General features: G+C 46.6%; 2 protein-coding genes across 2 annotated transcripts; one reads left to right on the top strand and one right to left on the bottom strand.

Annotated features, from left to right (window-relative positions):
* Window positions 1–35424: 35424 nt before the first annotated feature.
* hunk (hormonally up-regulated Neu-associated kinase) lies at window positions 35425–136248 on the bottom strand. Its single transcript, XM_072513436.1, has 10 exons — window positions 135401–136248; window positions 118357–118649; window positions 94970–95025; window positions 88180–88315; window positions 86207–86334; window positions 61005–61140; window positions 49274–49442; window positions 46773–46853; window positions 41171–41309; window positions 35425–36966 (listed from the first exon to the last, which is right to left on the bottom strand). The coding sequence occupies exons 1-10, from the start codon at window positions 135623–135625 to the stop codon at window positions 36299–36301; spliced, it is 2031 nt and encodes a 676-aa protein (XP_072369537.1). The 5' UTR covers window positions 135626–136248; the 3' UTR covers window positions 35425–36298.
* A 7230-nt stretch (window positions 136249–143478) lies between these two features.
* On the top strand, window positions 143479–143932 carry LOC140428734 (10 kDa heat shock protein, mitochondrial-like). The gene has a single exon (XM_072515452.1). The coding sequence runs from the start codon at window positions 143509–143511 to the stop codon at window positions 143815–143817; it is 309 nt and encodes a 102-aa protein (XP_072371553.1). The 5' UTR covers window positions 143479–143508; the 3' UTR covers window positions 143818–143932.
* Window positions 143933–144179: the final 247 nt, after the last annotated feature.

Raw genomic sequence — 144179 nt, 5'->3', positions numbered from 1 at the left:
AATAACGGAAATCTGCGCGGGCATAAGGAGGGCCTGCAGTAAGTCATTAACTAAACCCCGGTGGGATATTTGACCACACATAATCATGTCAGGTTGTTCTGACGAAATGTCACTCAAATCGCCCCTTATTGTGGTAGTTTCCTGAATCAAGGCTAAACAGTCGTGGCCAGGTGCATCTTCATGGACAGGGGGACCACTAAGAAAACAGGCTGGATTGATAGTGGTACAGTGGTTAAATGTCAGACGTGGATTGTTCAAAAGGTATACCTCATACCTATTCTGACGAGCTGCGGTAAGATGCTGAGTCTGCAGTTGCCCCAATAGTGCGATGACCGAGTGGGAGCTATACACCGTAATATCCTGTTGGAGGGTGAGAGCATGTAACGGCTATGCGATGGCATTGATTGAACGTAATCCTGTACTAATCGGCACTGGTCTGGTTTGGCTGGTTTAGCCATAGCAAGTATGGGGGTGTTACATTCTGATTGGCAAGGGACCAAAATACCCTGTTGCAACAGCTCTTGAATTAATTTGTCTATTGACAGAGCAGCTTGGGATTTCAGGGGGTATTGCCGAATGGAAGGTAGCTTTACATGATCCTTAATCATTACCTTTGTAGGTGTAACATTTGTCTTTCCCACTTGTGATGGGTATTCCGTCCAGACCTGTGGATTGACATATTCCAACGCATCATGTCCCCAGTGATGCTGCAGTCGAGTGTTAGTTGTTTCAGGGACCTCAAAATATTTTATGGTAGTGCCGTCCGGCATGACTTGAAGTGAGTACTTCTGTTGGATCCGAATGATCCACTGCCCTCCTTACCATTTGCCCCAGATCCCTGGCATGGTACTGGTCGTGGACCTGACGTGTAATATGAGGGTTTACCGAAGCTGACTGTGGCCATAAATGTGGTGATATTGTAACAAAATCGGCTGTACCTTCTTTTCCCGTGACTGTGGCTGTAACCTTGACTGGCCATTCGGTCCCAATTAATGGCCGGTATTTGTCCTCCAACTCCCTGTTTCGTCCAGTTCTGTCATAGGCCAGGGTAACGTGATGCAGTGACTGTTCAATGTCTAACGTCCACCACTGGGGGGGTGATAGAAATATAGCACTGTTGTCTCATCCTCCATGATTTAACCGTTACCCCCTCATCTCCGCACTCTAGCTGTAGCTGGAAGATACACAGTAAATCTCGGGCCAACAAGTTACAGTCCAATCCAGTAGTCGCTACAAACTGATGATCTGCAGACTTATTCTCGTAAGTGACTGTCACAGGTTCAGAAATAGGATACTCACACACCTGTCCTTGGAACCCCGACAATTGCTGTGTGTGGTCGGATAGTGGTAGTCGAAGTTCTGATTGCACAGAAGACATGGCTGCTCCAGTGTCGATTACAAATGAGTGATGTTGATCTCCTATCTGCAGAGAGATAATAGGTTCCCTGTCCGATTGGAGAGTCCTTATGACTAAATTAGCTAGTCAATCCTGTGTTGGGAAAGGGTTTTCCTGGGAGAAGTCAGTGTATCTCGTCTGTCCTCCCCTTGGTGGGTACTCCCTCCTTTGGGTCGGATAATCTCCTTCTACTGCCTGTCTTTTAAAGGGGCATTCCTGTTGCCAGTGATCTGCACGGCCGCAATGAAAACATGCATTGCTCCCTCTATACCTGCCTCGTCCTCTTCTCCCAGTAGACCAATGGCCCCTCAGAGGGGGCTGCGGTTGTAAAGCTGTTGATGCATTCGGTGGGCCATAAAAAGGAGCTGAGGGTCCCTTTGGGTGGGTTTGGTATCCTCCTAATCGGTAACTGTCTCCGAATGTCACCAGGGGGCACTCTAGCTATTTCCCCTGGTTGTTCCAAGACTTCAACGTCTCTCCCTGTCACTAGGGGGAGTTCTTTCTCTTCAAAATCATCTGTTGCAGCTTCCTTTGTTCCCGAACCTTGTGGTTTCTCCTTAGTTTGGAGAGACGTAGGTGGTATATTTAATTGTTTCTGGTGAGGATCAAGCCCCTCTCTCGCTGTCCGAGATCTGGTCCTAGAGCTAACTGGGCTTGTGGAACAGAGCTCCTCTTTCTCTACTGATCATGAAGATGGTAAATCAGGACCCACACTATCACCCAAAAGGGCTTGAGTTACTGGCATATTTGGAATCTGGGGAGCAATGACTGGATATATATTATTATACTCTGGTGGTTCTGGAATGAGTGCAGACCATGCTACAGGTGCAGTCGGAACTTTTAGTGACTTTTCCAAATTATTGAATTTATCATTTTCTGTCAATTCAAGGCCAGCCATTGAACTACGTAGCTCATCTCTTGTTTGACCCGTGTCTTTCCTGTCTCTACTTGCGCGTTTTTTGAATGCACATTCCTTTTTCAAGACCTGTAATGTTTTTAGGTTACCCTGTTCACTAATTGGAATTCCCATTTTAAGGGCAGTGTCCTGCCAACTCGACAACATGATCTTATCTCTTTCCTCTTGACAATATTGCCTCCATAATCCAATTAATTCTTTTGCTTTCATACTTTGACTCTTTTTCCAAATTTGTCCCTGGATTTTCTTAACAATTTCTAGGTCTTTGGTGCCCCCCTAGTGGCCATTCATCCCCCATTTTACTTCTTAACTGTGCTGACATTTTTCTAAAATCCTTCGCTTTATCCGGATACTTATCACATAATATTTTCAGTTGCATGCCTGGATCATTTGTGCTATCCAAGGAATTCCCCATAATCTCAACTAGTCCTCGGAACTGCGTTTTTCGCCACTACAGTCCAAGGGTACAATTTTAGCTTAATCAACTATAGATTTAAAACACTCACACATGGAAGTGAATCCTTTTCAGATTTAAAAACAGTTATTATAGACTGAACCCTCACTACTGAAGTCACATCAGCCTTTCTACCCATATAATAGACTGAACCCTCACTACTGAAGTCACATCAGCCTTTCTACCCATATAATAGACTGAACCCTCACTACTGAAGTCACATCAGCCTAAAACCCTAACCCAAGCCGAATCAGAAGTCACACATGGGGCGAAATTCTCCCCCAACGGCGGGATGCCCGCCGACTGGCGCCAAAGCCGGCGCCAATCAGACGGGCATCGCGCCGGCCCAAAGGTGCGGAAGTCTCCGCATCTTTGGCGGCCTAGCCCCAACATTGAGGGGTAGGCCGACGCCGGAGGGATTTCCGCCCCGCCAGCTGGCGGAAATGGCGTTTGTTGCCCCGCCAGCTGGCGCGGAAATGCGGCGCATGCGCGGAAGCGTCAGCGGCCGCTGACAGTTTCCCAGCGCATGCGCGGGAGCGTCAGCGGCCGCTGTCAGTTTCCCGCGCATGCGCAGTGGGGAGAGTCTCTTCCGCCTCCGCCATGGTGGAGGCCGTAGCGGAGGCGGAAGGGAAAGAGTGCCCCCACGGCACAGGCCCGCCCGCGGATCGGTGGGCCCCGATCGTGGGCCAGGCCACCGTGGGGGCACCCCCCGGGGTCAGATCGCCCCGCGCCCCCCCCCAGGACCCCGGAGCCCGCCCACGCCGCCTGGTCCCGCCGGTAAATACCAGGTTTGATTTACGTCTGCGGGACAGGCAATTCCTGGGCGGGACTTCAGCCCATCCGGGCCGGAGAATCCAGCGGGGGGTCCCGCCAACCGGCGCGGCCGGATTCCCGCCCCCGCCCAATCTCCGGGAACGGAGACTTCGGCGGGGGCGGGAGCGGGATTCACGGCGGCCAACGGCCATTCTCCGACCCGGCGGGGGGTCGGAGAATGACGCCCATGGAGTTGAACCATTTTCAATTTCAAATGTCCCATCAACTCCATAACCTAACCCAAGCCGAATTAACAATATGTAATCCCATCAATTAAATTGCTAATCCCCAGACTGACCTTTGATTTCGTCGAGATGATCTTTCCGTACCAACCGCGAGTGACCAGACTAATCAGACGATAAGAAGAGGGGAAAAATCAATGCGTGGTCATTTTCCAGTTCTGCATTGTGGGCCCTCTTTCCCCATCCTCCTGTTCATAATCAGTCTAATTCTGATTTCGCAGTTGGTCAGAACCGTCTTGAGAAATCCGGGTTTTCGGCACCAAATGTTGAATCCCAAGTTTCTTTACCCGTCAGTCTGGCCTCAATAAAAGTCGAGATGGATTTGCATGTACAGCAGTAGTTATTTTATTTAGCTTGCAAGCTTTACTCAGTTCACAGCGGCACAAAGCACATCCTGCTTCGTACACCTCTGGAGTCAAGTGAGGATATAAGACAAAGGATTCTGTACTGATACATTCAAATGGCATCAAGTTTCACATACTCGACGCCCATAGGTCATCCTATATCCCTCCTGACCTGTTTGATCTATTCTGATTGGCTCACTTCCAATCCCTTCCTCTGGCCCCTATTACTCAGCATCCTTTTCTCCTGCTTTGGTGGACACACCTTTTCCTGCTTTTCCATGCGGTCTGAAATCCTTTGTCTGTGAACTAACCAGAATTAAACTGGCCTACCTCTACATTACATTAACTAATATCTCTAAAGTAACTATTTTATATCACATTCGTCACACGAAGCAAACGCCTTTTATAGGATTCCCTTGCATTCTTTCAGAAAATATTTTTTCATTGATACTTGTTATATTGCGAGGCGATCGACGAGGCAATGTTGAATCATAAATGAGGTATATTGAACTATATGCACTGGATGCAACTAATACACAGGTTTTGTTCCTACAACTCCCGCGCTTATTCTGACCAAGTCCCAACGGCCAGAACTGCGCCTAAACTCCTGATAGGTTCACATTCGCGCGTTGTGTCCCCTTAGGCTCTAGGCCCATCACGTGGCCCGCAAAGTACTGCCCCTTAAAGGGGCCATGCGACCACACTTGTCCTCCCAGCATAAATTTCACACATCCCATTTGGACTGGCATCTTCATCCACATCCCAACTGCATAATCGGACAATGTACATAACAGACATCTGATCCAATACCACTGGTTATACAACATACACCCGTCAAAGTTTAAAGTTCTGCTTTCTAATTTGTTTTTTGATGGGGCAAGCCGACAGAATATCAAGCTTCATAGCCCTGTTGGTGCTGCTCAATCTTTTGCATGAGGCACAAGTCAGAGTTTAGACAAAGTCAGAATTTTTACAATGCAGAAGGAGGGCCATTCAGCCCATCAAGTCTGTACTGGCTCTCTGAAAGTGCGGTCCATCTCGTCCCACTCCCCTGCCTTATCCCCAAAACCTTGCACACTCTTTCTTTTCAGATTGCAATCCAATTCCTCTTTGGATTGGATCTGCCTCCACCACCCTCTCAGGAAGTTCACTCCAGATTCCAACCACCTTCTTGATGAAAAAGAACTTCCTCAAATCACTCTTATTCCTTGCGCCAATTATTTAGAATGTGTATCCTTTTGATGCTCTCTTGAGTGAGAACAGTTTCTCAATATTCTCCCTCAGAATCCTGATTACCTCTATCAATAATTATAATTATAATTATTTTTTTCCCTCAGAATCCTGAATACCTTTATCAAGTCTCCTCCCAGTCCCCTTTTCTGCAAGGAAAACAGTCCTATCCTCTCCAATCTATCCTCATACCTTTAGTTCTTTGTCCCTGGAATTACTCTTGTGAATCTCCTCCATAGTCTCTCTAATGCCTTCAGAACCTGCATCACAGTGCCCAGAACTGGATGCAGTATTCCAGATGAGGCCTAACTTGTGCCTTATCGTTGTTCAATTACCTCCATAACCATTGATAATATAGAGCTTTTACATGAAGGAAAGAAGTGAACAGTACCGTAAGTAGATGGTGAGGATGAAATACATTTAACATTTTATTTATTCTAGTACTACACACATGGATGGAAGCGGGACGGGAGGTTATGGGAGGTGTGATGTAACAGTCCAATCACAGGGTGAGCTAATTGCAACCTGGACATTCTAATGTTGCCAAGGGGAAAACTCAGTAAAAGTTAATTTGTAGCAACTTAACGGGTAAGAGCAGCACAGGAAATCTTGGGAGCGATTCAATGGAATTAAAATCCATATCGGGTTTTAGGCGCATTTAGCAGGGTGTTTCTTGGCGACTGCGCACCAAAAACCACCCTGCTGTTCAACGGCACTTTACTGGGTTTTTTGGCCTCAGGGAGTTTCTCTCCACCGAGGCTGCACTTGAGTCATTTCCTGCTGGCAAGCCCAGCAGTAAAGTCTCCTCGCAGATCGGGGCGCCATTTTGTATGGCTGCCCCAGCTTTCCCCCCCCCCCCCCTCTTGGCCCCCACTCATTTTCAACCCCCCAACCTCAGGGAGGAACCTGGGTACATCCTCTGACCCCCCCCCCCCTCCACCTCCACCTCGTAAGGCCCCCTGGACCCGATCCCTATCAGTGCCAACCTGGCACTAGGGCTCCCTGGCATTGCCAACCTTTCTCCCTGGCAGTGCCACTGCCCGGGTATCGTGGTTGCACTTTCAGGTTGCCAGGTTGGCAGTGCCAAGGTGATTGTGAGCTAGAGGGAGTGCCAGGGTGCCACCCTATCCTGTCCCCGACTGCCCAGGGGTCTCTAATGGCCTAGGAGACCCCCTGCCCCTTGAGGTGCCAATACAACTGATCCACGTTTGTGGAACACTCTACCAAATGGCACCCTGGCGCAGTCTCCCAGGTCCAGCCGTTAGGTCCCAGGTTTCCGTGAACGCATATTTAAATTAGCCTAGTGCACATTTAAATATGCAGATCTGGACCACGCCCATTGAGGGCGAGATCCAGATCGTGATGTCTTGCGATTTCATTAAATCTCGCGAGCCGTATTGAGCGTCGCAAATCTCGTGGGAGACCTCTCACGAGATTCAATGGCCTCGTCCTGACACCAAGTCGGGCGCGCGCGAGGCGGTTAAATTGTGTCCCTTATCATCCAATCATTGACAATATTACACTAATCTCAACCTTTCTCACCATAACACGAAATGAGGAAACATCTTTCTTTGAGGCTGTGAGAACCATGGCTTTGGTTTGTTGGAGGAAGGAGAGCTACATTAATATGTAGTGCATGTCAGGAAGGCACAAGAGAAAACGATGGTATTGCATTGAAAATTTCCAAGGGCTTCTAAAACTGTGGGGGTCATCTGTCATCGGGAACTTGTTCCCCACAGGCAAATCATTCCTGGTGGCACCAGACTTTGCAAGCATCTGTTTATTTTCAATTACTGACAGAAAGGCATTTTTTTCAGTAGATGTCATCAATGTACATAATAGATTTTGTACAAATAGCAGCAGGACATCAATTAAAGCTCTAACAATTGTATTTTCCCTCTACAGATGCTGGCCCGCTGTGTATTTCTAGTATTTTTGGCATTTCCAAACATTTTCTTTTTATTTGACATCAATGAATTGTTCGTGTGTGTGATTATTCTACCAGAAGTCACATTGGGTGTTTCTGCTCAAATCCTTTTCCTCTTTCCAGTGCTGTTCTAATTCCCAATGCTTTGGTTGTTTTTAACTAGACTAACCAGAAACACTCAAAAGTGGGAAAGTCCGCTCGTGCTTTCAAAATGGACAGATGGTCGCAGGGAAGCGAATGACAAATGTGAAAAGTAAACACGTTACTGAAATGTCAGCATTGCAGATAAGCTTGTCTCTTCATTAGCTCCATTTACAGCTGAAATGCAAAGCAGAAGGTTTAGCCATGAGGCCAGGTGGTTGTTTCATGTCTTACCATCCACCTTGGTATTACCAAACAGCAGTCTGAGGACTAATGACAGACAAACTCTGCAACAGATCTACCAAATTTCAGGTATTCAAAATAACTTGAACTTTGAGATGAAGCCAAGAGAAGCATGAAAACGTATTATTTTGATTGAATTTTTTTCTACTTTGAATGTAATCTTAAATGCTCTCCTCATAAAGGAAAATAAAAATGAACTTACAAGTTATGTGTACAGCAGCATATTATTTAGATGTTCACAAAACCATTTTTCCTCCACATCCCTCCCTCCCTGCTCTCAAAACATAGGGCCACTGTTTATTTCAGTTTCCCATCCCTATTTCAAAAGTGTATTTTTAGACCCCAGAAAAAACAATATCTCCTTTTTTGCACCCCTCATTTTACACCACAACCCAGCACAGGCACTGTGAGCTCAATGGCCTCTTCCTGTGCCGTTTAAAAAAAAAAATCTTTATTGTCACAAGTAGTCACTGCAATGAAGTTACAGTGAAAAGCCACTACTCGCCACCGGCATCTGTTCGGGTACATGGAGGAAGTATTCAGCATGTCCAAATTAACTTTCAGGACTTGTGGGAGGAAACCGGAGCACCAAGAGGAAACCCACGCAGTCACAGGGAGAACATGCAGGCTCCACACAGACAGTGACCCAAGCCGGGAATCGAACCTGGGACCCTGGCGCTGTGAAGCAACGGTGCTAACCACTGTGCTACCATGCCGGCTATGACTTGAACGCATGATCTAGTTGACACTGTACTGCATTGCTGAGGACCAGCTGCATTATGAGAGGAGCTGCCCACTGTAGAAATTAAGGTGGGCAGCACGGTGGCGCAGTGGATAGCACAGTTGCCTCACGGCGCCGAGGTCCCAGGTTCGATTCAGGGTCACTGTCCGTGTGGAGTTTGCACATTCTCCCCGTGTTTGCGTGGGTTTTGCCCCCACAACCCAAAGATGTGCAGGATAGATGGATTGGCCTTGCTGAATTGCCCCTTAATTGGAAAAAATGAATTGGGTACTCTAAATTTTTTTTAAAAAAGAAATAAAACCAACGTCCTCTGTCTGTTTGGGATCACATGGAAAATTCCATGGGACTATTAGAGCAGGGAGTTCTGGAGTCATGGCCAACATTTATTCCTGGCCGATCACCACCATCACCCAAATTTGGTAACTTCTTGCTATTTATGCAAACTTGCTGCATGAAAATAGTTGCTACGTTTTTGCCTCCATAACAATTATTCACTTCAAAGCAAATTACAGTGCATGAAGAGCTCCGAGACTTTTCTGAGGAATGTAATTAGGTACTACATAAATATGTCTTTCATTTTTTCTAAAATAAATCTTACACACCCAATTATTCAATTGCTGCTGAAGTATTCATTTTTGTAGCTTTTGTGAAACTAGGAAGGCTTTCCCCTTTAGACATTCTGCGTCACTAGAGTCTATATTCTCCTCAGCAAAAACTGCACATGACTTTACCAAATTGAATCAACTTCTTTTACTTGCATTGGAATACAGAATTTGAAAAATATATTTTTTAAAGACACACATCTCCAGAGTTTGCTCCAAGGTTATGGATTCTTGTAAAGGTTAGATCCAGACATGCAAACAATTCTGAATATTATGTAACCACCTCACCAAACCAAACATAGTTCCCATCTTGTACGACTATTTTTCTGCAAGATGATGAGGCTGTTTTCAAGAATGATAATTTTTGTATTATTCCAGACAGTGTAAACCACACGTTAATCCTCATGTTGGTAAATGGAGCATCTATAAGATCTACCATATTTATTCTCGGTTTGTCATATGCATGATGCAACAATTAAACTGCAAAGTGCTTGCAGGTCAGGGCATGGCAGCGTATTGTGTGCAGAATGGTGGAATGTTACAATTCAGGGGCGAGATTCTCCGACCCCCCCCGCCGGGTCGGAGAATCGCAGGGGGCTGGTGTGAATCCCGCCCCCGCCGGTTGCCAAAGTCTCCGGCACCGGATATTCGGCGGGGGCGGGAATCGCGCCGCGCCGGTTGGCGGGCCCCCCCGTGCGATTCTCCGGCTCGGATGGGCCGAAGTCCCGCCGCTAAAATGCCTGTCCCGCCGGCGTAGATTAAACCACCTACCTTACCGGCGGGACAAGGCGGCGCGGACGGGCCCCGGGGTCCTGGGACCTGGGTCCTGCAATCTGGCCCCGGGGGGTGCCCCCACGGTGGCCTGGCCCGCGATCGGGGCCCACCGATCCGCGGGCGGGCCTGTGCTGTGGGGGCACTCTTTTCCTTCCGCCCTCGCCATGGTCTCCACCATGGCGGAGGTGCAAGAGACTCCCTCCACTGCGCATGCGCGGGAATGCCGTCAGCGGCCGCTAACGCTCCCGCGCATGCGCCGCCCGGAGATGTCATTTCCGCGCCAGCTGCCGGGGCACCAAAGGCCTTTTCCGCCAGTTGGCGGGGTGGAAATTCGTCCGGCGCCGACCTAGCCCCTTAAGGTTGGGGCTCGGCCCCCAAAGATGCGGAGCATTCTGCACCTTTGGGGCGGCGCGATGCCCAACTGATTTGCGCCATTTTGGGCGCCAGTTGGCAGACATCGCGCCGTTTCCGGAGAATTTCGCCCCAGGTCTGTACTGGGTTCTGGAGTGATATATTTCAGATTTCTGCTCTTGTGGGGACGATGAAGGACTTAAAGCCTGGAAATAAATCACTTCCCTCCAAGGATGGAGAGGCCATGGGATAGTTACTCCCAGCAAGTACCCACAAAATGGAATGATGGTGGATGCCAAGGAGAATATTGGGTGCGATTCTCCGAATTGGAGACAGAGTGTTTGCGCCGTCGTGAACGCCATCGCGTTTCATGACAGCGCGAAACGGGCGCGGATACTACCGACTCTGGCCCGCACAAGGGGCCGCAGTTGGGCCGCGCCAACCCGCGAGTGCGCGGGGGACGTCCTCAGTGCGCCGGCCCCGACATGGCGTGGGGGTTCAGGGGCCGGCCGCGTAATAAAATAGGGCCGGGGCTGGAGAGGCCGGCCTGCTGATCGGTGGGCCCCGATCTCGGGCCAGACCCCATCGGAGGCCCCACCCCCCTGCTCCCCCGGTGAAGGAGCGCTTTTCCCCGCCCCACAGGCCGCCCCCCGACCCTACGCGCAGAGTTCCCGCCGGCTGCACGCATGTGTGAACGGCGCCGGCGGGACTCTGCCGTTTCCGTGCGGCCACTTGGCCCATTAAGGCCGGAGAATCGGTGACCCGGCCGCGGTCAGTGGCGCCAAACGCGCCGGTGCAAATGGCGCCGATTCACCGCTCCTCGGAGAATTGCCTGCCGGTGTCGGACCGGCGCCGCGGGAAAAAATGGCGTGAACGGCGATTCTCCCATACGGCGCGGCATGGGAGAATCGCGCCCACTGTCTATGTGCCCTTTTGGGAAGAGAATGAAACACGAGTGTGGGAATATAACAAGGAGATAAACAGAGGGAGAGGGAGGAGGAAGAAGAGAAGTATATTAATAATAAGCACAATAAAATAAATCTTGCATCTTATTTTCCCAATCCCGCACTTTTATTTCTGAAGTCCGTCCATGAAATATCCCGACACTCCTCCTATTTCTCACTAATAATAATAATAACAAGTCGGCTTACATTAACACTGCAATGAAGTTACTGCGGAAAGCCCCTAGTCGCCACATTCCGGCGCCTGTTCAGGTACACTGAGCGAGAATTCAGAATGTCCAATTCATCTAACAGCACGCCTTTTGGGACTTGTGGGAGGAAACCGGAGGAACCGGAAGAAACGCACTCCGGGAATCGAACCTGGGACCCTGGAGCTGTGAAGCAACAGTGCTAACCACTGTGCTACCATGCTGCCCCCCTAGTTGTCCAGCTATGTCTCCATTTAGAAATTCTCATCCTTGAGTTCCCCCTCCCTATCTCTGTAACTTTCTCCCGATTAACAACACCCCAAGGACACTGGCTTCTTGTGCATCCTCGAGTACCTTCCACCTCTTCCACCTCCGATTCCTCCACTGAGAATCATGTGGTGTAACTTGAGCAATGTGGGGCCTTCTGGGTCCAAACTCTGATCTGTTTCGCAGATACTGGCAAGGCACCTAAAAAGTTAAAAGTCATGATGACTTCTTCCAACGCCGGCAAAGGAGCTATCAGCTCGTGGGCAGCGGAAGGTGACTCAGAGCGCCCCACGTTGACAATAAAGGCGGTGCCCGAGCGAGTACTCACTAGTATCAAGGCCCACTGTTGGATCCGAGCTGAGGTAATGGGGGGAATGGCTTTATCTTCTTTGAAGAGGCCCAGCAAAGGCTTGTGGCCTGTTCACCAAACATAGACAAATTGGCTGTAGACATCCGGTTGGAATGTTTTCACAGCAAAAATAACAGCCAACCCTCCTTTTCAATCTGTGAATAACTCCACTCAACGGTCCTGGATGTGTAAGCAATAGGCTTCTCTGTTTCATCTTCCTATCGATGTGAAAGGACTACCCCACTCCATATAGAGAGACATCACACATCAGTATTAGTTCTTTTTTGAGATCATATATTTAAGGATAGCAGTTGTTGTTTTACATCCACGAAGGCTTCATCCTGCAGTGCTGCCATGACCACCTTTGATGTTTTTTCAGTAACATTGGCAGGGGTGACAACAAAGTGGCCCAATTTGGGATGAATTTCCCATAATAATTTATCAGGCCTAAAAAGGATTTCAACGCTTGTATTTTCCGGGGTAGATGCCTCCTCGGTGGCCTTGAATTTATTCTCCACGGGATGTAGGCCTTTCTTATCTACCCGGTTTTCGCAAGTCTGGAATACACATTTCTCTCTTTTGAGATGTTGCCTGCATTGGAAAATCACCTCAAGACCTCCTCCAAGTTTGCTAGGTGTTCTTGTTCAGTGGCCCCAGTGATCAATACGTTGTTCAGATATACTGCCACCCTAGACAGTGCTTGAAGAGTGTTTTCCATGACACGATGAAAGATGGCACATGTCAACGAGACTCTGAAGGAAGACGTGCATAATTGAACAGGTCCCTATAGGTGATAATTGTGAAGTACTTTCTGGATGTTTCCTCTAGTGAGGGTATGCATGGCTTATATTCAGCTTTGTGAAGGTTTGACCATGTGAGGCTTTGTTGACTATATGTTTATAATCTCCACAACGGCAGACTGACTTGTTGGGCTTGAGGACAGGAACCACTGGCGCAGCCCAACAAACTGAACTGGATATCTTATCACGAGGCTTTCCAACCCCTTAATTTCCATCTCTACCATTGCAAGCAAAGACTGTAGGATTGCGTGACCAATACACCTAGCCTGCACATCTTTGGGTTGTGGGGGCGAAACCCACGCAAACACGGGGAGAATGTGCAAACTCCACAGAGACAGTGACACAGAGCTGGGATCGAACCTGGGACCTCGGCGCCGTGAGGCAGCAGGGCTAACCCAATGTGCCACCGAGCTGCCCTGCCCTGAAAAAGTTTTGTTAAAGCATTGGGATCCACATAAATCTTGGCCCTCGCTTCTTTCATATATCTTGGAATACTTTGGGGTATTTGTTAATAACCACATACAATTTTGAGATCCCTAATTTAAAAACTTCCAGCCAGTTCAGTCGGATCTTCTGGAGCCATTCCCTACCCATGAGACCAGGGACTAATCCTTGCATGACGATGAGTGGGAAGCATACCGACTGCTGTCCATAAGCTCCGGGGTTGTGGTGGTCCCCGTAAAGGTGTCCCTTCGGGTTAAGGGCAGAATACCCGTTCAGAGACACCGGAATGCCTGTTCCCCAATGCGGACATGGTACCTCCTATATCCACCTCCATCTCTAAGGAATGACTTGGCATGCAGTCTTATCCTTAACGGGGCAACCTTGGAAGTGACAATGCAGTTTACCTCTGATGGTATAATTACAAGGTATGAGCTTGAGAGGCTTTGGCTTCTGGCCTGGCCGGCACGTGTACTGCTGTTTCTGGCAGCCTTACCTGGGTCATGCCCTTCAACAACACCTACAGCAACCCTGCGTTTGACATTTGTGATCGTCCAGGAAGGTTTCCCGGGTACTTCTGGGGTTATCAGGCCGTTTTTAACATTTCAGATACCTTTTCAGAATGTTGGGTTGATGATGGGCGTGGCAAATGGAGACGCTGGCTTCTCTGTGCGAGGACCCTCCCCCCAGCCTGAGGACCATCCGTCATCCCTTGAAGTTCTTGCGCCCCTTTCTCAACATTCTCCAAAGACAAAGCTATTTCTAAAACCTTTTTGAGGTCTAGGTTGGGCATCGGCAGTAATTTTTTCTGGGTTGTAACATTGTTAATCACACACACTAGCCTAGCGTGTAGTGACTCAGTGAGGAATAGGTCAAATACGCAGTATTCTGCCATATTTCCATAGCCTAGCAAGAAACTCCGGAACGGGTCCCCCCGAGGGCCTCCCAGCTGTGTTAAAACAGTAGCGTTGGAAGATTATGGACAGCTTTGGGCCGAATTGTTTTTTCACCGGGTCCACAAGCTCGTCAAACGTTTTAGTGTCAGCGGCCGCTGGATAGGTTAAGCTTTAGGTAATGCTAAACATCAGTGCCCCACATGCTGTTAGGATTATCTTTTGTCTCTCATTCCCTTCAATGCCGTTGGCATGAAAAAATAGCGCATCCATTCAGCATACAGCCTCCAGTCCTCCAATCTTGCATCATATGGCTCAAATCCTCCAAGGAAAGGCATTTTGGGGTTTGTTTGTTTTTCTTCTGAAGTTTAAAAAAGACTGCAGAGAATCCTGTGCTTGATCCTCGTCGCCAATGCAATAATCCCAGGAGATGCTGGCTAAAATGCAAAGCAGGTTTATTCTCCAACGTAAATAAGGCCATGGCTATGACATACAAAATCAATGGCTCAGCCCGGGACTTTCAGGGCTGGCTGGTCATGGTCTGGGGGGAGAAAATATTTAAGACCCCGCTCGTGAGACCCTATTGGGCAGGCCTCCATCTGCTCGTCATGGGAGCTCATTTCTACGAAGCCACAGGGAGGTCAATCAGTGACACCTGTGGTTTCATGAGGCTTTTGACAGTCACCTGCTCCAATATTTTTTCATGTAGCAAAATGTCAAATTTTGTTTGATAACAGCCCTGTGAAGCATCCCTAAACGTTTTGCTGTGTTAAAAGTATTATATAATTGTTTTTGTAAAAGCCAAAACATTTGCCACAACTTTTCTTTGTGGTTGTTCATTAGGTATCATTTTAGCTCCTTGTTGTTCACCCCACTTTGTAAAATATCTCAAGTACACCACTATTAAGGGAGTAGGTTCAGTGCAAATATATCGCCACCGTGACTTGTGCCAGCTTTGATGTGATGTATGCGCTGTATCTGTTACCAGACACATTGCCACCACTTTCTTACCATAACTTGATAACTTGGTTATGAACCGTCTTTTCCCTATTAATTTTCCTTCACTGTGGGGAGGAAACAGCTTCAACATTTCAATATGTTGAATGGGACCAAGCGCTCCTAGATAGCTCAGAGCAAAATAGGAACCCTTCCCATTGAAATCAAGGTACACTTTCATTTTCTAATTTCTTGCTACCAACAGTCCTTGGGCACGTTATCTAAGGGACCTTTCCTCATATGTTAATCTAGATGATTAACGTGCTATTTGATTGTGAAGCAATCTGAGTTCGTATTTAATAGGTATCCACAAACACATTTTCCAATAAAGAGTCACTTGATTACAATAAAGAGTAGGAGCTGTAACCAACTTTCTTCATCCGAGCCGCAGAAAGTTGAAACTGCAGGGCACAGGGCTAAATCACTGGCTTTTAAAGCAGACCAAGGCAGGCCAGCAGCACGGTTCATTTCCCGTACCAGCCTCCCTGAACAGGCGCCGGGATGTGGCGACTAGGGGCTTTTCACAGTAACTTCATTTGAAGCCTACTTGTGACAATATGCGATTTTCATTCATTTTCATTTCATACCTTGGTTAGTCCCTCAATCAATTTAGCAAAAACAACCCGCTCATCATCACATTGCTGGGAGCTTGCTGAGTGCGAATTGGCTGCTGTGTTTCCTGCTTTACAACAGTGGCAACACTTCAGAAGTACTTCATTGGCAGTTCAGCACTTTGGGATGTCATGAGATCATGAAAAGGATTATATATAAAGTTATGTCTTTTTCTTAACTGCTAACTGATTAGGAATTCAACGTGAGACAATTTTGGTATGTTTGGGACAATACCCTATTACTCAGCCGTTCAACCATTGAGTGATGTGGTGTTCTCAATTGTAAAGGTACATCAGCTTGATTGAGCTGATAGCACACTTTAACCTCAGGTTCAGTGACTTGTGGGCTCAGATTCCATATCCGGGCCTGAGTCCAACATCTATAGTGACACTCCAATGCAGCATGGAAAGCGAACACCAATGTCATCCCTTGGATGAGAAGGTAAACTGAAATCACATCTGCTAGTACATCCAGATGTGATCAAACCTATACAGCATTACGTGAAGAGGATCATATGGAACTCTCCCAGTATCCTGGCCTTCCTCAATCAACACCAGAAAAAAAATACGTTGTCCATTGTCATTTGAGGGACAAAACATTTTGAACCTCAACTAAACGCACATGGGTAGAAAATGGGCAGAGGGTAAGCAATGTTTGCTGTTATGCCATTGGTAAGTACCTGAAAAACATCAAAAGTACAATTTATTTTCAAATCAGAAGCGAAACCGAAGTGCAAGAAATTATGTTGTCAGAGAGAAGCTGGTTGAAGATGGGCAGCATTAATAAAGGTTTGATCCTGAGATGGGATGAAGCTGGAAAATAAACTAAGATCTGGATTTGTGCTTCGACATCAGCTACCACTTGATTGGTTTACTGTCTTGTACCTCATTGTCTTTACTTCCTTGCGTGTAGCTTTGTAATCGCAAAGCAGAGATTTGAGAGAAACAAACAAATCAAGCTCAATAATCCAGCTTCTCAACCCACTCGTTCCACTTAGATACAGGAGGTCGGCTCCGCACACGGTAGCAGAGAAGCCTCCAAGACGTTTGCCTGGTGTAACCCTACACCAACCCCCTCCACATTTCAGTGTGATTCGGTCCCGTCAACACTTCTAAATACTGTATCCAAGTCCTGAACCTGATTTAGAAAAGATAACTTGACTCTGCGAGATCAAGGTCTTCCTATCTCTCTGTTAGGAGAGATATATTTTCATGCTGCTCACTTCCACTCTTAAATTCTTAGAAACGAATTTGGATTTGGTTTCCATTTCAAAAGAGCTATATATATTTATCTGGTAGATTTTTTCTAAAAAAAAAATCTAAATTAAAAGAAATTGTCTGAAAATAAGTATGTATATTGGAGATTATATTATATTTTGTTTTCTGTACTGCACGCCTGCATTCAAATCCAAGGTCATAAAAATTTGTCAAGGAAAGCCCCATCTTCTATGGATAACATGAACTCTTACCCCCTCGTTTCCGATGTTTCAAATCCGTGCGCTGACAGTTTGGCTGCAGTATAAACGTAGACCCAATCTCACACTTGAGTGGTTTCCTGATCACCTCCACATGTTTCCAGCAACAGAACAGTAAAGGATCCCAGATGGTGATCTGTAGTTATTACACTGGCTTCCTCACTGAGTATCTACATTGTTTGATTTTATATAGACGGCTATAGCTCTGTAGCCCTGTGTAAGGCGAACTACAGAACCATCAGCTTGTCCGAGGATGCCTGTAAGTCACAAATGTAACTGTGATAAAGTTGGGCCATTCATGTATAATAATAATCTTATTGCTGTCACACGTAGGCTTACATTAACCCTGCGATGAAGTTCCTGTGAAAAGCCCCTCGTCGCCACATCCCGGCACCTGTTCGGGTACACTGAGGGAGAATTCGGAATGTTCAATTCACCTAACAAGCACGTCTTTCGGGACTTGTGGGAGGAAACTGGAGCACCCGGAGGAAACCAACGCAGACACGGGGGAGAACGTGCAGACTCCGCAGTGTCCATACACGATAGGAGGTAATGTCAGAAAGCTCACGAAGACATGTGCCTGATTCTGCCCTCCTTATTTCAAGACTACAAACACCACATTCACTGTCGCTGGGTTAAAGTTTTGGAACCTCCTCCCTAACATCACTGTGGGAGTACCTAGACCAGAGCAACTGCAGTGATTCATGAAGGCAGCTCACCGCCATCTTTTCAAGGGCAATATTAGGGATGGGTATAAATGCTGGCCTAGCCAGCAAAGCCCACATCCCTTGAATGTGTAAGAAATAATAATGTTTCCCTGTACCTTCATTGACTTTTGTAGATATCTGGTGATAATGTCGCCTTTTGGTTTCTGTGCAGGTTACGTGGATTGGCCATGATAAATTGCCCTTAGTGTCCAAAATTGCCCTTCGTGTTGGGTGGGGTTACTGGGTTATGGGGATAGGGTGGAGGTGTTGACCTTGGGTAGGGTGCTCTTTCCAAGAGCTGGTGCAGATTTGATGGGCCGAATGGCCTCCTTCTGCACTGTAAATTCTATGATAATCTATGATTAATCTATTCTGTCAGTGCTTCTCAGAGCAGGGTTTTACACTATCAACAACAACTTGCATTGGTAAAGCACCTTTAAGAAGGAAAATGTCCCAAGGCACTTTACGGGTATCAAATAGATACAGAAATATTAGGACAGGAGACCAAATTCTTGGCCAAGGGCATAGGTTTTAAGGAGCATCCTAAGCAAGTAAAGGGAAAGAAAGGAACGGCTTACTCTAACATAGCACTTTGCACACCTGAAAGTACTTGACAGCCAATGAAATACTTTTGAAATGTAGTCACTGTTGTAATGTAGGAAGCATGGCAGCCAATTTCTGCACAGCAAGCTCCCACAAACAGCAATGTTGTAATAAACAGATAATCTGCTTTTCTTTTTATTATATAGGTTAAGGGGTAAATATTGGCCAGGACACCAGCTCATTGTTGAAATGGTGCCGTGGAATCTTTTACATCCAGCTGAGAACACGGAAGGGTCTGGGGTCCTTATGTCTCAAGTGCACCTCTGAAGTGCAGCACTCCCACAATATTGCACTGGCATGTATGTTTTGATGAAAGTGTTACCAAATGAGCCACTGCTGATACTAGAGAGAGAGATATATAGTGGACAGACTGGGGCCAGAAATCCACAGCTCAGACAACTGAATGTATGGCCACCAATACTGGATGGATTAAAATCAGGGATATATAAGAGATCAGAGCTGAAGGCAGAGACCTGGGAAGGTTGTAGTGCTGTAGAGCATTACAGGGATAGACTTCCCCACATTCCCTCCTTCCTCTTTCTCTCCTCTCCACATCTCTCCCCTCTCTTCTCCACCTGTCCCCTTTGCTGCTGCACCCTCCCTCTCTCCCCCATCTATCTCTCTCCTCCTCACTCTCTCTTCATTTCATCCCTCTCTCACTTTTCTCCCTTCCCCTGCTCCTTCTGTTCTCCGACTGTTTGTGCCACCCACTTGCTGCAGGCAAAAAAGTGAGGTCTGAGCTTTAAATGGCTTGAGCCTCAATGTCAACTTGGATGGTTAGGCAGCTGGTAAACTCTACTCGTCGGTGTTACGATGGTGGAGAAAAATAACTCTGGAGTTAGACATGGAAATATTGGACTTTAAAAAAAGCAGGAGTTTTGTATTTTAAAAATGGAAACAGACCCATAGGGGCAGCACGGTAGCATAGTGGCTAGCACAATTGCTGCACAGCTCCAGGGTCCCAGGTTCAATTCCGGCTTGGGTCACTGTCTGTGCGGAGTTTGCACATCCTCCCCGTATGGGCGTGGGTTTCCTCCGGGTGCTCCAGTTTCCTCCCACAGTCCAAAGATGTGCAGGTTAGGTGGATTGGCAATGATAAATTGCCCTTAGAACATAGCGAACATAGAACATACAGCGCAGAAGGAGGCCATTCGGCCCATCGAGTCTGCACCGACCCACTTAAGCCACTTCCACCCTATCACCGTAACCCAATAACCCTTCCTAACCTTTTTGGTCACTAAGGGCAATTTATCATGGCCAATCCACCTAATCTGCGCGTCTTTGGACTGTGGGAGGAAACCGGAGCACCCGGAGGAAACCCACGCACACACGGGGAGAACGTGCAGACTCCGCACAGACAGTGACCCAGCGGGGAATCGAACCTGGGACCCTGGCGCTGTGAAGCCACAGTGCTATCCACTTGTGCTACCGTGCTGCCCTTAGTGTCCAAAATTGCCCTTAATGTTGGGTGGGGTTACTGGGTTATGGGGATAGGGTGGAGGTGTTGACCTTGGGGAGGCTGCTCTTTCCAAGAGCCGGTGCAGACTCGATGGGCTGAATGGCTTCCTTCTGCACTGTAAATGCTGGGAGAGGTGAGTGCACAAAAGGTGTGGCAAGAGTGCCTTTAGACACGGAATGCTGATTGGACCAGAGTGCATCTGAGTTTAGGTGAGTGACTGAGTTCGGGTGAGTGGCGAGAGAGTGCTGTGTTTTTGTTGGTGTTCGGGTTTATCCTTGAGGTTATATAAAAAAAAAAATTTTTTTAATTATTATTTAAATTAATTAACAAATTGAATATGGCTGGACAGGTGATGTGCTTTTGCTGTATGATGATGGAACTGGTGGATCCCATTGAGACCGTCAGTGACCACATCTGCAGCAAGTGTTGGCTGCTCGAGGAACTTCGGCTCAGAATTGATGAGCTGGAGACCGAGCTGCACACACTGCGGCACATCAGGGAGGGGGAAAATTACCTGGACACTTTGTTTCAGGAGGCAGTCACACCCGGTAGAATAAGTACTGTTAATTCGGTCAGTGGTCAGGGACAGAGTGGTGTGACTGCAAGGGAGGCAGGTAGGAGGATCCTGAGTTTAGGAGTTGAGGAGCCTCCGCCCTTGACCTTGTCCAACAGGTATGAGATACTTTCTCCCTGTGTGGATGAGGAAGAGGGCTGTAGGGAGGATGCGTTGACTGACCACTGCACCGTGGTACAGGAAGCCATTCAAGAGGGGGGAGGAAAAAGACAAGTGATAGTTGTAGGGGATTCTATAATTAGGGGGATTGATGGCATCCTTTGTAAGCCAGATCGAGAGTCCCGCATGGTATGTTGCCTGCCCGATGCCAGGGTGAGGGACATCTCTGATCGGCTTGAAAGGATTTTGGAGAGTGAGGGGGAGGATTCAGTTGTTGTGGTCCACGTTGGGACTAACAACATAGGTAAGACTAGGAAAGAGGACTTGTTTGGGGATTATCAAACACTAGGGACTAAATTAAAGAACAGGTCCTCCAGGGTTATAATCTCTGGATTACTACCCGAGCCACGTGCCAATTGGCATAGAGTTGAGAAAATTAGGGAAGTTAACACGTGGCTAAAGGAGTGGTGCGGGAAAGAGGGATTCCATTTCATGGGGCATTGGCATCAGTACTGGGGCAGGAGGGACCTGTACCGTTGGGACGGTCTTCACCTGAACCATTCTGGGACCAGTGTTCTAGCGAATAGGATAAATAGGTTGGTCACAAGGACTTTAAACTAGCAAGTTGGGGGAAGGGAGGTGTAAAGCTATGGACAGTATAATGGTTAATGGAGATCAAGGCAGCAGGTTACCTGACAGGTTATTATGTAGAGATATGGGTTCAAAGACAAGGAAAATTAGGAGAAAGGGTAAGAGGAAAAATAATTTGCGAAAAGTTACTGATCAAGGTGTTAGGATTCATAACAAAGACATAAAAAACAGCATAAGTGTACTTTACCTGAATGCTCGTAGTATATGAAATAAGGTAAATGAGTTGATGGCGCAAATCATCGTGAATGACTATGATTTAGTGGCCATTACTGAAACATGGTTAAAAGATGGTCACGACTGGGAGTTAAATATCCAAGGGTATCAGACTATACGAAAGGATAGAATGGACGGTAAGGGCGGTGGTGTAGCTTTGTTGTTTAAGGATGGCATCCGGGCAATAGTAAGGGATGATATTGGTGCAATGGAGGACAAGGTTGAATCAATTTGGGTGGAAATCAGGAATAGTAAGGCGAAAAGGTCACTGATAGGAGTAGTCTATAGGCCACCAAATAGTAACAGGATGGTAGGGCAGGCAATAAGCAAAGAAATAATGGATGCATGTAGAAATGGTACAGCGGTTATCATGGGAGATTTTAATCTGCATATCGATTGGTTTAACCAGGTTGGTAAAGGCAGCCTTGAGGAGGAGTTTATAGAATGTGCCCGGGATAATTTCCTGGAACAGTATGTAATGGAACCTACAAGGGAACAAGCGGTCCTAGATCTGGTCCTGTGTAATGAGGCAGGATTGATTAATGATCTCATAGTTCGGGATCCTCTTGGAAGGAGCGACCACAATATGGTGGAATTTAAAATACAGTTGGAGGATGACAAGGTAAAATCAAACACTAGTGTTTTGTGCTTAAACAAAGGCGATTACAATGGGATGAGAGAAGAACTAGCTAAGGTAGACTGGGAAAAAAGACTTCATGGTGAAGCAGTTGAGGAACAGTGGAGAACCTTCCGAGCGATCTTTCACAGTGTTCAGAAAAGGTTCATACCGTCAAAAAAGAAAGACGGTAGAAAGGGGAACAATCGACCGTGGATATCTAAGGAGGTGAGGGAGAGTATCAAATTGAAGGAAAAAACATACAAAGTGGCAAAAATTAGTGGGAGACTAGAGGACTGGGAAGTCTTTAGGGGACAACAGAAAGCTACTAAAAAAGCTATAAAGAAGAGTAAGGTAGACTATGAAAGTAAACTGGCTCAGAACATAAAAGCAGATAGTAAAAGCTTCTACAAAAATATAAGACAAAAAAGACTGGCTAAGGTAAATATTGGTCCTTTGGAAGATGAGAAGGGAGATTTAATAATAGGAGACGGGGAAATGGCTGAGGAGCTGAACAGGTTTTTGGGGTCAGTCTTCACAGTGGAGGACACAAATAACATGCCAGTGACTGATGGAAATAAAGATATGATAGGTGAGGACCTTGAGATGATTGTAATCACTAAGGAGGCAGTATTGGGCAAGCTAATGGGGCTAAAGGTAGACAAGTCTCCTGGCCCTGATGGGATGCATCCCAAAGTGTTAAAAGAGATGGCTAGGGAAATTGTAAACGCACTAGTGATAATTTATCAAAATTCACTAGACTCTGGGGTGGTCCCAGAGGATTGGAAAGTAGCAAACGTGACACCACTGTTTAAAAAAGGAGGTCGGCAGAAAGCGGGTAATTATAGGCCGGTAAGCTTAACTTCGGTTGTAGGGAAAATGCTGGAATCTATCATTAAGGAGGTCGAGCAGCACTTAAACTTCACTTCATCAGCCAACTCCAAGCCAGCTCGCAACAATGGTGCCGAGGAGATTTGGGGACTCAGAACTGGGGAGGCTGCTAGTTGCCGTGGAGTCCAGGAGGGATGTCCTGTTCTCCCGAGGGTCCAGGAGAGTCATCCACAAGGCAGCCAGTGCTGCCTGGGATGAGGAGGCGGCAGCTGTCAGCTCGGGGAGTGTGACCAGGATTGGCCTCCAGTGCCGTTAGAAGGTCAACGACCTACATCGGATAGCACAAGTGAGCAGATACCAACGCCTCGACCCCCACCAAGGGAACACCCACCCGCCAAATCCCCAATCCTCCCTCCAACCCCTCCCACCTCAACTAACCCAATCCTCCATTCACACCCCCCTCCCACCACTGTGAATCACGCGTGTGCTAACAATGCCCTATTTGTGTCTCCTCAGGAAAAGCTCACCCATAGTCACCGGGAGAGAGCCCAGACTGATGGAAGGGTGCTGGACTTAAGAATCTTTACCTCCTTCGATGAGCATGCCCTGGAGTTGACTGGGGTGGCAGAGGATAGATTGGTCACCCACATAGAGACTGATGGACACCACAGAGGTGAGGAAGCAGCAGGCTCCACCCAGGGAACCTGTCAAACCTGAGTTCTTATTGTCTAACTGGCTGACCCATCCCTCCCACTGACCATGGGCGTGATTCTCCGACCCCCCACCGGGTCGGAGAATGGCCATTGGCCACCGTGAATCCCGCCCCCGCCGAAGTCTCCGGTACCGGAGATTGGGCAGGGGCGGGAATCAGGCCGCGCCGGTTGGCGGGCCCCCCCGCTCAATTCTCCGGCCCGGATGGGCCGAAGTCCCGCCCAGAAATTGCCTGTCCCGCCGGCGTAAATCAAAGCTGGCATTTACCGGCAGGACCAGGCGGCGCGGGCAGGCTCCGGGGTCCTGGGGGGGGCGCGGGGCGATCTGACCCCGGGGGGATGCCCCCACGGTGGCCTGACCTGCGATCGGGGCCCACCGATCCGCGGGCGGGCCTGTGCCGTGGGGGCACTCTTTCCCTTCTGCCTACGCCACGCCCTCCACCATGGCGGAGGCGGAAGAGACTCTCCCCACTGCGCATGCGCGGGAAACTGTCGGCGGCCGCTGACGCTCCCACGCATGCGCCGTATTTCCGCGCCAGCTGGCGGGGCAACAAACGCCATTTCCGCCAGCTGGCGGGGCAACAAACGCCATTTCCGCCAGCTGGCAGGGCGGAAATCCCTCCGGCGCCGGCCTAGCCCCTCAATGTTGGGGCTCGGCCCCCAAAGATGCGGAGCATTCCGCACCTTTGGTCCGGCGCGATGCCCGTCTGATTGGCGCCGTTTTTGGCGCCAGTCGGCGGACATCGCGCTGTTGGGGGAGAATTTCGCCCCAGATGTCCATTCTCCCACAGGTCCTCTAGCCGACAGCACAGGCCCATCCCAGGTGGTACCCTCTCCTGACTCCGATTAAACACCTTGGAGGAGAGCATTATAGTCACGGCACAGCTGTCATCCCCACCCTCCACCAGCCCAGATACACACACCACTGTGGGACATGTTACTGGACAGGCTTCGGGGGCACAATCTTGGGAGCGCCACATTGCTGATGATGCACATCAGGTGGAGACAGGAACCCCCAGGCGAGACAGCAGGTGGAGGGCTGCTGGATCCCAGGGCCAGCTGGGTTCCAGCCTGATGCTGAGCCTGTGGAACAGAGATACCCGGAGCTGATGCAGACAATAGGGAGCATCTGGGACATTCAGAAGGAGATGTCAGCGTCACTCCAGCAGATCCATAGCTGATTAGAGGAGCCTCAGAGGCTACTGGCGCAGCAGATGTCGCTGGCAATGCGTGGCACAGAGGCCAACACTGCTAGGGTGGCAACCATAATGGAAAGACTGATGCATGACGTCGGCACCATTGGTGAAGGTCCAAGGCGTTGCACAGTCGGTGACGGCCATGGCTGAGCGTCTTGGCAGAATGTCCAACTCGCCAGTGCCAGGCTGAACTTGATGAGGTTCTGCGGGACATTTCCCGCTTTCAAATGGGCATGGCCAGGTGCTGCGGAACTTGTCCCAGTCACTGAGGAGCAACACCGAGGGCGTCGATGCTATGGTGCAGACCATAGGGAACCGCCAGGGCTGGCAGAGCCAGATGATGCAGGGGCACCCAGGGCCCTATGCACATCGACTCGGAGGAGGGGCCGCTGAGTGACAACCCAGACCCGTCCCATGGAGTGGAAACGGTGACCACCAGCTCCCCCAAGTTCCACCCCTCTGATGAGGCTGCGTCTCAAAGTCAGCACACGGGACAGGGAGGCACGGCCATGCAAGTGAGCCGGGGGCCACCAGCCTCAGAATCCCCAGGGGACATGGTTAACTAACAGAAAGCAGAGAGTGGGGATAAATGGGTGTTTCTCTGGTTGGCAACCTGTAACTAGTGGGGTCCCTCAAGGATCAGTGTTGGGCCCGCAGTTGTTCACAATTTACATAGACGATTTGGAGTTGGGGACCAAGTGCAATGTGTCAAAGTTTGCAGACGACACTAAGGTGAGTGGTAAAGCAAAAAGGGCTGAGGATACCGGAAGTCTGCAGAAGGATTTGGATAGGTTAGGTGAATGGGCTAGGGTCTGGCAGATGGAATTCAATGTTGCCAAGTGTGGGGCTATCCATTTTGGGAGGAATAACAGCAGAATGGATTATTATTTAAACGGTAAGATGCTAAAACATGCTGCTGTGCAGAGGGACCTGGGTGTGCTGGTGCACGAGTCGCAAAAAGTTGGTGTGCAGGTGCAACAGGTGATTAAGAAGGCTAATCGAGTTTTGTCTTTCATTGCTAGAGGGATGGAGTTCAAGACTAGTGAGGTTATGCTGCAATTGTATAGGGTGTTGGTGAGGCCGCATCTGGAGTATTGTGTTCAGTTTTGGTCTCCTTACCTGAGAAAGGACATATTGGCACTGGAGGGAGTGCAGAGGAGATTCACTAGGTTGATCCCAGAGTTGAGGGGATTAGATTCTGACGAGAGGTTGAGTAGACTGGGACTGTACTCATTGGAGTTTAGAAGGATGCGGGGGGATCTTATTGAGACATATAAAATTATGAAGGGAATAGATAGGATAGACGCGGGCAGGTTGTTTCCACTGGTCGGGGAAAGCAGAACTAGGGGGCATAGCCTCAAAATAAGGGGAGGTAGATTTAGGACGGAGTGTAGGAGGAACTTCTTCACCCAAAGGGTTGTGAATCTCTGGAATTCCTTGCCCAGTGAAGCAGTTGAGGCTCCTTCTTTAAACATTTTTAAGAAAAAGATAGATGCCTTTCTAAAGAATAAAGGGATTCGGGGATATGGTATACGGGCCGGAGAGTGGAGCTGAGTCCACAAAGATCAGCCATGATCTCATTAAATGGCGGAGCAGGCTCGAGGGGCCAGATGGCCTACTCCTGTTCCTAGTTCTTATGTTCTTATATGGGACACCCGCAGTGGGCTTCGAAGGCCACGGGACGAGAAATGCAGCTGGCTGCCGCCACCTCAGATGCCCATCCTTGGGGAGACACCCAGACTTAGTGGTAGCGCTAGGAGGGACAAACACGTTGAGGATCACTGAGGGCACTGGGGGAGTGGATGGGGGATAGGTAGGGGGGGATGGGGGTTGGGGGGGGGTTGCACCATAGGGAGAGTGGGGAATGCTAAAACACATTAAACACCTTTGTGCACAACCATTATGACGCCCTGTCACTTTCTTCCACAATGCGAGCCGACCTCCGGACACATTGATATTCTCTCCAGACATCCCCCCTCTCCCCATGGCACTCACCCACCCTCCGGCCATGGACATGTCCCCAGAGCTGTGTCCCATCCCCTGGGTATTTGGATGTTGGCTGCTGCCTGTGGGTGTTACCTCCCGCAGTGTCCAGGCATCAAAGTGATTGGTATTCTAGGCGATGACTCCCACATGCTACATGGCCCGTCTATTCACGGGAATTCACTGGGAATGTGTGAAGTGCTCACTTAACCCGATTGCCAAAATTCCCTATCAGCAATAGCCTTCAGCCGCACGGCCAGAGGCGTCGGCGGGACTGACTTCATCTTTCATTTTATGAAAAGGAATCCAGTTGGATGTGCTGACATTAGTGATGACTCATCTTAATGGACTTGGCTGTCAGCCAATGAGCTATTTACTTTGCCGGGATCTCAGCTGATCATCTCTGCTGATTGGTGTTGATTGTTCTGGAATGTTCCTTTTCTCTGTGAGACTGTTTCCAGGTTAGTTTCAGTTTAAACTCAGAGCTGAAGGAAGCTCTGTGGAGTTTTCTCTCTCCCTAAAAGGGGTAGAACTCTTTCAAACACCTTTGGCTGGGGCTCACTCCAGGGAAATAGAGCAGCCAGCGTTTCCTTTCTATCCATCCTGTGAGTGTTTAATGCCTGGAGCTGGAGGGAACTTTGTGAGTTTCCCTCCCTGTATGGTTACCAGGCCTCTCTAAGATCTCGTGGAAGCAGCTTCTCTGATACTCCGTTTATCTCAGACAAGCTGTGGTCATTCTGGTGGAGATGGAAACAAGGAAGTATTAAACAAGTCTGAGGTTGTTCTTTCGAGTGGAGGCCAGGTTACTAAGAGTGAAAGTGTGGTGCAATGGTTAGCACCGCTGCCTCGGGGTGCTGAGGACCCGGGTTCAATCCCGGCTCCGCGTCACTGTCCACGTGGAGTCTGCACCTTCCCCCCGTGTCTGTGTGGAACTCCCTTCCACAGCCCAAAGATGTGCATGGTAGGTGGATTGACCACCCCATATTGGCCCTTAATAGGAAACAATGTTTTGAAGTAAAAGAATTAAAGTGACTCGCCCAGAGGGAATGCCATAGTCTGGGGATCCAGACTGAATGTTCCAGCCTATTAGCCACCCAACCGGTGGTTCTCAACTACTCCGTGACCTGGAACGACAGTCAGCTAAAAAAAACTTCTATCTCCACAGCAAGGACATTCACCTTCCATTTTACATTAATCCTCTTTTATTTTCCCCCTCCCTCTCCATGTGTATGTCTTGTGTGTGTTTAGGTAGAGGGTAGGACGGTAAAAGGGGGGAGTAATAGATTAGCTGGCTGTTATTGTATTGTGATTATTGCATGCCTTATCTCTATTGCTGTTATAAATAAACAGTTGTTGTGTTTCACTTACCAATCTGGTGCCTGTAAGTCATTGGAGCAGTCAGAGATTTCAGAAAGTTTATACAAATTATTGGCGAATTCACTGGTTGAGATTCCGGGACCTGTGGGGCAGGAATTGACCATGCACTCGCCCAGGGTGTCAAAGAACAAACAAAGAACAAAAAAATGTACAGCACAGGAACAGGCCCTTCGGCCCTCCAAGCCCGTGCCGACCATGCTGCCCGACTAAACTACAATCTTCTACTCTTCCTGGGTCCGTATCCCTCTATTCCCACCCTATTCATGTATTTGTCAAGATGCCCCTTAAATGTCACTATCGTCCCTGCTTCCACCACCTCCTCCGGTAGCGAGTTCCAGGCACCCACTACCCTCTGCGTAAAAAACTTGCCTCGTACATCTACTCTAAACCTTGCCCCTCTCACCTTAAACCTATGCCCCCTAGTAATTGACCCCTCTACCCTGGGGAAAAGCCTCTGACTATCCAGTGTCGTAAGTGTCGGGTATGGTGGCCTGAAGTGCATATGTTTTAATGCAAGGAGCATTACGGGTAAGGCAGATGAACTTAGAGCTTGGATTAGTACTTGGAACTATGATGTTGTGGCCATTACAGAGACCTGGTTGAGGGAAGGGCAGGATTGGCAGCTAAACGTTCCAGGATTTAGATGTTTCAGGCGGGATAGAGGGGGATGTAAAAGGGGAGGTGGAGTTGCGCTACTTGTTTGGGAGAATATCACAGCTGTACTGCGAGAGGACACCTCAGAGGGCAGTGAGGCTATATGGGTAGAGATCAGGAATAAGAAGGGTGCAGTCACAATGTTGGGGGTATACTACAGGCCTCCCAACAGCCAGCGGGAGATAGAGGAGCAGATAGGTAGACAGATTTTGGAAAAGAGTAAAAACAACAGGGTTATGGTGATGGGAGACTTCAACTTCCCCAATATTGACTGGGACTCACTTAGTGCCAGGGGCTTAGACGGGGCGGAGTTTGTAAGGAGCATCCAGGAGGGCTTCTTAAAACAATATGTAGACAGTCCAACTAGGGAAGGGGCGGTACTGGACCTGGTATTGGGGAATGAGCCCGGCCAGGTGGTAGATGTTTCAGTAGGGGAGCATTTCGGTAACAGTGACCACAATTCAGTAAGTTTTAAAGCACTGGTGGACAAGGATAAGAGTGGTCCGAGGATGAATGTGCTAAATTGGGGGAAGGTTAATTATAACAATATTAGGCGGGAACTGAAGAACATAGATTGGGGGCGGATGTTTGAGGGCAAATCAACATCTGACATGTGGGAGGCTTTCAAGTGGCAGTTGAAAGGAATACAGGACCGGCATGTTCCTGTGAGGAAGAAAGATAAATACGGCAATTTTCGGGAACCTTGGATGACGAGTGATATTGTAGGCCTCGTCAAAAAGAAAAAGGAGGCATTTGTCAGGGCTAAAGGGCTGGGAACAGACCAAGCCTGCGTGGAATACAAGGAAAGTAGGAAGGAACTTAAGCAAGGAGTCAGGAGGGCTAGAAGGGGTCACGAAAAGTCATTGGCAAATAGGGTTAAGGAAAATCCCAAGGCTTTTTACACGTACATAAAAAGCAAGAGGGTAGCCAGGGAAAGGGTTGGCCCACTGAAGGATAGGCAAGGGAATCTATGTGTGGAGCCAGAGGAAATGGGCGAGGTACTAAATGAATACTTTGCCTCAGTATTCACCAAAGAGAAGGAATTGGTAGATGTTGAGTCTGGAGAAGGGGGTGTAGATAGCCTGGGTCACATTGTGATCCAAAAAGACGAGGTGTTGGGTGTCTTAAAAAATATTAAGGTAAATAAGTCCCCAGGGCCTGATGGGATCTACCCCAGAATACTGAAGGAGGCTGGAGAGGAAATTGCTGAGGCCTTGACAGAAATCTTTGGATCCTCGCTGTCTTCAGGGGGTGTCCCGGAGGACTGGAGAATAGCAAATGTTGTTCCTCTGTTTAAGAAGGGTAGCAAGGATAATCCCGGGAACTACAGGCCGGTGAGCCTTACTTCAGTGGTAGGGAAGTTACTGGAGAGAATTCTTCGAGACAGGATCTACTCCCATTTGGAAGCAAATGGACGTATTAGTGAGAGGCAGCACGGTTTTGTGAAGGGGAGGTCGTGTCTCACTAACTTGATAGAGTTTTTCGAGGAGGTCACTAAGATAATTGATGCAGGTAGGGCAGTAGATGTTGTCTATATGGACTTCAGTAAGGCCTTTGAGAAGGTCCCTCATGGTAGACTAGTACAAAAGGTGAAGTCACACGGGATCAGGGGTGAGCTGGCAAGGTGGATACAGAACTGGCTAGGCCATAGAAGGCAGAGAGTAGCAATGGAGGGATGCTTTTCTAATTGGAGGGCTGTGACCAGTGGTGTTCCACAGGGATCAGTGCTGGGACCTTTGCTCTTTGTAGTATATATAAATGATTTGGAGGAAAATGTAACTGGTCTGATTAGTAAGTTTGCAGACGACACAAAGGTTGGTGGAATTGCGGATAGCGATGAGGACTGTCGGAGGATACAGCAGGATTTAGATTGTCTGGAGACTTGGGCGGAGAGATGGCAGATGGAGTTTAATCCGGACAAATGTGAGGTAATGCATTTTGGAAGGTCTAATGCAGGTAGGGAATATACAGTGAATGGTAGAACCCTCAAGAGTATTGAAAGTCAAAGAGATCTAGGAGTACAGGTCCACAGGTCATTGAAAGGGGCAACACAGGTGGAGAAGGTAGTCAAGAAGGCATACGGCATGCTTGCCTTCATTGGCCGGGGCATTGAGTATAAGAATTGGCAAGTCATGTTGCAGCTGTATAGAATCTTAGTTAGGCCACACTTGGAGTATAGTGTTCAATTCTGGTCGCCACACTACCAGAAGGATGTGGAGGCTTTAGAGAGGGGGCAGAAGAGATTTACCAGAATGTTGCCTGGTATGGAGGGCATTAGCTATGAGGAGCGATTGAATAAACTCGGTTTGTTCTCACTGGAACGAAGAAGGTTGAGGGGAGACCTGATAGAGGTATATAAAATTATGAGGGGCATAGACAGAGTGGATAGTCAGAGGCTTTTCCCCAGGGTAGAGGGGTCAATTACTAGGGGGCATAGGTTTAAGGTGAGAGGGGCAAGGTTTAGAGTAGATGTACGAGGCAAGTTTTTTACGCAGAGGGTAGTGGGTGCCTGGAACTCGCTACCGGAGGAGGTAGTGGAAGCAGGGACGATAGGGACATTTAAGGGGCATCTTGACAAATATATGAATAGGATGGGAATAGAGGGATACGGACCCAGGAAGAGTAGAAGATTGTAGTTTAATCGGGCAGCATGGTCGGCACGGGCTTGGAGGGCCGAAGGGCCTGTTCCTGTGCTGTACATTTCTTTGTTCTTTGATCATTAATGAAAACAATAAAAAAAACAAGTGCCCTAAAATACTAAAAATAGTGGGACGTACCTTCATGAAAATCCAAATCAAATGTTCTGCCTGCAAGCATTCAGCCTGTTCCCAACCCACCAGATTGAAACTAGTTCCACAATATCCTACCTTGCTGTTAAGTGCCTCATCATAAGCTTTTGGAAAGTTCCCGCAGACAACATTCATCAGGATATTCTCATCCACTGACTAGGTGTTATATTTGGTCCCAAGGCGAACTTCCAACCATGTACCCATGCAATATGCACCTCTGTAACATCCCCTGACTCTCCCTGCCTCAACACTTCTGCTGCTGGAACTCACATCCATGCTTTGTTCCCTCTAGATCTGATTATTCCAATAGAGTTCTGGATGGCCTCTTACTTTGTACTTTCCATAACCTTGAGGTGATCCAAAGCTCCATCACTTGTGTCCTAACATACATTAAGCCCATTCGTGCATCCTCCCTGTGCTCATTACATTGGCTTAGAGTTCAGCATTGCTTTACAATTCTTTTTTGTTGAAAATCTTTTTATTGGCTTTTCTCATATTTATAAACAGTTGTTACTTATATACATTACATTTTTCTTGCCCGTGCTAATTTGCTTTATTTTACAGAGAGGTTTGTTTTGTCCTTCATTTGACTAACTGTATGTACATTTTGCTGCCCTCTGGATCGGTCTATGATATCCCCCCATTTCTCCTCCCCTCCCCCCCATTGGTTTCAGCACCCTTTTCTCTTGTGGCTTCCCAATTTTTCTCCCTCCACCCCTCCTCCTCCGCTCCCCCGGGTGCGCAGTCCTTTGCTTCTTCATTTTTTTCCCCCTGGCTTACTCCTCGTTGCTGGCCTCGAACAGATTTTGGAGCAGGCCGACGAGCTGCCCCCAAGAATCCAGGAAGCCTTCCTCTGACCCTCAGATGGCATACTTAATCTTCTCCAGGTGGAGAAATTCCGAGAGGTCAGCGAGTCAGTCTGCAGCTGTGGGTGGTGCTGCCGATCGCCAGCCGAGCAGGATTCTCCGGCATGCGATAGGGGAAGCGAAAGCAAGGGCGTTGGCCCCCTTCCCCATGTGTAACTCTGGCTGCTCCGATACCCCGAAGATTGCCACTATTGGGCATGGCTTCACCCTCACCCCCACAACCTTGGACATTGCCTCGGAGAAGGCTGTCCAGAACCCAGCAAGCTTGGGACAAGCCCAAAACATGTGGGTGTGGTTGGCCGGGCCCCTCTGGCACCGCTCACATTTGTCCTCCACCTCCGGGAAGAACCTGGTCAGGTGCGCTCTGTGCACCACTTTGAGCTGCATTAGGCTTAGCCTTGCGCAGTAGGAGGTGGAGCTCACCCTGCTCAGTGCTTCGCTCCAGAGTCCCCATCCTACCTCTGTCCCCAGTTCGTCCTCCCATTTTTGTCTGGTCTCGTGCAGTGGAGTCCGGGCTCTGTCCAGTAGCTGTCCGTATATTTTCCCACAGAGCCCCCCCTCGCTGCTGGTGCCTATCAGGTCCTCTAGTAGTGTGCTTTCTGGGGCCCCGGGGTACCCTACTGTCTCTTTGCGGAGGAAGTGCTTTGTTTGGAGGTGTCTCAATTCCTGTCCTCTTGCTAGTTTCCACTTCCTCGTCAGATCGTCCAGTGTCGCCAGTCTGCGCCCTACGTAAAAGTCCCCGTCTGTCAATGTGCCCCCATCCCACCTCCATCTTTTGAAGGTGGTATCTAGCATGGCTGGCAGGAATCTGTGATTGCCGCAGATGGGGGCCATAAGGGACATTTTGGCTATCCCAAAGTGCTGTCTCAACTGGGTCCACGTTCTCAGCGTGGCCGCTACCACTGAGCATGTTGTGTACCTTGTTGAGGAGGATGGGAGTGCTGCTGTGGCCAGAACCTGGAGGATTGTTCCTTTACAGGATGCCTCCTCCATTTGTACCCAATCTGTGTCAGGGTCTTGTACCCATCCCCTCACTTTTTCTGCCCTTGCTGCCCAGTGGTAGTATTGTAGGTGTGGTAGAGGCAGACCCCCTCTGACTTTCCCTCTTTGCAGTGTCGGTTTGGGAATTCTCGGGTTCTTGCCCCCACCACACAAACGCCATGATTCGACTGTCTATGTTTTGGAAAAAGGCCTTGGGGATGAAGATAGGCATGGATCTAACAGGAAGAGGAACCTTGGCAGTACGTTCATCTTGATCATCTGCACTCTCCCCACCAGGGAGAGTGGGAGTGAGCCCCACCGTTGAAGGTCTTTTCTTACTTCCTCCACCAGGCTGGTCAGGATCCACTTGTGGATCTGTGTCCAGTCTCTGGTTATCTGGATCCCCAGGTAATGGAATCTGGTCTGGATCGTTTTGAACGGGAGCCCCTTCAGCTCTGTCCCTCCCCCTTTTGGGTTCACTGGGAATGTCTCGCTTTTGCCCAGGTTAGGTTTGTAGCCCGGGAAGGTTCCAAACTCTTTCAGTCTTTGCAGTATTGCCTTTAGTCCCTCCTGTGGCTTTGAGACATAGAGGAGCAGGTCATAGTGAGACTCTCTGTCTCTCTGTCTCCTCTCCAGATTCCCTTCCAGCTTTTTGCATCCCGCTGGGCTATCGCCAGGGGTCCGATCGCTAGAGTGAACAAGAGTGGGGACAGGGGGCAGCCCTGCCTTGTTCCTCTCTGTAGCTGAAAGTATTCAGAGCTGGTGGTGTTAGTACAGACACTTGCTTTGGAAGCGTTGTACAGGAGCCTCACCCAGGTGGTGAATCCCGCTCCTAGCCAAGACCATTTCAGTACCTCGAGGAGGTAGCTCCATTCGACTCTGTCAAAGGCCTTTTCTGCGTCCAGGGAGAGGATCGCCTCTGATGTTCACTCCCCGGAGGGGTGGGGGGGGGTCATTATCACATTCAGCAGCCGCCTGATGTTCGCTGTGAGCTGCCTACCCTTGACAAAGCCCGTTTGGTCCCCTGCGATCACCTCTGGTACGCAGCCCTCCAGCCTTTAGGCCAGGACCTTTGCGAGTATTTTCGCATCCACATTATGCAGTGAAACGGGTCTGTATGATCCACATTCCGTCAGGTCTTAATCTTTTTTGGGTATTAGTGAGATTATGGCATTGGGGCAGGGTGCCCCCTGCCAGTGAGTCCGCGAACATGTCCCTTAGGTGTGTGGCCAGGACTGGTGCAAAACTTTTGTACGGCCAGCCTTATCTCTGTGTTCGTAAAATTGATTTACAATTCTTTTTTTTTAAATTTAGAGCACCCAATTCATTTTTTCCAATTAAGGGGCAATTTAGTGTGGCCAATCCACCTACCCTGCACATCTTTTGGGTTGTGGGGGCGAAACCCATGCTTTACAATTCTAACCCTTGTTGTCAAATTCATCCAGAGGCTCTTCTCTTTATCGTCTGTGTCTCCACCTGCTTCACAATTCTTTGAAACATCTGTCTCTGCATCAGCTTCACAATCCTTTGAAATCTCTGGGTGCAATCTAACTGAATTGCGACAGAGTCCCGTGTCGAGTGCGTTCAGCTGGGTGTATCCCGGCGTTCGCACCGCCGAGAGAGGCCACGCTATCGAACAGGACTCTGTTGCAATCCAGGGCCCCAGCAGGGAATGCTCCGCTGAGGGTACACTTAGTCCCGTTTCCTCCACTGAGGAGCTTCACTCGCCAAACCTCCTCAGTGCAGGAGGAGATTGGGATTCCATTTCTAAATGGTGGCCCGATCTCTCGATCCCCCCCCCGCCACCCGACATGACCCCCAGACCCCCCAAAGCCCCAACCCACCTATAAGGGGCTCCTTTGCAACCCCCCCGCATCCCACCTCACACAGGCAGTGCACCCCCGAGCCCGATACTAAACGTTTGAACATACCTTTGTAAAAAAATCCATTAAACAAGAGAAACAGTAAACGTTTAATGTGACTTATATAAAATTACACATAATTCCCACAAAAATTGAGATTCCTTGATTTTTATGTCCTATATGTTGGGCGGGATTCTCCGTCCCGCTAGCCCTGTTTTCTTGCGCGGTATGGCCTCGCTGCAGCCGGCCAATGGGGCTTTCCATTGTGGCCACCCGGTTTGCCGTCGGCAGACCTGCGAGCGGGGGTGCGCGGCCAGAGAAGCGGAGGATCCCATCGACGGAAAATCCCGCTGGCTGTCTTTTTGAAACAAAATATGGAACCTAATCCGTTTTAAATCAAGCATTCAGCTCTATATGTGTTAGCATTAAATGGTGTGTACCAGTTTCTCAGAATGTATGACCATTTCTTTTGTTAAATCTCTCATTATTCATCTAAAGAATCACTCAAATACAGAATTGCTTGAGAGGAATGCTGGCAACATGGCCCCACGAAGAGAATATCACATATATGGGTAAAAATACAGCCAAGCTGCTTCTCAGGTGCATTGTAACATTCAACTCCCTGGTGGGTGGCAGCTTGATACATCAACTACTCCACCGTGAATGAAACAGTTCACAATCCCTAATTGAAAATGGTTTAACAAACAAAGCTTCTTTTGTCGTGGATTTTCTGAGGTTATCACACACACGGTCATTCAACTTTGCATTGTTTTAAATTACACTGACACATGACCAAAGTCTTGGCCTAAAAGGTAGCTCAGCATTCTAAAATTAGGTTAAATATTGTCTGTATATGTTCCTGAGAGAAAAAGTACGATTGATGGCAAAAGGTAGTGAGTAATTTCACAAACTTGGTGTTTGTTCCTTGGTCTAAATCACATTGAAGTCCAGTTGTGGTTGAATAATGGACTCAACAGTGGGGTTGCAGACTGCTGGCAGTACACAGCACATTCTGTATAATATCTGATGTGCGTAACTGAGGGCCACCTGCTTCTTTGGGCCTGTCCGGCTTTAATTGTGTCGTTTGACTCCGTTTTCTTAGCATCTGTCCAATGCCCATCATTGGAAATCTGCCCCTGCTTTTAACCAGATAAGGATTCCCCAGTTCGTTGGATCTTGCATTATGGGAAACAGATGGAATGTATGATACCATCTGGGCTCCCACAAGGTTTTGCTTCCCTTCATAGACTGGAGTGGTGTGAGCAGGGTGACTCAGAGCTTTCATGGATCTTATGCACCCATGCTGCTGAACTGAAGCTGCAGTCTGTTCAGTGGATGCGTCATAGAAAATCCCCACAGGTCCCACGACCCTATGCTGAGGAATTAGTTCGATTCGATCTTGCCCCATGCGAGGAGGATTACCACTGCTCGCGACGGGAAAACTATCTTTTGCTCCTTGTTTTGTGCTCACAATGTCGGGTGACTGAGAGTCATGCTGTCTGACAGGCAAAAGGGTCCTGGGGAGAGGATGTTGCATTTCCGAATACTCCAAGGGATGTGAGTTGACACGCCCACTCTTGCTGGCTGTAGATTCACCAACCGGGACAGATAAGGGAAAGCAAGGTTCCAGCATCAGCCCTGTGGGCAGAAGATTAAAACAGAGTTTGAAACTTCAGATGCCCTGATATCAATGACACTTTGAAATTACTTATTTCTCTTCGGAAGGTTGCAACCCAGTAGAACATACAGCAAAAAATAAATTATTCAGATATTCTGCCGTGCCAACATCAGTCCCTAATTTTAATAATATAGGCATGGAAATTACAATGATTGACATTATTGTATAAATGTTTAGTACCTTTGTATTAAATTCATCCAGTTTTAATTGAAATATTATTTAAAATGGCTAAAACTGTCATTAAAAAAGCAGTCAAAATGGGGGGGATTGGGGAGATTATGGGGATCCTTGGGGAATTTGGCCGGATTTCGGGGTACAAATTGAATATGGGCAAAAGCAAGGTCTTTGCGATTCAGGCGAGGGGACAAGAGAGGAGATTGGGGGGTGATGCCGTTCAAGATGGTGGGAGGGAGTTTTCGGTATTTGGGAATCCAGGTGGTGCGGGACTGGGAACCGCTACACAAGCTGAATTCAGCTCGGTTAGTGAAGCAGATAACGGGGAATTCAGAAGATGAGATACGTTCCCGTTTTCACTGGCGGGGAGGGCGCAGGTGGTAAGGATGAAGGTTCCCCCGAGGTTTTTGTTTGTATTTCAGTGCCTGTCTATTTTTTTAGGAACTACTATTGGGCGGCGAACATAGCAATGATCAGGAAGTGGGTAGTGGGAGAGGGGTCGGTGTGAGAGTGGGTGGAGGCGGCATCATGTAGAGGCACAAGTAACGGCACCTCTGCCGTTCTCGTCGGCTCGGTACTCCACATACCCGGTGTTGGTGGCAGCTTTGAGGGTGTGGGGACAGTGGCGGAAGCACATGGGAGTAGAGGGGGTGTCGGTATGAACATATCTGGGGCAATCATCGGTTTGCACCAGGGGGGGTGAGGATGGGGGGTTTTCAGAGGTGGCAGTGAGCTGGGATTGAGCGGTTTGGGGATCTGTTTATTGACGGCAGCTTTCCGCACTTGGAGGATTTGAGGAGGGGTTTGAGCTGCCCGGTGGGAATGGTTTCTGCTACCTGCTCGTGAGGGACTTTGTATGGAGGCAGGTTCCGACCTTTCCACACCTACCGCCCCAGGGGATACAGGACAAGGTTGTGTCGAAAACGAGAGTGGGGAAGGGGAAGGTCACGGAAATCTATAAAGAGCTCATGGAATTAGAGGCAATCCCGATAGAGGAGGTAAAGCAAAAATGGGAGGAAGAGTTGGGCAAGGAATTAGAGGCGGAATTGTGGGAGGATGCCCTGAGTAGAGTTAACGCGTCCTCGTCCTGTGCTAGGCTCAGCCTGATACAATTCAAGGTGGTCCACAGGGCACATATGACTGTGGCCTGTATGAGCAGGTTCTTTGAAGGGGTGGAGGATAGGTGTGGGCGGTGTGGGGGAGGGCCCACACATCCGAAGCTTAAGGGATTCTGGCAAGGATTTGCCAAGATCATGTCTATGGTATTAAAGATACGGTGGTTCCGAGTCCAGAGGTGGTGATTTTTAGTGTGTCGGTAGACCCGGGAGTCCAGGGGACGAGAGAGGCTGATGTTTTTGGCCTTTGCCTCTCTGGTAGCCCGGAGACAGATCTTATTGGCGTGGAGGGACCCGGAACCACGGAAATCGGGGGTATGGGTCAGTGACATGGCCGGATTTCTCAGGCTTGAGAAGATCAAGTTCGCTGTGATAGGATCGATGCTCGGGTTCGCCCGGAGGTGGCAGCTGTTTATCGACTTCTTTGGGGAAAATTAATCTGTCATCAGATAAAAAGGGTGGCGGGGGGAGCTTAAAGGAAAGAGGGAGGCAAGTGGGGTTGGTTGAAATAGTTAGTGGGGAGGAAGACTGGGAAACTGTGTCTGTAAGCCACGTTGGCTGGGTGTGGTTGTTGGTTGGATGGGTGTTATTTATTTTGTTGTTTTTCCTTCTGAAAATTGTTGTTAAAAATTTATAAATGCCTTCATAAAAATATTTTCCAAAAAAAAAGCAGTCAAAAATTGATATGAAGAGGTTATGGATTTGTAAGATGGTAATTGCACGAGGTAATTTCCAGGTAATGGTTTATAGATGTTGTAGAATGATAAGATTATAGAGTTGTAAAAAGACTTGCATTTATATAATGCCTTTTGTGATGCCCCAAAGCGCTTTACAGCCAGTGAAGTACTTTTGAAGTGTAGTCACTGTTGTAATGTAGAAAAAGCATTGGCCACTTTGCACACACAAAACTCCCACAGTAATGTGATAATGACCAGGGGCCGGATTCTCCGCCCCGCCGCGCCACATTCCTGTTGCAGCACGCTGGCGGGATGCTCCGTTATGTCGGCTGGTCAATGGGGTTTCCCATTGTGGGGCAGCCCCACGCCGTCGGGAATCACCCGGGCTGCGGGCAAAACGGAGCATCCCGAAGGCAGAGATTCCAGCCCCAGATATCTATCTTTGTAGGCCAGGACATCAGGGAGAAGTCCCCTGCTCTTCTTCAACATTGTGCCATCGGATCGTTTACATTCACATTAGAGAACTGACTGGGCCTTGGTTTAATATCTCATCTCGAGCAGTGAAGCACTCCCTCAGTGCTGCACTTGAGTGTCACCCTAGATTTTTGTGCTCATATCTCTGAAGGGGGATTTGAAGTCCCATCCTCAAGGGGCAGGAGTGCTACCAAATGAGCCATGACAAACACTTGGCCAGCACATAAGGTAGCAATTTGCCCCATTGGGTCTGTGCTAACTCTTTTGAAGAGCAATCCAGTTAGTCCCATTGTCCCACTTTTTTTCCTGCTTCTCTGTAAACCCACACCCCTGGAACCAGTCTAGTAAATCTCTTCGACACCGTTTCGAATCATGTACTTCCTAAGGTGTGGGGCCCAGAATAAGACACAATTATCCAGTTGAGGTTAAACTGGTGTTTTATACAGGTTTAACATGACTTCCTGGATTTTGTACTCCATGCCTCTTTTTCTCAAGCTCAGGATTCTTATACTTAATTAACTGTTATATTAACTGGGCTGCCACCTCCTTCCTACCAAGATCAATCCCACATTTTTTTGTATCGAGTTTCGTCTGTTCTGGCTGCCCTTTCCATCAGCCTGTCTGAGTTCTCTTGACATCTCTTACTCATTTCTTCACCATTTACTGCACCTCCAAGTTTTGTATTGTCTGCAAATTTCAAAACAGTGGGTCATGCTCAACTCACCACCCACTGCCATCCCCACCTCTACTCAACAAGTGAAGCCTCCGCCCCGCTCAACAACTGTTCTGCCCCCCCCCCCCAAATATTGGGCACACAGTCAGGTCACGCAAAGTCTTTGGCATTAAAATGGGGTCACAGTGGGAAAAAGCTTGGGAAGCACCGAGCTAGAACGACTCAGCAGGTCTATTGGCAACTTTGAAGAGGGGTTACTGTTTTAGGAATGAAGCCTTCATCAATTTTGTTGAAAATCTACACCAGAAAAACTAAACTGTCTTTTTGCTTTCCAGTTACTGCAGGTCTTGATTTGGAATTCCACCATGGTACACTTGCACACAACAAAAATAGCTCAAAAATGCAAGGAGAATATTTAAATAACATAGCCACGGTTCAAACATGTTTCAATACTGGTGTTCTGATGAAAAGTCATCTTTCTCTTTCTCCACAGATGCTGCCTGGCCTCCGAAGTATTTCCAACATTTTTGTTTTGCTTTTACCTCCAGAGCAGACTTACCTCTCTCAGGAATGGGAATCTTTCTCTCCTTCAGCACAGTTATACCTCCGGAATAGACTTACCTCTCTCAGGAATGAGAATCTTTGGGGCAGCTTGGTGGCGCAGTGGGTTAGCACTGCGGCCTCACGGCGCCGAGGTCCTAGGTTCGATCCCGGCTCTGGGTTGCTGTCCGTGTGGAGTTTGCACATTCTCCCCGTGTTTGCGTGGGTTTCGCCCCCACAACCCAAAAATGTGCAAGCTAGGTGGACTGGACACGCTAAATTGGCCCTTAATTGGGAAAAATGAATTGGGTACTCTAAATTTATTTTTAAAAAAGGAATGGGAATCTTTCTCTCCGTCAGCACAGCTTTACCTCAGGAGCAGACTCACCTCTCTCAGGAATGGGAATCTTTCTCTCCGTCAGCACAGTTTTACCTCAGGAGCAGACTCACCTCTCTCAGGAATGGGAATCTTTCTCTCCGTCAGCCCGGTTTACCTCAGGAGCAGACTCACCTCTCTCAGGAATGGGAATCTTTCTCTCCGTCAGCACAGTTTTGTTGGGGTTTGAAGCTTTAGATCCTTTCTCTGCTTTTCTTATGGCTGGCTTCTGAAAATACTCCACTCCTTTCTCCGGATTCTTGGGCTTCTTCCCCTATGGGGGTGGAAGTTATAAAACGTATCCCTTAAATGAAAGTGAAAGCACCACCTTTACTCCTTACCTCCAAAGAAGATTTTTAGTTTTTCAAAGGCTTTGAATAGTGCAAATGGCATGAATTTCTGAAGATCACAACAGATATTCTTTTGTTCAGGGTTCTGCAGCAGTTTAGTGATTGAGGTTACCAGGCAATACCAGATAACAAAACACAAGTCAGGAGTGCGATGGAATACTCTCCAACTGCCTGAATGACTGCAGCTCCAACAACACTCAAGAGGATCAACACCATTAGGACAAAGCAGCCCGCTTGATTGGCATCCCATCCACAGATATACACTCCCTCCACCATCGAAGCATTGCACAACCCTGTGTACCATATACACCAAAGCACTGCAGTAGCCGTGTGTACCATATACACAAAAGCTCTGCAGTAGCCGTGTGTACCATGCACACCAAAGCACTGCGGCAGCCCTGTGTACCATACACACCAAAGCACTGCGGCAGCCCTGTGTACCATATACACCAAAGCACTGCGGCAGCCCTGTGTACCATATACAGCAAAGCACTGCGGCAGCCCTGTGTACCATATACACCAAAGCACTGCGGCAGCCCTGTGTACCATATACACCAAAGCACTGCGGCAGCCCTGTGTACCATATACACCAAAGCACTGCGACAGTCCTGTGTACCATATACACCAAGCACTGCGGCAGTCCTGTGTACCATATACACCAAAGCACTGCGGCAGTCCTGTGTACCATATACACCAAAGCACTGCGGCAGCCCTGTGTACCATATACACCAAAGCACTGCGGCAGCCCTGTGTACCATATACACCAAAGCACTGCGACAGTCCTGTGTGCCATATACACCAAGCACTGCGGCAGCCCTGTGTACCATATACACCAAAGCACTGCGACAGTCCTGTGTGCCATATACACCAAAGCACTGCGGCAGCCCTGTGTACCATATACACCAAAGCACTGCGACAGTCCTGTGTACCATATACACCAAGCACTGCGGCAGTCCTGTGTACCATATACACCAAAGCACTGCGGCAGCCCTGTGTACCATATACACCAAAGCACTGCGGCAGCCCTGTGTACCATATACACCAAAGCACTGCGACAGTCCTGTGTGCCATATACACCAAGCACTGCGGCAGTCCTGTGTACCATATACACCAAAGCACTGCGGCAGCCCTGTGTACCATATACAGGATGCACTGCAGCAACTCACAAAAGTGTCTTTGGCAGCACCTTTCAAACCCTCGACCTCCACTGCTCAGTAGGACTAGGGCAGCAGGGACTTGGGAACACCACCACCAGCAAATTTCCCTCCAAGCCACACACCATGCTGTCTTGGAACTATAATGTGGTTCCTTCACTTTCACAGGATCAAAGCCCTGGAACCCCCTTCCTAACAGCACTGTGGATGTACCTAGGCCACACAGGCTGCAGCAGTTCATGAATGTGGCTTACCATCACCTTCTCAAGGGGAATTAGAGATGGGCCTAGCCAGCAATGCCTGCATCCCATCCTTGGCCCAATTAAGGCTCTGAATGGTCACTTAAGGGCATTTTCCCATCCAGCCTTAATTTCAAGGCTGGTGGTCGGAGGACACCTTGTAAGGGAGGGGAGAATCAGAACAATTTTAAACCTATATCACTGTTCGGAAATGCGGTCTGGATGGGGGGGTGGAAAGCACCTCCATATAAAGTGCTCATATGATGGTGAGCACCCTCCTGTGAAGGCCCGGGGACCTTTCCCCAGGCCTATCCCCTGGGAACCCAATCCATCCCAGATTACACAGAACATACAGTGCAGAAGGAGGCCATTCGGTCCATCGAGTCTGCACCGACCCACTTAAGCCCTCACTTCCACCCTATCCTCATAAACATTTTGGATACTAAGGGCAATTTAGCATGGCCAAACCACCTAACCTGCTGGACTGTGGGTGGAAACTGGAGCACCCGGAGGAAACCCACGCAGACATGGGGAGAACGTGCAAACTCCGCACAGTGACCCAGCGGGGAATCAAACCTGAAACCCTGGTGCTGTGAAGCCACAATGCTATCCACTGTGCTACCGTGCTGCCCTTTGTGATTCCCAGGTGCCCCCTACTCTCCCCTCACCGGGGACATACCACTTTACCTAGCCTCCATGTGCTGACACTTAGTCTGCGGATCGTCACTGTGCTGCCTCTTCTGGCCACTGTCGCAATGTGCCAGGAGGCCTGGAGAACAATTAGATTGGCTGGCAGCTTTCCAAGGCGGGGCTACCTTCCTGTGATGGATAAGGATTGTGCATTGTTCCACTTTGTTGTGTCTGTTTGTAGGATCGGGGATAGAGAGAGATTAACAGGAACTGCTGGGGGCTAACACCAGCATAAAGTGAAGGAGCGTAACATTTAACTGGGCTGTAACCTAGGAAGGTGGGGAAATAAGTTCTTCTTCAGGTGCCATGTTTGACAGCGTGAGAATCGTGGCTCTCCAGCTGTCATGATCCTTGCTAGCAGCCAACATCCTGATGTTGTCCTCAAATCTTGCTTCTGAAGCAGTTGGTGCATCCCCTGTTTTGCCTCCCTCTTGCTCTTCGCTACCCTCAATGTTGCCAGTCACTACTAGACATTCTAGTTTATCTTTCCTAAGTACCTGTCCAAAGAATTGGGATTGTCTCTTGGTGGCCGAAGAACAAAGAACAAAGAAAGATACAGCAGAAGAACAGACCCTTCGGCCCTCCAAGCCTGCACCGACCATGCTGCCCGACTAACCTAAAACCTTCTACACTCCCAGGGCCCTTATCCGTCCATTCCCATCATATTCATGAATATTCAAGATGCGCCTCAAACGTCACTATCATAATTTGCAAAGTTTCTTCCTGTCTGCCTGTTTTCCTCAAAACCTCCTCATTAGTTATGTGTGTTAAAACCATAGAATCACTACAGTGCAGAAGGAAGCCATTCAGCCCATCGAGTCTGCACCAGCCCTACGTAAGAGTACCCTACCTAGGTCCACCTCCCTGCTCTATCCCTGTAACCCCGCCTAACCTGCATATCCCTGGTCACCGAAGATTAATTTAGTACGCCTAAGCCACCTAACATGCACATCTTTGGACTGTGGGAGGAAACTGGAGCACCCGGAGGAAACCCACGCAGACACGGGGAGAACACGCAAACTCCACACAGTCACGTAACCCAAGGCCGTAATTGAACCTGGATCCCTAGCTCTGTGAGGCAGCAGTGCTAACCACTGTGCCACTCCAAGTGTTTAGTGATTATCGTTGTCCAACTAATCTTCATCATAGGGTTCAGAATCTTTGTTGCCTTTCAATTTATTTTCCGTTGTGATGCTCATATTCCAACTTTTGCACCCATACAGTAATGTTGACCAGATGTAACATTTCAGAAATTTTGGAGAGACAAGCGTTGTGATGAATTATAAGTGGGGATAGGTGGGGGTGGGTTGTGGGGGGCGGGGGGTGGCAGACAAGAGAGAAGACTATGATTATAAACTGGGAGGGCTAGAGAAAGAGGAAGATTAAGTGAAGGGAAGGGAGTTGGACGGGGTGCAGTGCTTCTGTAAACTCGAGCCAGGGAAATAGAAAGCCTCTGCCAGCTGGCCACGAATGCATCAATGAATGGCTGTTTAATTTGGGGGGAATGTTGATTTGGTTCTCCACTGAAAGCTCAAATATAATTTTGTTATTTCTTTCTCTTAAGATCAACAATCTTATCAATTGTAGAATGTAAAATTAACTCAAAGACATCATTTTCAATGAAAAATGTGGCATTTTCCAAAGGAGCAGATCCTTGTCACCATCCCCCTTCAAGCCTTCATTTAATTTGTTTTGTTCTTCCCCTGTACAACTGAAGGTATGTTGGACACACCCAGTGTTAAATTATAAACTCATGTAACTGCTTGCTTTGAAATGCCAAATAGGCTTGTAATCAGGGCTATTCATGAATTTCTGGGGCCTCTGTCAGTTTTTCTGTCCAAGCTGATGGCCCGCTTGTACTAGATTAGCACGTGTGTTAGCAATTACACAGTCTCAACACTCCCAGTCCTGCCCTGATTGTGCTAAGGGTCAGGCTGTTGGGAAAAGCCTGGTTTGCTTTCAGAGGCTCCAGGCAACCCAGCTGGAGAGATGAAACAGTTCCTTCTTCAGGTTTGTCCCCCAAAAATTGAAGATGGGATTTAACTTGAAACTAAAATGCAGCTGCCCCCTTTGAGTTGACTTGAGCGAAAGAAAGATGTACTTGACTCTTTCAGGTCAAATGCTTAAAAACAGAAATTTCCCCGAGGAAAGAGTGTGTAGCAGCTGCAAACTTTTGTTGAACTGCTTCAGGCAAACTTAATGGTGACTGGTCAATGGGGTCAATCTACACGGTGCACCGCTAAACAACAGCTTTCTCCTTGCGCCCAGAGCTCTATGTAAGCTGATAGAGGACAGTTATCATCTCAACAGATGGAACAATCAGTACTGCCAAACAATAAGGATCAAATTGTTTCCAAAACCACAACATAACCATTAATTTCCTTTTTAAATTTAGAGTACCCAATTCATTTTTTCCAATTAAGGGGCAATTTAGCGTGGCCAAACCACCTACCCTGCACACCTTTGGGTTGTGGGGGCGAAACCCACGCAAGCACGGGGGAATGTTCAAACTCCACACGGACAGTGATCCAGAGTCGGGATTGAACTGGGACCTTGGCGCTGTGAGACGGCAGTGCTACCCACTGCACCACCGTGCAGCTCTACATAACCATTAATTATGTCTAATTCATAATGTTTTTTATTAACAAAAAATTATTAATTAAAAAATCAGGAAAGTAATCAGCAAGTAACAATAGTTTTTTTAGAACTACATGACGTTACAAATTCCTCAGCACACTGATCACACTCTTCCTCCAAATGGAGGCAGCGCGGTAGCACAGTGGCTAGTACTGTGGCTTCACAGCGCCAGGGTCCCAGGTTCGATTCCCCGCTGGGTCATTATCTGTGCGGAGTCCGCACGTTCTTCCCTTGTCTGCGTGGGTTTCCTCCGGTTTCCTCCCACAGCCCAAAGATGTGCAGGTTAGGTGGACTGCACGTGGGCTGAGTGTTTTCCATTGTTGTCGGTGGTCTGGATCTGCCCTGTGGTATTTCAGAGCACTGCCAGCCTCAGCAGAAACACACCCACCTCAAGTAGAGGAGGTTTTCCGATTTTAATGGAGCATTCATCTTCACAAAACTGAAAGTAACCGTATAAGGAATTCCAAACTTAACGGTGCCCAGGTAGAAGGTTGCTTTAAATAGAAATAAAATTAGATGTTTGCTGTTCAGGAGTGGCTTTGCCCAGAATGTCACCTTTAGATAGAAGTAATGGTCTTGGATATGTATCGTTAGTTATAGACTGTAAATACTTGTACAAATAAACACAGGCGGAGAATATGATCAGATAAACCTGTAGTCACTGTACCTCCTGTACTTCCTTGAGTCTGTATTTATCAGACTGGTGCAGTAAGTTCTTGTAGCAGATACCATTTGCAAAGTCTCGTTTCTATAATAGAGGGAAAATCGAGTTTACATAAAAGGACTCAGAGAAAATTTATTCCATTTGTCTGGCATAATAAAATGGTGAACATGTGTAAAAATGCATTGCCACTTTTTCTAACACGCAGGGGAAATCATCCTCCATTATCAGTTTCCTTAAAAATTTTACATTACAACGGTAATGTTCCTGGATCTGTGATTATCTAGGCCCAGGCCCAGGAAACTACATTCCCATAAATGGCTGTGAATAATTTTTGTTGTGATTATTGTTTCCAAAGGGTTCTTTGTATTAAAGCATTTGCTATGTTCAAGATCAACAAAGTAATTGGGGCACCATTCATTGTGAACATCATTCTCAGTCACCTGTTTAAAAAAAAAGTTGCAAAGAATTTGAAATCATTCCAAAGATTTCCTTTATTCTGTCTTTCTGTTGGTATTTGGTTTTATTAGTAACTGCTGATAGAAGGAAGTCTTACAACATCAGGTTAAAGTCCAACAGGTTTGTTTCGATGTCACTAGCTTTCGGAGCGCTGCTCCTTCCTCAGGTGTCTCCACATCATCACTGCTGATAGTAGTCATTGAGCTCAGTGAGTTGGGATGCAATTACTGACAAAGAGCACCCCTGCAATCTTTGAACTGCAACAGTGTGGGTTCATTCAACTGACGGGGCTGGATTCTCTGGGATCCCAGCCATGTGTTTCTCAGCGGCGCACTGTTCCCTGGCGGTGGGATTCTGTGTTCCCGCCGCTGTCAATGGGATTTTCCATTGGTAAACCCGCGGGTGAGGGGTGCACTTTCGGTGGGAACAGAGAATCCCAATGGCCGGAGAATTCCGTCCCTGAACTAAGTGAGTCAGTAAATCTATCCAACAATCCTCTCAAAGGGTATGCTCAACACTTGCTGTTGGAACAGGGATTTATATAGAATAATAACACAGTCTCATGGTTACTAACATTATCCTAAAGGTTCACTAAAAATAACGTCAAAGTGTAATGTGCTGCAAAACCTTATTGTGAGGAAAAACATGATGACTATAAAAAGCGATCAGTCAGAATCAGTCTGAAAACAGATGAACATATTTGACTTTAATAAATGGAGGTGAAAAAGCACCAACAATTTTCTACATATCACTTCATTGAAGTATGTCTGTCGGACTCAGCAAACAAAACACAAATGGGACTCCACAGAGGAGCCGTCAAACTGTCATCATTTTAACATAAACTTAACTGGAGGGGTAGATGGAAAAGATCGAATTTCGTCTTTTGTTGATTAAATTTAAAGAATATTCAAACAGAAACGGCACACACGAGAATGATTATCTGAGTAAATACAAAATGTGGGATTCACTATTCCTCAACCAACAATAAGCAACAATAAGCCACAATGGTCGAGATTTTACGGTTACCACCCCCACCCCCGGCTGTGGGACCAGAAAGTCTTGCCTGAAGTCAATGGACCTTTGGCTGGTCCGTCAACCATTCCGTCCCACTTGCGCCGATTACTGACATGGGCGGGACTGGAAAACCCTGGCTAATACCTGGTAATTATCGCACTGATATCAATGGAACGTTGCCATGCTCAATTCAGCTGCCATGTTTCCAAACCTTACAACAGTGACTACACTTCAGAAGTGCTTAATTGGCTGTAAAGCGCTTGGGGACAAACTGAGGTTGTAATAGGTGCTATGCAAATGCAAATCTTTCTTTCAACTTTCACATGAGTTCAGTCAACAAGTATTGCTGAAGCATTAGGCCTCAATCTCATCAGCCCAGCATCTAACCATGTGCACTTCCAGTAGGGGTCACTAGATAACTGACAGGAGCAGGATCCCTGGCTAATTCTGCCTTCATCAGCCTTGTGGTGGTGGTGGAGGTGTATTTACAGTTCAGTCAGGATGTCCAAATTCCTGTGGCAACATGCACTTTCACCTGAATGGTGTAGTCTGGCGATATGGATAGCGATGGTAGAGGCGTCAATGTTCCTTCTGTCACATGGCTGACCATGTATCTCTCTCACTCTTACCGCCTGACATTGGTGTGAGTTGGAAGGATTGTGCAGGATGAAAATCAGCCTGTTTGGCTGGGTTATGAAGACACCTTTCTTGGCCATCAGGTGCTGAGGTGGAACTCAAAACCAGAGCTCCTGGTTCAGAGGCAGGGACACGCCCCACTCTGTCACTAACCTCCAGCACTGCAGTGCTGAAACTAAGTGCAACCAATGCTCCATCAGAGATTGACTGAGAGTTCACTGCACAGACTGGGGATGAAAAATAAGATTTGTGTGGTCTCCATGTTTCAGGTACTTATTGTCTTAACTGGCCACACTAGTTCGCACACTGAAATAATTGGGAGCTATTTCTTGCCAGCATATACTTCCTACCTCAGACATTCTTTCTAAAACAAAATCACTGCTCAGATCATTACTTACCTGAATACTTTTAAAATAATGCTCCAATTTCCTGTTTAGCAGAAAGTAAACGGAAAGGGTGTGGGAGGCTCGATTTGACAACACTGTGTTTATCACCTCAGTGTGTTTATATCCCAGCTTCTCTGTCATGTGAAGCACCACACTCTGATTCAAATCCCCTAGATGAAGCCTAGATAAGTAGAAATAATTGTGTGTTTACCAATAACTGCTGATACATATCAAAAGAGGAGAGTAAACACATTTTATAACTAATTGCTGAATAATTTTGCTTAACAATGTATGGTCCACAGCAATGCTAAACAATGGTCAAAATGTAAACAGGCATCCACAGCTAAGAATGAATCAGCATCACAACATTTTCCTACATGGCAATGCAAGCAGCAAACTGTGCCAACAATGTGTTCCAATGGCATCTAATTGTCATGGAATCGGATGATCTTTTTACAATAGGATTGAGAAAACCAGAATCTAATTTTTATAGTCTGATTCTGAACTCAAAACATTTGCGACTCTCTGAATCCAATTCCAGATTTAAACAATCTTACTTGTCTAAATTAGTAGTTTCACATTTATTTTCTCGATTCGCCAGTGGTTCTCCCGTGGCGTTGCTCACATACCACTGTTCCGATAACTGATCACGAGGTCTGTTGCTATCAGACCACTGCTGAACATAGGCAAATTCAGGAATTGTAGCTACTTATGAATTACTGGGGACAGAGGGCAGTTGATAGCAAATGCAATGCTGTCATTCGTCTCAAGAGGCTTGGAATATAAAAGCAGGGATGTACTTCTGAAGCTTTATAAAGCATTAGTTAGGCCCCATTTAGAATACTGTGAGCAATTTTGGGCCCCACACCTCAGGAAGGACATACTGGCACTGGAGCGGGTCCAGCGGAGATTCACACGGATGATCCCAGGAATGGTAGGCCTAACATACGATGAACATCTGAGGATCCTGGGATTATATTCATTGGAGTTTAGGAGGTTGAGGGGAGATCTAATAGAAACTTACAAGATAATGAATGGCTTAGATAGGGTGGATGTAGGGAAGTTGTTTCCATTAGCAGGGGAGACTAGGACCCGAGGGCTCAGCCTTAGAATAAAAGGGAGTCACTTTAGAACAGAGATGAGGAGAAATTTCTTCAGCCAGAGAGTGGTGGGTCTGTGGAATTCATTGCCACAGAGGGCGGTGTAGGCCGGGACGTTGAGTGTCTTTAAGACAGAAGTTGATAAATTCTTGATTTCTTGAGGAATTAAGGGCTATGGAGAGAGAGCGGGTAAATGGAGTTGAAATCAGCCATGATTGAATGGTGGAGTGGACTCGATGGGCCGAATGGCCTTACTTCCGCTCCTATGTCTCATGGTCTTATATTCTAGATAACATTTTGTTTTTCTTTGAAACTTGTTTTGCATCTGCGACAAAATGCGTTGGACTTATGGCTAAACAACTCAATTTATCCGGCAAAGTCGACAGGATAATATTCGCAACAGAGAGATTGCTTAACAGAAAGGTGGATCATAGAAGAGTCATAGAATTTACAGTGCAGAAGGAGGCCATTCGGCCCATCGAGTCTGCACCGGCCCCTACAAAGAGCACCCCACTGAAGCCCATGCATCTACCCTATCCCCGTAACCCAATAACCCCCACGCAACATTGTTTGGACACTAAGGACAATTTACAATGGCCAATCCACCTAACCCGCACATCTTTGGACTGTGGGAGGAAACCGGAGCACCCAGAGGAAACCCATGCAGCCACGTGGGTTAACTCAGAGAGTTAGGTACAAAGAAAATAACAGCCGCAAACTGACTGCTGTATTCAATTATTAAATTGTCCCTCCCACTAGCAAGGCTGGATGTTTGAAGTAATTTGTAAATGTACACACATCGGAGTTGATCTCTAATTGTGCAAAAGGGCTCAAGTCCCAATGTGTCCTTCAAGTGAAGTGTGGTCTCAGGTTGGAAGATAATTGAACTATGCTGTACCCCATTTTAACATCATACATGCCGTCATTACTTTTATCTAGTGATTCCATTATATTTTATCATGTACGTTAAATACCACAGCTTAGTGCAATTTGGAAAGCAGAGCATGAAGGACATAAAGACTTTGAAGAGGTACGGAAATAATTTGCTGTGATTACAATAATGCGACGAGACTGGAGAAACTGGGGTTATTCTCTTTACAGCAGACAGAGCTAAGAGGAGGTTTGGTAGAAGGGTTTAATATCTTGAAGGGCTTCGATAGAGTAATAAAGTTTTGTAAGGGCCACGAAGAATCCAGCACGAGTTTTAAGGATACAAAGTAATAACATTTATTTACTATAACATATATACATAACAGTAGCAGTAACTTCCCTTGCTACATACTCCTTCCAGCTGGTTCCTGAACTGGCCAGCTTTATTTATACTAGGAGTTTACTAGTGGTTTCTCCGCCCCCCTCATTGGGGAAGCTCATACTCCCACAGGATTGTGGGATAGTCATTAGTCCCCAGCCAATGGTAAGTAGGCAGGTTATAACATCAAGAAAAACTGTTTCCAATGCCAATGATATGGCCTTGATGACCAGAGGGCGCAGATCTATGTTTCTTATACAACGAGTGATTAGGATTTGGGATGCATTGCCAGATAAGCTGGTGGAAGCAGGTTCAATAGTAGACTTCATGGTGGAAATGGATAAACACTTGAAGAAGAAAAAACTGTTAGGTATTAGGGAATGAGCAGAGGAGTGCAACTAACTGCATTGCTCTTTAAGGGAGCTTGATGGGCCAAATGGGTTCCTTTTTTGCCGTGCTAATCTATGATTCCAGGATTCTAGATGCTTGCCAAGAAGGGCCTTTATTTTTGCCATGTCGGGCTGGGAATTTTAAAAAAATAGTGGGTGGTTGTTATGGATCTGAATCACAGTACGTGCAGTGACGTCAGTGGAATGTTTGCGCGTGGCTTTTGGGCAAATCACCATCTTGGTTGTATGTGCAACACCCTTAATTAACCTCTCATCGTGTTTTACAAGCATCCAGAGTGTGGGAACCTCCATATTTTTTCTCTTTGTGGCAACAAATATAATTGTGGGACAATTTTCTGGGATTCTTGCCCCATGAGGGTTTTTTGGGTAATTTTCACTGGAGTGGGAATTGCGTGCAGCTAACACTCTCGAATGCAGCACTCCTGTCCTTGCCTGCTCCATTGCAAGGATGGGCAGTTTAAAACAGAACATCCCCCCCCACCTTCAATTTTAGTAGAGTCGGGCCTCTTGTGTGGTTTACGGTACCTCAGAGAGATTGTGAACATGGAGGTTCCCCAGTCACCTGCTCCTGGGATTCTTTCATTGTCAGATTTATACATACAAAAAAAGCAGTTCTCCCAGTTTCAATAGCCATATTCAGATGCCATATTGTACATTAGATGTGTTTTTAGGGCAGTGAATGAAGCTAGGTTGGCCATGGCGCTCATGAAGATTGTGTAAGTTTTGATCTGCATTAAAGTATTTTTTCCATTGTGAAAGTGCTATTGTACATTCGAATCTGAAGAAAATAGGCATTGCGAACTTTATCTGTTAAGATCTGGAGTGATTTAAATCATCAGCCCTTTAACACGTTAAAAATTGGGGGAAATTAAGATTAAGAAATGAAATTGGGGTAAAATAAAATAAAAAGGGGAATTGAGAAGGCCAGCTGTCTGAAGTGGGTTTTGATATGTGAATTAGCATATCAGTGAGAAAAGCAAATGTTTACCTATGTGACTAAGGGAAACAATGAGGTTTAGGAGAAATAACTTCTAAGGGGAGAGATAAGGGAATTGGCACTTATATGCTATAAGACAGATCCATTGGGTGTTTAACACCAAAGAGAAAGAATGATATATCCATAGTACAATAACTAAAGAAAGGGACACAGTAGAGGCAGCTACCATCACAGCCACACCCAGTTGCAGAAAACAGTCTCCACTGAAATCAAGTCATTGCTGAAAGGGCAGCTGGTTAAAATCCAAAAATCGAACAGAGAAGATTTCACCTTCGCTGAAAATGAAGACGGTTTTCCCAAATATCCTGTGCATGGTAATTATCTGCTGTATTTAGCTCATAGAGGCATATAACGTTAGATATTGATTGGGAACAAGGGGAACCTCAAAGTTCAGGAAACGTAGATAGTTGGGAACAAAGGGGCAACTTCATGTAACACTGTGTGTGTATAGCCATCAGTGTAGTTCAGTGTACTGTTGCAGTGTATTATAATCCATCTTGTTGTGTATTTTTATTTTAAGTTAATATAGGTCCCGGATTCGATTCCCAGCTTGGGTTACTGTCTGTGCGGAGTCTGCACGTTCTCCTCGTGTCTGCGTGGGTTTCCTCCGGGTGCTCCAGTTTCCTCTCACAGGTCCCAAAAGACGGCTTGTTATGACTTTGGTGACTAGAGGATTTTCACAGTAACTTCATTGCAGTGTTAATGTAAGCCTACTTGTGACACTAATTAAGATTATTATTATTCTTTATTAATTTATCACAAAATGACTGGACTATTCCTCCCTGCTTTGCATATCTTTTCTCATAGTATACCAAATTGAAAATGTACACCACTAAGAACCGGTGTTCCACTTTACCCTTTTGGGTTTTGTGATACCTGTGAATTTAACATCAGTGGGTTCTTAACAAATATTTTTTAAAAGGCCTGCAGCTTTCACTTAGAGCAAAAAAAGACACTTACTGCTGGAGTGCATTGATTGACAGGGCATTTGGTATGGTTTGGGGAAAAAAAACATTTTTTTTTGCAATTTCAATCGGCTTCCCTGTTTGTAAGATTCAATGGTCTGTTATTACAGTTGAGCCCATTATGAATGCTTGGCTGATTTTCAAAAATTCAAGTAGTATTTATAGTAACAGTGGATTGTGTTCACATTTTGATTGTCAATTTTAACACATTATTATATGATTATCTACTTTTGATGTGGTTAGTTATTTGTTTTAAAAACAGATTGACCACTTGCGGGATTTATTTTTAAATGAGAGTTTTTTCAGTATGAAGTGTACTGGAGTGAGAGCGCTATCAGTTTGCTAGCAGCTTTTCTCATCTCTATTTCAAAGATATATGGCCTTCCCGTAGTGGTTACTAGGTGATTGGCTATGAAGGACACATGGGCTTAGTGAGCGTTAGATCAACCATGATCTTACTAAATGGTGAAGCAGGCTCGAAGGGCTGAATGACCTACTCTATGGTCTTATGGTGGTTATGGAGAGAGCAAGGGGCTAGGAGGAAACATGAGGAATCAGGGAGCATTGAGGTGGATTGGAGAGTATGAGGGGAAATGGAGGGGTATGGGGATAGGAGGGTGAATGGAGGGGGCATTAGGTTATAGAGGAATCTGAATATGGAGAACAAAGGAGGTTGGTGACATGGAGGACATATGGTAGATGTGAGGAGGCATGGAGGGATATGGGGGGCTTGGCATGTATGGTGGAAGTGAGGATTTGAGGGCCTGCCATCCATCATTAATACTAAGCCAATGTGCCGGTAAATGGAGGGGCCACTCTAGCCTACTGCTCTGACAATCTGCCCAACTCCGTTGGAACTTTGGGCATGGGGGTCCAATTCCAACATGCCTGTCTCCATGGAGCAAACATATGGTGAATGGGGGCCCAACTCAAACTCCCTCCACCAAGAAGATCTGGTCTTCGAAGATATTCTGTGGTACTGTTGCCTGCCTGGAAGAAGATAATCTGAAGTACATTGGGGTGGGATTTAGGCCTCCTCAGACTGGAATGACAGACCTAAGCGGAGGTGTAAAACTGCAGTGACATATGCCTGCCTCTCCCACCCCCATGGATATTTTATCCATGACACGAGAGGTGCAGGTAGACAGAGACATAGAATGGACATAGAATTTACAGTGCGGAAGGAGGCCATTCAGGTCATCGAATCTGCACCGGCTCTTCGAAAGAACACCCCACTTAAGCCCACACCTCCACCCTATCCACGTAACCCAGCAACCCCATCCAACCTAAGGGCAATTCAGCATGGCCAATATATCTAACCTGCACGTCTTTGGACTGTGGGAGGAAACCGGAGCACCAGGAGGAAACCCACGCAGACACGGGGAGAATGTGCAGACTCCACACAGACAGTGACCCAAGCGGGAATCGAACCTGGGACCCTGCGCTGTGAAGCCATAGTGCTAACCACTGTGCTACCGTGCTGCCCTTCACCGTGGTGCATTCACCGAAGGCCCTCCTCCTGCCATCGTTGGGATTTTCCTGTTTTTTTGTGGGTGGGGGGCAGCAACAAGCTGCTGGGATAGGAGAGTACCTGCTGGTGTGGCATCCTGTACCCTTCAGAGGCCCCTATCCAACAGATTTCCCCCTCCCGCATTTCCTCACCCCTTCCCCCATCTCGCCATCCCTGACCACCAAACCAATTTCCCAAGACCTGCCAGCCTATCCCTGATGAGAGCCTGGAATGTATGTCGTACGTTCGTGTCCAGGATGTCTCCGCTTCGGGCACTGCCTGCAGTTTTAGCAGCTGCCATCGCATCCAGTGGAGCTTCTGGGACAAGAGAGTTGCCTGGCCATTTGATTGGCCAGCAGCTCTGGTGGGCAGGCTCTCTCTCAGATGGGGGAAGAAAGTAATTAATGCCCAGGCTGTTGTAAAATGGTGTGGGACAGCCAGCCAAGTGCAGGTAGGTGGTCTTGCCACTGACTTGTATGCTAGGGACTGAAGAACCTGTCCCCACCCCTCCATGTAAAATTCAGCCCTACGGTATTATCACTGTTGAGAAAGTGTAATTGTAAAGCAACAATTAAATTCTTTATGTTAACTTCTGCTGTTAAGTGAATTTCTGTTAGGAAAGGATCAATATCAGTTTCATGTCCAGTGGAAACATCAGCGGGAAGTAAGTGCTGTCAGGCAGAGAATTCAGCTGACAAGCATTAAGCTACAAGCTTTCTTTATCCCAGTCTCATAGAGAGATATTTCAGCTGTTCTCCTGGATATAAACTCCTCCCAGGGCACCAAGACAGAGTGCAGGCACAGATCTCTGTTAAACTGGAGTTAAGACAGCCATTCGAATGAGGTAAGACTTTTAAACATGTGGATTCTCACTTAGCTGAGGTAAAAGATGGGTATAAAAAACAGGGGTGTTGGAATGGAAATTTCAGAATTCCAAAACGCTTGTCCAGCTAATCCCCTCGAGTTCAAACTGTGCTATTGGTACCTGCTACTGTAGGTGTGATCCTGAGTATGTGTGTCATGTGACAAAAGTTATCATTGAATGCTTAATTCCCATGAAGGCCATTTGATCCTCAACACATTTTGGAGTAACATACAAATATGTAAGTAAAAGCTTCCCATATGGCAAGTTAATGCTGGCAGTTTTCATCATAAATGTGAATGTCGGATAATGGAAAAAGGTGCAGCGGAAACACGATGACTTGGAAGATTCTGGAAACAAAAAGTGTGCAGAGACATGCAGACTGAATCTCAGTGTGCAGCAGCATCCAAAGAAAAATGATGCTGCAATATAGGAATCACGTGTAAACTGAATAATTTTCATTTGAGAAGGTCTCCATCATATTGGCACCTTTTTACCAAGTGCTCTCAATAATAGCCTAATATATTTGATGCTCCTCTCTCCATGAATTTCCAGCTGAGGGGGTGGGTGAGCGCCATTAGATTCCTGCCCATTGTGCTCATGAGATGGACTCTCGATTAGGGTAGCACGGTAGCACAGTGGTTAGCACTATTGCTTCACAGCTCCAGGGTCTCAGGTTCGATTTTTGGCTTGGGTCACTGTCTGTGTGGAGTCTGCATGTTCTCCCCGTGTGTGCGTGGGTTTCCTCCGGGTGCTCCGGTTTCCTCCCACAAGTCCCCAAAGACGTATTATTAGGTAATTTGGACATTCTGAATTCTCCTTCTGTGTACCCGAACAGACGCTGGAATGTGGCGACTCGGGGCTTTTCACAGCAACTTCACTGAAGTGTTAAGGCAAGCCTCCTTGTGACAATAAAGATTATAATTATGTATGGCAATGGGGAGGTTTGCTCCATTTCCGATGCTCTTAACTTCCCCAGAAATTTCCGTGTAAACCCGCATTGCGCCATTCACAGCGTGAGTGGGATTGACCTTCGAAGTCTTCTAGAATCAAACGGTCATTGAGTGGATCAATCATTGCGATGGTTGCCAGGCACTGCCCATTATTAAAACTCACGCGGCATCTCACAAACATTTAACAGTAAGTCTGCTGCCTGTGTCAGCAAAGGCCTTAGAGGCAGCAACTACTTCTGACCAAGGACGGGATTCTCCCCTACCCGGCGGGGCACGAGTCCCAGCGTGATGGATGGTGGGAACCACTCCGGCATCGGGCCGCCCCAAAGGTGCGGACGTCTCCGCACCTTTAGGGGCCAAGCCCTCACCTTGAGGGGCTAGGCCCGCGCCGGAGCGGTTTCCGCTCCACCGGTTGGCGGGAAAGGCCTTTGGCGCCACGACAGCCGGGGCCGAAAGGTCTTCGCCGGGCGACGCGGGTCGGCGCATGCGCGGGAGCGTCAGCGGCTGCTGACGTCATCCCCGCGCATGCGCTGGGGAGGGGGTTTCCTCTGCCTCCGCCATAGTGAAGACCATGGCGAAGGCGGAAGAAAAAGAGTGCCCCCACGGCGCAGGCCTGCCTGCCGATCAGTGGGCCCCGATCGCGAGCCAGGCCACCGTGGGGGCACCCCCCGGGGCCAGATCGCCCCCCCAGGACCCCGGAGCCCGCCCGCGCCGCCTTGTCCCGCCGTTCAAAAGGTGGTTTAATCCACGCTGGCGGGACAGGCATTCCAGCAGCGGGACTTTGGCCCATCGCGGGCCGGAGAATCGGTGGGGGTGGGCCCGCCGAATCTCTGGTGGCGGAGACTTCTGGACACGGCGGGGGGGGGATTTACGCCGCCCCCCAGCGATTCTCCGACCCGGCGGAGAGTCGGAGAAGATCTGAGCAATAGCAAATTATTTCTCACGCGAAACGCCTGGTCCTACTCATCAGTAGCAAACGGGATGTCTAAGTTAAAAATACATCTATAATGGATGGGATTTAGAATAAACATGTGCGACAATCATGCCTTGTTTCATCAGTTCAATATTTATCATTGTCTCCTCAGCTTTGTGTCACATTGTAACAGAAGCATTAATCCAGTGGTTTTAAATTGGTTAATATCTCTGTCGGACACCATCAAATAACCACATTAAACATTCATCCACTAACATTGTCAACAGCAATTTATACTGTTTGATCTTTGACTATGGACTATGTTGCTATACACCACTGTGGGGATATGAAATAATAAAAACTACCCGATTTTTTTAAGGAATTGATTATGCCACATTTTTGAGACAGAATTTTTTTTTTTTTTGATAAATATCGTACAACATTCTTGTGTTGGAGGGCTTGTCTGAAATGGCTGATTGATGTCTTTAAATTTGGCTAATACATTTCGCCGCTTTCCACTTCTATAAATAGAAAATAATCCAGCTGTATCCCCAACTATACGAAGCATTTAGTAAAATGTTGTTTTTATGTGTCAGTAGTTTCTTGCGCCTCACTGGCTGAGTTCACAATGTTTCCATTGCTGATGGCAGGCTGAAGTCACTCAGTCATCGTCACAATCTGATCGGGGTAAACTTGAGCTGCTTCTAAACAAGCAAATGAAAAATGCCCGTATCTTTTTCTTCCCCATTTTTATAGATATCATGCTCCCCTCTGCTTCTTGAGCATCTTTTGTATTGTGCAGCATTCCCTGGCCGAGAGGATAGTGAGATAGCAAAGATCTTCTCCCAGACCTCTGCCAAAATACACTCCTGAGTCAGGGATCAGGGACATGTGCAAACTTGTCTCCAAATCCAATTTTCCCTGTGGCTCTGTATCCTGCCATAGTGTATTGGATGTCTAGCACATTGTTCCATCAGGCAGTCTCCTGTTAATCCTCTCTGATCTTAATTTAATGTGAATACTCCCACCACCAGAATGGCTTGATTTGAACTTTGTGATCTAACACCCACATACCTTCTGTGCTGCAATTCTTAAGAGAATCAGAGCTGGGCTTGTAATTCAATGACATTTCGGTGTTTGTCCTGAATTCTTCTATTTGTTTTTAATTAAAACATGTTAAGCATAAACAGCTGCTCCATTTAGGTTGCAGCCTCTAACAGCGGTGCTACAATATAACTGAGACACTAAGAATGCCTCCAGATTGTCTGGTTTTGCTGTTGGATCATTAACGTTGACTTTACAGATCTTTTACTGGCAATGGAGAAAGCGACCACCAAACTATGAATGAGAACCTGATGTAGAAAGAACAGGAAGCATTTTTCCTGCTTGTCCTTTCAATTGGGTACAGTAAGAAGTCATACAACACCGGGTTAACGTCCAACAGGTTTGTTTCGAATCACTGGCTTTCGGAGCGCAGCTCCTTCCTCACCTGAGGCTCCTCCCGCCCCCTCCCCCCAACTAGGACGGCCCCCGCAGCCAGAACGCTGAGGTCCCGCCGGGTAGGACCATACGTAAACGACGCAGGCGGGACTCGGCCCGTCGAGTGCGGAGAATCGCCGGGGGGGGGGGGACGCTTTCAACGGCGCGATTGCCGCCGATTCTCCGGTAGCCGGAGAATCATCGGCCTGGCGTCGGAGTGGCATTGGCGCGATTCGCGCGCCTCCCTCGCCGATTCTTCCGACCCGCCGTGGGATCGGAGAATCCCGGCTCTAATGTTCCAAAATGTGCCAAGGTGCTTCACAGAGGCACTATAAAGCAAACTGGACATCCGGGCACACATAAGGAGCTATTAGGTCAGACAACGAGCAGCTTGGTCCAACAGGTCGCTTTGAAGGAGTGTTGGAAAGGTGGAGAGTGAGGTAGAGCGATGGAGAGTTGTTGGGAGGGAATTCCAGAGCTTAGGGCCCAGGCAGTTGGCACCACTGCCATTGGTGGAGCAAATAAAATTGGTTAGGCTGCAGAGGCCAGGATTGGGGACGTTCAGATATCTCAAAGGGGTGTGGGGCTAGAGGAGAAAGAGATAGAGTGGGGGTGACACCGTGGAGGGATTGAAAAACAAGGAATAAAGTTTTAAAATCAAGGTGTCGCTTGTCAAGGATGCAATCCATGTTAATGAGCACAGGCTGATGGGTGAACAGAACTGTGCAGGCTCTAGGGTACGGGCAGCAGAAATGTGTACGGACTCAAGTTTATGGAGGTGGGAGGCTGACCAAGAGTGTGTCAGAGTAGTGAAGTCTCCAGATTCAAAAGGCACAGATGAGGGTTTCAACAACAGATTAATTGAAGCAGGGGTAGGGTCAAGTGATTTTATGTAAGTGGGAATAAAAGGCCTTAATTATGGCTCAGATGTGGTGAGCATCTCAGCTTCCAGTCAAGTACGACACCAATGTTGTGAGCCGACTGGTTCAGTCTCAGACACTTGCCATCAATTCCACAGATTTCTCCTGTGCATCTTCTAGTGACTGATTCAAGGATAATAATGGAGAAACTGGAGGTCTCAGCTGGAGGTCAGTGTAGGAATCCAAATGTTGACATTTTCCTCTCTCTCTTATTTATCCCATCCGCATGTTTCCTCCTCCAGCCAAGCGTGTGCTCAGATTCTTCAGGGCCACCCTCAAGGTCTTGTCCATTATCACCTGACAGAATACCTGCTGACGTGGTTCAGGAGGGCTAATCCTGCTAATCAAAATGTACAACTTCCGACAGCGGCTCATTACGCCTTACCGATCTGGGTAAACAGTGGTGCACAGAGGTGTTCCTGGATGGTTGTCGTTCAGCCATACATCAGCCAGCACCTGTTGGATATTGGGTCGTTTAATAGGGTCAGGTTCCAGTAAAGACCGCAGAAAGTTAACGGCAGCTGAAAAAACATAATGAAAATGATCACACAGTAATTATTGATCTCTCTATGGAGATAAAAATGCTGACGGGTTAGATATTTTATAGTTTACGCACACCAAAACCAAGGCAAAGCCTACACTTTAAAGATTTCAATTTGTGACAACCTTTTTTTTGCAAACTATAATTCATGTCTCATTTTGTTTTCAAGGGGTTTTAATTCAGCATTAATCCACATTAATATAATCGAGGAACAAACAACGTTATCTCAGAGTACGCGGTGACCCATTAAAGACGGAGATGAGGAGGAATTTTTCCTCTCAGAGGGAGGTGAATGTGTGGAATTTTTTACCATAGAGAGCTGGGTCACTAACCATGTTCAAGGCTGAGATAGATTTTTAATCAGTCAGGGAATCAAAGGTTATGGGGATAAGGCAGGAGATTGGAGTTGAGGGTTATCATAACAGATCAGCCATGATCTCATTGATTGGCGGGGCGGACCCGATGGGCCGAATGGCCTACTTCTGTTTCTATTTCTAGGTCTGACAGGGCTTTGTTCTCCAGTCCCCCAGCTGCATGTTTCTCGGCAGCACACTATTCGCTGGTGGCAGAATTTTCTCTTCTCGCCGCTTGTCAATGCGATTTCCCATTGAAGCCACCCGACGACACCGGGAAACCCGCGGGCAGGGGTGCACGGCCGGCGGGAACGGAGAACCCCAATGGCTGGAGAATTGCAGCCATAATGTTAACAGGAGTTTGTTTCAAGCTCAGTCTATGATTAACCCACAGAGTCGCAGCCTGAAATATTCAAATTAAACTTCAGTCATGATGATAAAATTACATCAGTTGATTACATTTCTACTTCTGCAATATATTAAATACATAAAATTATCAATTTTCATCTGAACATAAATAAGCAGCAAATAATATTATCAGTGGTAAATGTACACAGGAAGCATCCAAGGTTAATATGCTGGGTTTGAACTTTATTAACACTGAGTTTAAAAATGCTCAAGCTAACCTTTTCCAGCTTACATTTCCAAAAATTGTTTTCTATAGATTTTGAATTAAAGTTGAGTATTGCAGCTGTACAATTTTATTTAAGAGTAAAATTTCTCTCCCTCTCTTTTACTACTCTCTTGCTTTCATAGATATAGATTGACATCCCTACAGAAGGAGGCCGTTCAGCCCACTGAGTTTGCATTAACCCTCTGAAAGAGCACCCCACCTAGGCCCCACTCCACTGCAATCCCGTAACCCACCTAACCTTTGGACACTAAGGGCCAATTTAGCCTGGCCAATCTACCTAATCTGCACATCTTTGAACTGTGGGAGAAAACTGGAGTACCCGGAGGAAACCCATGCGGACACGGGGAGAATGTGTGAACTCCGCACAGTCACCTAAGGTTGGAATCGAACCCGGGCTCCTGGTGCTGTGAGCCAGCAGTGTTAACCACTGTGCCACCGTGCTACCTGGCCATTTCCTAAATGCTGCTGTGATCAATGAAGGTTAATTCTCTTCCCAAGCCTCCAACATCACAGTGGTTGCTTCACAACGCCAGAGTCCCAGATTTGATTCTCGCTTGGGTCACTGTCTGTGCGGAGTGTACACATTCTCCCTGTGTTCCTCCCACAAGTCCCGAAAGACGTGCTGTTATGTGAATTGGACATCCTGAATTCTCCCTCTGTGCACCCAAACAGGCGCCGGAGTGTGGCGACTAGGGGCTTTTCACAGTAACTTCATTGCAGTGTTAATATAAGCCTACTTGTGACAATAATAAAAATTATTATTATTAAAACAACACTGTCGTTAGTCAGACATTGGCCAATGTATACTTTTGGGTCAGTTGTTTCCTAGTGAGAAAGAAATAGCCTTCAGGTAGCCTCCCAAAGCCCAGCTTAGATGGTCAAACGTACATTATATAACATACGGTTCATGTGCTCTTGCACTTACTACTGTGAAAATGTAAGGAAAGATGGCACAGAAGCATAATCTTTGATTAATTAAAAGAATCTCAAGTGAACCGGAAATAAAGGGCATAACTTTCTGAAAAAATAACAAAATGCCAAGAAAAACGGTGCAATTCCCGTTGACACCTATGGTGCAATCTGAACCACAATTTTCAGGCACCTAGAAGATTTTTTCCCCCCACGTGAAAAAGGCTGCACCTGAGGCGCGAAGCAATTGATTCACATCACTTCAATGAAGGGGGTGCTGCATTTAAACAGCTCCACAGCACTTGCTCTCATGCAAGCCAGGAGGGTGGCAGCTGCTCCTCGATTTACGAAGGGGGGCCTCAGCCATACGCTGGATGCCATGGAGGAGAGGCCAATTACAATTTACCCTCGAGCTGGCAGGAGACACTCCAGCAATTTGACGACTTCTGTCTGGGGGACGGTGGCAGCACTGGTCAGTGCCTGGTGTGCAATGAAAAAAAAAGATGAATGACCTACTCCGACCAGCTAGGATAAGTGCTCGCTGTCTCCTCTCACACTCCACCCTTCCGTCACCACCAAAATGCAACCTCAATCCCACAAGCTGCCCACCTCGCAGGTCTCCTGCACCCGACCTCCCACAAGCATCCTCTAAACCCAGGCAGCACGGTGGCGCAGTGGTTAGCATTGCTACCTCACGGAGCCGAGGTCCCAGGTTCGATCCCGGCTCTGGGTCACTGTCTGTATGGAGTTTGCACATTCTCCCCGTCTTTGCGTGGGTTTCGCCCCCACAACCCAAAGATGTGCTGGCTAGGTGGATTGGCCACGCTAAATTGCCCCTTGATTGGAAAAAATGAATTGGGTACTCTAAATTTTAAAAAAAGTATCCTCTAAACCCTCTGGTACTCCTCATCAGAACCCCTCTCTGCTTATGAGCAGTGCCCACACAGGCCAGGTGTCATTCATCTCTGGCCTGCCAGGAATCCAGATCACAGCATCCCCATTTGTGTTCCTGCAGGAGAGGTTCGCCCAACAAATTCCGTGAGCGAAGAAAAGATGGGCGGTGGGATCTCAGAGGACACGGATGAAGCGTCACAGCTATCGCCCACAACATCAACCATTGCAGGGACACACACCTCGGTGAGTGGCCTTAACAGGCAGGCTTCTGAGTCACTCCCTGGTGAGCACCAAGCAGCTTCTGATGCACATTAGATGGAGGCAGGAACGTCCCAGGGATTGGATAGTCAGAGGTCTGCTCGGCTCGAGGGCACTGATGTGTCCCAGCCAGGCGCTGTACCGCTTGACGTGTTTGGCCCCAGCTGCTTGAGATGCAAAGGCCGAGCCAGGACTAGCAGGGGGGGTTGCCAGCGACACACTTACAATGGCAAGTTCAAATGGAGGAGTCCCTAAACCTTCCATCTCAGGAGATATTGGCAGCAATGCGTGGCACCTAGGCCAACACTGCGAGAATGGCGTCCACAGTGGAAAGCTTGGGGCAAGAGGTCACATCGATGACGGGAAAACTTCAAAGCATGGCTCAGATCCTGAGGATCATGGCTGAGGGCTTCAACTGCATGCTGCAGACAATGGCAGGCATGTTGATGGATTCAAATCCATGCAAATCAGGTTCACACCGTTCTTGAGCGTGCACCTAATCGTGTCATCAGGAAGAGCCCTGAAAGATCGTGACTGGAAATCTCGCCGGCGCAAGTCTCATTTTTGGCCTCTCGTGAGATTTAGTGGCCATGACAGGATTTGCACCTACCAGCTGAAGCAGCTGCTAAATCCCGCCCAAAGGGATTTACCCTTCTTACAGAAGGGAATTAAAACAACATAAGCCCTAATGGGCTTGAATGGGCCCTAAATTCCAAAAGAAGAAAATAATCTTCAATGACTATGTTCTTATCTTATACCTTCTGTTGTTAAGTACAACTTAATTTTTACTAACCTAGTGACGGCAGACATGTCTATCGCATAAAACACTGGTGCTACTTTAGCCATCACATGTTATTTTAAAATGTGTTGTTGTTACCCTTCCCGCACCTGGTGGTGCATAAGGTAAATTTTCATCTGTTCCCATAGCGAGGTTTTTCCTGGAATAGGTCACTAGCCTGTCACCAGAGGCTTCTAGCTTGAGCGGCGCCACTCACGTCAAGCATGGCTGACCAAGGAGGCTACAGACTGCACCGCAGGACCTCCATTTTAACACGCATGGTTCAATTCAATTGCTGGTGACCTTTGTTTCTGCAGCACTAAATAGGATTTGTCTTTCCACGTAAAACAATTCATATGTCTTTTTAAAACCTTATGCCAGAGCACAATGTTTAAGACTTTCTTATGTTACGCAGCAGCACACTCAGATCAGGCATTCAAATATTTTAAATTAAGCTGGAGTCTGTGTTTAAGGAGGCATATCTAAGCTTATTTAGCTCCATCACTGCAGGTGAGCAGAGATGTGTTCACCCGTTCGCTCGTATGGTTGTGAACAATGGGGGAAATTTTTAGAGTCTGTTCGCAGCAGGTGCAAATCCCGTTATGGCCGCTAAATCCCGTGGGAGGGTCATAACGGAATTTGCGCCAGGGAGATCTTGGTTCGAGATCATCACCACCCCGCTCCTGCTGCTTATTTCCATGAATTTGCATTGATTTAAGTATAATTTAACAGCTTACACCGTGGCGTCCGCCCCCTTGGAATGCGGCCCCCCCCCCCGCCCCTCCCCCCCGGCAGCGTGATGTCATGCCGGCACGAATCTCTACTGGTTTTCAAAAACAGAAATCAGCCATGATGACCATGCCGGTCGTGCAGAGATGCCTGGAGACCCCGGGTTTGAGGGCTGAGGCTGGGCATTGCTCCCTGACACTCTGGCAGTGCCCACCCCAGTGCCCCGGTACAGCCCCGCACAGCCAGAGGGATAGCACTCTTTTATCAGGCATCACCCCACCAGGGTGACGGTGTTAATGGAACCATAGAAAAGGTACAACACAGAAGGAGGCCATTAGCCCTGTTATATTACACTCTATGGGTAATATATCGTTACTCTTTGCCTCGTAATCTATAATAGTCTGATGGTGTGATGATCAAGAAACCACCAATCTTTAACTTGAAGCAAAACTGATTTATTGAATAACGATTAAATTAAATTGAGTTCGCACACTCTACTGAGCTGTAACTGTTAATAAAGTAATACTGAGTCTGTTAAACTATAATCTATGATTAAATATTAACTAACAAAGTACATGTGCTAATTGTCTCTAACCTAAGTAGTCCTTGAGTTGTGATCTATTTCTCTCTCCTGCTAACACTAAACCACTCAAGATTCCCTGAGCTTCAGTATTTCTGCTGGGAAGGTGGTGCCCGCTAGTGTTTACATTACACTGTGATGTAATAATTAACTCTTTAGTGTCATGCCTATATATATATATCATTACATCCCCCTTTTTTTAACATTTCATTTCTATGTAAACCAAAGGAAAAAATGTATAACTATATTATTACAATACATGATATGTATATCTTTGTAATGTATTAACAAATGAGCAACAGGGCAGCACGGTGGTGCAGTGGAAAACACTGCTGCTTCATGGCGCCGAGGTCCCAGGTTCGATCCGGCTCTGGGTCACTGTCCGTGTGGAGTTTGCACATTCTCCCCACGATTGAGTGGGTTTCGCCCCCACAACCCAAAAGATGTGCAGACTAGGTGGATTGGCCACGCTAAATTTCCCCTTAATTGGAAAAAATGAAACTCTAAATTTATTTTAAAAAACAAATGAGTAACAATCACAAAGTTCACTGTAAATTATTAACAAATTCAGTCTGTTTGGTCTTCTTCTCCTAGTAGATCTTAATACACGAAGAGATGATGTAGAAGTTTTAACAGTTCTCTGTGAGTCATCACAAACTTGAGTATTGGTCAAAGTATCATGGAAAATACTTTCATGAAATTGTAAATCTGGAAATATTTTATTGACTTGCTTGATTTTCAGTAGAGCAAGTTGATTTCATCGAATTACTGTTCTGTCAGCAGTCTGAACTATGTAAGAACGTGGAGCTGCTTGTTTGATGACTTTTGCAGGAGCAGACCAACCTCCATCAGGTACCCTGATCCTGATGGTATCATCTGGAAGCAATGAGTCCAGAGTGGTTGTACGATTCTCTGTTGTTCACGCTGAGGTTTCATCTTCCGTATCACTGGTCGATGATCTGGATTTGGAAGAGTTATAGATGGTAGAGTTGTTCTCAATTCTCTGATGTTCATTAACATCAGGTGAAAGTCCAGTCGAAAGAGGAGTTGCTCTAAAAGATAGTAATGCTAGATTGATATCTGACAAAGAATCTAAAGCTTTGTTGAGAAGTTGTTTGATGATTGGAACTCCTTTGTCCACTTTACCATTCGACTGTGGGTAATGCGGACTCGATGTGATATGAGCAAAGTTGGGGCAACACGGTGGCGCAGTGGTTAGCATTGCTGTCTCATGGCGCCGAGGCCGCAGGTTCAATCGCGGCTCTGGGTCACTGTCCGTGTGGAGTTTGCACATTCTCCCCCACAACCCAAAAATGTGCAGGGTGGGTGGATTGGCCAAGCTAAATTACCCCTTAATTAAAACAATTTACTGGGTACTCTAAATTAAAATTTTAAAAAGAATTAAAATATGAGCAAAGTTGTACTTCTGAGAAAAGTCTGCCCATTCTTTACTGTCGAAACATGGCCCATTGTCAGACATGACAGTGGTAGGAATACCATGTCTGGCAAAAGTTTCCTTACTTGCTTTGATGACAGATCTGGATGTGAGATCTGGTAACTTCGTGACTTCCAGATAATTTGAGTAATCGTCGATTATAAGGACACAATCACATTGCTGTGAAACAGATCTATGCCAACTTTAGCCCATGGAGAGGTTTCCAAAGCATGTTGTTGTAGCATTTCCTTGCATTGCGCAGGTTGAAACTTCTGATGCGTTTCACATCCAAGTACCATATGTGTAATGTCACGATTAATACCTGGCCAGTAAACAGTCTGTATTGCCCTTCTCTTGCATTTTTCAATGCCAAAGTGACTTTCATGAATTTGGTTGAGTATCATGAGTCGGAGAGACACTGGAATTACTTTCCGGTCAAGCCGAAGCAAAAGTCCATCCACAATTGTCAAGTCTTCTTGAATCTTTCGGAATTTAGAACAATGCCCTTTCGGCCACTCATTGTTGAGATGGTGTTCGACTCGTTGAAGCATTGCATCCTTCCTTGTTTCTTCACGGATGAGGTTGATTTTCACATCTGAGGCAGGAAGATTTTCAGCACACAGCTGTACTTGAGATTCTACATGCTGAATTAAGTCCAACAGTTCAGTTTCTGAAGTGATCGAGCGTGATAAAGCACCTGCAATTATCAAGTCTTTTCCGGGAGTGTAAATGAGGTTGAAGTTGTATCTTCTAAGTTTCATCAATATTCTCTGAAGTCTCAGAGTCATATCATTGAGGTCCTTCTGTATGATATGTACAAGCGGTCTGTGGTCTGTTTCCACAGTGAAGGTAGGAAGTCCATAGACATAGTCATGGAACTTTAATACTTCTGTGAGTAATCCAAGACACTCTTTTTCAATCTGTGCATATCGTTGTTCTGTTGGAGTCATCGCTCTGGATGCGTAAGCAACAGGTAACCAAGACGTTTTGTCGTCCTTTTGCAACAGAACTGCACCTATATCGTCCTGACTAGCTTCAGTCAAAATTTCCATCTTTCTATTCGGATTGAAGAACGAAAGAAGAGGTGCAGTTGTTAACTGAGATTTTAAGTCGAGCCCTTCCTTTTGATGATTGGTTGTCCAATCAAATGTAGTAGACTTCTTTATTAGATTTCGAAGAGTAGTGGTTCGGGATGATACGTTTGGAATAAATTTGCTTCGGAAGTTTACAACACCTAAGAAACGTAGAACTGCCTTCTTGTCGTCTGGAACTTTCATTCGTTGAATGGCAGCAATCTTGTCATTGTCAGGTCGCACACCATGTTCAAGGTCTCCAAGGAATGTTAATGTCGAAGTGCCAAAACTACACTTGGCTCTGTTCAGCTTCAGACCGTACTTGTGCACACATTGAAATACCTTGTGTAATCTTGAAATGTGTTCTTCGCGCGTAGATGATCAAATGATTATGTCATCTACATAGACACGAACACCATCGATTCCCTCAGTCTTCTGTTCCATAACGCGATGGAAGATTTTAGACGCATAGATGATCCCAAATGTTATAACAGAACCTACCAAAATGCGTGTTGAAAGTGCATAACTTTCTACTAGATTCATCAAGTTACATTTGCCAGAATCGTGGAGATGCATCTAACTTGGAAAAGATTCATGCGTTGGCCATTTCACGAGTGATTTCCTCTCTTTTAGGAATGGGATAGTGTTCCCTCATGATGTTCTTGTTGAGATCCTTGGGGTCTACACATATCCTCAGATCACCAGGAGGTTTCTTCACGCAAACCATCAAACTGACCCAGTCAGTAGGTTCAGTGATTCTTGAAATGATGCCTTGATGTTACAATCTTGCAAGTTCAAGAATCCTTCTCTGAGTGGAGCAGGAACGCTCTTTGGAGGGTTGGGTTGGATTTGTTTATTGTCACGTGTACCGAGGTACAGTGAAAAGTATTTTTCTGTGAGCAGCTCAACAGATCATTAAGTACATGGGAAGAAAAGGGAATAAAAGAAAATACATAATAGGGCAACACAAGATATACAATGTAACTACATAAGCACCTACATCGGATGAAGCATACAGGGTGTAGTGTTAATGAGGTCAGGCCATAAGAGGGTTATTTAGGAGTCTGGTAATCTGTGCACCACAGATTGATCATCCGTCCGTAACAAGGTTTTGTACTTGAATGGAAGAGTACCCATGCCTTTGAAGTCGTCGGGAAATTGATTCAGAATCCCTTGGATGCCATCTTGAAGCATTGGCTGAGAGTGTGTTGCACAATAAATCCTCTGTATAAGGTGTAAATCCTTACAGGCTTGCACACCTAAGAGTGATAATTTGTTTGAGTCGACAATCTCAAATCATAGTGTAATTGAAATATCATTGTTGGAAACTAGCAGATAGCATGATCCAATTGATGAAATTGATTTGCCGTTACAGTCACGTAGTTAACAAGCTGATTTATTTATTTTAGGGGTTTGCTTTAGCTTTTTGAAGTAAAGCTTGGTAAACTCATTGGCAGAAGCTCTAGTGTCCAACTTAAAGATGATTGGATAATCATTTACTTGCAATAACATGTTCCATTCTGTGTCAGATTTGATGGAGTGAAGTGTCTTGAGAGGTGATGATACTTCAGTGGATTGATCATACGTTTTAATGATTCCAAGAAAGAGAGTGTCTTCTAAAGAGTAAACATTTGTGTCCTTTGAAAAATTTGGTTCAAGATCTCCTTTATTAGATACTACACTTCTTCCATTAATCTGTCTTGAATTTGACTTTGCATATTTAAATGCGTGTGTGGATCTGCACTGAGCAGCAAAATGGTTTTGCTTGCCACATTGTGAGCATTGTTTTCCTCTGGCAGGGTGTTTTTTTGAAAGAGAGAGGTTCCGCACCTTGTACACGTCGTGACGTAGACGTCATCACGCACGACTTGTCTTTGCGCATGCGCAGATCGGTTTTCGTCCGTCTCGCATCTTTTCACGAAGTGCGGATCTGTAGGGTTAGAATGCATGCACGCAAGATGGCTGCCATCTGAAACACGCATTTTCTTCATCTACGACACTGCCGTAACACATTGTACTTCGAGGTTCGTTTTCGCGCCCTTTTCACGGAGAAAAAATTCTAGGTACTGATATTTTGATAACTGATGTAAATGGCATTTTCTAACATGAGATCCTTTTACCTCAGCAATCGCTCTCTTAATTTTTCACCATTTATACCAAAGACTATTTGGTCTCTAATCATGGAATCATTCTATACTGAGAAGTTACAAGATTGAGCGAGCAGTCTAAGATCAGTAACAAAGCAGGCAATTGATTCACCCTTGTTTTGCATTCTCTTATTGAATATAAAATGCTCAAATGTTTCATTCGTTTGAATTTTGCAATGATGATCAAACTTCGCAACTATTACTTCAAATTTAGTTTTATCTTGATCTGCCGTATATTGGAAAGAATTGTAGATTTCAATGGCATGTAGACCAGCCATAGTGAGAAGAAGAGCTATTTTATGTGCATCGGTAGCATTACTCAAATCAGAAGCCTCTAAATAAATTTGGATCTGCTGCTTGAACACCTGCCAGTTTACATCAAGTTTACCGGTGATCCTTAGATAATAATAATAACTTATTGTCACAAGTAGGTTTCAGTGAAGTTACTGTGAAAAGCCCCTAGTCACCACATTCCACCACCTGTTCGGGGTGGCCGGTACGGGAATTGAACCCGCGCTGCTGGCATTGTTCTGCATTACAAGCCAGCTGTTTAGCTCACTGTGCTAAACCAGCCCCAGTTGTCGTGGAGCTGGAGCTTTATCCATCGATCCTGTCTTTGTCGAAGTTCTGCAGTCTCAGGTTGGTGCTTCACAAGTCGAATAGCTTCTTGGTTTTCTTTTGCTCTCATCTTACTAAACTAAACTAGTTAGCTAGCTTCAGTATTCCATATGCTTTCTTTGAAACCTTGTCTTCTTGAACTGCTGCCTTTAGGGGCCTATGTACATGAACGCCAAGATCTCTCACTTCCCCCAATTCATTTTTTGGCAGAGTGCCAGAATATCTGGTCAGAAAACCAGGCTGTGCTCCTGGAGAGAAGCACATCGGTTTTCATCAGAACCACTCAATATATCTCAAAAAACAATTGTTAGTTTTAATGAGATTTCACATATAGGAAGAACTGGATCTGGATCCAGATCCTGGAACTTTTTTAAAGGGCCATCGTGAGATAGGGAGAAGTGACATTTTATTAGAATGTTGTGGATTGTTTTATTTAGTATGCTGTCGATTGTTTTAGAATGTTGTGGATTGTCTCAGCTGTTGTGGTGGAATTTGTCATAGCTGTCAAACCGTGAGCAGAGTTTTCAGAGCAGGTTATTAGATGTGGATTGACCTGAAGCCTCCTCAGTGTGCGATTCAGCGGCCTCGTCGGACCCGACTTCATGTCAGGATGAGGCCGTTGAATCTCATAAGACGTCGCAATCTGGATCTCGACCACACTGGGTGTGACCAAGATCAGCATATTAAAATGAGTTGTATGGCTCATTTATATACACGTTCTCCCGGCATCTGGGACTCAACGGTCGTGCTGTTTAGTACTGGTCTACACAAATGTGGACCAGGCATAACAGGACCTGGGAGGGTCTCACAGGCCATTAGAGACCCACGGGTGGTCAGGCCATGGAAGGGTAGCACCCTGGCCTCCTCTGGCACCCAGCCACCTTGGCATTGCCAGCCTGGAACTCTGGCAGCAATACCCGGGCACCCAGGCAATGTCACCCTGGCACTGCTTGGGGAATATTACCAGGTAGAGGAGGAGTGAGGTGAGGTTCCCAGGAGCCTCCCCAAGGTTGGGGGGGCGGGGGGGCGGGGGGGGGGGGGAGAAGGGGGTTGCAAATGGGGGGGGGGGGGGGGGGGGGGCTCCTGAATGGGGGGGGAAGTTCGGGGCAGCCTTCCAAAATGACGCCCTGATCGGCAAGGAACATTTCCAGCTCGCCAACAAGAAAACACTCTGTCTCGGCAGAGAGAATCTCCCCGAGGCCAAATAAAACAGCAAAGTACCGTTGAATAGCGGGGTGTTTCTTGGCGCTGCACTGCAGAGAAACACCCCGTCAAAAGCATCCAAAACTGGACATAGAAATTTTTCAGATGCATTTAATAAAAGGCTTTCGGCTGGATTCTCCGTTTGGGCATGATTCACCCAAAAAATCTCTATGTCCAGTTTCGGTCCAAAACGGTCAGGAATGCATTTTCTTGTTGAGAGGCTCGAGCGGATGAGGTTTGAATTAACGTGGTGTCACCGGAGTCACCAATTGTCTCACTGTGATTGTCGAGTGTGATTCCCGATTAGAATGGTCAAACCCCGATTTAAAATGGCGAACGGAAGAGGTTGATGGGAAAATCAGCCAACAGGACTCAAACGGACAGCTGCAGGTAAAACAGTGTATTCACCTCTGGGGAAGTCAGCCCAGACCGATACCTGCAGCCATCAACATCACAACAACCCAGCCATCTGCATTCTAATCAGCCATCCCCGGGAACAATTGCTACAAATTAGCAATTGAAAGCCGACCCAGACCTTTCGGCGCCAGCAGAGGCTGACACAAAGAAAGGTAAACGACCACCCCCCGATCAAGGAATCGCCCCATTATTGGAGCATATCGAACCAAGTGATTGGGACCAAGTCCAATCACTTGGAACCAGGTACGAGGTCCGCCCCGAGAGGCGAGAAGCCCCTGGGGACTATAAGAATAGGGGCCAAGTTCAACTCGACCCTTCTTCTCCTGCTCGCAACCTTCGAGACCCTTCGACAAGAAAACTGTAAGTGTTACTCCAGCGATCGCTACCAGATAGGCGCTCCTAACTATCGACTTGTACCAGCTTTGAATCCCGCAGGCTCAGACCCAATTCGAAAGACCATTCGTTTCCCTGACCTGGTGGGCCATTTCCAAAGTTAAGTATTGGCCTTTAGTGGTAGGTAGTAGTCTAGAAGTAGGATTATTGTATAAGTATTTATTGCTGTATATAATAAATGAGCGTTGATTTAACTTTTACTAAGCGGTGTGCTGCATTATTAATCATTACTTGAACTTGAACCACGTGGCGGTATCAGAAAGATACCTGGCGACTCATGAGCAAAGGTGACAGAATTAGAGCTAATAAACTAAGGCTAAAACGAGCAACAAGTGCCTCTGTACACACTAGCTGAGGTCTGTCACGTTGCACATCTTGTATGGGAAGTGGGTTGCCGTCGTCACTTGTCGCACATACAGTGGGTAGAGCCTCAGTGTCTTCTTGTCGTTCACTTGAGCTGGATAGACTGTCAGAGTCTTCTTCTGGTGGCTCAAACAATCTGGGTGGACTGCCATAGTCGCTTTGTTGTTCACGTGAGCGTGGTAGACTGTCATAGTCTTCTTGCTGTGCACTTGAGCGTGACAGACCTGCATCGTCTGCTGCTGGTTGCTCAGAGGAGGTTGCTAGACCCTCATGGTCTTGTTCATGCACGGACTGCGCTCTGGATTCTTGCGTTCCTTCCATCATGGAGTTCGTCCACGAGCTCGCCGTGGAGGCTTGTGTCATTCCCTCTGAGGAGTCTTGCAGCGTTCCTTGTGTGGAATCGTGCATTGGTCTCGCTGTGGAGACTGTCATCACGTCTTGTTCATGCAAGGACTGGGCTCTGGAGTCTTGCGTTGTTTCTATCGTGGAGTCTGTCCACGAGCTCACTGTGGAGGCTTGAGTCACTCGAGTCACTTCTTGTTCATGTTTTGTTATGCTCTTGACGTAGCATAAGCTGCTTCCTTGATGTGCACTCTGACAAGGGAAGGTTCAGACTTGGAGATAGCTTTAACACATTTATTAAACTGTTAACGATTCTCCTACTTGGATTCGACTCTCCTGTTAATCCTGCTATTGCTACTCAGACTAACTAACCAGTCTGCTACAATCCACATGGTGGGTGTGATGTTTTTCAATCAACCCTGTCCGTACTCACTAAGTGTCTCCACTGGAAAGAGGCTGAGCATGTGTGCTGTGTCCTTTTATATGGGTTGGTGTAATGCCCCCCTGTGGTAGTGTCACGCCTAGGTGTGTCGTGACTGCCCATTGGTTGTGTCCTATCTTACTGACCTATTGGTTGATGTCTGTGTGTCATGTCTCTGGTGCTCTCTCTGGTGTCTAGCTAGGTGTGGTGTGTTCACATTAACCCCTTGTGTATTTACAGTGATGCATATCACCAGAATCCTCAAACCCACCTTGAGGGAGGGTATTAAATTCCATACATGTTCCGGGAAATAGCTGAATTCAGTTGGGGTGTCATCATGGGAATCTACGATGACAGAAATTGCCATTGTAACAAAATTATAGCCAGCACTTAAATAAAACATTCAAAATATCAGCTTTCAGATTTTGCTATTATAACCCGTACCTTGTCCCTTGTTCGCAGTTATATTTCTAAAACGTAACAAAATCCCTAAACAGAAAATGGAAAAATCTGTGACATGTGTCACATATTATGACCGCCTTAAAGAAATATATAGTAGTTTTATAAGGACTATTACTCCATGTCTGGATCCACTTTGCTTTGCTTAACACAATGAGAAACTGAAGTGACCAATGAATTTAAAACAGACCTCAGGCACAGTGGGATCATATTATTTGTAGTCAGACTTGACGTGACTCAGGGGCAGCACGGTGGCGCAGTGGGGTCACCCTGCTGCCTCACGGCACCCAGGTCCCAGGTTCGATCCCGGCTCTGGGTCACTGTCCGTGTGGAGTTTGCACATTCTCCCCGTGTTTGCGTGGGTTTCGCCCCCACAACCCAAAATATGTGCAGGCGAGGTGGATTGGCCACGCTAAATTGCCCCTTAATTGGAAAAAAATGAATTGGGCAGTCTAAATTTATGTAAAAGAAAAGACTTGACGTGACTCATTATGACACTGCTCCAGTAGGTTCCGTGGTGCATCAATTGTTGAAACTGATAGCATCTGGCATATCTCACCCACCATAAAATGAGGCCAGCTAATTGGAATAAATTTCATAGCATTGGATGAGATTTTGTTGCGCTTTTTCCACATTTGATTTTGAAGCTGTTCTGGTAACGCTGTAATATGGGGCACAAGCACTTTGATGATTTATGTCACAGAGTGGTGAAATGATGGTTTCCCACACATCTCCTCTGGACACCACGTATTGGTGAAATTGTGAACACAGGGAAAAGATATCCTTTGCTTACCATTACCAGAAAAATTGTAAAAATGTCAAAAACGTATTTACACTTTTTGGTAGCGCTAACAAAAATCTTTGCTCACTGGGGAAATCTCCCCTTATGCCGAACACACAATTTCAGTCAGGCAATCCAAAAGAGCCGATGGCAACTCGAAAGATGAATGACCTCCTTCTGTGCTGCATTTTACTATTAAGGTAAGGAAAAACTTTGTACTTGTAGGCAACTTAACGTCAGCATTGGATTATCGTGCGCTGGACATGTTACACCAGTTGAGGCCGAAATAGAGCTATTAAAGTGAGCTGCACGACCCAAGGGTAAAAAATGTTTTAAAATGGATATTAAAATGGAGGGGAAATGCGAGATCAGAATGGATGTTTTTCTAACTTCAAGGATAGAAATAAAATTAGCCATCACTGAAAAATATGACTTTGCATTATTATAACAGGGGATTGACGACAATGGGAGCATTATAAAATAAAAAAATACACTTCTAAAGGGGATGCATGAGCAGGGTGACCTGGGTGTACAGATGCACGTATCATTGACGGAGGCAGGACAGTTTGAGGAAATGGTTGATAAAGCATACAGGATCCTGGGCTTTGTAAATTGGGGCATTGAGTACAGAGGTTAAGATGAACTCCAGCCTCAATTGGATCATTGTGTCCAGTTCCGGGCATTAGAGAGGGTGCAGAAAAGATTCAAGAGAATGGTTCCAGGGATGAGGGATAGATTGGAGAAGCTGAGGCTTTTCTTCTTAAAGAAGAGAAGATTGAGAGGAGGCTCGATAGATGTGTTCAAAATCATGTAGGGCATGGACGGATTAGATGGGAGGGGGGAACTGTTTCTGTTGGCGCAACGTTTGAGAATTAGAGGACACCAATTTAGAAGCAACTGAACATTAGTAGTTGCTGGAATGCACTGCCTGAGAGTGTGGTGGAAGCCGATTCAATTGAGTGTTTCAAAGGAGAATTGGGTAAACATCTGAAAATAAAAAGGACATTGCAGGGCTGCAAGAAAAGGCAGAGGAGTGAGACTAGGTGAGTTGCTCTTGCAGAGAACCAGCATGGACATGACAGGCTGAATGGCCTCCTTCTATGCTATAACCATTCTATCATTCTATACCTTCATCTGTGACTTTCCACAGGTCGGCTAATTTGTGTATTACATTATAGCCATGGTGGTGATGAACATAGAACATACAGTGCCGAAGGAGGCCATTCGGCCCATCGAGTCTGCACCGACCCACCCAAGCCCTCACTTCCACGCTATCCCCATAACCCAATAACCTCTCCTAACCTTTTTGGTCACTAAGGGCACGTTATCATGGCCAATCCACCTAACCTGCAAGTCTTTGGACTGTGGGAGGAAACCGGACCACCCGGAGGAAACTCACGCAGACACGGGGAGAACGTGCAGACTTCGCACAGACAGTGACCCAGCGGGGAATTGAACCTGGGACCCTGGAGCTGTGAAGCCACAGTGCTATCCACTTGTGCTCTGCTACCGTGCTGCCAAACTGTTGCTGTGGCAACAATCCCTTTTTTCAGTGTGCATGCTGCAGTATGGAGGTATGGGTTGTAATGGTTGATGTTTTTTCTGTCCCATGGCTGACCAGGAATCTCTCCCGCTCTGAACTACCTGTCAAAGGCATATGTTGGAAGGATTTGCAAGGCACAGTCTCCTTAACTGTCACATCCTGGGGTGGGACTCGAACCTGGAGCTTTCGGCTTAGAGGCCAGACCCACTTTAATAAGGACATGGGGAGTCCACACCGAGTAAAATGTGAACAAAGTTTTATTTAACAAACTTTATATACACCACCCAGTAGATCCCTACCAGGTTCCTCTCTCTGGTCGGCACCTTATTGGACGGCCTTATATACATTTGGTACATTGAGATACCCCCTCCCTAGCGGGGAAGCTCCTACTTCACAAGGAACACGGGAAAGACAAGCACTCCCACCCCGTAGGCCCCATAGGGATATTACACCCACTGTGCCACAAGGCCTCCAGATATAGCCATGTTACTGAAGTCAAAATTATAGGAAAGGGCAGGAGAAGGAAATTTTAACCCCTTCTTAACTCATCCACTTGAATAAGAGTTAAGATCGGAGCCCCAGCTAAATTGTGTTTAAAAATCAAACTGTGGTAAAGTAGATCTGCTGAAGTGATTTATAATAAATCTGTGAAAGTGACTCTCGAGCACGTCACTGCTCAGGATGTAGGTCTCATTGAAAGGTTAGTGACCGCTCCTGATTAAAATACGCACAGATTAAATTTGAACTGTGATGGAGAATGAGGTCCCCTGCAACATGCAAAACCACAGTGGGGTCCTGGGATTTTTCTGGGCTCTGTTTCTTTTCTGGTGGTTACTTGTGTCTGGATTCAATCTGTCTTGCAATGCTCTTACATTGCCCTAAGACATTATTAAATTACTTTTGAATTGCGAGGTGCTGGATGCGGGAGTTCCATATGATGAAGGTCATTGAATTTATGTAACTGAGCTTCAACTTCTGACTCATTACATTTATATTCCTCACAAAATAAGCAAGTGGGGGCAGCACGGTGGCGCAGTGTGTTAGCCCTGCTGCCTCACGGCGCTGAGGTCCCAGGTTCGATCCTGGCTCTGGGTCACTGTCCGTGCAGAGTTTGCACATTCTCCCTGTGTTCGCGTGGGTTTTGCCCCCCACAACCCAAAGATGTGCAGGCTAGGTGGATTGGCCACGCTAAAACTGCCCCTTAATTAGAAAAAAATTAATTGGGTACTCTAAATTTATTTTAAAAAAAGAAAATAAGCAAGCATCAAAAGAGAGTCAGCTTACCTAATCTTCACAAGTTACTCAACTGATTCACATTCGCCTGCTGCATAATTGACATCATAATTGCTCTGATGGTTAGCTCAAGATTAATCTCAAATTCTATGCTGCTGACCACCTTCTCAAGGGGAATTAAGGATTGGCAATAAATGCAGCTTTGCCAATGATATGCATATCCCATGAGCAAATAGTTTGATCATGGCTCAATCATGATTGAGGCTATTTCCTATTAAGAATACTACAGTAGCCCCACCGAGTGGTTCAACAAGTATATATGGTGAGTAGTTGAGCCACTCAGGTGAGGAAAGTGGCTAATTCATCTCCATACTATGCTGTTACCCTACATTTTGCCATGGCAGGTCTACAATTGGCCTCAGCCCCCTTGCCTCGGGGAGGGGAAAATTAGGCAATAAACCTACTTATTGAAGCATAGAAAGGTTATAGCACTGAAGGAGGATCTTTCGGCCCATCTTGTCCATGCCAACCCAAAGACACTCAGGTAGTCTTTCTAATCCCACCTTCCTGCACCCGGCTCATAGCTCTGTAGCTTACAGCATTTAAGGTGCAGATCCAGGTACCAATTAAAAGAGTTTAGGGTCTCTGCCTCCACCACTAACTCAGGCAGTAAATTCCAAACACCCACTACTCCCTGCATAAAATAGTTCTTCTCGTGTCCCCTCTACACCTTCTGCCACTTATCTTGAATCTATGTCCCCTGGTGCTAGAGTATTCTGCCAAGGGAAACAATTTTATCCTGTCCACTCTATTTCTTCCCCTCATACTTTTGTACACCTCAATCAGAATGTTGTGGAGACCAAATCACTGAGTGTCTTTAAGACAGAGATAGATAGGTTTTTGATTAATAGGGGGATCATGCGTTATGGGGAGAAGGCAGGAGAATGGGGATGAGAAACATATCAGCCAGATCAAATGGTAGAGCAGACTTGATGGTACGAATGGCCAAATTCTGCTCCTATGTCTTATGGTCTAAGTCACCCCTCAGCCTTCTTTGTTCGAAGGGAAATAACTCCAACACATCCAATCTCACCCATTAGCTACACTTTTCTAGCCCTAGCAACATTTTTGTAAACCTTCTCTGCACTCTCTCCAGAGCAATTACTGCCCTTCCTATAGTGCAGTGACCAGAACTGTACACAATACTCCAGTTGTGGCCTCACCAGTGATTTATTAGGGGGGGGGGGGGTAGCACAGTAGCACAGTAGTTAGCACGGTTGCCTCACAGCTCCAGGGTCCCAGGTTCGATTCCCGGCTTGGGTCACTGTCTGTGCAGAGTCTGCATGTTCTCCCCGTGTTTGCGTGGGTTTCCTCTGGGTGCTCTGGTTTCCTCCCACAGTCCAAAGATGTGCAGATTAGGTGTATTGGCCACGCTAAATTGCCCTCAGTGTCCAAAAAGGTTAGGTGTGGTCATTGGGTTACGGGGATAGGGTGGAGACGTGGGCTCTTTCCAAGAGCCGGTGCATACTCGATGGGCTGAATGGCCTCCTTCTGCACTGTAAATTCTATGATTTAAAAAATATATATATCTATTTTAAAATATAAAAATCAATGCAAACCAGAACAAGCAAAGAGAAAAAAAAAGAAAAACATCACAATCAATTGGAAAAGTACAAAAAAAAGAGAAAAACACAAAACCCCTTAAATACTAAAACTGACATAAATCCCTAACAACTGACAATGGCTAACTCCTTAAAAAAGGAAATTAATGGTTGCCATCTTAGATAGAACCTCTCCAGTGACCACCTGATGGTGAACCAAAGTTTCTCCAAATGCAGGAATAACATCAAGTCATCTAGACCAGCAGGCATTGGGCGGAGTAGGAAACCTCCAAGCAAGCAATATTCACCTCCAGGCTATCAATGAGGCAAAGGCAAGAACATCCGTCTCTACCCCAGACTGAATCACTGGAGAATCCAACACCTCAAATTTGGCCACCAGTGTCCATGGATCTAAATCCACTTGGAATATCTCCGACATGGTGTTGAAGAATGAAGCCCAGAAGTTTATAAGTTTGAGGCAAGACCAGAACATATGTTTGTGGTTAGCCAGCCTACGAGAACAGCGATCACACCTATCCTCAACACCACACCTATCCTCAACACCACACCTATCCTCAACACTTGGAAAGAACCCGCTCACCCTTGCCCTAGTCAAGTGCATTCTGTCTAGGACCTGAAACCGAATCAGGCTCAACTGAGCACATGAAGACATAGAGTTAACACTGTGAAGGGCCTCACTTCACACCTCACCAGTAAGAATGAAACCCAATTCATCTTCCCATTCTGCCCTCGCATCACTCAGTGGCTACCCCAGTACCAAATCCGAACCGCAACTAGACGTGTTGCACATTGATGACCCCGACGATGAATTCTTCGGATTTGAGGATCTTCAGCCCAGCAGATATGACACCCCAACTCGTGAGTGCAGGATGATGCTGCAGCCTGAAACCAAGAGACAGAGAGCGGTACAAGCCCACAGAGAGCGGCCTGCTGCCACACAGAGCGTGGTCCACGCACCGCTCATGATTCCCGACTCTACGAAAGAAGACACGCAAGACTCCAGAGCGCAGTCCTTGCAAGAACAAGAAGTGAGTCCAGTGTCACAAGCCTCCACAGCGAGCTCGTGGACAGACACCACGATAGAAGAAACGCAAGACTCCAGCGCGCAGTCCTTGCACACACAAGACGTGACTCCAGTGTCACAGGCCTCTGCAGCGAGCTCGTGGACAGACTCAGTGATTTGGTCTCCACAACATTCTGATTGAGGTGTACAAAAGTATGAGGGGAAGAAATAGAGTTGACAGGATAAAATTGTTTCCCTTGGCAGAATACTCTAGCACCAGGGGACATAGATTCAAGATAAGTGGCAGAAGGTGTAGAGGGGACACGAGAAGAACTATTTTATGCAGGGAGTAGTGGGTGTTTGGAATTTACTGCCTGAGTTAGTGGTGGAGGCAGAGACCCTAAACTCTTTTAATAGGTACCTGGATCTGCACCTTAAATGCTGTGAGCTACAGAGCTATGAGCCGGGTGCAGGAAGGTGGGATTAGAAAGACTACCTGAGTGTCTTTGGGTTGGCATGGACAAGATGGGCCGAAAGATCCTCCTTCAGTGCTATAACCTTTCTATGCTTCAATAAGTAGGTTTATTGCCTAATTTTCCCCTCCCCGAGGCAAGGGGGCTGAGGCCAATTGTAGACCTGCCATGGCAAAATGTAGGGTAACAGCATAGTATGGAGATGAATTAGCCACTTTCCTCACCTGAGTGGCTCAACTACTCCCACCCTCCTGTATACATCAGAAATATGAACAATGTATAGCAGGTACCACAAATCCATGGAGATATGTCACCAACGCTGCCTCCGCAAAATCCTGCAAATCCACTGGCACGATAGGCGTACCAACATGAGAATCCTCTCCCAGGCCAATATCCCCAGCTTCGAGACACTGATCACACTTGACCAGCTGCGATGGGCAGGCCACATTGGCTGCATGCCCAAGATAAGACTCCCGAAATAGATGTTCGACTCCGAGCTCCACAATGGCAAGTGATTACTAGGAGGGCAGAGGAAATGCTACAAGGACACTCTGAAAGCCTCCCTAAATAAATGTAACATCCCCACCGACATGTGGGAATCACTTGCCTTTTAGAACGCACAAACTGGTGAAGAAGCATCCACTAAGGCGCCAATCAGTGTGAGCGTCGCAGGATAGAGCACGCAGAGACCAAGCATAAACAGCGGAAAGAGAGCGCAGAACCAGAGCAACCCACCCACCTCATCAAACGCCACCTGCCAAACCTGTGGCAGAGTCTGCGGATCCAGGATTGGACTATTCAGCCAGCACAGAACCCACCTCCCCGGAGAAGAAGCAAGTCATCCTCGACCCTGAGGGGCTGCCCAAAGGAAGATCTAACCTCCAGGGTGGACGTTGGGTGGGACCAGACTCTAGAAACAAATCAATACAGTGTGGGGCATGGTTCGAAATAACGTTTGCTAAGTACTCAGCTGCTACCAATGAAGGGAGGAGAGCCCTGTCCAAAACAAAAAAGTCAATTTGTGAATAGGCTTGGTGGACTTGTCAAAAAATTAAAAGTCTTATCGTTTAGGTGCAAAAAGTGCCAAGGATCTACCCCACCCCCATCTGCGAGATGACGACAAAGCCCTGGCCATCCCTGATGGAGCAAGAGATTTAGGCTTGGAACGATCCAATCTAGGGTCCCAGACACAAATCAGGTCCCCAGCTAAAATAAACTAATGCAAGTCTAGATTGGGGACGGACGCCAGCAAGGAGATAATATAATTTGTGTCATCCCGCTTGGAACGTAAATGCTGACAATGACAACCGGGGTTCTCACCAGGGAGCCATAGACACTAACATATCGACCATTGGGGTCGGTTAGAATCTTCAAAGCGGGAAACTGAACCCTTTTATTCATTAGAATCGCCATAGCCCTGGCCCAGCTATCAAAACCAGAATGAAACACCTGCACCGCCCACCCCTTGCGCAACCTGGTCTGGTCTTGACCTGCAAGTAAGTCTCTTGCTAAAACTCTACATCTGAGTTTAAACTCTCGCGATGAGCAAATGCCATCGACCTTTTCATTGGGCCATTCAAACCCCTAAAGTTCCAGTTGACCAAACGAATTGGAGGTCTCCCCTACCTCCCCTGCCCCTCAATCCGGAGTCAGCCATTTCCACCAAGAGAGTTTAACCAAGGGACACGGAAAAGGTGAAGCAAAAAGATCCACCCAAGATGGCCACCAAACCAAGTCAAAAGACTGGACAAAGGAAAATCAACGTACACAGTCAGCAAACCACCCCTTCCCCCTGCATCTCCCAACAACACCATCGCCATTGAATGTGACCACACCCAAATAGAAATATAAATAGGAGTGAGGCAAACAAAAAACGTACCCTCATACTAAAACCTACAAACCCAAACAAAACAAAAACTCTAAGCTCGTTATTGAAAACACCCTCCAAAACCGTCCCTGCTAACTAACACCCTAGCTAGCCGGGAGACTCCCAACTGGAGAAAAAGAGATAAATAAATATAAATAACAAAATACTAAAATCCCATTTAACTTGCGCACCAAAAGGAAGCTATATATTAACACAGTGAACAGAACCCCATATAGTATGAACTCCCAGTTTTAATCACGGACTATAAGAACTCAACCCCAACAAGAACAAGAAAAAAAATGAAGCACCAACAATACAACATGCTCGTCATCAGAGCCAAAAAACAAATTACAACGTGCCCAATTTGTGCTTTTTAACAGAAGTGTTTGCAGCTTCCAGCCTGTCGAATAAATAAGTCCCTTCCCTCAAATGTTACTCTGAGATGAGCTGGTTGGACCAACCCGAACCGGACACCACTCTTGTACAGGGCGGCCTTGACACCAATGAACATGGCTCTTCTTTTTTGCAAACTCTGCACCCATGTCATGATAAAACCCGATGAAGCTTCCTTCCTGCTTAAAATTGTGGTGTCGCCTTGCTCATCGCCAAACCTTCTCCTTTTCCTTAAAGCTGTGGAAACTCACAATCACTGCACATGGTGGGTCTTCAGGTTGAGGCTTGGGCTCGATCCAATTCAGGCTGGAATATCCACCCTCACCCACCATTTTGCAGAGCATGCCCGTGCAGTATTCAATGAGGGGTAAGGCCCTCAATTAATTCCAGAAACCCCACAATCCTGATATTTTTGCCTCCTGGACCTGTTTTCTAGGTCATTCATCCTGGCTCTCAGTGAGTTATTCATTTCAGCCACCAGTTTGGAACCCAGCACGGCAATCCACTGTGGTCCGATAAGGCCACCTCCATACTCTTGAATGTGGCTCCCTGCAGTCTCAGAGCCACTCGAATGGGGGCCAAGGCCTCTTCAATTGATCTTTTGAGATCCTCTGACAAAATTTGTCGGTGCTTCTCAAATTCTTTTGCCAAGGAATTAGAGAGAACCTCGGCCGTTAGTGGAAGGGTCAGAGAAACAGAAACCAACTCCGCCATCGTACTTGCCGTTGAGCTCTGAGAGGCTTCAGACTCTGTTGACGGGTTTCTGTTCCAAGCTTTCTTTTCCCTGCTTTTGTGGGGCATTTCAGTAACAAAAGACTTCTATTACGATAACTACTTTGGGTTTCTGAGGAATAAACAACCCACGACACTAAGAAAAGTAAAGTACTCCACCGAAAGCCCCCCTCACCAGTGTTTTATGGTCATTATCCATTGTCTCCTGAAAATATGTGTGCGTGAACATAAGACCATAAGATGTAGTAGTAGAAATAAACCATTCAGCCCTTCAAGTCTGCTCCGCCATTCAATGAGATCATGGCAGATCTGTTTTGATAATGCTCAAATCCATTTTCCCGCCTTATCCCCACAACCCTTGATTCCCTTACTGATTAAAAATCTGTCTGTCTCAGCCTTAGACATACTTAAAGACTCAGCCTCCACAGTCCTTAATGAATTCCACAGATTCACCAGACTCGAGGAGAAGAAATTCCTCCTCATTTCTGTCTTCAATGCCTGACCCCTTACATCAGGTGAGGACAAAATTGAGCTTGGTTGCATTCCACCCACAGTTAATTTGATTACCAACATATCCGCTCGAGGCTTAATGACCACAGAAGCAGAAACTGGTGGTTTGCATATCATATCTGAGGTACCCTCAATAATGATGCTTAGAGATTAAACTGTAAAGAAGGCTTTATTAGGCTAATAACTATGCTACAGATTTGGACGAGAGCTGACTGCTATACAGACCATGAGGCAGGCCTTTATGTATGGCTCCCAGATGGGCGGAGCCAGAGGCGGAGTCCCCAGGGTTCCAAGCCTGGTCTTAAAGGGGACATCACCTTACATGATGATAAGGCAGTAACCGTTCATCACAATATCCCAGCAAGCAGGTAATGCCTTCAAGAGAGGAGGGGAGAGGATGGGGGAAAACGGTTGCACTTTTTCATCGTATTTTTAAATGAAGAAATGTGTCACCATTACTCTCGATGATACTTTTATTTTTTGTTAGGTTTGCCCTACGCCATTGTATCACAGCCTCCTTTCTTCTCACCATATCAGTTAAGATCTCCGTTGATAAAGGCCTGGCTTCAGGTTGGCTGCTCACCCTCTCTACCTGGACAAATTGTTCCCAGAAGCATCTGTATTAAAACAGCACTTGAACGAATTCCAACTGACCTCCAAAAAATACATCCACTGTCCTGATAAAGTCCACACTGACAAACACAGAACATTTTCAAATAAAAAAGGCATCTGTCCTGAGACTAGACACGTACATTAAACTTACATAGTATCGACACACAAAACTAAAATTGGCAACCAGATTTCCTCATTGGGATTTTCCTTTAAAAGGCTGAGGTGACTAAGCCCTTAGTAACGTGCACCTTAGTAAATTCCTGGATCTTACCTGATGAGAGATGGATAGGTAGGGGATTAAGGTCTTTATCCACCATTTTCTGATGTAAAGCTCTCAGGCTGAACGGTTCCACCGTGAATGGCAGAGTGCCGGTCAGCATTGCGTAAGTATTCACACCACTGAAAAGCAAAATTAAAGTTTTAGCACATGTGCCATCATTGGGTTGGTAAGTCTTTTACTTCCTTCCCTCTGCCCCCAACCCTTCACCCAACCCCACGACTCGCTGTCTTCTAAGAAGTTACATTTGTTGCAAACCTGCAGCTGAACCAGGAACATTAACAGAGCAACACAGTCCAGGAGTTATTAATTCTCTGGAGTTCAGAAGAATGTGAGGTGAACTCGTAGAAACATACAAGATTCTGAGAGGTTGTTTCCCCTGGCTGGGGGATCGACAACAATTTCAAGATAAGTGGTTGATCATTTAACATTGAGATGCGGAGAAACTTCTTCATCCGTAGTGTTGTGAACCTTTGCAATCCTCCACCTAGGGATTTGATGACTATAGTGGGGATAATAACAATAATAATCATAATAATCGTTATTGTCACAGGTAAGCTTACATTAACACTGCAATGAAGTTACTGTGAAAAGTCCCTAGACGGCACATTCTGGTGCCTATTCAGGTACACAGAAGGAGAATTCAGAATCTCCAATTCACCTAACAAGCAAGTCTTTCAGGATTTGTGGGAGGAAACCGGAGCACCCGGAGGAAATCCATGCAGTCACAGGGAGAATGTGAGGACTCCACATAGCCAATGACCCAAGCCAGGAATCAAACCTGGGACCCTGGCGCTGTGAAGCAACAGTGCTAACCACTGTGCCACCATGCTGCCATAGTCTGGTCCTGGCTGAATTCAATGGACCTTTGGTTGGATGGGCAAATTTCCCACGATAGCTCACAGCAGGACCGGATCGGAAAACACCGGCCTATATTTAAGGCTGGAATAGACAGATCTTTGTCTTTTTAAGGGAATTAAGGGAGATGGGGAGCAGGCAGGGAAGAAGCCTAAAAATAGCAATGGTGGAGCAGTATCAATAGGCCTCTATGATCTATTCCTCCTCCTATCTCTTGTAATGTGTGTAATACAAATATTTGCTCAAAATAAAAGAAAAATGTCATCGATGGACATTGAAGTTGGTTTGAGAATCTTGAAAGGATGATTGAGATGATTGGGAATGCTATGCAAATTGAGCTGGGACAGTTTTAACTGCATCCCCTCTGTAAAACATGATTCGGAAACTATCACTCTTCAGAAAACAACCTGCAATCTATCTGGAAGAAATATCAGGACCCACTCCTGCTCTTAAATCCTGTGTTCCTATTATGAACATGGTTATGGCACGGTGGCACAGTAGTTAGCACTGCTGCCTCACAGCGTCAGCGACCTGGGTTCAATTTCAACCTTGGTCAACTGTCTGTGTAAACTTTGCACGTTCTTCCCATGTCTGCGTGGGTTTCCTCCCAAAGTTCAAAGATATGCAGGTTAGGTGGATTGGCCATGCTAAATCGCCCCTTAGTGTCCAAAACTGTTTAGCACCGGGCTAAATCGCTGGCTTTGAAAGCAGGCCAGCAGCACGGTTCGATTCCCGTAACAGCCTCCCCGAACAGGCGCCGGAATGTGGCGACTAGGGGCTTTTCACAGTAACTTCATTTGAAGCCTACTTGTGACAATAAGCGATTTTCATTTCATTTCATTTGGTGGGGTTATGGGGATAGGGTGGGGAGTGGGCCTTCCTGGGTTGCTCTTTCAGAAGGTCGGTGCAGATCCGATTGGCTGAATGGCCTCCTTCTGCACTGTAGGGATTCTATGGAATGCAGTGTAACTGTAAATGCAAAATAAGCGTTCAAACCCTGATCAACATAAAGATGCAATATTTTTGGGAGTAGGACAAGACAATGCCGATGTTTGTTTTCATTGAAAGCGAATTGTATAACCCAGTTTCAAAAATGGTGAAGCACTTACATTGACCATATATCCACTTTGGGACCGTATTTCTTGCAGGCCAAAAGCTCTGGAGCTGCGTAGGCTGGACTCCCGCATTGAGTGCTGAATGGGTCAGAATAGCCCAAAATACCAGCACAGTTACTCAATCCGAAATCTGGTGAATCCAAGCGAAGGAATATCAAGATGAAAGTGCACTAGTCCTATCATAATCAGTCTCACAAATATTATCATTTATGAAGCATGGACCAAGTGCAAAGAAAATTCAGTTCCTCAGTCTCGCCAGTTTACGGCCTGTTACAGTAAGAACCAGTCACGCTAAACTTCCTACTAAACTTAATTTGTCAAATTCATGTTCAAAGAGGGGCGGAATATTCCGGTCCAGCCCGCCCTGGGGCCGGAAATACCCGCCCAAGGTCAGGAGATGTTTTGCTTCACCGCCAAATTACCCGTCCTGCCCGTGAGGATTTCCGCGGCAGGCGGGACCGGGAGATTCAGGCGAAGGACTCTGTTCCATCCTGTAATTGTTTGTATTCATTCGAAGCTGTTGTTCCCATGCCGAAGTCCGAATCTGATTTACAACATTCAGAAATTTGGGAAGAAAACAACTGAATTTAAGATATGATTATCCAGTAATTCCAAAGTACTTTGTAGGAGCAAGAATGGAATGAAAGTTGCCACGGTCCCCAAGTCCCCTTTTGAGAGAGAGCTGACTGGTGGTGATTTAACCTTATGTTATTTTCTAATTCTGAATAACGACTGTAGACTTACAGTTAACACAAACACTTCATTCAAAGGGTTCATTCTGCTTCCAGAGCTCAACTAGATGTAAAACAGTAAGAGGTATGATGCACGATCAATGACCACTAAAGCGAGGTTGTAGTCCAACTGAAGGCTTTAATAAGCTAGATGTTTCCCCCAGCAGCTCAGGTACAGAATGAAGGCTGCTGGGGAGGCACGGGCTCTTATACCCCGCCTAGCAGGGCGGAGCTACCATACAGCTTGACCAATAGGAAGCACACAATATCTACCAATGGTGTTCCAGCATTACCAGGTACCGTAATACCTCTACACAGACTACCACAAGGTATCACCAGTGAAACTAAGGTAAACTGCCCATGCTAAGCTATCCCTGAGTGCTGCTGCCCACTAGCTCTGTGCTTCTAAAAGAGGCGGATCCTGCCTTGGGTTTGACCCTTTATACCCGTCTCTGATGCTCCCTCTAGTGATGCTGTGGCTGTCACATCTGTGCTGCAGTCCCTGGTGTATGTGCAGATGTATGTACAGACGTACAGATCACTACATTCCCCCCCTTTTGACTTGATATGTTTTCTAGACTGGCCTCAAGAAAACTGTACATAACAAGCGATGAGCATAAACAAAGCTGCACACTGCAAAAATGATAAAGTAATACAGAAACAATTAACTGTGTTATGAGTCCATCGTGAGAAATGTTCATGTTTGTCTTGTGGGTGTGTTGAAGTGTCGTTACAAATCTAGCCGGTCGGGTGCCTTACGACTTCTGCTGGAGCGTCTTAACGGTGGTGGTTGGGATGACGGTTTGATGTCATCGAGAGTACTGTCTGGCATTGTGTGGCGAGGAACGTCCTGTGGACCAATGGACTTGGTCAAGTCCAGTGTGGGAAACACTGGCGTTGTAGGCCGAAGCATTAACAGATCCCGGCGGTTACGGTGAAAGAGTACTGCCGCCGACGATTTGACAATGTAGGACCGCGGTGCCTCCTGCCTGATCACCGAGGCTGGCTCAGACCATCCGCCTTCTGGGTCCCTGATCCTGACGATGTCGCCCATGTTCTGTGGCTTGAGTGGGATCACATGTTGATCGTAGTATTGTTTTTGTTTGGACCGTAGTACCCGCATTTTGTCGAGTACCAGAGCGTTATCGGGTCTCAGAATTGAATCGCCGGGAGGGTTGTCCGGATGTCCCTGCCGAAGAGCATCTGCGCTGGCAACAGTCCTGAGCTCAATGGGGTTGCTCGGTAGGACAACAGCGCTAGGTTGATGTCCGAGCGTGAATCTGTTGCCTTGCTAATAAGTTGTTTAACAATGTGGACACCCTTTTCCACTTTCCCATTTGACTGTGGGTAGCGCGGACTGGATGTTACATGCCGAAAGCTGTAGCGGTCTGAGAACTCTTTCCATTCCCAGCTCGCGAAGCAGAGACCATTATCTGACATCACCACACGCGGGATTTCATGTTGCGCGACTGTCTCCTGGCACGCCTTGATGACAGATGAAGACATGAGATCATGGAGTTTCAGTATCTCCGGATAGTTTGAGTAATAGTCCATGATCAAGATGTAATCACGCCCTGCGGCATGAAATAGGTCAATGCCCACTTTTGTCCATGGCGCCATTGTGAGTTTGTGTTGCTGCAGTGGTTCTTTACACTGTGCGGATTGATGTCTTTGACAGGTGTCACATGTCATGACCATGTCCATTATGCCTTGATTCATGCCGGGCCAGTACACAGCCTGTCGTGCTCGCCTTTTGCATTTCTCAATTCCTAGGTGGCCTTCGTGAATCTTACGTAGCATCTCGGCGCGGAGTGTGGCCGGAATCACAATCTGCGCATTGCATAGCAGCAGGTCGTCAACTTCAATCAGTTCTGACTTGACATTCTGAAATAGTGGACATTGTCCCCTCATCCAACCGTGCTGGAGTAGGTGCAGCACCCTCCGTAAGGTTGCATCTTTCTGCGTCTCCTGTCAGATTAGGCAAAGCTTCTCATCCGAAGCAGGCAAATTCTCCATGCATAACTGTGTTTGGGCCTCGATTTCTCTGATAGGGGCTGATGGTGCGTTATCAGTGCCAATTGATCGGGACAGTGCATCGGCAATGGCAAGATCTCTTCCCGGAGTGTATACGAGGTTGAAATCATACCTTCACAGCTTCATCATGATGCGCTGCAGACGAGGTGTCATGTCATTTAAATCCTTGTCTATGATATGGACCAACGGTCTGTGGTTGGTTTCCACTATGAACGTGGGCAGGCCGTACATATAGTCATGGAACTTCAGAATCCCAGTGAGGAGTCCGAGGCATTCTTTTTCGATTTGTGCATATCTGCACTCAGTTGGGGTCATGGCCCTGGACGTGTATGCCACCGGGACCCAGTCAGACTGGTCGGCCTGTTGGAGGAGAACGGCGCCAATCCCGTCCTGGCTGGCATCAGTGGAGATCTTGGTGGGTCTGGCTGCGTCAAAGAAACCAAGGGTCAGTGCCCTCGTTAGTTGCTGTTTGAGATCCACCCATTAATTTTGGTGACGTTGTGTCCACTCAAACGCAGTGGTCTTTCGTAGGAGATTGCGTAAAGCTGCCGTCCGTGCGGACAGGTTTGGGATGAACCTGCCGAGGAAGTTGATGAAGCCCAGAAATCGTAGCACCGCCTTCTTGTCGTGTGGTGTCTTCATGGTCCCGATTGCAGCGATTTGCGCCTCATCAGGGCTGACACCCTGAGATGAGATGGTGTCACCCAAAAAGGTTACAGACTCCTTCGCAAATGTGCATTTTGCCTGGTTCGGTTTCAAACCGTATTTGTGAATCCTCTGGAACACCTTCTTCAGACGACAGAGGTGATCTTCTTCAGTGGTGGACCATACGATGATGTCATCCACATAGACTCTGACACCCTCAATGCCCTCGATCATTTGCTCCATTATTCTGTGGAAGATCTCTGACGCAGAGATAATGCCGAAGGGCATGCGATTGAAACAGAAACGTCTGAATGGCGTGTTGAACATGCACAGTTATCTGCTCGAGTCATCGAGCTGTATCTGCCAAAAGCCCTGCAAAGCGTCGAGTTTGGTGAAGATACAAGCATTCGCCATCTCAGACGTGATCTTTTCACGCTTGGGGATGGGGTAGTGTTCCTGGCGAGTGTTCTGGTTCAGGTCCTTCGGGTTTATGCATATGCGAAGATCTCCAGAAGGTTTCTTAACACAGACAATGGAGCTAACCCAGTCAGTCGGCTGTGTGACTCGCGATATTAAGCCTTGTGATTGCAGTCTATTGAGTTCCTCTTTCAACTTCTCCCGCAGTGGAGTTGGAACCCTCCTGGGCGGCTGAATGACGGGTTAGGCGTCTGTCTTCAGCATGATTTTGTATTGGGAGGGTAAGGTGCCCATGCCTTTAAATACGTCGGGGTATTCTTGTAGCATGCTGTGGATTTTAGCTTCCAGGCTTGATGGATCCTGGGTATGCATGTAAATGCGTTGCACCAACCGCAAGTCTTTGCAGGCCTGAGCGCCTAACAGTGATGATTTATTGTCGTCTGCAATCTCGAATCGTAGCTGCTTGCGTATCGTCTTGTTGTCCACCCGGAGATGGCACGATCCCTTTGAGGCAATCTGCCGTTGTAGTCCTTCAGCCGACATGCAGCGGGTTTTATTTCATGGTCTCCTGGAATCGAATGGAGATCCTTACTAGTGAGGAGGTTAGCTGAGGCCCCAGTGTCAAGTTTGAAGACTAATGGAAAGTCATTGACTTGCACAGTCGCTGTCCACTCACTGCTGGAATCAATGCTGTTGACCGGGTGAGGCGTGGCCATTGCTGCGTCATGTTCCTCAATTGTCTCGATCGTGTCCACAACAAGCGGGTTGTCGCAAGCGAGGTTGTCCTCATCCGAGGAATACTCATTATTGTTTTTTTTGTGCTCCGTTGAGTCTATGCTTTTTACGTTGAAGTTCATGTGTTTCTGTCTTGTTGTCTTCATTTGCAGTGCAGCTCTGCACTGTGAGGCAAAGTGGTTGTATTTGCCACACTTTAAACATTGTTTTCCAGAAGCTAGACATTGCCCTTTTAAGCGGACGTGTCCGCAGCGGGGACACGTCATGATGCTGTCCCTCCACGCTCGCGCATGCGCAGTAGGATTTTCTTCCGTGTCAAATCTTCGGGGGAACTGCGCATGCGTGTGGCCTGCATCCAGGTTCGCGCGCGGGATTGCCGTTCAAGGAGTGTCTTCCGGAAGCCTGGGCCACCATTTTGACGGGCTCAACTTCGTGGTGAAGGCCTTGGTCCCGGTAAGTAAACTCCTCATATTCTTCTTTACTTTTTTCATAAGTAGAGCATCTTTGCATGGCTGTTTCTAGGGTTAGGTCTTTTTGTTTTAATAAGGATTTTCTAAGTCCCTCATCAGATATACCTTTGACTATCTGGTCTCTGATGAGGGAGTCACGGAGGTTTTCAAAGTTGCAGGATTGAGCGAGTAATTTTAAATCAGTTACAAAACTGCTGAAAGATTCTCCCGGTTTTTGCAAACGCCTGGTGAACGTGAATCTTTCAAATATCTCACTGACTTCAGATTGACAGTGGGTTTCAAATTTTTTGATGGTTATTTCCAGCTTGCCCTTGTCCTCCCCTTCCAGGTAAGTAAAGGAATTATATATTTCTAATGCCTGCGGTCCTGCCAGGGATAAGAGCAAGGCTATCTTCCTGGCATCAGACACTGAGGTTAGATCCTTAGCTTCTAGATATATTTTGAACTGTTGTATGAAAAGTTTCCAATTGGAATGCATATTACCAGTGGTCTTGAGCAGGCGTGGAGGTTGGATTGGGTCCTTCGTGCCGATTGGTACCTGAAGGGTCTGAATGCTGCGAGGCCTTCCTTGGTCGAATGTCTGGTTTGCTGAAACCACTCCCGGTACTATATGTTATTCTCTAATTCTAAATAACGACTGTAGACTTACAGTTAACACAAACACTTTATTCAAAGGGTTCGTTCTGCTTCTAGATCTCAACAAGATGTAAAACAGTCAAGAGGTATCACCAGTGAAACTAAGGTAAGCTGCCTATGCTGAGCTGTCTCTGTGTGCTGCTGCTCACTAGCTCTGTGTTTCTAAAAGAGGCGATCCTGCCTTGGGCTCGACCCTTTATACCCGTCTCTGATACTCCCTCTAGTGATGCTCTGGCTGTCACATATGTGCTGCAGTCCCTGGTGTATGTGCAGATGTATGTACAGATGTACACAAACCTGAGGGTCACCATACCTCAGGCGAGGTTGAGAAGGCGGGGCCCTCATGGATAACCTCAGGCAGTACGGGAATTAAACCCATGTTGTTGGCATCAGCTCCGCTTCGCAAACCAGCCATTAAGCCAAATGAACTAAACCATCCCCACTGCTTGGTATTAGCAGCAGTAAACTAAAATTTAACATTGCTCTTTCGTAAAATTTCTCATTCAGAATTACTTGCAAGCCATGCATTTATGTAACTTCATAAGGTTCAAAATATCTCAAACACTTCCCCGAATGAATGGCATTTGGCGTGCAGTGAATATTGTGATGTCATTACAAATTACAATGGTTCACCTCTCACTGCTAGAATCCAATCCACCATTCATTAATCTCAGAATTGTGGCCATTTTCCAGATTTCGCAGTTTACGGTTTAAAAACTCAAATTTGGAAAAAACGGAAAATGATGAAATAAGAGCAGGTTGATCAGAATCTAAAAGAGAAAAGACAGGACAAGATTTTGGGTGCGTACCTCTTCTGAAGACAAAGGACTCACCCAAAACATTAATGCACTGCTTCTTTGTCGAATACTAACTGACCTGCCATGCTTTATTAGCATGCTGTCTTATTTCATATTCCTAGTAATTTTGGTTTTCCCTCTCGATTCCTCCCGATTGTCGCTTTCTAATCCAATTTCTGCCTCCGCCCTCTCCTAGAACAATCTTCATATGTTTCTTTAACTCCTCTGAATTTTTCTAATTTCACAGCACAATATTCCCTTCCAATTTTCCTCGGCAGTGAAAACTAGCCAGCTCTGAACATTTGCTGACAGAATGTACCTATTAATTTTAGATTGTTCTTTTCATCCAGTAAAAGGTTTTCAATCTTCAGATCCCTGCAACAACAAAAAAGAAACTCAATAATTCAGTCGGAAAGCCTGTTACAGAGCAACATAGCATTAACAATATTGTAAAGCACTAATATTAATGACCTAGACCTTGGTGTGCTGGGAACAAGTTACAGGTTTGTGTATGACACTAAACTTGGAAGCATTGTGAACTTTGTTAGTATCTCCCTACTCTCATCGCTGGGAAGATCATTGCCCAAATCCTCGCTAGCTGCCTTCTCCCTGTTTCTTAAGAAATCCTTCTGGAAAGCCAGTGTGGCTTCCGACCAAACCGTGGGACAGCAGACAGGATTTTCACTACTTGACAACTTCAAGAGAAATGCCAGGAGCAACGTCAACCACCCAACGTGGCCTTCACCAATCTGACCAAGGCTATTGGCTCAGTCAATCGGGAAGTGCTATGGAAAACCCTGCCAAAGGCTGGCTGCCCAGAGAAATTCATCAACATCCTCTGACTCCTCCATGTCAAGATGTTGGCGATGGTCCTCACTTACAGCAATATGACAGAAACCTTTGAGGTCAAGACTGGAGTCAAGCAGGGATGTATCATCGCCCACTCCCTTTTCTCCATCTTCATCGCCACCATCCTTCACCTTGTCAAGGACAAGCATCCCAGTGGAGTGGATATTACCTGCAAGATGGATGGAAAACTTTTCAACTTCAACCAGTTAAAATCCAAGAAAAAACGACACTGGCATCACTCGTGGAACTTCAGTATGTGGTTGACTTCGACATCTTCACTCTCTCAGAAGAGAATCTCCAAGCCATGCTTCACGCCTTCGCACAAGCATACCAAAGAATCGGTCTTCATAAAACCATAAGACATAGGAGCAGAATTAGGCCACTCGGCCCATCGAGTCTGCTCCGCCATTCAAGCATGGCTGATAATTTCTCATCCTCATTCTCCTGCCTTCCCCCCATAACCCCTGATCCACTTATTAATCAAGAACCTATCTATCTCTATCTTAAAGGCATTCAGTGATTTGGCCTCCACAGCCTTCTGCGGCAAAGAATCTCAACCTCAAAAAGACTCAAGTCTTTTACTAACCCGCCCCAGGGCAAGATCCGGTCTCTCCCTCCATCAAGATCAATGGAGAAAGCCTACATTTCTCACACCTGAGGAGCCACCTCTCCTCTAAGGGTTACTTTGACGCAGAGATCACCATTATATACAATCCACGAGCACTTCCTTTGGTACCTAAGGACGAGAATCTTTGACGACTGCAACATCTGTGCTGACACCAAGATCCTCGTGTACAAGGTGGCCGTTCTTCCAACTCTTCTATACAGTTCAGAAACTTGGACTACATACAGAGACCAAGTCAAAGGCTCTGGAGAAGTTCCATCAAACACTGTCTGAGATGGATTCTCGACATCAGCTGGGTGGACTGGCGTACATCAACGTCCTTGAAGGAGACAAGAGCATCAGCATCGAGGCCACGATCATCCAAAACCAACAAACAGGTAAGATGGATTGGAAGATTCTGCAAGGAGCACCCCCTCCAATCACAGGCTCATATAGTGAGAGTGAGTGTTTGTGTGTTCGTGATAGCGAGAGAGAGAGACAAGAGTGCATGGGATTGAGAGAGAGAGTGCGTGTGTGTGGGAGTGAGAGAGAGAGTGAGCAAGGATGCGTGTATGTGTGTGTGTATGTGTAGGAAAGAGGGAGAGAGGGTTCTGTCTAACCACAAATAATCAGAGTACGTTTTAGCAGGGTTGTTCCCAGCACTACCCCGCTGTCTAACGGCACTCAGATGCTATTTTGGGCCCTGGTGGGGAACCCCCCCCAGACCCCCCCCCCCCCCCCCCCAACGCTGCACAGCGTCATTTCCTGTACTGAGGTGTTCCAGCGAGCAGAGCTCCTTAGTGTAGGAATAGATTGGGACACCATTTCTAAACAATGCTCCAATCTCTTGATCCCCTGTCATGAGCCCTGGACTCCCCCACACCACACCCAATGCCTGATACCGGCATTGCCAAAAGCTGCAAGCCTTGCAACTTGGCACTGTCAGCCTGGCACCCAGGCAGTGCCCCTGCCAGCCACTATCAGGATGCCCAGGAGGCACTAACAGTGGCAGGGTGCCACCCCGTCCAGAGGCCGACCACCCCGGGGCCTCCGAGCACCTGGGAGACCCCTCCCCTCAACCCAAAATGCTGTTCCACCAGGTCCCCGTTTGTGGGGACCAGTGCTGAATGGTGCCCGGCTGGGTGTCCTCAGCGGTAGGTCCCGGGTGGCCGTTCAATCCGGCGCGAGTATAGTTAAAAGAGCTTTTAAGCTCTTTTAACTATGCGAGTCTGGATCCCGCCCATTGTGGGTGGAATCCAGATTGCGTCGTCTCACGAGAGGTGGTTAGATCTCGCAAGGTGTGAAGACCGTTGGGTTCTTCCGGGCGGGTTCCACTCTGATTCCGGTGGGACGTGGCCGGTAGATCGTAATAATAATAATATTTATTGTCACAAGTATGCTTCCTGTGTGTGGGTGGGATTGAGGGTGTGTGTGTGTGTGTGTGTGTCGGAATGAGACAGAGAGAGTGTGTGTTTGTGTGGAGGAGAGTGAGTGTAGGAGTGAGTGAAAGTGAGAGAGCGAGTGTGTGGTGTGCAGGCATGAGAGGGAGTGTGTATGTGCCTTACTGCCAGTCTCGGGCTTCTCACTTACTCTCACAGTCACATACACAGAGTGGATGAGGGTGAGTGAGTAATCATCCAGACACCAGACTGAGTCGACGCATGCACACACTGATCCTCTCTCACTCTGGTTATTTTTTATTAATTACTCTTTTTTTAAAGTTCACAACTATGCTACATCGTCATGAGGACAGATTTGCCTCAAGCGGACAGGGCGGGAAGACTAAAAGGTATGACAGTTGATGAGCAGTGGCAGTTGTTTCAGGAAATATTCAATTCCACCCGACTAAAATGAATTTCAGAGAGGAAGAAAGATTGTAATAGGAGGAAAAACCCTCCATGGCTAAGCAAGAAAGTTAAAAATTACATAAAGATTAAAACTAAGGCATACCATATTGCAAAGACCAGTGGCAGACTGAAAGATTGGGAAACTCTTAAAGATCAACAAAGGGTTACTAAAAAAGTAATAAAAAGAGCAAAAGTAAATTATGAAAGAAAACTAGTACAAAATATAAAAAAGGATAGCAAAAGTTTCTATAAGTATATAAAAGGGAAGAGAGTAGCTAAAGTGAATGTTGGCCCCTTAGCGGATGAGACCAGGGAGTTAATAGCGGGGAACAGAGAACTGGCAGAGACGCTAAATCAATATTTTGCCTCAATTTTCACAGTGGAGGACACTCGTACCATCCCAATTGTAACAGGTAATGTAGAAGTAATAGAAAGGGAGGAACTTTGAACAATCATAATCAATTGGGAAAAAGTACTAAACAAACTATTGGGATTGAATGCAGACAAGTCCCCAGGACCTGATGGCCAATATGCTAGGTTCTTAAAGGAAGTGGCAGCAGAGATTATGGATCTATTCTCTAATATTCTATCAAAGGTTATAGGGGGAAGGCAGGATCAGGCTATTGAGAAGGATGATCAGCCATGATCATAATGAATGGCGGGAAGGCGGAGCAGGCTCCTCCTGCTCCTATTTTCTATATTTCTATTCCAAAAGTCCCTGGATGCAGGAAAGGTTCCAGTGGATTGGAAAAATGCTAATGTAACACTCTCATTCAAAAAGGGAGGGAGGCAGAAACTACAGACCAGTTAGTTTAACATTGTCGTTAGGAAATTGTTAGAAACCATTATTAAAGAAGCAATAACAGCACATTTAGAAAGTCAAAACGCAATCCATCAGAGTCAGCATGGTTTTATGAAGGGTAAATTGCATTTGATAAATTTGCTAGAGTTCTTCGAAGATATAACAAGCCAAGTGGATAATGGGCTTCCTGTAGATGTAGTATATCTGGACTTCCAGAAGAAATTTGATAAGGTGCCACATAAATGGCTAATAGACAAGGTAAGATCTCATGGGATTAGGGGTAATTCATTAGCTTGGATAGAAGACTAGCTAATCGACAGAAGTCAGGATAAATGGGACTTTTTCTGGTTTGCAAAATGTAAATAGTGGGGTGCGACAGGGTTCGGTCCTCAGGCCCCAACTATTTACAATCTATATTAACAACTTGGATACAGGGATAGAAGGTACTACAGCTGAATTTGCAGATGACACTAAAATAGGTGGAATAGTAAGTTGCAATGAAGAAATAAGACATTTGCAAATGGATAAAGATGGGTGCGTTGAGTGGGCAAAAATTTGACAAATGGAGTTAACATGGAAAAGTGTGAGGTTATCCATTTTGGTTATTAAAATGGAAAAGCAACTTACCACCTAAATGGAAAGAAACTTCAGAGTGCTTCGGTGCAGAGGGATCGGAGTGCCCTCGTGCATGAATCACAGAAAACTAGCATGCAGGTAAAGCAGATAAAAAGAAAGCCAAATGGAATTCTGACCTTTATAGCTAAAGGAATAATTTATAAAAGTAGGAAACAGTTGCTGCAACTGTAAAAGGCATTGGTGAGATTGCACTTGGAGTACTGTGTACAGTTTTGGTCCCCTTATTTGAGGAAAGCTGTAGTTGCATCGGAGATAGTTTAGAAGAGGTTCACTAGTTTGATTCCAGAGATGAGGGGTTTGTCTTATGAAGAGAAATTCAGCAATTTAAGCCTATACTCTCTCGAATTTAGAAGAATGAAAGGAGATCTAATTGAGGTATATAAGATGATAATAAGTATTGACAAAGTAGACATGGAGCAGATGCTTCCTCTTGTGGGATAATCTAGAACGAGAGGTCATAGTTTTAACATAAGGGGTAGCAGATTTAAATCAGAGATGAGGAGAAATTACTTCTCTCAAAGGGTCATGAATCTGTGTAATTGTTTGTGTGTAATTGGCGGCATGGTGGCACAGTAGTTAGCATCGCTGCCCCACAGCTCCAGGGACCAGGTTCAATTCCGGCCTCGGGTGACTGTGGAGTTTGCACTTTCTCCCCGTGTCGGAGTGGGTTTCCTCCGAGTGCTCCAGTTTCCTCCCATAATCCAAAGATGTGCAGGTTAGGTGAATTGGCCACGCAAAATTGTCCCTTAGTGTCCGAAAGGTTAGGTCGGGTACCGGCTATGGGGATAGGATGGGGGCCTAGGTAGGGTGCTCTTTCAAAGGGTCAGTGCAGACTCAATGGACCGAATGGCATCCTTCTGCACTGTAGAGATTCTATATCAGAATAGAGGAGAATTTGCTATTCCTATTCCAGAGTGCAGAGGATGCCAGGACATTGAGTACATTTAAGAAGGAGATAGACAGATTTTTAATTAGTAAAAGGGTTGTGGAGAACGGGCAGGAAAGTGGAGTTGAGGCCGAGATGAGATCAGCCACGATCGCATTGAATGGTGGAGCTGTCTCAAGGGGCTGAATTGTCTACTCCTACTCCTGTTCCTAGTCCTTTTGGCATTGCTTTATTTTTGCTCAGCAATTGCTTATTTTCTTCAAATCTCAACATTTTTTTTGAACTTTAGTTTAAAGTTGTGTTGAAATTTATCTTTCTGAAATTTGTTCATTGGCTTCTTGAGTAACAAAATAAATGGAAATTTAGGAGGCAGACAGGTCATCATAGGTGATCTCTCTCACTCTTTATATCATCAATTTAAGAGGCTCTCTTAGAGCTTGGCCTATTGCCAGGAAAAATCTGCTCAAGAGGTATTTTGTTCCCAGTGCTCAACCTTACTAAATAGCATAATGTAAATTTAACCTGCTGTTCTTATTTATTTTAACTGCAGTAAGTGCTTTACTGTCAGAGTGCACTGTGTTATGTTTCTACGGTATGGATGTATGTGATGTATGCACAAATGTATGAATGTAGGTAGACATGAAATATTTACTGTTTTTAACTAATGACTGTATGATTAAGGGCACGATCTAACCAAAGCCTGTGCCAGCCTCACCGAAAAGGCGCCGGGATATGGCGACTAGGGGCTTTTCGCAGTAACGTCATTTGAAGCCTACTTGTGACAATAAGCAATTTTCATTTTTCATTTCATTTCAAATTGCAATAGAAACCTGTGTCAAGCGCGTTTAGCCAGGTGTTTCCAGCCAGAGTACCAGGCTGGTAGTGTCAAGGTGCCTAGGTGGCCCCAGCAGTGGCAGTGTGCCACCCTGCCCAGAGGGCAAACACCTGGGGGCCTCCGATCCCGTGGGGCACCGCCCCACAATTCCGTTTGGTACCAGTTTGTGAGGACCAGTACTTAACAGCGCTCGCCTGAGATCTCCGAGGCAAAGGGGTTAGAGCCCAGGTCGATCAGGCTAGCTGCATTTTAGAGACGAGCTGTCTCATTCTAATATGAAGATTTGCCAAATACTGATCCTGCCCCATTCAGATCACATGACAAGTCGAGTAGATCCCAGAAGAGGGATCACCGGGTGCGTCGCACCCCCGTTTGGCGCAACACAGCCGGTAGATTGTGCCCTATATGTTAGACTGGGGGTGAAGCCAAAGACAAATTTTCACTTTTGCTTGGACATTAAAACTTTATTCTATTATATTATATTATATTCCATTAAAGCATAAAGCATTTATGGCTCCATTAGCTGGGGCATAGAATATAAGAGCAAAGAAGTTTTGTTGAACTTGTATAAGTCACTATAGTTCAGCCTCAGCTGGGGTGTTTTATCCAGTTCCGAAGTCTTACTTTAGGGCAACACTTAAATCATCATTGATGCACTATTAGTGGCTCAGTTTACTGCATGAGCTTAAAGTTCCCATAAAATGCTATAGTATACTGGTAAATGTGTGTGCTTAATATTTATGTTTGTGCTATTTAACAAAGATGTTAATCAATACATTTTTTAAAATAGGGAAAACAAGGAATTGATGCAAACACATTAACAAACTGGCAATGCATCAGCCTCAGATATGTATGTAAGGTTTGTGACTGCAATAAATGACTCTTCCAATGTCCCTTCCAAACTCTGATTGTAATCCCAGAATAAATTAAAATACATTCAACTTCTAAACATGTATCTATTTCTAGGAAATAGTTTGACATAATCCTGTGCGTGAGGTTATCAGCTGCACTGAAAGGTATGTACAAGCATTATAGATTCTCACTGACCTAACTGAGATGAACCATCTGTGCAGAAAATGTACAATAATAAGTATCATTTGGTAGGTTTAATTTATCTTTCAGTATGGTGCCCATTATGGTGACAGTTAGTTCAAAACTTTGTAATTTTTCTGCACATTCATTGTTTAGGTTGAGCTTCATTTGTCCAAATTCCTGATTGGGCCTGCAATTCCTGGGGGCGGGCCACTGTCCTCAATTGGTCGGTGACCTTGGCAGCAGACATTTGCTTGGTCGCCGATGTCAATATGCCTCCTTGTGTCCCAAATTGCGATCACCTCCCCCTCTCGACACCTGTGCTCCTGCCAACTCCAGAAAATTCATCCCTTTGTTTTGAACCAGCCATATAGGCCAAAGCGCGAGATCATGAAAACATAAAAAATTGGAACTGGAGTAGCCATTTGGTCCTTTGCGTTTGCTTTCCCATTCATAAAGGTTAGGGGTGTCCTTCTCCACCACCTCTCTGTGTTATCTTTATATCCCTGGATTTCTTTAATATTCATTACTCTATCAATCTCAGCCTTGAATATACCAAGGCATCATTTGAAGCCTACTTGTGACAATAAGCGATTTTCATTTTTCATTTCATTTCATTTCATTTCAAATTGCAATAGAAACCTGTGTCAAGCGCGTTTAGCCAGGTCTGGTACCAAGGTCATCCCCACACCCCCACTACTTGCCTTCAAACAACCGCGCAACCTCAAACAAACCATTGTTTGCAGCAAACTACCCAGCCTTCAGAACAGTGACCACGACACCACACAACCCTGCCATGGCAATCGCTGCAAGACGTGCCAGATCATCGACATGGATACCGCTATTACACGTGCGAACACCACCCACCAGGTACGCGGTACATACTCGTGCGACTCGGCCAACGTTGTCTACCTCATACGCTGCAGGAAAGGATGTCCCGAAGCGTGGTACATTGGCGAGACCATGCAGACGCTGCGACAACGAATGAACGGACATCGTGCGACAATCACCAGGCAGGAATGTTCCCTTCCAGTCGGGGAACACTTCAGCAGTCAAGGGCATTCAGCCTCTGATCTCCGGGTAAGCGTTCTCCAAGGCGGCCTTCAGGACGCGCGACAACGCAGAATCGCCGAGCAGAAGCTTATAGCCAAGTTCCACACACATGAGTGTGGCCTCAACCGGGACCTGGGATTCATGTCGCATTACATTCATCCCCCACCATCTGGCCTGCAAAATCCTACCAACTGTCCTGGCTTGACACAATTCACACCTCTTTAACCTGGGGTTACACCATCTCTGGATCTGTAAAGATTTAATCACCTGCTAATGCTGACATTCCAAGCATTGTCTGGCATCTTTGAATCTGTCTATATATATGTTTCTGGAACATACCTCTTCATTCACCTGAGGAAGGAGCAGCGCTCCGAAAGCTAGTGACATCGAAACAAACCTGTTGGGGTTTAACCTGGTGTTGTAAAACCTCTTACTGTGCTCACCCCAGTCCAACGCCGGCATCTCCACATCATGAATATACTCATAGAACATAGAACTGTACAGCACAGTACAGTGCCTTCGGCCCACGATGTTGTGCCGAACTAGTTTGAAACTAAGATCAAATCAACCTACTCCCAATGATTCTAGTGCACTCCATATGCCTATCCAATAACCGCTTGAAAGTTCCTAAAGTGTCCGACTCCACTACCATAGCTGGGAGTGCGTTCCACGCCCCAACCACTCTCTGAGTAAAGAACCTACCTCTGACATCCCTCCAAAATCTTCCACCATGAACCTTATAGTTATGCCCCCTTGTAGCAGCTACATCCACCCGAGGAAAAAGTCGCTGAACGTCCACTTTATCTATCCCTCTCATCATCTTCTACACCTCAATTAAGTCACCTCACATCCTCCTTCGCTCCAATGAGAAAAGCCCTAGCTCCCTCAACCTTTCCTCATGAGACCTAATCTCCAATCCAGGCAGCATCCTGGTAAATCTCCTTTGCACCCTTTCCAATGCTTCCACATCCTTCCTATAATGAGGTGACCAGAACTGCACACAATACTCCAAATGTGGCCTAACCAAGGTCTTGTACAGTTGCAGCATAACCTCACGGCTCTTAAACGCAATCCCCCTGTTAATAAATGCTAACACACTATATTCTTCACGGCTCCATCCACTTGGGTGGCAACTTTCAGAGATCTATGGACATGAACTCCGAGATCTCTCTGCTCCTCCACATTCTTCAGAACCCTGCCGTTAACCCTGTAATCCGCATTCAAATTTGTCTTACCAAAATTAATCACCTCACACTTATCAGGGTTAAACTCCATCTGCCACTTTTCAGCCCAGCTCTGCATCCTGTCAATGTCTCTTTGCAGCCTACAACAGCCCTCCACATTATCCACTACTCCACAAATCTTGGTGTCATCAGCAAATTTACCAACCCAATCTTCAACTCCATCATCCAAGTCATTTATAAAAATCGCAAATAGCAGAGGACCCAGCACTGATCCCTGTGGTACACCGCTGGTGACTGGGCTCCAGGGTGAAAATTTACCATCTACCACCACCCTCTGTCTTCTATGTGATAGCCAGTTACTGATCCAATCGGCCAAATTTCCCTCTATGCCATGCCTCCTTACTTTCTGCATGAGCCGACCATGGGGCACCTTATCAAACTCCTTACTAAAATCCATGTATACGACATCAACTGCTCTACCTTCATGTACTTAGTTACCTCCTCAAAGAATACAATCAAACTTGTGAGGGAAGACTTACACCTCACAAATCTGTGCTGACTATCCTGGATTAAGCTGTATCTTTCCAAATGATCATAAATCCTATCCCTCAGGACCCTTTCCAATAATTTACCTATGACCGAAGTGAGACTAACCGGCCTATAATTCCCAGGGTTATACCTGTTCCCTTTCTTGAACAAGGGGACAACATTCGCCTCTCTCCAGTCTTCTGGCACTATTCCTATAGACAGTGAGGACATAAAGATCAAAGCCAAAGGCTCTGCAATCTCATCCCTTGCCTCCCAAAGAATCCTAGGATATATCCCATCAGGCCCAGGGGACTTATCTATCCTCAGGCTTCTCAAAATTTCTAACACATATTCCTTCTGAATATCTACCTCCTCCAGTCTACCAGCCTGTATCACACTATCCTCCTCAACAACATGGCCCCTCTCCTTTGTGAACACTGAAGAAAAGTATTCATTTAGGGCCTCGCCTATATCTTCAGACTCCATGCACACATTCCCACTACTGTCCTTGACCGGCCCTAACTTCACCTTGGTCTTTCTTTTATTCCTCACATAAGTGTAAAAAGCCTTGGGGTTTCCTTGATCCTACCGCCAAGGACTTCTCATGCCCCCTCTTAGCTCTCCCAAGCCCTTTCTTGAGTTCCTTTCTAGCTATCTTGTATCCCTCAAGTGCCCTAACTGATCCTTGTTTTCTCATCCTTACATAAGCCTCCTTCTTCCTCTTGACAAGACCTTCAACCTCTTTTGTAAACCATGGTTCCCTCACTCGACCATTTCCTCCCTGCCAGGGACATACATATCAAGGACATGCAGCATTTGCTCCTTGAATAAGCTCCACATCCCAATTGTTCCTATCCCTGACAGTTCCTGTTTCCATCTTATGCTCCCCAATTCTTGCCTAATTGCATTGTAATTACCCTTCTCCCAGTTATAAACCTTGCCCTGCCGTATGTTCCTATCTCTCTCCATTGCTATAGTGAAAGTCACCGAATTGTGGTCACTATCTCCAAAGTGCTCTCCCACAACCAAATCTAACACTTGGCCCGGTTCATTACCTAGTACCAAATCCATTGTGGCCCCGCCTCTTGTCGGTCTATCCACATATTATGTGAGGAAACCCTCCTGCACACACTGGATAAAAACAGCCCCAACCAAACTATTCGAATTATAGTGGTTCCAATCAACATTTGGAAAGTTAAAGTCTCCCATGACAACTACCCTGTGACTACCGCACCTATCCAAAATCTGCATTGCAATCTTTTCCTCCACATCTCTGTTACAGTTTGGGGGCCTATAGAAAACTCCTAACAAAGTGACCGCTCCTTTCCTATTTCTAACTTCAGCCCACACTACCTCAGTAGACAGATCCTCCTCAAACTACCTTTCTGCAGCCATTATACTATCCTTGATTAACAATGCTACTCCTCCACCTCTTTTACCACCTTCCCTAATCTTACTGAAACATCTAAACCCCGGAATCTCCAACCCAATTCCTGCCATGTTCTATCCACATCTCCGTAATGGCCACAACATCGTAGTCCCAGGTACCAATCCATGCTTCAAGCTCACCAACATTATTCCTGATGATCCTCGCATTGAAGTAGACACACTTCAACCCACTCAATGAAGAAGCACCTACAGCCCTGTGAAAATGAGAATTCCAAACATTCATAACCCTCTGAATTAAATTAAGGAATTGTTCCTACTTTCAGGCATAGATGGATAACTACTTATTCTGAAACTGTTTTCCCTAGTTCTAGACCCAGCCAGGGAAAAATCCTCTCAATACCTCAAGCCCCTTCAAAAATGTATATGTTTTAATGCAATCCCCTCTCCTTCTAAATTCTGGAGGATAAAGATCAGGGGCGAAATTCTCCGACCCCGCGCCGGGTCAGAGAATCACCGGGGGCTGGCATGAATCCTGCCCCCGCCGGTTGCCGAATTCTCCGGCACCGGAGATTCGGCGGGAGCGGGAATCGCGCCGTGCCGGTTGGCGGGCCCCCCCCCCCGCGATTCTCCGGCCTGGATGGGCCAAAGTCCTGCCTCTAAAATGCCTGTCCCGCTGGCGTAGATTAAACCACCTACCTTACCGGCGGGACAAGGCGGCGCGGGTGGGCTCCGGGGTCCTGGGAGGGGCGCGGGGCGATCTGACCCCGGGGGGTGCCCCCACGGTGGCCTGGCCCGCGATCGGGGCCCACCAATCCGCGGGCGGGCCTGTGCCGTGGGGGCACTCTTTCCCTTCCGCCTCTGCCACGGTCTCCACCATGGCGGAGGTGGAAGAGACTCCCTCCACAGCGCATGCGCGGGAATGCCGTCAGCGGCCGCTAACGCTCCCGCGCATGCGCCGCCCGGAGATGTCATTTCCGTGCCAGCTGGCGGGGCACCAAAGGCCTTTTCCGCCAGCTGGTGGAGCGGAAATTCGTCCGCCACCGACCTAGCCCCTTAAGGTTGGGGCTCGGCCTCCAAAGATGCGGAGCATTCCGCACCTTTGGGGCGGCGCGATGCCCGACTGTTTTGGGCGCCAGTCGGCGGACATCGCGCCGTTTACGGAGAATTTCGCCACAGGTGTGCCCAATTTCTCCTTACAAAACAATCCTCTCATCTCAGGAATCTACCAATCTTCATTACACCTCCTCTATCACCATCCTTAATTAAGGAAGCTAAAATGTTGTTTCCTGGTCTTATACATTCTATATTTTTCTCTGAAAGCAATTTGAAAGCAATAAATGTAATATTCTTCCAGGAAATGGACACATTTCTGAAATAAGTGCCACGTGAAGTTTCAGAGAAATCAATTTAAGGTCATTTATATCTTGATTTAGTGGCCAAACATTCTCTACAGTATTTATCAGGCAATAAACCTTGTAGCCTGCATTTTCACGGAGCCGGGCTGAATTCAAAGGCCTTTAAAAGTGCCGGGAAGGTCCTCATTACAGGATTTCCATCCCCATTCAATGCGGCAGCAACTTTCGCCAGTGCAGAATTGGGTGCAAGTAGTGGGCCTGCAACCTGCACCTGGCTGGCTCCATTGCGTGGTTAGGAATCCCATACACCACACTTTTCATGAAGTCCAGCCAGCTTCTTGAGGTTTCATGGTTTGTGCTCCTCAGAGGAGTTATGAACCATTGTGTGAATCCAGGAACCTTTTGGAAGGTGAGTTTAAAAGTTCTTACCCATGGATGTCAGGATTGTCGTATGGGATTACATTGACTAGGCCTGCATTCAGTAGAGTTCAGAAGAATGAGAGGGGATCTCAATGAAACGTGTAAAATTACAAAAGGGCCAGACAGACTGGATGCAGGGGTGTTCTCTCCTCTGACTGGGGTGTATAGAACAAGGGATCATAGTCTCAGGATATGGGGTAGGCCATTTAGGACTGAGATAAGGAGTTATAGACTCTAAAGGCATCAAGGGGCATGGGGAGAGTATGGTAGGAGTGTGGCGTTGAGATAGAGGATGAGTTATGATCATACTGAATGGCGGAGTAGGATCCTAGGGCCAAATGTCCTACTCCTGCTCTTATTTTCTATGTTTCTATGATCTTCATATTCCCCCTCTATGCTCCTTCCATGCTTCTATGATTCCTGCATCCTCCACGGACACTCACCCTGTATGTGCAGGATGGCAAGTCTTGAAATACTCATGAAAAAACAACCATTCAGAAATAGTCATAGTGTCATAGAATCATAGCGCACAGAAAAGGCCCTTCGCCCCATTGCATCTGCACAGGTCAAAAACAGTCACCTAACCATTCTAATCCCATTTTCCAGCACTTGGCCATAGCCTTGTGTGCCCTGGGATCGCAAGTGCACATCTAAATATTGCTTAAATGTTATGAGGATTTCTGCCTCCACCATCCTTTTAGGCTACAAATTCCTAACTCCCACCAGTCTCTGGATGAAAAGGTTTTTCCTCATATCCCCCCTTTACCTCCTGCCCCTTACCTTAAACCAATGCCCCCTGGTCATTGACTTCTCCACCAAGGGGAAATGTTTGCTCCTGTCTCCTCTATCCATGCCCCTCATAATTTTATACATTTCAATCATGTCCCCCCTCAGCTCCAAGGAAAACAATCCAAGTCTATCCAATCTCTCTTCAGAACTAACACTCTCCAGCCCAGGCACTATCCTGGTAAATTCCCTCTGCACCCTTTCCAGTGCTATCACATCCCTCCTATAATATGGATTCCAGAACTCACACAATACTCTAACTGTGGCCTAAGCAATGTTTTATACAGTTCCAGCATAACCTCCCTGCTCTTAAACTCTACGCCTTGGCTAATAAAGGCAAGGCAAGCAGAACACAGGGAGCTAGGGAAGAGGTTAAGGAATCGGACCTCAAAGGTAGTGATCTCAGGATTACTACCCATGCCAGGTAGAAATGACAGGGTATATTGGATGAATACATAGAACATCGAACATAGAACATACAGTGCAGAATGAGGCCATTCGGCCCATCGAGTCTGCACTGACCCATTTAAGCCTATCCCCTACTTCCACCCTATCCCCGTAACCCAATAATCCCTCCTAACCTTTTTTGGTCACTAAGGGCAATTTATCATGGCCAATCCACATAACCTGCACGTCTTTGGACTGTGGGAGGTAACCGGAGTACCCGGAGGAAACCCACGCAGACACGGGGAGAACGTGCAAACTCCGCACAGGCAGTGACCCAACGGAGAATCTAACCTGGGACTCTGGCGGAGTGAAGCCACAGTGCTATCCACTTGTGCTACCATGCTGCCCTACAGAAAGTCCCCTAGTTGCCACACTCTGTACACTGAGGGAGAATTCAGAATGTCTAAATTACCTAACAAGCACCTCTTTCGGGACTTGTGGCAGGAAACTGGAGCACCCGACGGAAACCCATGCAGACACGGGGAGAACGTGCAGACTCCACACAGACATTGACCCAAGCCGGGAATCGAACCTGCGACCCTGGTGCTATGAAGCAACCATGCTAACCACTGTGCTACTGTGCCCCCTGTGGCTGAAGAGATGGTGTCAGGAGGAGGGTATCAGATTCTTGGGTCATTGGGACCGGTTCTGGGGGAGTTGGGACCTGTACAAATTGGACAGGCTACACCTGGGCAGGACTGGGACTGATGTCCGAGGTGGGCTATTTGCTAGAGCGGTTGGGGAAGGTTTAAACTAATATGCCGGGGGATGGGAACCTATGCAAGGAGTCAGAGAAAGAGAGAGCAAGGACAAAAGCAAAAGGTAGAAAAGGGAATAAGAAAGGTGATAGGTGGAGAAACCAAGGGCAAAATTCAAACAGGGTAAACAAGAAAAATATTGGGAGCAAGACAAGCAATGTGAAAAAGGCAAACTTTAAGGCTCTGAGCCTTATTGCACAGAGCATTTGCAATAGAGTGGATGAACTAATCGCGCAGATAGATATAAATGGGTATTATATAATTGGGATTAAGGAGACATGGCTGCAGGGTGAACACGGATGGGAACTGAATGTCCCAGGGTATTCAGTATTTAGGAAGGACAGGCATAAAAGAAAAGGTGGTGGCGTGGCACTGCTGGTTAAAGAGGAAATTTACACAATAGTGAGAAAGGATATTAGCTCTGACAGTGTGGAATCTGGGTAGAGTTGAGAAATACCAAGGAGCAAAAACATTAGTGGGTGTCATATATAGACCCCCAAACTGCAGTGGTGATGTTGGGAAGGCATTAAACACAATATTAGAGATACATGTAATAAGGCAATATCGGTGATCATGGGTGATTTTAATCTTCACATAGATTGGGCAAATCAAATTAGCCACAATGCCGTAGAGGAAGAATTTGTGGAGTGTATACGGAATGGCTTTCTTGACCAATGTGTGGAGGAACCAACTTGAGAGCAGGCCCTCTTAGACTGGGTGCTGTGTAATGAGAAGGGAATTATTGCCAATCTGGCTGTACGAGACCTCTTGGGGATGAGCGACCGTAACATGATAGAATTTTTTATCAAGTTGGAGAGTGAAGTAGTTGATTCGGAGATTAGGGTGCTGAATCTTAATAAAGGGAACTATGAAGATATGAGGCATGAGTTGGCCTTTATAGATTGGGGAGAGTTACTTAAAGGGATGACAGTGGATAGACAATGGCAAACATTCAAGGAATGCATGGGGGAACTACAGCAACTGTTCATTTCTGTCTGGCACAAAAGCAAAATGGGTAAGAGGGCCAATCCATGGCTTACAAAGGAAATTACAAATAATATCCGATCCAAGGAAGAAGCATACAGATTGGCCAAGAAAAATAATAGGTCTGAGGATTGGGAGCAGTTTAGAATTCAGCAAAGAAGGACCAGGGGGTTGATTAAGGGGAAAATACAGTTCCAAAGTAAGCTTGCAGGGAACATAAAGAGTGACACTAAGAATTTCTATAGATATGTGAAGAGAAAGAGATTGGTAAAGATAAATGTAGGTCCCCTTCAAACAGAAACAGGGGAATGCATAATAAGGAACAAAGAAATGGTTGAGCAATTGAATAGATACTTTGGTTCTGCCTTCACAAAAGAGGACACAAATCAGATACCAGAAATGTTGGAGAATGAAAGGTTTAGTGAGAGGGAAGAACTGAGGGAGATCAATATTAGTAGAGAAATGGTGCTGGGAAAGTTGATGGGATTGAAGGCGGATAAATCCCCAGGGCCTGATAATCTGTATCCCAGAGTGCTTAAGGAGGTGGCTCTGGAACTAGTGGATGCATTGGTGGTCATCTTCCGGGATTCTATAGACTCGGGAACAATCCCTGCAGATTGTAGGGTAGCTAATGTCACTCTGATATTCAAAAATGGAGGTAGAGAGAAAACAGGAAATTATAGACCAGTAAGCCTAACATCGGTAGTGGGAAAAATTCTTGAATCCATTATCAAGGACTGTATAGCGGAACATTAAAAAGCAGTGGCAGGATCAGAGTCAGCATGGATTTATGAAGGGGAAATTATGCTTGATAAATCGATTGGAATTCTTTGAAGATGTAGCCAACACAGTTGACAAGGGGGAGCCAGTCAATGCGGTATATTTGGACTTTCGGAAGGCGTTTGACAAAGTCCCGCATAAGAGATTATTGTGCAAGATTAAAGCGCATGGGATGGGGGAAGTGTATTGAGGTGAATAGAAAACTGGTTGGCAGAGAGGAAACAAAGAATAGGAATTATGGGTCCTTTTCAAATTGACAGACAGTAACTAGTGGGGTGCCACACGTATCGGTGCTGGGACCCCAGCTATTCACAATATATATTAATGATTTGGATGAGGGAACAAAATGTAACATCTCAAAATTTGCACATGATACCAAGTTGGATGGGAGGGTGAACTATGATGAGGATGCAGAGATCCTACAGAATGATCTGGACAGGTTGGGCGAGTGGGCAAATCAATAGCAGATGCAGTATAATTTGCATAAGTGTGAGGTCATTCACTTTGGAAGCAAAAACAGTCAGGCAGATTATTACCTGAATGGTTGTAAATTGGGAGAGGGGAGTGTGCAGCGGGACCTGGATATCCTTGTGCATCAGTCACTGAAGGTAAGCATGCAGGTGCAGCAGGCGGTGAAGAAGGCTAATGGTATGGTTGGCCTTCATTGCTAGAGGTTTTGAGTACAGAAGCAGGGATGTGTTGCTGCCATATCTAGAATATTGTGTGCAGTTTGTGTCTCCTTTTCTGAGGAAGGATGTTCTTGCTCTTGAGGGAGTGCAGCAGAGGTTTACCAGACTGATTCTAGGGATGGCAGGAATGTTATTTGAGGAGATATTGACTAGGTTAGGATTGTTCTCGCTGGTGTTCAGATGAATGAGGGGCGATCTCATACAGACTTGTAAAATTCCAACAGGACTAGACAGGGTAGATGCAGGGAAGATGTTCCCAATGGTGGGTGTGTCCAGAACCAGGGGTCACAGTCTGAGGATTCAGGGTAAACCATTTTGGACAGAGATGAGGAGACATGTCATCACCCAAAGAGTGGTGAGCCTGTGGAATTCATTACCACAGGAAGTAGTTGATGCTAAAACATTGAATATATTCAAGAGGCGGCTAGATACAGCACGAGGGGAGAATGGGATCAAAGGCTATGGGGAGAAAGCAAGATTAGGCTATTGAGTTGGATGATCAGCCATGATTGTGATAAATGGCGGAGGGGGCTCGAAGGGCCAAAAGGCCTCCTCCTACTCCTATCATCTATGTATATGTACTATATGCCTTCTTAACCGCTGTATCACCTGCTCTGCTACCTTAAGGAACCAGTGCAGATGCATACCAAGGTCCCTCTGATCCTCGGTGCTTCAAGTGTTTTCTTGCCTTGTTTGCCTGCCCAAGTGCATCACCTCACACTTATCTGGATTGAATTCCATTTGCCACTGATCAGTCCACCCAACCAGTGCATCTATCCTCCTTGAATCAAAGGCTATCCTCCTCACTATTTACCACCCCACCAATTTCCATATCATCTGCAAACTTCCTGATCAACCCTCCTATATTTATTTCTAAATCATTTATACAAACCAAACGGCAAGGCTCCAACTCTGATCCCTGTGGGACCTCACTGAACACAGGCTTCCAGTCAGAAAAACACACTCGACCATCTCCCTCTGCTTCCTGCCACACAGCCAAATTTGCATCCAATTTTCCAAATTTCCTTGAATCCCATGGGCTCTTACCCTCGTTATCAATCATCCACGTGGGACCTTATCAAAAGACTTGCTGAACTCCAAATAAAGTACGCCAAATGCATCCCCTCATCTACACCTGATCATCTCTTCGAAAAATTAAATCAAGATGATCGTGCATGATCTCCCCTTAACAAAACCATGCTGACTGTTCTTGATTAATCTTTGCCTCTCCAAATGCAGATTAATTCTGACTCTCATAATTTATTTCAATAGTTTCCCCACCACTGAGGTTAGACTGACTGGCATATAGTTTCCTGGTTTATCCGTTCCTCTCTTCTTGAATAATGGTACCAAATTGACTGTCCTCCAGTCCTCTGGCATCTCTCCTGTGGTCGGAGAGGAATTGAAAATTATTGCCAGTGCCCCTGCTATTTCCTCCCTTACCTCACTCAGCAGTTTGGGATACATTTCATCTGGCCCTGGATATTTATCTACTTTTAAGCCTGCCAGACAACTCAGAACCTCCTCTCTGTCTATGTTAATCTCCTTAATTTTTTTATAGTCCTTCTCCTTGATTTCTATACCCACACCGTCCCTCTCACCAGTGAACACTGACACAAAGTATTAGTTTAGGACCCTACCTACATCCTCCACTCCACATACAAATTACCACTGTGATCCATAATGGGCCTTACTCATTCCCTAATTATCCTTTTACCCTTAATGTACTTGTAAAATAACTTAGGATTTTCCTTTAATATGCCTGCCAGTATCCTTTCATGTCCCCTTTTTTCTCTCTCAATTTCCTTTTTAAGTTCCCTCTTGCACATTCTATATGTCTCTGAGGCTTCTGCTGTTTTGAGCCCTTGATATTTGCCACAAGCCTCTCTTTTTCTCCTTATCCAAGACTGTATATCCTAGATATCCAGGGTTCACTGGATTTGTTGGTCCCACCCTTTTTGTTGATTGGAACATGTTGGCCCTGCACTCTCCCTATTTCCTTCTTGAATGCGTCCCACTGTTCTGGCGCAGATTTATCGAGAAGTGTCTGCTCCCAGTCCACTCTGGCCAAATCATATCTGCTCTTATGAAAATTGGCCTACCCCAGTTTAGAACTGGGGAAAATATCTTTGAAAAATCTGTTGCTTCTATAAGCATATAAAAGTGTCAATCAGACACTGACATTTATAGGTTCAAGAACATCACAAATACCCCAATTTGCACCTCTTAATGTTGCCCAGAGAATTACAGGTATTGAAAAAAGAGATAATGAGGGCGATCTAACAGAAATGTTTCTAATTGTGGTAACGAGCGGGAACAGCCAGGTGTTTCACAATAAACTCCCGCCGAGGACGTCTCCGATATCTAACATTAATTTGGACACTTAATGATGCCACATGGGCTTCATGCCGGAAAAGACTGTCCCACCAGCTGATTCGCCTGGACCGTGCTCGACAGCTCCCCATCAATGATGGGGAGCAGCTCTTAAACCAATCCACAGAGCAAACCCCAGACAGCTTGCAGCCCTGCCACCGCGCAGGCCAGCCCCATGATTTGGAGATGCCGACCTGTCCAGACTGTTGGACATGGTGGAGCCCAGACCGGATACCTTGTTCCCCCGAGGGGGTTGGAGGGTCAGCTACATGGCAGCCAGTGCCACCTGGGAGGAAGTGGCAGGAGCCATCAGCATGGGGAGCGTCACCAGGCAGACTGCCACCCAGTGCCGCAAGAAGCTCAACGACCTCCACCCGGGCCACACGGGTGAGTTGGCATCAGTCCCGTGGCACTAGTCTTGCCTGCCACCCACCACCAACGCGACCCTGCGGTTTGGCACTGAGCCACCCCCCCTTCCCAACACAATAACGTGCCTGCGCCCCAGTACACCCTGGCATCCACCTGCTCACCCCATCCATGCCCAGCGACGGTGGCCACACCTGACCCCCACCATAGCCCCTCCCACCCCGCGATGCCTTAAGCATGTGGCTCACGATGCCCTTTCTCTGTCCCCTCAGGAGAAGTTGTCCCACAACAGATGGGAAAGATTGGTGGGGTGCTGGACATCAGAATCCTCACTCCCTATAAGGAACTGGGCCTGAAGGCTGTCGGGCGGGCCGAGGACAGATTGGTCACCGACGTTGAGATTGGCTCGCGTTGCAGGTCTGAGTCTCCACCGACCTCCACCCAGATGATCTGTCACACGTGAATTGTTCATGCCAAACATAATGATCCTTCCCTCTCACTGACCACATGTCCATTCTTCCGCAGGATCCCCATCTAATGGTGCCGGTCCATCCAGGGTAGGCCCCTCCGCCTTCCAAGAGAACAACTCGGAGGAGAGCTCCAAGGATACCTCCATGGATGCGTCACAGCTGTCATCCCCACCCTCCACCAGCGCAGAGACAGACATCTCGGTGGGTTTCTGGGGTACAATCTGGTGAACACCACACAGTTGCTGATGCACATCGGGCGGAGGCAGGAATGCCCGGTGAGACAGCAGTCGGACTTCTGCTGTATCCCAGGACCCAGCTGGGTCCCAGTCAGAAGCTGTGCCTCTGGACCAGGTTATCCAAGATCTGATGCAGGCGGTAGGGTACAGCCATGATATTCAGAGGTGGATGTCAGCGACACTCCAGTGGGCCCATAGCCGATTGGAGGAGTCCCAAAGGCTATGGTCTCAGGAGATGGTGCCGGCAATGTGTGGCACCGAGGCCAACACTGCTAGGGTGGCGATCACAGTGGAAAACCTGGAGCATGAGGTCAGCATCATGAGCGGTGGTGTCCAATGCGTTGCTCAGTCAGGGAAGGCCATGGCTGACGGCCTCGGCATCATTTCCTACTGAGGGCTGTGTCCCAGTCACAAGTAAACATTGCCGAGGTGCTGAGGAGTATGTCCCAGTCTCATGCGGATATCGGGGAGGCACTGCAGAGCATGGCCCAGTCACAGAGAGGCATCAGTGAGGGTGTCGGCATCATGGTGCAGACAATGGGGAGCTGCCAGGGCTGGCAGAGCCAGGTGACGCATGGGCCTCTGAAGCTCAATGCAGCTGCCCCTACGTCTCAAGGTGACCCCCCAGGTCCCGGCGGGCACCTACTGGGAGGAGGGATTGCTGGGTGACGATCCGGAGCCACCCAATGGGGAGACATCGGCAGTCACCAGCAGTCCCGAGCCCCGTCCTCCTCCGCTGACTGCCTGTTTTTCCAAGATGGCTATAAACCTCCTCCAATCCCCACAGCAGCAGTCCAAAGATGTGCAAGTTAGGTGGATTGACCTTGCTAATTTGCCCTTAGTGTCCAAAAAAAAGGTTAGATGGGATTACAGGGATAGGGTGGAGGTGTGGGCTTAGATAGGGTGATCTTTCCAAGGGCCTGTGCAGACGTGATGGGCTGAATGGCCTCCTTCTGCACTGTAAATTCTATGAAGTCTATGAAGCCATTTCACTAGCTTCACATTTTAAAATAGTTGTGCTAAAGGTGCCCGCGTGACCGCTCGCTGGGGAGCCAGTTAAATCACGGAAGGCCGTTAGATAGGGCGTCCTTCCTATTAATGGGATGGAAATTGGCCTTAGTTGGTGATCATTGGTTTCTCGCCACGCCGCGACGCAATGCTGATCTCGCCAATGGGAGCGGGCTGGTTAGATCAGAAACCGATCGGCGCCTGGTGCACTTCCCGATTTCGGCCTCTCCTACAATCTAACCAACTGGCTCGGATTTGTGCCTGGCGCTGCCATTAGATTAGGCCCGATAACTTATTATAACTTCCAAAAATGTCAGTCAATTACAGCCAACATTTCACTTCAACCTGTGTAAACAGACCTCTGCTGAGCGGATCCTATTAGCAAGTCTTGGAAATCAGCCAAGTATTCATAATGAGACCACCTGGAGATCTGTTGATCTCGCCCCTAACTCCCTGGAGCAACAATAGTGTCTACAGGGCCGGGTATATAAAGACTCGTCTGTTGATTTGGGAATGTCCTGATTCAAGCTTCCCACCTTGTTTGTGAAAATATGGCCTCACGCAACTAAAAACATCAAACAATTTTACCACATCCTTTGGGAAAGACAAGCACATTGAATGCTTGCTAGAGTAAGTTTAATTAATTATATCATAAAAATATGAAAATAGTTGGAATTACTTACTAACTGTTTTAAGTTGTGAATTGTAAGTCATTCAGAGCATAGAATTGTTTAAATATGCACAAAGTTAAGACACATGTTTCATCATCTGCCAGGTTATTTTTTGCAACATAATACACAATTATTGACCAGATCACTAAAGAAAATATGTCATGAGAAAAAGCTAATCAGTCCATTTAAGCTTATCTCTTTCACAAATGTTTCCATCAATATATGAGCACCACACAATCAACACAAATTTAAAATAACCAAATTGTTTTTACTTCCATTACCTTACTTGACAGATTGTTCCAAATATGATCACCTGTTTGAGTAAAGATGTTTATTATGCTATGCATTCAACATTTTCTTTATCGCATCTCCATTTATATTCCACTTTTTCTGGACAGCTTTAACATGGTTGACAGAAAATAAGACTTAAAAGCCCTTTCGTCTTCCCACCTGCAGTTTCAAGGTATTTCAGCTGAGACATTTTCAAGTATCGGCATGTCTTTTTGATGTTATGTACAGAACCACTCAGCAGATCAGGCTAGATTATGATGGCTGCAATGCTCTGTGATGATACCATCTCATTGGACTGTTTTACAAGGTCACAATTATTGTTGTTCACAGCAAACAAAATTGTTAAAATATGGGTTCATGCACACACACACGTACACACACACACACCACACATACACCCACACACATACAGCACACACACACATACCTGTGGACCACTCCTGCCCGGTGTACATGCTCCACTGCTAAAGTGAGCTGCTTGATGTATCGGCGTACCTCTGCTTCTTCCAATATTTTTCTGTCATATATCTTGTGCATCAAGTTGCCTCCTGTGCAGAGCTCCATTACCAAGTAGTAGCTGTTCTCAGTTTCTAATATGTCCAAAAGCTGTGTAATATTTGGATGCCGGATCATCTGGTGGATTTGTCCTTCTCTTCGTAGGTTCTTTGTTACATATGAGTCCTTCTTGGCTTTCTTCTTATCAATGACTTTCACAGCCACCTAACAGTTTACAGAAGTTATGATTAATGTTCAATATGGATACCACCCTAGCCTCTCCAGTATTTAGCTGACTAGTTAATTCTTTTTGGAACGATAATAAGTGATAATAAAAAGGATGCCAAGCTGTCACTTGAATTTCATGAGTATATGAAATGTTTATTCTCTGTCCTCTTGAACTGTGAATAAAACCAACAGTACAATCATAGCGTCTGGAGAATGCAGTTAGAATTATATATTGTAGCACTAAGCATTGATGATTATGGGTCTGTGAGTAACTTTAACAATTTCATAATGATGTGCATTGTATAACATTAAAGCATTATTGGTTTGCAGTAATTATTGTCTTTAATAATGTTGAAGAATTCTGGCAACAACGCTGAATGCATCCGTATCTCAAAACACGTTTTACAGACTCTGAGGCTTTTGATTGTAATTGGGCTTTGCTGAAAAAAGAAACATGCTATTGAAGCTTTTCATCTTGCATTCATCAGGACAGATGCAAGAATATCAAATTTCAAACGGAACAACAATTCATACTGCATGGTTGGCTGGCAAGTCGGCTCTGATTGGTCACGGTGTTGCCATGGCGAATGCACCAGGGAAGTATTGTAACCCCATGCTTTTGTTAAGTTAGAAAACATTTTTGACTTGCCAACCTGCTGGAAGCAAGGGTGGTTTTGCTGCCGGTAGCATGTAATATACCTGGAAATAATTTGCTGTGTGTCTGTCAGGGGCATTTTAACCCAACCAATGCATTTTCATTTGTCTTTGTTAATATCCAACTAATTATGTTGAGCGGGTGTGATGAAGACCCACATGAGTCATTTTAACTCCAATTTAAACAGACACTACAAAGTTGATACCTGATGGACTCTGGAAGCGGAGAGTCGGAATGGAGTTCTAACATTCCTACTCCACACGTTGCTGTAAATGCCCACAGGAAGATACTATTTCCTATTAACAGGAGGTGATCAGGAATTAGTTTACTAGTCATTGTTTTACTGATTCACTTGCAGTTATACTATTCTAAGGAGAGTATTCCTTTGACAATGCTGTCATCTAAGTAAATCCTCAAGAAGAAGTCAAGTGATTTTAGAAATGCTTTAGGTTGAGTAATTTTAAATGTAAACTGCATGTTACAACTGGCCTCTTTGATCAAACAGGCTGGTGGTCTTCGAGAAATGTTTGTGATTGATGAGTAACTGAAACTCGCGAGTGAAACCGAGAAGTGGGCTGGAGGTTGCTCAGTTGGTCAGCAGCAAGAGTGTGTTGTCACACTACAGGATCCAGTGCCACAAGCAATTTAATGATTAATCATGGCAGAGAGGGGCGGCATAGTGGTGCAGTGGTTAGCACTGCTGCCTCACGCCGCTGAGGGCCCGGGTTCGATCCCGACCCCAGGTCACTGTCCGAGTGGAGTTTGCACATTCTCCACGTGCCTGAGTGGGTCTCATCCCCACAACCCAAAGATGTGCAGGTTAGGGGGATTGGCCACGTTAAATTGCCTTATTTGGAAAACAATTATTGGGTACTCTAAATTTTTTTTTTAAACCATGGCAGAAAGAACGAGAACAGTGGCACATTCAACTACATCTTTATATGTTTGTCATGCCGACCCCACCACTCTGCCTTCTGATATCTATTCCAGCACATAACTCCTCACACCCACTTAGCCGGCAGATGCAACCATTCCTCTCTATGCACATTTATCCCAATTCTTTCCACTCCTCTTAATTAAACAATCCTCTATCCATACTAATACAAACCTGTCCACTGACTACAAGGCACAAGTCAGGAGTGTGATGGAATATTCTCTACTTGCCTGGATGGGTGCAGATCCAACAACACTGCAGTTCAACACCATCCAGGACAAATACGCCCGCTTTATTGGCACCCATTCCACAATATTAATTCCCTCCACCACCAACATACAGCATCAGTAAAATGCACTGCAAGAACTCAGTAAGGTCCCTTAGGCAATACCTTCCAAACACACGACCACTATGCTCTAGAAGGACAGGAGCAGCTGATACATGGGAACACCACCATATTAGGAATCTGGGTGGCCAGATTGGGGATCCGAGATGTCAGTGCAGGGATCTGCCTTCACCTCTACTCAATCTACAGGTACTGAACTGTGAGGAAGAAACCGACTAAAGATTTGTAGCTCCAAAAGCATCTGCATGTGTGTGTGTTACACAATATCGGAACATTATTATATTTATGTTTAATTTAAAGCCACATAAATATCGGGCGGGATTCTCCGTTGCAAGTCCGCCTCTTTACCGCTGTCAGTGAGGAAGGAGAATTTGGTGCACAGCCAAATCTCTATTCACTGCAGCGGGAACGGAGGATCCCGCTGGTATGAAGAAGTGGAGAATCAAAATCATTATTTCTTTACCCGTGTTGCCCTTTCTGGTTGCTGCCTGGCAAGTGGTCTTTTCACTTGTGATCTATAAGACAAGAATCAACACCCGGCAATAGGGGGTTATGACAGCAATGCCTGTTTGTTTGTAGAATCACTTTGTGTTGGGGAAAGTGGGTGGGCCGTGGCGGGCATGGGGGATGAAGGAGGAGGTCACTTATATGTGCCTGCCACGTGCCTGCAGTGGAGGAACCTAACTGAACCTCACAATAATGAGGGCCTCCTGGACAGCAATGTGCACCATTGCTGGTGCATCTGCTGCATCATGTTCCTCCTCCTCTTCCAAAGAGGCTCTTTGCTGAGCCTTGCTCCTCCTGAAGACCCAAACCTTTCAGATATGTTATGTTGTGCAGGACACAGCACACCACAATACCTCTGGCTGCCTTGACCGCTGTATGTTAAAGGGCACCTCCAGATCTGTCATGGCATTTGAAGTGCATCTTTAGCATGTTGGTGTCTTGCTCAACAATACATCTGGTTGTCATGTGACTTCCATTCTTTCACCCCTGGGCCTCAATGGTTGGATTCCTCATGGTCCATCACACACATTTACATGGGTAACCAATATCTCCAAGTAGCCCGTTGGAAAGCCGAGGTTCGAAGAGGCCAGGGAGGTTGTACTAACTTCGGACAAAAGCATCACACCAGTGGCCACAGAATATTGCACACACCTGTGTAACCATCTTACAAAAACAACATTCCGTCGGTGCTGGAAACCTGAAATAAAAACAGAAACGCTGGAAATATTCAGATGATGAAAGGTCAAGGCCTGGTTTCTCTCTCCACAGATTCTGGCAGATTTGCTCAGCATTTCCAGCATTTTCTGTATTTAAAAAAATCTATTTTGTGGTTGCAACACCATTTACACATTGATAGAATGGACGCCCTTATGGTTAATAAATATTCCAGGATGACCTGGAAGTGACTTAATTGCCACATGGGTGTAGTCAATGATGACCTGCACCTGCAGGAAGTCAACCATGAGGTGCGATCCTGAGCTTCTGCCCATTTTAATTGACATCATCGTTGGTGAAGTGTACATAATTGACTGCCCTGTTAGACATAGCATCAATCCGCCAACAACAAGCGTCCTTAGGAGAGCCCTGGAAGGGACGGGAGGCAAAGAGGTTGAGAATGGTGATGATGGTGATGGTGAAGCACAGCCAGCAGGTCCACCCAGCCAAAGGTCTTGTTCCACAAGTCTGCCACAATTGACACACGACCCTGATTCTCTTGAGATACCAGTGCTTGGAAATGTCAAATGTGGTGGCTCGAGGCAATACCAGGTAGACATCAGCAAGGAATAATGAACATTTTATTGGCTCTATACAGGTCTTCATACTCTGGCTCCCGGGGTTCACTCTGACCAGGGCGCCACTCCCCGGGCCCAGTGCTTTTTCCCCATCGGTCAGGGCTTGCCGGCTCCTGGCCCCCAGCCAGTCACATGGACCGCGAGAGCAAGCCCTTTAAAGGTGCTGCGCTACCACATTACTGGTCAAGCACAGCCAGCTGGCCCACCCAGCAGCAGGTCTTGTTCCAGCAGGCTGAAAATGCCTGCCACCATTGACACAAGACATCCTCTTGAGACACAGCGCTTGGGCATGTTGAGGAAATTCATTCTTTTTCTGTAGACCTGTATAGACCCTGCTGTTACTGGCATGGCCTGGCCCAAGCTGCACCTCGCTGCTCATCCCCTCTTCTCAGTGGAGGGACGAGCCGGTGAGGAACAGGTTTTTGCAGCTCCTGCTGCTCGTGCTGTTGGTGCTGCTGCTCATTGTGGTTCTCATCTGAGATCCAAAATAAAACAATAAGCAACAAGCAGCACCCGTGCTGATCTAATTGATTACAGCAGCAGTGTGAAGTTCAGGCATACTAACATCCAAAGCAGTAAAAGTCACCTGTAAAGTAGTGAAATTAACCTCCCAGCACAAGTATTGCAAGCAAATTCCTTTCACACAATGAAATAACTAAGCAGTTTTGCAGCTTCACTTCTTATTGGAACATTTGTCTGTTATTTCTTCATCTCCCTCAATTACCACTGTGTCCTTTCCTTGATTTCACTGACAAATTCCAGGAAGTCTGGGAAACTGGTGTAGCCACCATTAAATCCCCAAACTGATACTAATATCGCACTTGGTGGCCTATTTAATGCACTTAAGTTGACAACCCACATTTCTATTAATGAGCTGAGTTGAATGCCGAGTTGCTGGAAGTTCGATTCCAGACTTGGATTACTGTGTGGCGTTTGCACGTTCTCCCCTTGTCTATGACGGTTTCCTCCGGGTGCTCTGGTTCCCTCCCACAGTCCAAAGATGTGCAGGTTAGGTGGATTGGCCATGCTAAATTACCCCTTAGTGTCCAAAGCTGTGCAGATTAGGTGGGATTATGGGGTTACAGGGCGAGAGCAGGGGAATTGGCTTCGGTCGGGTGCTGTTTCGGAGGGTCAGGCAGACTCGTTGGGCCGAATGGTCTCCTTCTGCACTGTAGAGATTCTACGGGTTCTACATAAATCATTACAGTCTTAAAAGAGCAATTCCTGTTACATCGGTGCTGCAACTTTGGATCCTGTCGGGGCCATTGTGTTGGCAAAAGTTAGATTGCCACGTTAATGCCAGGGAACATAGCGAAGGTTTACTGAATGCCACATCTACCAGGATGAGACTGTCCAAACTGATATTTAATCTCATGCACATTAAAGAATTGACAGCACATGTGTCTATTTGCAGTTTTGCCTCCTGTTAGTAAAGCTACCTCCTTTAGATTACAAAGTGATTTCATCCTGAGGAGAGCAGAAGGCAGCAGCCAAAAAATATCTATTGGCAACTCAACCGCCTTTATCCATTTCACGCCTTCCCTTTCCTGCCTCGATTACAACTCAAGTCGCTGTACTACCTTTGCTGTCAACATGATTCTTCACACTTCTAGCAAAATAGTCATGAGGTGTCAGCTTTGGCAAAGGAATCAAGGAACATTGGAATAAGAGTAAACCATTGATCCTTTTCTGTCTCTCTATTCAACCACGGTTGATCTGCCACTCAACTCCATTTACTCAACTTTGTTCCCTAACTCTTCCTACCCTTACGTAACAAAACTCAATCAACCACATGTCTGACCCAACAGCTACAGCTCTTTGGCGTATGAGAGCTCCGGATTTACAACAGTGCTTTGTGTGAAGAATGTTAGCTGTTTCCACGTTTAATTGACCCAGCCCTAATTTTAAGGTTATTTATCGTTGTTCTCGGTCCCCTCATGAGAGGAAATCGTTTCTCAGTATCTATACAATTGAATCCTTATATCATTTTTTAAAAAAATATTTTTTTATTCTCCTCCTTTTTCTCCCAAATTTACAACCAACAATAAACAATAATCAGTAACGAATGTAATATCAATCCCCATATCAATAACAACGATCCCATCCTCCCACCAAACCCCAGACATTGGCCCACACGTTAACATAAACAAATGACAAAAAGGAATCAGGAATCACCCATCGTCCCCATTAACACAAACAGTCCCCCTCCCCCCAACCACCCTAATGTTCAAAGTGATCCAATTCTCGAAAGTGCATAATGAATAACGCCCATGAATTGTAGAACCCCTCCATCCTTCCCTTCAGTTCAAATTTGACCTTTTCAAGCATTGGGAATTCCAGTAGGTACCACGCCACGCCAGGGCGCAGGGTGGAGATGTTGATCTCCACCCTAACAGGATCCGCCTTCGGGCAATCAACGAGGCGAAGGCTACAACATCTGCCTCTGCGCCCGTTTCCAACCCCGGCTGGTCCAACACCCCGAATATGGCCTCCCGGGGCCCGGGTCGAGTTTCACATGCACCACTTTAGAGATTACTCTAAAAACCTCCTTCCAGTAATCATCCTGCTTTGGACAGGACCACAACATATGAACGTGGTTTGCGGGGCACTCCCCGCAACGTTCACACACATCTTCTACCCCTTATATAATTTTAATCCCCTCGATTAGATCATCATTTAACCTTTGAAACTTGAAAAATTACAAAGCAGGTTGTGCATATCTTTTCGGTCCAAAGACAGCTCAAGCTGTTCCAGGTTTCTGCTAGTGATAATCCAACCCTTCAAGAATCTTCATTCCTCACTCCCTATACTGAAATGCTAGATCTCAATGCAATATAGTAGCTTGTTTGAGTCTGATACTTGGGAAGCCATAAGCAGAAACTTTCAAATCCATATTCCACCATGGCTATTCCAATGTTCTCCTGGCCAGTGTCCCGTCTAGCACCCACTGTAAACTTGAGCTCATCCATATCTCTGCTCCCTGTCTCCTAACTCACACCAAGCCCCATTCACTCCTCACCCCTGTGCACACTGACTGTATTAGTTACATTAGCTCCTAGTCCATAGCATGTTGATTTAAAACTCTCGTCCTTATTTTCAAATTCCTCCACAGGCACACCCCTCAAGAGCTCTATGGCCTCCTCCAGCTCCACAATCCTGCAAGATCCCTGTGCTTCTCCAAATTCTGGCTTCTTATACATCTCCAATTCCAATCATGCCTTCATCTGCCTAGGCCCTCAGCTCTGGTGCTCCCTCCCTCAAACCTCTCCACCTCCCTATCTCTCTCCCCCTCCTCCTCCTCCTCCTTTAAGACACTCCATAAAAAGTATCACTTCGAAGAAAGTTTTTGGTCACGCTCATATATTCTTACATAGCACAATGTCAAATTTTGTTTGATACTGCTCCTGCGTCATTCAAGTTTACAGAATTTACAGTGCAGAAGGTGGCCATTTGGCCCATCGGGTCTGTGCTGGCCCTTAGAAAGAGCACCCCACCCAAGCCCATGCCTCCACCCCATCCCCACAACCCAGTAACCCCAGCTTACCTTTTGGACATGAAGGGACAATGTATCATGGCCAATCCACCTAACCTGTGCGTCTTTGGACTGCGGGTGCAAACAGGAGCACTCGGAGGAAGTCCACACAGTCACCCGTGGCCGGAATTGAACCCGGGTCCCTGGAGCTGTGAGGCAGCAGTACTAACCACTGTGCCACTGCTGCCCAAGTTGCTGTTATTGTCATTGTCCGGGAACTGGGGTTTCAATAAATATAGAGCACTTGAATTTTCCCCATCGCATGATGGCAAACTCAGAGACGGGGCTGTAGAAAAATAGGGTTGGCCATATGGGGGCATCTTCCTGACCCGTTCACGCCATTGAACGGAGGTGGACAGCTAATCATGTTTGTTTAAACCTCAAATAGGGACAGTTTTGTGGCTTCGTCAGCATTTTGCCCTCGGTACTCTGGGCAGAGGGGGCCAGCTTAATGAAGGTAACAGCAGGGCGGGCCATCACAGTCAGACACTCTGTGCCCCAGTAACAGCGAGCATAATTGCAGTCAAAAGCTGATTCAGCGGAAGAATTCTCTGATCTGTCTGCCAGCCTCGATTTTGGACATCACTGTACTGCCATGGGGCCCAATTGGTCCTGAAGCCAGGGTCCTGAAGCCACTGGCAAAACCCAGATTCACAGGTCCAGTGTCCATAGAATCAATAGAATTCCTACAGTGCAGAAGGGGGCATTCGGCCCATCTCGTCTGCACGACCCTCTGAAAGAGCACCCTATCGAGGCCCACTCCCCAACCCTATTCCTCAAACCCCATCTAACCTGCACATCTTTGGACAGTCAATAGTCTTTCCTCATAACTTATCCCTGCAATATCCTAGTAAATCTCTTCTCTATGAGTTTTGTATCCTGTTAAGAATATTCCCAACACTATCACCCCATACAGGCCTCTCCTCTTTCAGTGACCTCAAGCTTATCTTCTGTCCTGTTTACAGTGCTTTCATCTCTGAGCAGGACTGTTTTTTTCTGTTGTCTATATCTTTGTATATGTATGATCTAAGCTTGATATTCTTTTGTCCCTTGGATGCAGTTATGTTTACTTGTCTTCTATTTTATCACATAAAGTGAATCCAACAGCTCAATGTCTCCTTATTTGTTTCCTGTTCTCTCCTCCTGGTGAGAGATGGGCATATAAACACTTATGATTTCTCCTGGGGCCTCCCTGCGTGTAAACTACTCCTAAAACTGCAACCCGCCTCTTATAGAAAGCACAGCAAGTTCAAAAATCAAACTCTTAACGGTACAAATATCTGAAGTAAGACAGAAGGAGCTAAATACTCATATCATCCATCCTTGAGTGCTGGGATTGCAATTCATAAACTGCCCAGACCCACTTCCTTTGAGGTAGGCAGCATGTAAACTTCATGCCATCTCCTTGTTTGCATCATTGCAACATGCAGCCTTGTGTGACTGGCACTGCAGGCTGCACACACAACTGGGGCTCTGACAACATGTGGTGCTAGTACATATTCCAACTAGCCTCCAGTTCTTAAATACAGTGTGTCCCGGTTGAAGGGAAGTTGCTCCAAATCAATGGAAGCTAATGTTGACTGTCATTGCTGCAATTGGAGAGAAGGGAAATGAAACACTGGGGCAGTGAGTTGGCTCTGCAATCCGCCGATGAACAAGAGGAGAGCTGCATGTTTCCACGGGGAGTTAGGACGCCCTCAAGGACTGCACTTTGAAAGGAATGGGAGAAGGTGGCCAGGGGGGCCAACTCACGGAGTCAGGCCCAGCAGACCCGAGTGCCAAAGAAGTTTAACGACCTTGCAAGTGTTGTTAAGGTCAGTGAATGCATCTTCAAAGGATCTCATACTAACTGCTCCACCCAACCATCCACACTGCTCAATGTACCCGTCCCCATCACTCATCTAGCGGCACTCAGCATCAAGCCGAAAACACGAAGTTTTTTCAGGAGTGTTTATACTTCATGTCTACCCACTCAATATTAATTGGCCCTTTCGAGATTTTAACCATTCAGGCAATAGGAAGCAATCTAGTGATGTGGCGATCACTAAATAGTTTCTTATTCTAATGGGGAAAATGTCCGTTTCTGGGGGTTTTTCCCTCCATGATCAACTACCCCCTCCTTCAGAAGAGTGAAATGAGATCATTTTGCAGCTTTGTGATCTTGCCCTATGAAGAACGCTTCCATTGGGCTGTGACTTCAGAGGTATGAACTCATGGCAGGAACTTCTTCCCACAGCAAACTGACAGAAATGATTGGTGAAGCTGGGTTGAGGTTGTTCGTTTGGTTGAAGACGTGCTTGGATTTTTGACCAAAAGGAAAATTTTGAACTCAAAGCTGTTATTACAACTGAAGCCAGTCTAGACTTGGACTAAAAATATACCGAACTGTAAATGTCCCTAAATGAGAGGCAGCGTCAAATGGCAATGAATTAACTGGAGTTGTGAAAAAAAAAGATGCTGAGCACCGCAAGCGATAGTTGGTGAAATTTTATTTTAACCTAAACAATACTAATAAAGGAAAATAAATACCTCACTGAGGTAGGCACTGGACTACAAATTTATCATGGAAAAAACACCTTCCGAGTTTTATTCAGAGCAGACTTCCAGCAAAAGACTGTATAAAACTTCTCGACACAGTGTCATCTGCCCTCTCATTTCAATTATTTTCATCCAATCTATTAGCATTTCAATAATCTCAGTGCTAATTACATGGAAATGAGGCATGCATGGCTGATAAAATAAGTGCTGAATTACAACACTGACATCAATACTTGTATTGATCCATTATTGTCATTCAAAGTCAGCTTTCTCTGATCAAAGGCCTGAAATGTTAACTTTTAAAAAATTTTTTATAATTTTTTATTCTCCTCCTTTTTCACATTTTCTCCCACATTTACATCCATCAACAATAAACAATAATCAGCAAGATATGTCAATCCCCATAATAACAATGATCCCATCTACCCACCGACCCCCAAACCTCAACCCGCATGTTTACATAAACAAATGACAAAAGGAATCAGGGATTACCCGTAGTCACCCTTAATCTTACACAGCTCCCCCCCAACCCCCCCCCCCCCCCCCAAGTCTCCAGCTTCTCCCGTCCACTGCCTCTTGTAAAACTCCTCCTCCCAACCTCAGTTCCTTCCCCCCAACTTTCCACCCCGGCTAGACCACTCGGACTCTGTTCTGCCAGGCTCCGATGGCCGCAGCCCCTCCCCCCCACCTCACTCCCGTTCACTGGCCGACTTAATCCGACCAGCGTGGAGGCCCCCGCCCGGGTCCCTTTCCCCCTTGCCCGGCCCTAGGAAAGCCCAAAGATCCCCTTTTAGCACACAAACCCCGCATATCCACCTCCACCCTAAAGAGCCCTCATTTTGAGTGAAAGTCCCGTCCCTTCCTATGTCCAAATATATATAACATTGGCTCCTTTAGCCTCTACACCCGCGCGCAGTGATATAAAAAAGAAGAAAATACAGTCATGAGGTTACATCGGCACATGGCCATTCCTCAATTTGTCAGTTCTGCCACAGTCCTTCTGCTTTCGCAAACTCCTCCGCTGCTTCCGCCATTCCAAAATAAAAGTCCCTGAGCTTGTAAGTCACCCTCAGCTTCACTGGATATATAATGCCGCACCGCACCTTGCTAATGTACAGTGCCCTCTTCACCAGGTTGAAGGCAGCCCGCCTCCTCGGCAGCTCCACCGTAAAGTCCTGGTATACACGTATACCAGCTCCAGCCCACTGCACCACCCGCTTCTGCTTGGCCCAGCTCAGGACTTTCTCCTTCACCCTGTACCTGCGGAAGCACAGAGTCACTGCCCTTGGCTGCTCACTCGCCTTTGGTACAGGCCTCCACGATCGATGAGCCCAATCCAGTTCGTATCGGGAGGGATCCTCCCCTCCCCCAATAGTTTTGCCAGCATCGCGGCAAAATACTCAGTCGGCTTCGGTCCTTCAACTCCTTCGGGCAGCCCCACAGTCCTCAAATTCTGTCTCCTGGATCTGTTTTCCAGGTCTTCCATTTTTCCTCGCAGATCCTTGTTAATGCCCATCACCTTCCGCATCTCTTTCCCCATCGAGGCAAGTTGATCACCGTGCTGCAATAGCGTCTCTCCACTTCCTTCAGCGCCTCCCCTTGCTCTCGCACCTCCGCCACTGCGCTCGCCACCTCCGTCCTCACCGGGGAAACCGCCTCCTCCACCAGCACACTCAAAACCTCCCTCATCTCCTTCCTCATCGTCTCCATGCATTTCGCAATCTGCGCCAACTGTTTTTCGAATTCCGCAGCCATCACCTTAGTTATTTCTTCAGCCATAAGCAATGCGACCTCCCCTGGTGCTCCAGCCTCCATTTTCCTTGGTGACCCTGCGGTGACCTTTCCACTCCGTGACGGACCTTCAGCTGTTTTTTTTACGGCTGTTTTTTTGCTCACCCTGGACATTTTTCTTTTTTTTTCCTGTGCCTTCACTGTGCCTCCTTCGTGCCTTCTCCCTGCTTCTGGCGCCTCCGTGGACCCTGGGACCGGGCTTAAAGCCCCGAAAATGACGTTCCCGAACGGGAGCCCTCCATTGTGCAGCCGCCTCCCGCCCGCCGTCACCGGAAGTCCTGAAATGTTAACTTGGCTTCTCCACAGAGTAATTCCAGCATTTTCTGTTTTAAATCTCTATCAGTGTTTTTTTTTCTTTTTTTTTCTGTCTGTTTTTGCCCTCAGGCGGGGACATTCCAAAATACCGCCCCACAAGTAGCATATTCCCTCCAGCGGGAAGCAGGTCAAAAGCTAGAACTTGCTTGGGAGTGAAGGCGGAACATGACATTGCTATCCAATGGAAAGGGTTTAATGGTTTTGAGCCATAGTGATGGGTGAAAGTCTTGGGAGTCAGGAAATAGCTTCCCTCAGGTTAAAATACATACAGTTCAGATTATTACCTCAGCACTTGCTGCTGAAAAATACAGAGAACATGACAAAACCCATGATTGAGACTTTTGTGAGGACAGCAGGGAACTAGGAGTTAAGATAAAAAGAAAAAACCCGAAATGTCGGAAATGTGAAAACACTGGAAGTACAAAGCAGGTCGATCATTATGTGAAAAGCTAAAGGGATAAGTTAACGTACCTCTGACCAAGGGTCTCTGCCAGGTTAACAGTCCCCTGGCCAATGGTAACATACCTCTGAAATTTGGTGTTCATCACATGATGACACATTAAGAATGTGTGTTCATCACACAGTAATACACTGACAATACAAATGTCCGGAGACTTTTGAATATTATTATGATGCCCTCAGAGGGAGGGGAGGCGGAGGTGGTAACAGCGATGGACGCAGAGAAAGCCTTTGACCGGGTGGAGTGGGAATACCTGTGGGAAACGCTGGGGAGGTTCGGGTTTGGTGAGGGCTTTATTGGGGGGGGGGGGGTGGAACACGGGTCTCGCTATATGCGGATGATTTGCTCCTGTGCATTTCGGACCATGTGGAGAGGATGGGGGAGGTTCTGCGGATCCTGAGGGATTTTGGTAGTTTTTCAGGGTACAAACTGAGCATGGGAAAGAGCGAGTTGTTTATGATCCAGGCCAAGGGGCAGGAGGAGAGACTGAAAGAGCTGCCGCTCAGGATGATAGAGAAAAGTTTTCATTACCTGGGTATACAGGTTGCCAGGAAATGGGATGCCCTGCACAGGCTCAACCTGACCCAGTTGGTGGAGCAAATGGAAGGGGTCTTTAAAAGATGGGACATGCTCCCGCTGTCACTGGCAGGGAGGGTGCAGACCGTGAAAATGACTGTCTTCCCCAGATTTTTGTTTGTCTTTCAGTACCTCCCCATCTTCATTCCTAAAGCCTTTTTTAAGCGGGCGAGTAGAATCATTTTGGGCTTTGTGTGGGCGAATAAGACCCCACGAGTAAGGAGATCGCTGTTGGGGTGCAGTCGGGGGAGGGGGGGGGTTGGCGCTGCCGAGCTTTCGCAACTACTACTGGGCGGCCAATATAGCTATGATTAGGAAGTGGGCGATGGGGGCGGTGGGCGGCGTGGGAGTAGCTGGAGGCGGCGTCATGTGAAGGTACTAGTCTGGGAGCTTTGATAACGGCCCCTTTGCCGTTCACGCCGACCCGTTACACCACAAGTCCAGTGGTGGTGGCGACACTGCGGATCTGGGGACAGTGGAGGAGGTACAAGAAGGTGGAGGGAGCGTCGGTCTGGACCCCGATGTGTAACAACCACAGGTTTGTCCCGGGTAGGATGGATGGTGGGTTCCAGAGCTGCCAGAGGGCAGGCATCAGAAGGATGGGAGATCTATTCATTGACGGAAGCTGTCCCGGTTTGAAGGCGCGAGAGGACAAATGTAATCTGCCGCCAGGAAACGCCTTTAAATATCTGCAAGTATGAGCCTTCCTGAAAAAACAGGTAGTGGCCTTTCCGACGCTGCCGCCACTGAGGATACAGGACAGGGTGGTCTCCGGTACCTGGGTGGGGGAGGGGAAGGTGTCGGATATCTACCAGGAACTACAGGAGGTGGAGGAAACCCCGGTGGAGGCGCTCAAGGGCAAGTGGGAGGAGGAGCTAGGTGAGGGGTTGGAAGCGGGTCCGTGGGCAGAGGTCATGGACAGGGTTAATTCCTCCTCATCATCTGCCAGGCTCAGTCTAATTCAATTTAAGGTGGTCCACAGGGCACACGTGACGGCAGCGAGAATGAGCAAGTTTTTTGGGGTAGAAGGTGCAAGGGCTGCCCTGCAAACCATGTCCACATGTTTTGGGCATGCCCAGAGCTTAGAGAGTTCTGGCAAGGGTTCGCGAGGGCAATGTCCAAGGTGCTTAACACAAGGGTGGTGCCGAGTCCAGAGATAGCGACCTTTGGAGTGTCAGAAGACCCGGGTGCTCAGGGGGCGAAAGAGGCCGACGTCTTGGCCTTTGCCTCCCTAGTAGCCTGGAGACACTTTTATTAATGTGGAGCGATTCGAAGCCCCCGAGTGTAGAGACTTGGGTTAACGACATGGCTGGGTTTCTCAGCCTCGAGAAAATAAAGTTTGCCTTAAGAGGGTCTACGTTAGGCTTCTCTCAGAGGTGGCAGCCGTTCGTCGACTTTCTCGGGGAAAATTAAAATGGCAGCAGCAGCAGCAATTCGTAGGGGGGTGGGAGGGTGGTTGGGGCGGGGGGGGGGGGGGGGTGAGTGCTTCATTGGGATGGCGTGGGAAGACTGAGTCGCGCGGGGTAATGTCTATTTAATTGTCATTGTATATTCTCTTTTTGCACTATGTTAATGTTCACTTTAGTTTGTTTTGTTAATATTGTTACTATTGTTTTATTATGAAAAATTCTGCAAAACCTAAATAAAAATACTTTTTTTTAATTAAAAAAAGAGAATGGGTATTCATCACATGGTGACACATTGAGAATGGGTGTTCATCACATGGTGACACGTGGAAATGGGTGTTCATCACACGGTGACACATTGAGAATGAGTGTTCATCACACGGTGACAGATTGAGAATGGGTGTTCATCACACAGTGACACATTGAGAATGGGGGTTCATCACACAGTGACACATTGAGAATGGGTCTCATCACACAGTGACACATTGAGAATGGGGGTTCATCACACGGTGACAGATTGAGAATGAGTGTTCATCACACGGTGACAGATTGAGAATGGGTGTTCATCACACAGTGACACATTGAGAATGGGTGTTCATCACACAGTGACACATTGAGAATGGGGGTTCATCACATGGTGACACATTGAGAATGGGGGTTCATCACACAGTGACACATTGAGAATGGGGGTTCATCACACAGTGACACATTGAGAATGGGTCTCATCACACAGTGACACATTGAGAATGGGTCTCATCACACAGTGACACATTGAGAATGGGTCTCATCACACAGTGACACATTGAGAATGGGTCTCATCACACGGGACACATTGAGAATGGGTCTCATCACACGGGACACATTGAGAATGGGTCTCATAACATGGGACACATTGAGAATGGGTGTTCGTCACAGTCACACATTGAGAATGGGTGTTCATCACAGTCACACATTGAGAATGGGTCTCATCACACGGGACACATTGAGAATGGGTGTTCGTCACAGTCACACATTGAGAATGGGTGTTCGTCACAGTCACACATTGAGAATGGGTGTTCATCACAGTCACACATTGAGAATGGGGGTTCATCACATGGTGACACATTGAGAATGGGGGTTCATCACATGGTGACACATTGAGAATGGGGTTATCACAGTCACACATTGAGAATGGGGGTTCATCACATGGTGACACATTGAGAATGGGTGTTCATCACAGTCACACATTGAGAATGGGGGTTCATCACACGGGACACATTGAGAATGGGGGTTCATCACATGGTGACACATTGAGAATGGGTGTTCATCACAGTCACACATTGAGAATGGGGGTTCATCACATGGGACACATTGAGAATGGGGGTTCATCACATGGGACACATTGAGAATGGGGGTTCATCACACAGTGACACATTGAGAATGAGTGTTCATCACAAGGCGGCACACTGAGAATGGGTGTTCATCACACGGTGACATGTTGACAATGGGTATTCATCACACGGTGACACATTGAGAATGGGTGTTCATCACATGGTGACACAATGAAAATGGGTGTTCGGCACACGGTGACACATTGAGAATGGGTGTTCACACGGTGACACACTGAGAATGGGTGTTCACACGGTGACACATTGAGAATGGTGTTCATCACATGGTGATACATTGAGAATGGGTGTTTATCACACGGTGACACGCTGAGAATGGGTGTTCACATGGTGGCACATTGAGAATGGTGTTCATCACACGGTGACACATTGGGAATGGGTGTTCATCACATTGTGACACATTGAGAATGGGTGTTCATCACAGTCACACATTGAGAATGGGGTTCGTCACATGGTGACACATTGAGAATGGGGTTATCACAGTCACACATTGAGAATGAGGGTTCATCACATGGTGACACATTGAGAATGGGGTTCATCACGGTCACACACTGAGAATGGTGTTCATCACATGGTGACACATTGAGAATGGGTCTCATCACACGGGACACATTGAGAATGGGTGTTCACATTGGGAATGGGTGTTGATCACATGGTGGCACAACTCTGTCCGGTGTCCAACACCTAACGTTGGCCGAGAGTCCCCATCACCAATTGTCAGACCACTCACTGACCAGTGGTATCCAGCTCAAAACTTAACTTGCTTCAGATGCTGACTCACTAACTGTGTTTTACAGCACCTTTCGGTTAATTTGGGAAAGGGGAGGAATTATTTAACGCGCTATAACCTTCGGTCCTGTGAAGCACAATTCAGGAAACACTGGTGTCTAATTCTTTGTACCTGGGAACCACTTCTTTTTTTTTAAACTTTTTGCAATGTTTCAGACAATTGCAAACAAGGAATCCACGTGAACGAAGACACACACAAATGAGAGCGAGGGAGGAAATTACCTTTTCCCCGGTCAGGACGTGCAATCCTTCTCGAACCTTGGCGAAAGATCCCTCTCCTAACTTCCTCCCTATCAGGTAGCTGCCGACCCGTTTGGTGTGGTGGAAATTCCGGATCGACTCCCGGGAAACGTGGGAGACGGGGAGCGGAAGGCGAAGCGCCGAGGTGGCAATGCGGAGCTGTGCCAGGGCGGGATGGTCCAGGCTGTCCCCGTTGGCGGCTGGCATCCTGGCGGGGGCGGCCCGGGGCCGGGGCGGCGAGCGAGCGGAGCCGCGGTCAGCAAGGGGGAGAAGAGCCCAAGTGACAGACTAAATGAAGAGTCCCCTCAGACACTCGCAGCTCCAGACAAAACAAAGGCGGCCAAAGAGAAGCAATTAAAGGGAACTCGCCCAGGGGCAGCTTCCAGTCACCAAAATGCGATTTCCTCACACTATCTGCCTTGTCCCCAAGTGTTTACATCTGGCAGCTTCTGTCAAAGGCTGATCTTCACTCGGACAGCAGGACAATTCGGTGTTCCTTCCCCTGATCGCCGGGCGAAGTTCTGTCAACGTTCAGACAGCTGCGCCCCTCTCTCCTTCCCTCTCGCTCTCCAGATATTCCCGCCTGGTGCCGGTGACTTTATTTCTCAGCTCCGGTCTGAGCAGAAGCGACCTTGTCAGGGTGGAGAGAGTGTGGTGAAGTTGTGGTGAGTTGCACTCTCTCTGCGCACACACACACAGATGCACACTGAGCCGCTGGGAAAGAGCCCACTGCTGATTTCATCTTTCAAACTTCTCACATTTCCAGAAGGCGGGAGGGAGCCAGCCTGGCCTCTTCCTTTTGTAAACGACGAGAGGAACGATTCGTCTCTCTGGAGTTCTTCTCTTTTTATAAATCCCCCCCCCCCCCCCCAGGTTTGATTGCCCCTTGCCCTATCCCCCTTTAATAAATTACAACTTTCCCGAGCCTCGTCTTTAATTTGCTTCCTTCGAAATTCCCTCCGTTGTTTCTTGTTATGCAGTAAACTGTTCTGTGTGTGTGTCTCGTTCCTTCCCTCACTGCACCCCACCCAGTTTTTTTCCCCTTTGGCCGCTCAATCGCCAATTATTTCGGATGTGGGGAGGGGGGAGGAAATTATTAATATAAATATTCCCTTTCATCCTTAACATTTTTTACTTTGCCTCTCCGAACTCTCACCCCCCCCCCCCCCCCCCCCGTTTAGCACAGGGCTAAATCGCTGGCTTTGAAAGCAGACCAAGGCAGGCCAGCAGCACGGTTCAATTCCCGTAACAGCCTCCCCGAACAGGCGCTGGAATGTGGTGACTAGGGGCTTTTCACAGTAACTTCATTTGAAGCCTACTTGTGACAGTAAGCGGTTTTCATTTTTCAACCCCTCCACCTCCTCCTCCCCACTTCTCCTTTCTCCTGGTGTTTTGCCCTTTGCCCTCGTCCGTGCATTGTTCCCTCTTCCAGTTTTCCGTCTCCGCCGTTGGGATTATTTTTTTCCGCCAGCAGAGAAACGCCGCCCAGCTGGTTTTCCGGCGGCCTGGGCTGGCTTCAATGGGAAATCAAGTGGATAAGAGGCGGGAAGAGAGAATCCAGCCACCAGTGAACGGCTCTCCGCCGAGAAACACACGGCTGCGGAGGCCAGAGAACCCAGCCCCTCGTTTTCCATTCACATGTTTTGGCCAAGGCTTGCTCCCGGCTCTCTTACCTGCTCACTGACTCGGCCATGCTGTTCAAGGTGACATTTGTATATCCTATACAAATGATGGCACAGTGAGTATGAACCAGCAATCCTTCCAATACAAGCCAATGACAGGAGGTAAAAAGGGAGAGATTCCTGGGCAGCCATGCGAATACTGGAGCCTCCACCATCACTCTCCACAGCTCCCCGTTACAACCTGCATGGAAAAGTACATTTTGCCACAGCAATTTGGGGCAAAATTTTGTTGAGGCATCGGGGGTTTCACCCGTCAGCTGGTGAGCCAGTGAGAGACCCGCACTGCATTATTTCGGGTAGGCCCCCACATGGCCACAAGCTAACTGGGCAGTGGGGAGGCCAGCGGTGGGCTTTGCAACCTGAAATCAAGACACCCCAAAGGACAGAAATCTCACTACCAAGAGTTGCTGGCCAACCAGAGGCTGGCAGCTATTGTGCCCAGCAATGCTATTGGGTAGGCCGTGGCTGCTGCAGGAAGGACAGGCACCAGAATCTCAGAGTCATCAAATATCCCAGCCACAAGTTAGTAATGGAGAGTTGAGATGGGGAAGGGGAGCTTTGGTGGGGTGTGGGAATCATGGGAAGAGAGATTTAGGGGGAGTTGGCAGCAAAGGCAGTGTGGTGGCTCTCAAAGATCTCTTTCCTTCCCGATATCAAGGTGGCTTAATCAGGCACTGAGTGCCGTTGATCGTGGGACTGCACCCTCCGGGCGGGACAAGCTGGCTTTATGGTTTGTGCTGACATGCATGCCACTTGGCAACGGGCCACCCTCCACTGGGTTAACACCAGCGGTGATGGAACAAGTCATTAACTGACCACTTAAAGGCCTTAATAGGCAGGAGGACTGGCCAATGGCCTTCCTGCTCAGAACTTATTTCTGGTGGAGGCGGGGTTCTGGTACACCTCCATCCTGCTAATTACATCCCCTTCCCACACACCTCCAAGGTCACCACCAATGAGAGCAGAAGATTCCGCCCTTAAACTCCCTGAGTAAATTAACATGCCAAATGATATTTAATTGGTCAATATCTGTATAGGTGGTGTCATCTAATTATTCTTTCGTATTTTCTAAAAGCTGTTATTATTTGTGGTCACACAGAAAATTTATGTTTTTATTATGAGAGAGCGAAACTGTTTCCATGTCATGTTTTATTGGGGAAAATAATGCAATAGATTTCACCATAAAGGGAGATTTTTCTAAAACACCTTATTAGTTGAAACAATTCTAGCACTGCTAAATCCTTTTACAAACTTCTGAATTATGGGAGCTATTAGGAACTTGGGTCCAGAAATGGGGTCCAAAATGTAGCAGTCAATTTAAGGGGTAAACAGACTGAAGGAAATTACTGTTAGGCTGGACTCAAAGGGATACGCCCACACCTGGCTGAGTCACATGGTCCCATTCAGACTTAAATCGTTAGGAAATACATCAGTGATTCACCTGAGATTCATTGTCTTTCGGGATATTCCTGCATGACCAGCCATTATCCTATTACAGAATCTGATGACTCATTTGTCCGTCAATGGAAGGTAGTTGCATATGAATGGCATAGCTTTGGTCTTTTGTGTGAACAGAAGTGGACAATCAAACAGTCCATATTACTGTTTATAAGTTTCAGTCTGGACATCCCAGAGGAGGACCTTTGTTGAAGGGAAGGGCAGAGTTTAGGGAGAGAGAGAATCGATTTGGTACAGCCAAAAGTAGAAGAATGTAACCAGCCATTGAAGCGGTCAAAAGAAAAGCCACAGAGAGAAGGCTTTGGAAAAGGGTTCTGAACAAATGTCCCCAACAGTAGAAAGATTGCATCCTAAATGCAAGTGTTGCTTTTGCCTGTAAGTGTAAGTGGAATGAGAACTGTATTTTCATGAAACTGTGTATAATCTGTTAGTGTTGGTTTGAAGTTTAAAAGATTAAAGATAGTTTTGTTTTAATAAAGTTTGTTTATAAAATAATAAAGCTCTATTTCTTATATTATCACTCTTGGATCTTTTTGTATCATATTAAAACTTTAATAAGTTACGCGTCTAGTTCAGTCTCTCAGCCATTATTGAGAGCTGACCAGGTGTCCATAACAGGTGTAGATTGTCAAAATTGATGATATTATGTGAAATGGTCCAAAATCATCAGACAAAAGGTGAGGTATTGGGGGTTTAGTGTATAGAAATTATGGGGATGGTTTTAACTCGCTTAAAGCTCATCCACTTGTACCGAGTAAAAATCCAACCTGACCCTTCTTTGAAGAGAGCACAATATTCAGGAAGAGTCAACTTGACTCAGCTGTTAACCCCTCTGAGTCAGCATTTTACAGGTTCAGTGCTCTCCAGCACTGCAGTGAAGGGACTGCTGTACTGTTGAAGAAGTCATCCTTCAGACCAAACCAAGGCTCACTCTGTTCATGTGAATGCTTAAGGTCTCATGGTGTTATCTGAAGAACAACAAAGAATTCTGCCAGCGTCCTGGCGAATATTCCTTCCTCAACTGAGACTACGACAAGCTGATGAACTGGTCATTCATTTATTTCATTGTTGTTTGTAAGATCGTGCTGTATGCAAAATACATAACATAAAAGTGATAATAATTGCATGTGAAGCACGTTGGAAAGTTTCTGTCTCTTTAGCACAATTGCTTCACAGCTCCAGGGTCCCAGGTTCGATTCTCGGCTTGGGTCACTGTCTGTGCGGAGTCTGCACGTTCTCCCCGTCTGTGCGTGGGTTTCCTCCGGGTGCTCCGGTTTCCTCCCACAGTCCAAAGATGTGCAGGTTAGGTGGATTGGCCATGCTAAATTGCCCTTAGTGTCCAAAATTGCCCTTGGTGTTGGGTGGGGTTACTGGGTTATGGGGATAGGGTGGAGGTGTGAGCTTGGGTAGGGTGCTCTTTCCAAGAGCCGGTGCAGACTCGATGGGCTGAATGGCCTCCTTCTGCACTGTAAATTCTGAAATGGAAAGTCATTGAGTTGCATTCAAGAAGGCGGCTCACCTGCACCTTCTCCAGAGTAATTGAGGATGGGCAATAAATGTTTTTCTTGCGAGCAACATCTACATCCTGTGAACGAATAAAAAATAAATTCTGAAGACAATGATGTTTTGGGTGAAATATTTTAAAGTAACAAGAATGCAAGTTGGGAAGCAATGATTTGTAACAAAAAAAATTAAACATTCTGCCTCAGCAGCGACACTGAACATAAAGCACTTGCCTATATTGAGGATGTGTTTTATATGTACAGTCGACGTGCCTGAGGGCTGATGTCCAGTGATGCAATCTTGTAGAATACAATACAGCAGCTGGAATTAATCAGCTGGAGTTTTCAGTCAGGCAACTCCTTTTGTGAACTCTGTTCACTTGAGTTCCATATTGAGGATCATAGCACTATTGCAAATGCAGTCTTCCAAACTCTAGAGAGTGTATCTAGGCTAGATTCACTTAGAGAAAAAAAACTAAATTCTCAATGCATAATTAAGTAAATCTATTCTCCAGATTGTACAAGCATAAAACTGTGTTCACGCTCTAGTGTTTGTGTACTGAGCACATTAAACAGTTCAAAGGGGTTACAATAAAATCCATGGAAAAGAAATACTTTGCTATTGTTTAACTTTTGTACTTGAAATTTGTACACATGGGTGGCAACAGAAATATTACTCACTTTGTCGTCAAGTTATGTCTGAAAAAAGGAAGAATCCAGAACAATCTGCATCCTTTCAGTTATACTCATGCCAATATCCTGTATTAAGTGCATTACTAACATCTATAGCTTGATGATAGGATGATTTCATTGTGACTGCCTTAAAAATAAACTGTTATAAAAACACACACAGATTGTTGGACATACTGCTTGCAATGGCACTGCTGTGCTAAGGTCCATGAAATTGTCCTCTACCCAGCAGTGTGAGGAAATTTGGTAAAACCTGTTTGGGCTTCTTGTATTCAAAAAAAGCTGGTACATGTTCTGACCCAAAGCAACACAATAAAGGGACATGCTTGTTGAAGCTTTACATCTTGGATTCATCATGACAAATGCAAGAATACCAAATTTCAAAGGGAGCACAAACAGAAAATGCTGGAAAAACGCAGCAGGTCTGGCAGCATCTGTATCTGAAAGTTTAAAAAAAGAAAACCTCCTCTTATACAGTATACAATTCAACACATTTCTCCCTCCCTTTAGCTCTGAAGAAGAGTGATATGGACTCAAAATGTTAACTCTGTTTTCTCTCTCCAACAGGTGCTGCCCAACTTGCTGCATTTTTCCAACATTATCTGTTTTTGTTTCTGATTCCAGCATCCATAATATTTTTCTTCTATTCAAAGGAAGCATAGTGCATAAGAAAAGGGTGTTGAGTGGGTGACAAGTTGACTCTGTTAGGTTGAGGTATTATCATGGAGCCATTGTCCGCATTCTTTTGTTTAATTCAAAAAAAGGTGGAATGCCTGGACATGTTCCTTTTGCCTGTCGAGGACAGGGCCCTGTGTGTGAATATATGCAGCTTCTAGCAAGTGTAAGTAAGCTACATTGCCAGCCCGACTAGGTGTAAAGCTCTGAAACACTTTACATGAACGTTCCACCTCTTTGAGCTTTTGGTCACCTGCTTTAATAGCACTTGTCAAAATGTCAAATTTTGCTTCGGAACTCTCTTAATAGCACCTTGGGTGTTTTATTACATTTATGGCACTATATGAATATAGATTGGTTGTTGCTCTATTTATTGAATGCATTTGAGGCTGAGCTGCCCAGTATCACTTCCCCAGATATTAGACCACAATCCTCCAGTGCAGATATGTTCCCACCACTGTAAGGGTCCTTCCTGTTGATTCCCTTATTTTCTCTTTCTTTATTTTTGCCGTTATAATTTTTGATCCAGAGATTCTTAATGGGCATGTATCTTTAAGTCACGCAGCAGAGAGACTGAGGAATTCAAAAAGTTGCAACATAGCATATGGGGCTAGTTTAAGCTGACAAACTCAGATGTTGTGGCACCAAGAGATGGGGTGGGACTCGGTTCGATTGATTAGTTGGTGACCAATGAATTGGCCAGAAGGCCGTATTCTCACCAGTAACAGGTGATGTTTGGACTCTGCCTGAGTAGGATGATTTCCAGAGACCTGAGAAAAGCAGAGTTGGTCCCTGGACATTCAGGGGAAAGGACCTTCTCTCGCTCTCTCTATCTCTCTCTCGCTCTCGCTCTCTCTCCAGAAAGGCTGTGAGTTTAGCACACTGGGCTAAATAGCTGGCTTGTAATGCAGAACAAAGCAGCAGTGCGGGTTCAATTCCTGTACCAGCCTCCCTGAACAGGTGCCGGAATGTGGCAACTAGGGGCTTTTCACAGTAACTTCATTGAAGCCTACTTGTGACAATAAGTTATTATTTCTGAAACTGCAGAGACCTGAATGAATCTACAGTGAAAACCATTACAGATTGGAAAGCAGAAATCTCAACAAGAAAGCCTGCTTTGAAGGACAGTATGCTAAAGACAATCATCTGAAACAAGGCTCTTTTCCCCTTTTACTTAGTATTATTCACCCACCCGTTCTCTGTTTGTCTTATGTGTGTGTGTAGAGGGTGGGGGAAAGTTAAAGTGGGGGATTAAGAATTAGTTAATAGTTAACCAGTTGTATTTGCTGCATATTTCATTATGGTTCTTTTTATTAATAAAAAGTGTGTAAAAGGAGGTCATTCAGCCCATCAAGTCTGCACTGGAAAGAGCACCCTACTCAAGCCCACACCTTCACCCTATCCCCATAACGCAGTAACCCCACCTAACACTGCCTTGCTCTGTCCCCAACCACCCAGGGAGCTCCAATAATAATAATCTTTTATTGTCACAAGTATAAAGCTACTGTGAAAAGCCCCTAGTCGCCACATTCCAGCACCTGTTCGGGTACGCCAGTACGGGAATTGAAGCTGCGCTGCTGGCCTTGTTTTGCATTATAAACCAGCTGTCTAGCCCACTGAGCTAAACTGGCCCCTGCCTCCAAGATCTCCGGAGTGGCCATCACGTTTGGTCTTCGCTTGTGGAGACCAGTACTAATCAGCGCCTGGATGAGGCCTCGCCAGTGTGCCCGGTGACTCCCGGGAGCCAGGAGACTCCGGTGTCAAACAGGCCGCACATATTTGCATGAGTCTAATGGCTCATTTAAATATGATTATCTGAATCATACCCTGCGAGGGCCTGACCTAGATCATGCCGGGCTCCGTGGACCAGGTGACACATGTGCGGTTTTGCACCCGGCGCTAAGCTCACGTTGGGCCTCCCTACAATGCTCCCGATGCAACAGGATTGGAGCCGGGCACAACGCGTTGGGTAAATCGCAACCAAAATGTTGCAAACTAAAGAGTACGCATATCCTTGCTTTATATTATCTAGATTGAAGATAATAGATTTCATTTCCAGCACTTTCTACAGGCGCTAGCAGGCATGGCAGGTCAGGCGTTCAAACGATTTCTACCCCTCTTCGATCGTGTTTTGGTGGAAAGGGTTGCAGCAGAAAAGGTAACAAAAGGCGGCATCATGCTTCCAGAAAAATCCCAGGGGAAAGTACTTCAAGCAACAGTTGTAGCGGTTGGACCTGGCAGCCGAGTAAAGAATGGTGACGTCCACCCAGTTAATGTGCAAGTTGGTGAAACAGTTCTACTCCCAGAATATGGAGGGACTAAAGTTGTCTTGGAAGATAAGGATTACTATTTGTTTAGAGATGGAGATATTCTTGGAAAATACACAACATAAATTTTGAATGTTGCTCTCAGTTTTAAGAAACTGACGATTCCGTGAAGTACCTGTCTTATTTGTTTCAGCCTGTAAATACCATTTTTTGAGCTTTGGTACAATAAATTCATTGTTAAACCCCCCCCCCCCCCCCCCCCAAAAAAAAAAGAAGATAATAGATTACATCTACCAACTGCAGGCAATCTGTCACATGCACCTGAGCATGAATTTTGCCTATGCATTTTACTACAAATCAGTTATTTTCCTTAATGACCGCTGTGTAATGGCCTCTATTTTCATTGCAAGAAAATAAGCCTTTTTGACAGGCTCAAAAGAGCACTGTACGCTTAAAATGACTGTTGATGATAATAATGCAAGAATAC

Source organism: Scyliorhinus torazame, chromosome 8, assembly GCF_047496885.1.
Source record: "Scyliorhinus torazame isolate Kashiwa2021f chromosome 8, sScyTor2.1, whole genome shotgun sequence".
NCBI lineage: Eukaryota > Metazoa > Chordata > Chondrichthyes > Carcharhiniformes > Scyliorhinidae > Scyliorhinus > Scyliorhinus torazame.
The sequence above is the reverse complement of the archived record's forward strand: the minus strand, read 5'-3'. Positions and strand labels throughout refer to the sequence as shown.

What these genes read in the sequence shown, in the direction of transcription:
- hunk (XM_072513436.1), bottom strand. Translation starts at nt 135,625, where the DNA reads ATGCCAGCCGCCAACGGGGACAGCCTGGACCATCCCGCCCTGGCACAG. An exon ending in AAAGTGGATATATGGTCAAT is followed by an intron (nt 86,335 to 88,179) that starts GTAAGTGCTTCA and finishes TTTGCTTTTCAG; the next exon opens with TGGTGTGAATACTTACGCAA. An exon ending in ACCACTGTTTACCCAGATCG is followed by an intron (nt 49,443 to 61,004) that starts GTAAGGCGTAAT and finishes CTACTTATCTAG; the next exon opens with GCTTCATCTAGGGGATTTGA.
- LOC140428734 (XM_072515452.1), top strand. Translation starts at nt 143,509, where the DNA reads ATGGCAGGTCAGGCGTTCAAACGATTTCTACCCCTCTTCGATCGTGTT.